Below are 144,179 nucleotides of genomic sequence, written 5' to 3'. Positions count from 1 at the left end.
GCTGTCTCCCTCCACTGCTGCCACAAACACCTTCTACTCTCGGAGTCAGACCAACAGACAGATGGGAATGCCTGTGTCCACAGCAATCCCAATGCACAGGTCTTTAGGGAGCCATAGCAGGGCTGGATTCAATGAAAAGGTGTAGAGAATGGTCTACAAGAGAGAAGGTGGGGGAAGGAAATGTGGCAAAGCATTAAAAGTTGGTGAGCCTAGGAGGTGAAAGTTATGCATCTGTTTATTCTAATATTTCAGTTCTTCTGCAGGTTTGAATAATTTCAAAATAAAAAGCTGAGGGAATCATTTTAAAATAAAAGGACTGTAGAGGACCAAAATAAAAAGCGCTTTAATGATTATGTCTTGAATCTGGTTCTGTAGGTTATAGTAAAAAATTCTATATATAACTGTAATATTATATGTATAACATACTTACATATTATAGTCATCAAACTAACTCTCACTAATGAGAAGGTAGTAGGAGTGAGCCACAGAAGCTAGATTTGAGAGAAATTTCTGACTGGAAGCAAGAAGCTGTGGTTGACTGGGTATGAGGTGGGAGGAAGGAGTCAAGGTGACACTAGGATAGTCAAGTTAGAATAGAGGGTTCAAGAAGAGCACAAGAGATAAGAAAATCAGTTTGGACACACAGAGCTCAGGTTCCTACAGGGCGTCCATGTGGAAATGGCCAGAGGGTGGGATGGACCAGGAGCAAGAGGTCTGTGCTGAAGTTCTCAGGAGGCAGAAGTCAGTAGAAGCCAGAGCAGGTGCATGCATGAGGTCATCCAGGAAAAGTAAGAAGGAAGGTGTGAAGAGGGGAGATGAGGACGGGCTGCATGAGGAGACTGAGCACTCGATGTTAATCCCACATGCCATGTGGTCTCCCGGTATAATTCATTCCTGGGCACATTCCATTCCTCATTAACGTTTCATCTCTCCTTGAATTTTTTTTATTATTTCTGTTCTATTAAGCTGGTACAAACGCCAAGTACTTCTCCTAATAAATGGCCCCTTTCATCTGTTATATTACCCAAATGAATTCAAGCACTTATAATTAGCAAGGTTTACATAACAGGTATAATTTCTTGATAATAAAGTCAGGCTATTATCGTTGATTTTTCTTAATGGAAGCATTTTGTTTTTGAAACAAGCAGCAGGCATTAACCAAAGATATCTGGATAGCAATAATATCCAACTCTGATCATAACCTGTTTGCTACTCTCTTGAAACTAATCATAATTCTGGAACAAAATAAAAACATTAGGAGATTAATAAAAGCCATTTTATCAGACAAGGCTCATTCTTCTTTAGTGCTATATTTATCACACAAGGGAAAATTACTTTATTACATGGGTAGCAATGCATTTATGACAAGGCACTTGAAAAATAAGTCTGACGCTCATTTTGAAATTCCATTTCTAAGTAGTCATAAGCCATGCAGCCATCAGAAGTCATTTTAAAAAAAAAAACTACCACATGCATTTAAGTGCTTTGTTCTTAAATAAAAGACTTGGCAGGTGTATGTATTATAGTTTAGACTGTTGAAATATGGTTTATGTTAAATCATAAGTGAAATTCAATGCAATGGTTATTCCAAATCTAAATAGGCAAAAGAAAGGGTTCTTTTGAAATTATTCAGTAATTTTACATACGCAGATAATTCCAAGGAAGGGGGAGAAATGCGGTTTTCACATTTAGAAGATCAATGGTAAATCATTGGACTCATTAACCTATGTGTCACTGGCTTACCCCACCAGCCAGTTCAGAACTCCAGGGTTCTGCAAAGTATCTGCTCCACCCCAACCCCAGTCCAAACAAGTTTTCTGGAGGAACGTGGATGGCGCAGAGATTGCCCATCAAAATCCATTCTTCCATTTCATGATATAAAATTCTAACTGCAGCTGCCTCGCCAAGGAAAAACCATTTCCCTCTCCTTTGGCAGTTGGGTAGTTTTGAAAGATAAACGAGGACACATTTTTAAGACTTTTAAGTTTTTTTGAGCAAAAATGGATTCCAACAGGGCAGTGGCAAACCAGAGTAGTGAGGAGCACTCCACCAACAAGAGCGAGAGGAAAGACTTTTAGAGAGAAAAGGTGGAAGCAAAGCAAGGATATTATTTGATGGGCTAAAGCTGAAATGTTCTTTTTATTTGGAAAAGCCTAGTTAGCTGTTCCCATGATTTGTTGTCCTTAGGTTTTTCTTTCTTAACCTTGAGGCATTTACAAGCTTACATTTTGGGTTGCTTAGGTAAGCTCAAGTATTAGAACCACCACAGTCTAATGGCCTCCTTGCTTAATTAATTTAACAGTAGAGACACATAACTCATTCTCACTGTGGAGGCGCAAGTGATGTGTGCCACTTCCAGACCAAGTCTATTAAGAAGCAGGCCTCTCTCTTCCATGCTTTCTTTTACCCCCCACTCCAGCTGGATGCAAATGACAACCAGGTCCAGGGGGACTGCAGAACCTCCAGACAGACGTCTCCTGGGTCCCTGAATCACCACATGGAGAACCATCACTGACCACAGACTGCTATGTAAACAAATTGTAAACTCCCACTGAGCCACTACACATTTTGGTATAGATGTTGCAGCAGGTTGTCCTCTCTAAGATACCAGAGGATGACTCATCTGTGTTTATAAACAAGTAAAATCAGCTCTGCAGTCAGCTTCTGGGTACCAAAGCCTTTTTCTTTTCTTTTCTGCTCTACTGCCCCTATCTGGAGCATCCCAGAGTCAGCCAAATAGTACTACATCTGCTGAGCTTCACCACCCACACTGCCTCAGTCAGGAACCCCTGCCACTTCCCGATGGGATCACCAGACATCACTGCCACAACCCCTGGGCACCACTGACTCCACCGGCACTTCCCTTGTGTATTCTGGGCACTGTGTATACTCTACCTCAATACTATCACCCTCCCTGAGCCCTGCTACCTCTTCACCTGGAGCCTTTGAAGTATGGAACTTCTCCAGGCTTTGTGGTGAAGCAGATGAGAGTATCCCTCTCTATTTTGATAGTAAAGTCTTTTGGCTTCAAGCAACTGAAAGAGAAAACCAAGTTAATGGTAGCTTAAGCAATAAAAACCATTTACTTCTCACTTGACAAGAAGTCTAGAGGAATGGAGTTCCAAATTTGATAACAGCATTTTCACAACACCATCAAATATCTAACTTTTTCCCATCTAGGCTTTGCCATTCTTTTCTGTCAGCTTTTCACTCTTAGGCATGTCACCCCTAAGCACAACTGCCACAGATCTAAGCAGCACGTCATACAACATCAACTGAGCAAAAGATTGGAGAGTTTTCCTCAGAAGCCCATTTGCAGATTTCTCCTTGCAACGCATGGGAGAGAATTCGTGGCCTATTGGGTCACACTGGCTCTGGAGAGAACTGGGGAAGGGAAACTCTGTCCAAAGGAATGAGATTGTCATCAATAACTAAAATTGATCATGATTTTAGCCCCCATAGCTGAGACCCCCAAAAAAAAAAATCAAGACCAAGGTTGTTTGTTGTTAACAAAAAAAAAAAAAAAAAAAGGAAAGAAAGAAGGGATGGAGGGACACTTCTGTTTGCAAAAAAAAAGGGGGGGGGGAGTGAATGGACAACTAACAATTGGTTGCCACAGATTCCAAGACCACAATACTGCCTTCAACTCACAGAAAATGTTGCCAAAGTCTTTTCTGTCTTTTATGACCGTGAGGGACTGGCTAGATACAAGACTAAGTGGCAGGAGCCCCCAGGTGGCTCAGTGGGTTAAGCATCTGACTTGATTTGGGCTCCGATCATGATCTCTGTGCTGGACGAGGAGCTTGCTTAAGATTCTCTCTCCCTCTACCTCTTCCCCTAGACTTCCCTTCCCATCCTTTTCCCTCTCCCTCTTTTTTTCTAAAAAAAAAAAAAGACCCAGTGGCAGACATCTGCCCTCTATATCACTTACACACACACACACACACACACACACACACACACACACACGTGCGTGCACGCAGTTACTCTGATTATGGTTATGGTTTTGATCATGGGTCAACCTTTATCAAGCCTGCCTCCGCCTCTTAATATAAGAGCTCATCTAGTGGTAATCAAAAAGGCTTCCTTGCAGCAGTACCCACCAGTTTGAGAGAGAAGCCTACCATCCATATGCATGTTGTATCCCATAATAATCATTGTTTGGGCTCAAGCCACAAATTACCAGCCCAATTGCCCCACTTTTCATTTGTGTTGGCAGAGTTGATCTGATCAGACATCAAAGCAACAAGCCCATCACTTTTCATACATACACAACACTGGTCAGAATGTATTAGAAAAAAGTCTTAAAAAAATAAAAATAAATTTTAAAAAAGAAAAAAGTTTTATCCTAGAACTACATATTTCCAAAAAGAAAACATGGCTGGTGTTCAAGTCACATTAACAACAAACACTAATAATGACAACAAATCAATATTTTTTTTAAATTTTTTTGATATTTTATTTATTTATTCATGAGAGACACAGAGAGAGAGAGAGAGAGGCAGAGATACAGGCAGAGGGAGAAGCAGGCTCCATGCAGGGAGCCCGATGTGGGACTCGATCCCGGGTCCCCAGGATCAGGCCCCGGACTGAAGGTGGCGTTAAACCCCTGAGCCACCAGGGCTGCCCCACAACAAATCAATATTAACTGCATTTAATTGTGAGAAAAATCAAAAACTGCCATAGGGAGCACACTACTTGTCAGGAATGGTATGTGTTAATAATTCCAAGAGAAAAATTCATCCACAACTTCAAAGAGTAACTTTTCCCATGGGAGATGAAATAAATCATAGAAAAAGAGGAAATTCAACAAAATCAAATGAATTTTTTTTTAGGCTCATAATACTTTCCTTCTCCCTATTTAAATGATTCCCAAAGTGATGGGCTCTGGTTGATGAAAGATTCCAGAACAATCTGCGATGAGGCTTTCTGATCATCTATACTCCATACTTAGGGCAGTTCACAGGCCTTAGTGATAAGACAGGCTGGGCCGCTGACTTCAGGTTTCTGATAGAGTGAATTTATTAAAACACATTATCTACCAAGGTGGTAACAGGTAAGATGTCTTCAGGGCTTCAGTTTAGGTCGGTGATTTCTAATCTCCATAAATTTCTCTGGAACTGACTGTAAACTAGTTAAATGGTTGGCTGGTGACAAAAAGATGAGGAAAATAATGAATGCATATAAAGCAGCACAAAAGATTTGGAGGGATTTGTATCTGCTCTGTAATTAGGTTGGCGCACGGGAAATTAAAATTCTCCTTGGCCTCCTCCTTCCCTGCCTCCTCCCCCCAGGCCTCCTCTTCTGTCCCCAATAAAAGAGCTCTGGAAACAAATGGCAATGCCAGTTTGAGGTCAGAGACACAAAAAAAAAGAAAGAAAGATAGGCGTGGGAAGGGGGATGAAAAGAAAAGGCAAGCAGGTGCATCCCCCCATCCGGCAAAGGACTCTCACGCAACCGGAAACTGAAACATCTGGTAGGTTCAAGGACGAAAATAGTTCTAGTGGGTTTTTTAATCTCACGTTTCTGTCACTACAGCTTGCACATTGGAGTATCACCATCTGTTTATGTCCTTCCTTTAGATAGGGGGTAGGCAAGGCACCTGTCTCTGTTCCACCCTTAAGAATGATTTTTTGCTGTTTGTAACAGTTACATTTAACAGGGATGTTTTAAAAGGTTATGGAAATACCTACATGATGCTCTCAATTTTACCTGTTGGAATAGTCTCAAAAAGTCTAAATCTGAAGTGCTTACTCTCCAGCCCTTTTTTTTTTTTAAGATTTTATCTATTTATCCTTGGAATTTCATGGGTGAGAGAAGCATCTTTGTTCTACATTTTTTTTAAGATTTTATTTATTTACTCATGAGAGACAGAGAGAGACAGAGAGAGAGAGGCAGAGACACAGGCAGAGGGAGAAACAGGCTCCCAACAAGGAGCTGGATGCGGGACTCAATCCCAGGACCCCGGGGTCATGACCTGAGCCAAAGGCAGATGCTCAACCACCAAGCCACCCAGGTGCCCCTACTCTCCAGCCCTTTGAGGAAAAGTTTCCAATCCTTGCTGTAGATAAGACCTGGGGGGGTGGGGGGGACCTGCACGACTCCTTATATTCTTATCTCTTGGATTAAGTAATGCCTGGTGGTTGAATGGATTAAAGAAAGTTCTAAGAGAGCACTCTGAAACAAGATGTAGACATTTTTTTCATTTGCAAATGAAAACCTGAGTCCTAAAGTTGTTAACTGGCTGGCCCAGAGTCCAACAGCTCTTTAGTGGCAGAGCTAAAAGTAGAGCACCCACCGCAACAGATCACCTGTAGGCGCTGATGCCAACATAAGGCGCTATACCACCTTTCCAAGTCTCTCTTTGGATCTGATCACAGCTGTTCGGGGTGTACCTCTGTGAAGAGAGATAGGAAGTTCCTCCCAAAAAACCAATCTTATTCCTGAAGAGAGGTATAGTTGGAGAGACTCAACCTCTGGGTAAATGACAAACCTGACATTGTCCCAATTAATCTATCTACATCAGCCTGTTGGGAGGACACTGAAAAACACATTTCCTGTGAGGTTCAAAACTGATCTGTAACGGACTTAATGATAAACTGAGAGAGAACACATTGACAAAATAAAAATAAATTTACTTCACTATGTATGCTCAGAATTACATCAGAGAGGAAATAATTCGTTTGGTACATTTTATGCACATTTTTAATGTCTCAAGTGATAAAAGAGTTTCTGACTCTTTCCTGGGGAGGCTACTCCCTAAACTAATACTTTCTGTTGTCATTCATGTTTGCCAAAGCAATATCTCAAGGTCTAATGGGTTTATTCACCACTCAACACAGATGCTGAATTGAAACCATTCTAATAATGCCCAAACTGTATTATAATTTTTGCTTTATTTTCAAAAGCTTGGGGATATATAATCTTGATATGTGTATTTTTTTAAAATACTGATGCTTTCTTTGGGATTTGGGAGCAAAGAGTCAATGAGTTGGGTAAGACTAAACACTCTGACCTGCCATCTGGGCAGTTATAATTAGCCTAATGCTATTGCGTAGGTGAATTGTGGCTTTATGTTATCTAGACAGTGTTAGAGAAAAACCCTTCCTTCCTCTCTCCAGAGTGCTCTCTTGAAAGTCTTGCTGCTCTAGTTAGTGCAATGCTATTTATTTTCACTTGTGTTCATTACTTTAGTCCTCAGGAGTAATGTTCAATGTTTAGCAACAATAAATTTTATTTCCCACGTGTCAGTCTGGTTACAAAGCTGATACAAATCCCGCTAAATCTTTTGTGCCGCCTAGTATGCATGCATTATTTTCCTCATCTTTTTGTCACCAGCCGACCATTTAACTAGTTTACAGTCAGTTCCAAAGTAATTTATGTAGATTAGGAACCAAGAGTCATCCAAAGCCCTCCAGGCGTCTCACCTGGCCCTGGCTGCATCTGATGGGGCTCTCTATCAAATCAACCCTTCCTACGCTCTATGTAGAGCCGTGGCATTGGCTTCATATAACCTCCAACTTCAGAACACAAACCCTCTGCTCATAATCAATCAACCAACACTTATTTCTACCGATGTACTGCTCTCCTAAGGAGTTGCTCTTGGTAGATAGATAGATAGATGATAGATAGATGACAACAGATGGCAAAATGACAATATTAAACAAGCGATTTTTTCAGAGTGATTGATTTAAACTTGGCTAAGTAAGTCTCATCATTTGAAAAGTGAGTACATAAAAGGTAAGAGGAACAAACTGATCTACAACTAAAATGCCTCCATTTTAATTTATGTAAGGATTGGCCAAAGTCAAACTATGCTAAAATACGTGTTGAGTCTTTAAGCCGTATTAGACGTTTTGCAAATATTACTCCAATATAGCAAAAGTCCTTTGTCCACACAGGCTATATTAAAGAGAGGCAGTGTCATTTTCTCTAAGGTTAAAGCAATCAACAAATATTTATTTGTTTATTCTATCGTGAACTGTTTACTCTCTTTTGTGTGAAGAGCTATAAAGAATGTCATAATCATCCCCAAAGAAGTGATGATTGTAGAGCTCTCAATATAAAGGTGTCAAGGTCAAGAAGGCCATATCCAAAAAGCATCAAGGAAAAGAGAGGCAAATTAATACATCCTTTTTCTCTGTCCTTTTCTCTACATCTCTTCCACCCATCACCAGGGCAGGAAGCTTAGGCTTTATCCATTAAGACATGGGTGCCGTTAAAGATTTTAGAACTGGGACAGAAGGAGGCCATAGAAACCTGAACAACCAACATTTCTTACAAACAAGGCTTCAAGACACTGTTTACAAAGTTCTGCCCAAATTTTCTAAGGCTCTAATGAAGCAATTCACACATCCCCCCCCCAAAAAAAAAAAACTTGCCTTCAGGTAATGTTGCTTCTAGACCGTGTTCAACAGCCTCATGATTTATTTACGCCCTTTTTATTACATTATTAAGAAAACAACCTCTGAGAAGCACCAAACTTATAAATTGTGTCCTTTCAGAAATTTGTTCATGAGAGACTGAGTCAAAACAAAAAACTTAAGGCTGCCCAACCCAAATGAACTAGACAAGGTAACCAAAATCCCCACCAAGCACAAACAAAAATTCACTGAAACAGAATTACATGTTGGGCAGATAAAACCTACAAATAACATACTGAATTTTCATACCAAAGCAATTAGAATATTCTGGAATATTTTTACATTTGACCATAGAGTCATTGATTAATACGTAATTTTTTTTCTCTACCATTATTTTACCATGTCATCAGGTTTTAAAAAAAAAAATATCTAGGGATCATGGTTTCAACCATAGATTGGTAATTAATCTCTTCCTCCTGGGGCTGATTTTCCACACCTCTTTTCATACCCTCCTTTCAAAATTATTTTAATCTCTCGAGTGATTGTAAATGAACAACAGCCCAACCTTCATTAGGAAACACATAATAATTCTCTAACCTGTTTTCCTGACTCTTCATTAGGGATAGCTCAGGGGCAGTGCCTGGAGGATGTGTGGGATCTTTCTTCAGGTTCTCTGCTTTGATGGTGACTAGAAGCCGGCAAACTCCCTTGGCTAGTTTGCATGTTAAAGGTACTTCTGGCAGGTGTCTGGTTGAAGATCTAAAAGCTCCTCTCCTGTGTAAGCAAGGGCAAACTCTCTTCAGTGACATGAATTGACAATAAGAAGCATATTTAAAAACTTCAATAACCCTTTGTATTTCTTTTTTAAGCCCTAAAACCTACATTAGAGAAAGTTTGGACCTAATGTTTTCTATGGTGTCACTCTGCCCTACTTCCCCTAGTCACAACAGCATAAAAGCCTTTTAAGATGTCACTGCTTCTTAATTCGAGCGAACCAGAGCAGAATCTCCAAATCTGGCTTTTTAATTATTTTTAAATATTTTTCAATTTCTGAATTTGCTTGCATATCACTCACTATTTTCTGTACAGAACAGAAGGGCTTGCATTATGCATAAAACCTTTAAAAAGGCATTTTCAGATAAGGCACTTTGTATTATTAAGCATTGTAAAATTATCATTGCACATCCCTTTTATTATGTAGCTCATTTTAAATGGGCCAGAATATTTTAATCATCCAAGAAAATCCATAGTTTATGGCTTAAAATTGAAAATATATCTGCACATTTTTCCATAAAATATGCATGCATGATTTTCAGCTCCATTTAACCAATGTGTTTTGGAAATATGTTACAATAGTAAATGCAACAAATCTCAGTCAAGGAAAAAAGTAACATAAAAAGTGTGATTAATAGCAACACTTTTTTTTTCATTTTACAGAAGTCCGTATTTTGAAATATGAATCATTTTACATAGATAACCTCTGTATTTCCATGCCATTTATCTAAACTGAAGTATATTACAATTCTGGGTGCAGAACTGCAAATTATATCAAAGAAACAACTGTCAAAACAACATAAATTACCCATAATGCATTTCCAAAGAAAGAATTGCCACCATTAAAGAATTAAAGAATATTCCCCCCAAAATCAGATAATGCCCACAGCACGGATGTGTGTAAGTTCAGAAATGTAATATATTTGCAATCATGTTATTGAAAATTATTTCTTAATTGGACTAGTAATGTGAAAATGAAAGTTGCTAGATCATTTGGATTGATGCTCTTCATAATCAGCTCCTGGTAAGCATATAAAACATGCATGGCCCTGTACGTCAGACAGTCATTTCATTGATGGTATCACTTTTCTCAGATGTAACTTCACAGTAAAACTCAGCCGGTCTTTAAAATGTGTCTTAAAAATTGTGCATGAAAGCACATTTCTGTAAGGCAAAATTGGTTTGTGGTTTCTACTATAAGAAAGAGAATTACTGTGCACGGTATAGGAAGTCTAATTGTGTGGTTTGCATGGTTGGGTAGTAGCTAGAGTTTTCAGCTCAACCACACACATCATGAATAACAATACATTGAATTTACATAGCAATTTCCTCAGTGGAATTCCAAGAACTACATAATCTCATTTAGACTCATAACATCTCTTCTAGGCGGCACAAAGTAGGAAATGTCTCCATTTTAAACAACGGAAAAGGGGACGCTTCTAGAAATTGGATAACACCTTGCACCAAATAGATTAGAAAGTACTTTCCTAGTAACAGCAGAACTTCCAACAATTGCCTTAGAGAGATTCTAAGTGCACAGCTCCTCTGACCATGTGCCTGTGACCATGTGCAAGCACCATATTTTCCCAGTGACTAGCATCAGACCATTCATTGTAAGACAGACAAACCTTTATATTGGGGAAAAACAGACCGTTGCATTTTGACACCTTCCCTCCTGGCCCACCACCTACTACTACCACCACCTGAGCTGACACCCCTGCCACCTGACTCTGTCCCAGACCTGCGGGACTTGGCACACTTCCCTTGCTTCAGCCTCCAGTGCTTCTGGTCTTCCTCAACTTTGGCTTCTATAAACTGGTTATTCCTGCTTCTTCTCTGTTTATTCCTAAGGATTAGCAAATATTACAACAGGACTCTCCTCCTCAACTTTGACTTCTGTACCTCAGTTCTCCTTCCTGGCTTCACCTTCAGAGTCAGGGCTGCTGGTCATCTTTGAACCCTGTCTGAGGCCTGACACTCCCATACACTACCGTAGGACAGGCCCCCGGCAGCCTACTAGCTGGCTGGAATCCCTGTGGCCTCAGCCCCCACTCTAAGGAGAGCTACTCCTATAGCAATGGACCCCAGTGTACTTTGATGTAACTCTCATGGCCTGAACATGAGGCTAAGGAGAACAGAGTCACACACCAAGACCCCGGGCAGCCTCGCCATCCTGTGGCCACAGGTATACCTGGAGACTAGCCAGCAATACTGCAAAGACCTAGTGCTCTGCACAGGAGACACAGGGAAGAAGTGAAAGTGATTGGAGGTTAGGCAAACAACACTCAAGACGCAAGTTCTGCAAGCAGTGGAACTGTAGCATAACCTTCCTCAGGATACATACTTGTCATCTTGTGGTCATCTTGCTCAAAATCCAGCACCGTGGCCATATTGCTCCTGCAATAATCTACATTACCACCAAAAAAGAAAAAACGGCAGCCAGTGGGGCTTTTCTGCTGAGCAGCAGATCAGTTTCCTAAAATAATCTGAGTTGTATTGGTGGACTCTTGAAGACAGGCAACGTATTGCCTCTTGGGAAGATAGATTCTGGCCTCCAGAGCCACCTTGATTGTTTGACTTGGCCTTAAAAGTGTGTTCCCATAAACTCTGGCATTTTCGCTCTGCGCTGATCTTCCCTGGCCATTTCCTGATGGGAACCTACCTTGCTTCTATAACCTTCCACCACAATTCAAGTCACTTGGCTATACCTGCTCTTCAATACAAGTTCCCAGTGAGCCCTGCTCAGGCTGACCCAGTTAGTTCCTCATTCATTAGAACACCCACATACAATGTCCTACTTCCCTCTTCTGCAGCTTATTCCCACTGAGTATTTGGTTTAAGTGATTTTCAATCATTACCATTCACTCACATTCTAACTCCCAACTTCTCCAACCAAAAACAAAATTAAACAACAACTATATGCGTGTGTGTATACAACTTTTTCTTTCTAATATAACCCTAGTTTTTTCGATATGAGAGAGGGCCTAGCTGAAAATATTCTCCTTCTCAGATCCCTCTGCAGCCAGGGTGGCCTGAGACTCAGTTCTGGCGTATTTATACAGAAGGAATGCTTTGAAGAGAGCATCCCTTTCCAACCAGAAAGATAGACTCAGAGTCAAACAGGCTGGGCCCTCCTTCTCCTAGTACGCAATGTGCATATGCACCGAGAGATGGAAAAGTCAGCACACAATCATTAGGCACCAAGCCTGAAGAAAATGTCCCAGGATAAAGCTGGAAGAAGAGAACTATGGAAGGAGCTGGGATGCTTCTCAGCCATGGACTGCCCACCCGTAGGCTTCTTATTATAAGGAAAATAAAATAAAATAATAAAATAAAATAAAACAAAGTAAAATAAAATAAAATAAAATAAACTTACTTGACAAAGGTACTGTGGTCAGATCTATTACTTGTAGCTGAATGCATTCCTACATGATACTTGCTCTCCTTTTTTCCCATTAAATTTTTACTAGACTGGGCTATTTTCACACCTGATGGTCAAAGCTCAGGGCCTTCCTTTCACACTTCCTAGCTTTTTAATTTTTAGCTAGACACACATTCCAATATTTGACCTATAAGACTAAAGCCCCTTTATCTTTTTAATAAAGCATAATAATGATGGAATAAAGTACTATTTAGGCATGAACACTTCAGTGTTACACCCGACTTAAAACAAGGGAACATGAAGGCACCAAAACAGTAAATAATTTCGTCTCAGATCTAGGTTTGAGTCCCTTCATCACCTACTAGTTGTAGAGCCATGAGCAAGTCTCCCACACCTCTCCAGGTTTTGGTTTCTTTATAAATTAGAGACAATAGTAATGTATACTTCATAGGGTTGCTATTGGTATTCAGTGAAAAAACATATATATAAATAATAATAAAAAAATAATAATAATAGGTATTATTATTATTGGCCATACTAATTATCTAAGAGACGAGTCTTTTTGCATATAAATAAAAATGCATTTTTAGCTAGTTTCTTTTCTGAATGTGTATCCTCTGATTTTGGTAAGAGCTTTCTAATCATTTCCAGGCAAAAGATCAGATAAAGTCACTAGAAGCTTCCTTACTTGTGGAAGCTCAAGTCTGACTACAGGTGGACCTGGAGAGGGCCTCAGAAGGACTCACCTGGTCCCAGACTGGATGTATGGACCATACTGGCCCATACTGGCAAAGCACAAGACCGCAGATGTTACCACCAACCTCCATGTACTATCAACAAAAATAAGTCTCCAAAACCAGCTAACACCAGAAAACTGGAAATTTTCAGGCACCTGGTGGCTCAGTCAGTTAAGCATCTGCCCTCAGGCCAGGTCATGCCCCCAGGGTCCTGGGATTGAGCCCCAAGTCTAGCTCCCTTCTGGGGGAGGGGGTCACTGCTTCTCTCTCTCTCTCTGCTTGCCACTATCCCTGCTTGTGCTCTCTCTCTCTCTGTCAAATAAATTAATAAAACCTTTAAAAAAAAAAAAAAGAAAAGAAAACCAGAAATTTTCTAGTGAGGAAATTTTGAATATTCATTAAGGGGATTTTTTTTTACTTTATATGCTGTGAATTTATCTATTCTTCTCTGTGTCTTAAATAGAAATCATCTTCTAGGTCCTATATCATCATTTTTCAGAAAGTATAGAAAAAGAAAAACGTATTTGCAAAATTTGTCTCCCCTCTCCTCCCTTCATTGGTCCATTATGAATAATTGGCCATAAATACCCAGAAACTATGATTTGGGAAGAATTTGAGATACATCTTGTAAACTAACAGAAGAAAATAGCTGAAACCAAAGACTTGGGAGTTTCCTCAGAATGCTGGAGGCAGGGCATGTTTCTAAGCATCTTCCCACAGTGACAACAGCTCTCCTTAAGTTGTCATTGTCATTTCCATAATGCTTAGATCCTGTGATTTTTCAAGTGCATGTGCAGTCTGCAATATGCAACACCACGCTGATGAGGGCTACAAACGCTTCCTTGTAGAGTTTAGGCTTTTGTCCCTTCTGTCAAGGTTGGTAAGTGTCACTGTCTTCATTTCTGCCTGCGTCTCATGCAGATCTGGACATTAACTTCTGAACCAATTTCTATGAATACTCATTGCAACCTTGTTGATCATCAAGCCTGACAAGGTTAAATTTGAGAGTGTGAAAGTCAGCTGGAAACAGTCTGAAGAAGTGCAGTTGGGGAAGTGTCCGGATGTTCGCAAGCCTATGAGAGAAGGCTATTTGCAGCGCTCCTCATGTCCCCAAGGTCTGAACCCAGCCCACTCTCTCAGTCCCCAGCTCTATCCCTAGGACACCTAGGCCTGGGTCAAAGGCTGATCTTGTTACATTTTCTGTTGTTCTCAACACTGAGTCCTCCGGTGCCTTGTGAGGAAAACACCTCATCTAGAGTTGGACAGAAGAGGTATTTGCCAACCTGAGGGACAACTTACCTTCTCCAAAATGTTGTTTCTTCAACTATAACATGTAAAAAATACCAACAACATATGGACACCGTCTCATGTTTCTGGGGCAGGGGCTCATTTGACCGGGAAATTTCACTCTGGGGGATCTACCCCAAAGAAATCATCTGAAATGCATATTTCCAAGCGTGTGTTTTCCAGAATGTCCTTCTCCCTAAACTCTCTCCTAACACACTGATCCTGCAGTTTTCGTCCTGTCTTCCGTCTCCAGCTCCCTTGTTCTGTTATTGCCTGAATCCACTTCCTTCTCTTGGGGACATGGATTCCTCTTTCCGGAAAGAGAGGAAACAAAGCAGATGAATGCAGAATTCTCTTTGGCAAGCAGGACAGGTGGGACACATCGCTCCTCATGCAACTGAAAAAGAAAATGATTTCTTTTTTTATTGGCGAGAATGCAATTACAGGATACTCCAGGCTCTGAGCGTAGAGACATCTGCCTGATTCTCCTCTTCCTTCTTCCGCTCAACAAATATTAATTAAAACCCTACTATGTGCCAGGTGCTGTTTGAGTTGCTGGGATATATTTAGCGCAAGAGGTAGACAATAAGCAAAAATGTGGGAATGACAAAGTCAAACTTAACAATTTTAAGGCCTCGCCCAGACTGCAGGGGGGGAAATAGGCCATAGGAGGAAAAGTGGAGGTCAGCTACGGGCTCTAGCAGAAGTGGTCAAGGAGGAACGGGGTGCTGGCTTGGACCAGAGTGAAGCAAAAGACCTGGCAGTGAGAGGTGTTCACGTTCAGAATGTATTTTAAATGCAGCACTAACAGGAGTCGCTGATGAATGGGATGTGAGGGTATGAAGGAAATGCAATGGCAAATGCGAGATATTTTTCCCAAGCAGGAATTGGTGGTGTCATTTCCAGGGATGGAAAACACTGGAGAAGGAGCCTGTTTGGGAAGAAATTGAGTTTTTCTTTGGCCATCTTAAGTTTAAGATGACTATTCAATATCCAAAGTACAGTGGTCAAGTGGGCAGCGGAAAAGCAAATCTGGACCTGGAGTTAAAAATTTTAGAGTCATCCATCAGGACACAGATGGAATTTTAAACAACAGAACTGGATACAATCAGTCATGATGAGAGCAAAAGGTAGATGAAAGAGGACCAAGCACTGAGGCCCCTTTATCATTCCAAACTCTGGAGATTCAAGAAGGAAAAAGGAAGAGTGAGAAAAAGCACCTAAAAGGGGAGGAAAGAACTAGAGGGAAATGAAGTATTGAGGAGGCCAAGACAAGAAGGCTTCCCAGGAGGGAGTGTGGGGTGTGTCAGTGCTCCTGAGGAATGAGATGCAGTGACCAGGGGGTGGGTAGGACAGCCCGCCTGGAGTCTGCTTAAGAGAAGACAGCAGGTGAGAAAGTAGAGGTGGGGAAGACACAACTCTTCAGAGAGGTCTCGCTTTAGAGGAAAACAGAAGCAATAGTGGAGATTGTCCTCTTCGTTGTCGAAGAGTTCACAGAGACAATGTGGAAAGGAGTATAGGGTGATAATTTCGGTTTTAGTTCAAGCATCCGAGTTAGGACTCACAGGAAGTGCACCAGGTTTGGAGGGAGACTGCATAGAGCATGGTTTTGGAATGTCACAATTGAGCTGTAGACACCCACCCTGGTGATTGGGTTCATAATTCTGAATGAGCTTAAAAAAAAAAAAAACCTAGCATAGTGTTCTCATTTTGAAATATTTTCAAGTGTCCGCAAAGGCCCTTGATGTGTGGTGGTTTGTAATATTACTCAAGCACAGATTTGAATTCCACATACTACAAGGCTACTGTGAAGGACTGAATTATTTAGCTGGTGAATGAACCCAGCTGACATCCCAGGATCCACTCTCAATGTCATTTGTTCATATCTGAGAAACAGTATTTTTACAAAAGGAATTTTTGTAAAAGCACCTGAGTGGCTCAGTTGGTTAAGTGTCTGCCTTCGGCTCAGGTCATGATCCTGAGATCCTAGGATGGAGCCCGACATCGGGCTCCCTGCTCAGCGAGGAGCCTGCTTCTCCCTCTTCCTCTGACCCTGCTCATGCTTGCTCTCTTTCTCTCTCTCTTTCTCTCAAATGAATAGGTAAAAGATCTTTTTAAAAAAAATAAAATAAAAAAGGAATTTGTTTCCAAAACAAAGCCAATCCTTAGAGTGAGGAGTGGCACAGGAGAGTCCTAGGAAGATTTAAGGATATGGACTAGAAATAGTTTGGGGAAGAATAATTATATACTATCGTGGCCCTTGTAAATTTGGGGATTTGCAAAGATTTTGAGACACATGTGTGAATATCAAAGGTCTCCATTCCTGCCCCTCAGGTCCAGACTTACTGGGTTCTCTACAGGAGCCTCTATAACCTCTGTGCCACTAGCAGGTGCCCTCCGTTTGCCCTCCCCTGTTCATGCCCATCTCTGCAGTGTCATTCAGGGTCCTACCTGTCCTCTGACCAGACACAACCTCTCCTGTGGACCATCTTCCTATACCAAGGGATTCCACGGGCTGTCAAATCACATCCATTGGATTTCAATGCTTATAGCCTCCTGTGTCAGTAGACAAGTGGCCTAGATCAAGTGCTGTTGCTCACCACAGAGTAAACAGTCTCTGTGCATAGAGTAGGAACTTTCCATGCTCACAGGCTCCTCACTTGAAGAGTAATCCAACCAATGATATGTGGCAAGAGTCTAACGTGCCCTGGCTCAAATTACCCCATGTGTTCGTATCACTCACTGCTCACCTGTGACCTGTCTCTCTGGGCTTGAAGTGAGCCCATAGTCCACATGCAACTGGCTGGTATGTGACTGCTTCCTCCATCTAGTAATAACCATCCTCATCATAATCATAGCTTACTTTGTGTGAGGCTCTGTTCTAAGCATTTTAATCTCTGTTATAACTCAATGAGTTAGATACAGTTATCCCCATTTTATAGATCACTTGCCCAGGATCACATAGCAAGTAAGCTAATTAGTGGCAAAGAGCTAAGATTCTAAGCCAGATAGTCTGTTCTGATGTTCTGATGCTCCCCAGGTGGCTCCCACATCCTAAAGTGAAGGGGCGGGGTTGTAAGGAGTGGAAGGGAGACAAGGTTTTAGTAGTCCATTTTGGTGTGTGGTTCAAGCCACATTCACTAACTGAGTTTTAAGTCTCAAATAGTCTTCATACTATTTGTTAATTTAATTTTTAAGCTGTTTGTTAATTTCTATCTGATTCTTGAGTATATTTCTCAGTTGATTCAGAGTCTGACACAGCAAATGGCTTGTAAATTAATGGCTCCCTCAGAAAGCCCAACACTAACCTGGTCCTATTTTACTGAAATAGCATAAAGGATTAAAAATTAGAGAATCCCTTTCTTCCAATTTAGTCCTGGAGAGACATATAGCTCTGCCTGAATGGGAACCACGCTGGGGATGCTTTGCTCTATCAAGGAGCATTCAGGCTTCCCTTGGCTAAAGACTAGCCCTTCTTCCTCAACACTTGGACCATCACTGTATCAATCTCTCCTTCAGTCTCCTTGGCCCTCCAGTGTCCTTACCTACAGTTCAAATTTTTCATACAATCCCAGGGTTTCTCCCATGACCAACAAGACTAGGAGAAGGCAAGGAGTCCCTTGTTTTCTGGATAACCCAGTGTCTTTGAGGGACGAGACATAGTTACATATCCTACCCATCATTGGAGCTCTAAGAGCACACAATTGCCAGCTTTGATCTCTCACCTCACTTTACTGTAGCATCGTAGTCTAAAGCAAAATTTTCAACAATTACTTACTGAGTGCCTATTATGCACGTGGGATACAGTAGTGAATAAGGGACAAATGTGGCTTCTCTTTGGCTGCCTCATTTTAGAACTCATTCAGCCTGTGTTAGACAACTGTGAGGTGTAGGAATCCATATATTTTCTTTCCCTGAGTCCTGGAAAAACTGAATGACATTCAGGACTAAGCCTGAAAAGATACCTCTGTGTTCAAAAATAGAAAGACCCTTGCGATTCTCCAAAAGATAATGATTTAGAGTAGGATTTTCAACTGCTCATATTGTTCGTAATTTTCTGCATATAAACATATGTGCATTTTTCTCTGGAAAGGATCGATAGCCTCATTAGAATCTCGAAATCTCCAGGAACCAAAAAAGGTTAAAAAATCACTGCTGTGGAGCAACTTCTAATGGGCAAACTCCTAAGGTAGATTCTGGTAGCAGTTTGATAATACTCAGAATCCTGGGGCTCCCATCTTATCATCAGGAGACATCAAGTCCACTGGATGTCCAAAGTGCTATGGGTACCAAACCTACAAGCTCTGCTTCCCCTATATATCTTCCTGCAAGGCAGCTGTGGAAGATATTATCCACAGACTTCTCACCCTCAACCTCTTTGTCCTACTCTTCCATGTAGTGGGGGAAAGAGGTAGAAAAGACATCCACACACTGACAGTGTAAAAATTATGACTAGATCTGTCCAATGACAAAGAAGTCAGTTTGGGGGCCCCTGGGAGGCTCAGTCAGTTAAGCATCCAACTCTTGATTTTGGCTAAAGTCGTGATCTCAGGGTCATGAGATCAAGCCCTGTGTCCCTAGGCTCAGAGCGGAGTCTGCTTGAGACTCTCTCTCCCTCTCTCTCTGCCCCTCGTGCTCTTGCTCTTGCTCTCTCTCTAAAATAAATAGATCTTTTTTAAAAAGTTAGATCCCCTTTCACTTCTTTTTTAAGTTTGTTAAATTAAAAATTAAAGCTTTATTATGAGGCTCTAGACCAATAGCGCAAAAATAGCTAACAGGCAATCAAATACTATCAGTCTCTTGATCTGAATGAAGAGCCTTTTCAAATATCCAGGAAATCTATGGGACCACATAAAGATTCTTGATACAATGATAAACTCAACGTAGCTACAATGAATCATTCTTTTACTAAAATAAGGTCCTTATTTTCATCTCTTAATAAATTGCCTTCCTCAGCTCCCTTCTATATTTTCTCTCCTTTCTGTGAACTGAAATACCAGTGTTGCTAGTATTTTGTTTCTTCCTTAAAATTTTTTCTTAATTGGCAAACCTATATGTTTCCAAAGGGGAGAATGACAATACTACAATTTGCCCACAATTTCGCATAAGACACAGCCTGGAGTTTTAGGTTTACTTTTAAAGAAGTGAAATACCAACTTCCTAAATGAAAGCTTCTAGAAGCATAGCTTGAAATTTATATACAATGGCACCCTAAAAAATTCACCAGAGAAAATGCTACAACCCACAGCCCTTAGAAACTGACTGTAATCCAAAACTCTCTCAAAGCCATTTCTTAGCAGGACCTACATTGCAATCTTTCTTTTAAGATTTTGGTTTCATAAAACTGATTTAGACTAAATCCATGACAGGATGACAGAGAATATGGTGCCCTCCCCAGTTAGAGCTCATGTAAGTTCAAGATACAGAGGTGGGAGAGGAGGCAGGAGGCTCTATTTTTTAACTGGCAGCAAACTTCCCCTTCAGAAGAAAAATGGCTTTTCTCCCATAGCCTCTTTGGTTATGAAAGGGAATGCACACATTAGCATGACCAAGGACATGACAATGAGAGAGCTGAATTGTTCTACGTGTTTGTATGGAAAGAGCTTTGTATTGCCAGGAGGGCAGATTAGAGAGAGGTGAGAGGAGGAAGAAAGAAATGTCAGTTGGCAGAAGGCCAGGGAGCTGAACTTTTCAAAACAGGGGCCAACTAATACTCAATTTTGAGGGATCTGCTTCAGTGCAACTCCCATTTTTACCATAAAATCTTTATGAACTTTCCTACTTCTATGAGTGGTGTCTGAGGTAAATGAAGGAGAAGACATAGTGTTATACATTTTGGTTGACTCAGGGCATAGACAAGGGAATAGACATGGGAGTCAAGATGACGCGAATTTGACAATCCAGAGAAGCAGGAAATTAGGCCAATAAATGACTAAGAGGACAAAGTGCTCCTCTGGGAATCCTGAGAGATGTCTGAGGGATGCTGTGTCACTTGTACTTTGTCAGACAAGCAGAACCACTGTATGGGATTGACTATAAGGATTACATCGCAGACAATTGTGGGAGCTGTTGAGGAATTCTAGGAAGACTGATGCCTCTTTGTCTGCCATGGGCCAGAAGTTTCTGTAGAGCCTCAGGACCAGCAGTTGCAAAGAAAAGCTGGACATAAAAAGGGGAAACCAGGGACAAATTGGAACCCACAATGGCAAAATGAAGCCCTCATCTCTCTCTCTCTCACCACCTCCAACCTCGACAACCTGCAGAAGGAGATGGCACTCTTCACCATGGAGCTGTGCACTCGTCTGGCCTAGGATTTGGAGATGCTGAAGGAGTTGAGCCAGCTGGAGCTAGAAGACCCGGGGGCTTGGCTGCTGCCTTGAGGGAATAAGATGCACCAGTAGATTAGCAACAACGCACCTGAATACTTAAGAATGACAGATACCTCCTGCTAAACTTCAATAAATAGTGGTTACCACGGGCAGTAGTGAAAGGAATCACTCTCATTTTCACATGGTTTTCCTGGACCTGTGGATCCGAGTGCTACAAGAAATAGCATCATATACTAGTCATCAACTTAGCATATGCCACAACCTGGAAGGCTTTACCTCCGCTCTGCAAGGTGTTGCTACCTGAGTGGCATGAAAACTTGATCTTCAGCATTCTGTCAAGACCAGAGACCTCCGGGTGGTGGGGGAACATGGTCATGAGTCCATTGCTCCACTTCAACTGCTATTAAATGAGTTCCTTGGTCAGGAGCGTTGCTGTGGGAACACCTTGCTGCAAATCATATCATGTAAGTCCACAGATGGTAGTTTTGGCAAAAGCCCTGAGGGCAAGGAAAACAAATCCATATCTAGGATGTCTCTTCCAATGAGAACAAAGCACTGCTTCTTCCAAGATGGATGTGGTCCAATTCAATCAACCTGCCACCAGGTGGCTGTCTCGTCCTTTGGGGAATGATGTCATATCAAAGGCTCAGAGTTGGCCTCGCTGTTGGCAGGCTGACAGATCAGTCCTAGTAAGTAGAAGAGCATGTTGCTGAGTCCATCCATAACCTCCATCCCTGACACTATGGCCGCTTTTTTCATAAGCCCATTGGGCAAGGAAATGGTGACTAGGGAAAGACCCTGAATGATATCCACAGAGCAGGGCATCCTGTCCATCTGACGATTTAGATCCTCTTCTTCTAAGGTTGCCTTTTGATGAATAGTCACATGAGGCAAACAGCTTCATGCCCTATTCCCATTCAGAAAACTCTCTCCACACATCTCCTTGTCACCAATTTTCCAGTTGTGTTTCTTCCTGAGTAGACTCTCTGTAGCTGGGTCCCCAGCGGACTCTAAGCCAAGGGTGGGTGATGGCCCAGTGAGGTCAGAAAAATAACCCAGAGACCGCAATCAAGACATAGGTTAACTGGGGGAAATTACATTCAGGAATTTCAGGAACAGCCAACTAGACAAAGCACCTGCTGCTGGGATCCAGATGCAACGAGCTACATGTAGCAACTTAGCCTAGCAACTACCCGTAGCCTCCCTGCACAGCCCATGTTCCAAGAAAATCAAGCCTTGTTATCCAGACACTCTTTGTTACAAAGGAGAAGCTCTAGGTTGGCCACCGCCGGGGCCTCTGACCTTGAACACCAAACTATGCATTCTCCTATACATTCTGCTTTATGGGAGGACAGGGTCTCTACATTCTCAAGACAGTGATTAGCAGGGACATTCAGGATGTGTTTGCACAAACAAGTCTTCCAGCACATACCAGAAAGACCCAAACATTCAGTCCATAACACTGGTCATCTAGTCAAACTGCTAGCCACTGTCTATGAATCAATATAAAGCCATATCCTGGGCCATCTCTTCTTCCAGGAAAAATGAGTAACCAGATGTATTCCTTGGAGCACCATACAACAGAATATCCCTTCGCTGCTATACTTTAGAGTCACCTCAGTGTGGGCCAGTAGTAGTGAGCTATCTGCTTTTGGGATGTGCCAGCGTATCCTGCAGATCCATAAACCAAGCCTGAATCGTTTCTTTCCTCTGTCATTAGTCACAGGGAACTCCCCAGGGGGCCATATGTATGACTCAGGAAAGAGGAAATAAGAAAGCAAGAGTAAGGCCCGTAGGCATTTGTGCCACCTGCTCATTCAACTCCCTATGCATTCAGGACCTGCACGAGCTGTACTGAATGCCAACTTTATGGTTCGATGGGCCACCCAAAACCAGGTTTATAATAGGCGGCTCAAGTCATCCAGCGGCCCATGGCCAAACATTGAGTCTCAACTAAGGCCCAGTAGCAAGCCATAAGCTGTTTCTCAAAAGAAGAATTCAACTGTCTACAAAATAGGGCAGAGCTTTGCTCCAAAATTCTAATAGGAAAAATGCGGTGTAATTCACCTGTATGGGCCTGCCCAAGTTCTGCCAACGTCTCAGTCTACACAGACACTTCCAGTACCGTCAGATCCACTAGGTCACATAGTGGAGCACTTGACCCAGCAACCTGCACCTGTTGCAGAGCCTTCTCTTTTTCTGGATGATATTTTGGCCCATTTCTGTAATCACCTGAATATACACCTGATATACAATCACTTCTAATTTTTTCTCCACAGGCTTAGAACTTAAGTGAGGAAAGCGGGCTATTTGTTGTATGTTCCTCAGATTCTCTAACATGTGTGGGGACTCTAACTATTCTTATTGAAATATTTAAGGAAGGAAAGGGTGGCCCCCTAAGGCTGGCATTCTGCAGGGCACCCAGGAACTGACATGTGTGACATAAAGGTCCTACAAACGGAGGAAGCAACCAAACAGTGATGACCAGAAGACCACTTCTCTGACACCAGAACAATTTGTTACCAAGTAAAAAAATTCAGTTAATCATCTCTTTGGTTGTTTCCACTGCACTAAGCATGCAGTTTGATGGATAGACCAGTCATTTTGGTCCTACAGACTGTAAATAACAATCCCATGCTTCCATGAAAAGGAAGGCCTGCAGTGAAATGGAGAATCATTTGGACTACGTGAACATTATAGTTCCAAACTATTTGCTTCTTATCATATTTACTTTGTATTCTTTCAGGCCAAACCGAACAAAAATGCTAATTTAACCCAGTCTGAAAAACAAAGAGGACGGAGATTTCCCTTGAAATGGGATCGTTCTTATTCTTGTCATCGCCGCCTCGGACATAGACATTTAATATTTAAATGTTATTCCCTGTGAGACCTGGACTTTCAGCATTTTGTGGCTATGATAGAATTCAAATTTCAGATCCTACCTTGTGTGAAAATATCATTTCAAAGTGTGTGCCCCAGGAGAATAATAATAAACCTGAGTGTTAGCATTTTTTAAAATGAACTTTTTTCAGAGGTCTCTTAAAATATAGCTTATTCTCTCTGCTTCCTAGACACCAGAAGTTAAGCCATGATGCCTTTCATTTTCTCCCATATTCAGTCTGAATCTGTTATCAAGTTACTTATTGTAAGCAGAATGAGTAGTTGCAAAATGAAGGAAGATTATTGTGTCTGCATTTAATACATTAATTACTATATATTATAATATGCTAACCTTGCCCTTTTATTCTAATTTAAAATGTTACATTAATTATCTCTAATTATAATTTGACTATTAAAAACATGCCCGTTGTTTTCTTTTGTTATTAGTATAATCCTGAAAACACCTGTCGACAATCTACTAAATTCTAAGGTTATAGTGATTAATAGTAACAAATCCTATGAAATCACTTTTTATCCTCAAGCAGTCTGAATAAATTAGGCCATTAAAATATCTTAGCTTAAACGCTACATTGTTCTAGCATGTTTCACAAGGTTGCATCAATTGTCATTTTGCATCCCATAATTCACACTATGTGGCAAATGCAAGATTTAACCATATAGTGTCCAGTACTGTCTGTGTCCTGGCAAGGCTTTGTGGCATGTCCTTCATAAAAACATTTCTAAATTATGGAAACAATAGTTTTAAGATTTTCTTCAAAAAAAGAGAGAGGCGGAAAACAAACCATAAGAGATTCTTAAAGAACCACCTCACACCAGTCAAAATGGCTAAAATTAACAAGTCAGGAAACAACAAATGTTGGCGAGGATGCAGATAAAGGGGATCCCTCTTACACCGTTGGTGGGGATGCAAGCTGGTGCATCCACTCTGGAAAACAGTGTGGAGGGTCCTCAAAAAGTTGAAAATAGAGCTACCCTATGATCCAGCAATTACACTACTAGGTATTTCTCCAAAGGATACAAACGTTGTGATCCGAAGAGGCACCTGCACCCCAATGTTTATAGCAGCAATGTCCACAATAGCCAAACTACAGAAAAAGCCCAGATGTGCATCCACAGATGCATGGATAAAGAAGATGTGGTGTGTATATCCAATGGAATATTACTCAGCCATCAAAAGAAATGAAATCTTACCGTTTGCAACAATGTGGATGGAACTGGAGGATATTATGCTAAGCAAAATAAGTCAATCAGAGAAAGACAATCATCATATGGCTTCACTCATATGTGGAATTTAAGAAACAAAACAAAGGATCATAGGGGAAGGGAGGGGAAAAATAAAATGATGAAATCAGTGAAGGAGACAAACCATAAGAGACTCTTAACTATAGGAAACAAACTGAGGGCTGCTGGAGGGGAGGTGGGTGGTGAGATAGGGTAACTGGGTGATGGGAATTCCGGAAGGCATGTGATGTAATGAGCACTAGTGTTATATGCAATTGATCAGTAACTGAACTCTACATCTGAAACTAATGACACACTATATGTTAATTAGTTGAATTTAAATAAAATAATATAATTAATTAATGAGACCTTGCAAAGATTTAAAAAAAGAGACTCTTACAGATGGAGGACAAACTGAGGGTTGATGGAAGGAGGTGGGGGGATGGGCTAGATGAGTGATGGCCATTAAGGAGGGCTCTTGTTATGATGAGCACTGGGTGTTTTATGTAAGTGATAAATCACTGAATTCTACTCCTGAAACCAATATTGCACCATATGTTGACTAAGTAGAATTTAAATAAAACTTTGAAGAAAAAAAAAAGAGTTTCTTTAAAGATGATTTTCTTGTTTGGATCCTTCCAGACTTTTTACATGGTGTCTATGGAATAGTATTCAAAGGGGCCCATATGGACCAGGGGCCTTACTTGACTGATGCACTTAATGAGCTCAGTGAGAAGGGCCCTGTATTCACCTCCACTGCTCCCAGGGGCAGCAGAGGAACTGGCTGGGGGACTGCCCAGCCTCCCACCTGTTTATTTACCTTATTTCAGTGCTTTATAATAAAGGAAACACTAACAAAAAAAAAAGAGAGAGAGAGAATTGACTTTAAGCAAATACACGCTGTAAGCTCTATGTTCTGACATATGCTAGAATGACCATCTAATTTCTGCGTTAATTAGAGTTGGCTCTTTTGCGGTGGACTATTTATATGACTAAAAAGGTGATTAACAGAAAGGTAGAAACATTAAGGAAACCATTATCAGGCCTCTATTGAGCTTTTTGTTTTCTAAGTTTGTTATGGTCTGTTTTTATTAATTAAGACCTTCTGCCTTGATTGAATCTATTAGCAGATTCCAAAAAAAATCTAAGTTTTACATCAGGAAACCAGAAATGGCAAGTATTTTAAAGCCTTTTACTACTGTCTCATCAGCATATGTGGCAACAGGAGATCTCCCAAATTTGAAGACAAGTCTGAAAATGAATTTGCATTCAATCAACCAATAAAATAAAAGTTCAATAACTAAAATAAATTGTCAGAAAATGTAACCCACCTTAACCAATATTCTGAAAAAAAATGGCTGAGAAATTTGACTACACCCAAATTCTAGTCATAACTTCAGAAGCAGAGAACTGTTAAAATTACTGTATTATATACCCAAAAATAATATAACACTGCATGTTAACTAATTGGAACTAAAATAAAAACTTCAAGTAAATACATACATACATACATATGTACATACATACATAAAAAGTATAAAGAGTTACTCATACAAAAAATATACCACACACCTACAATTCTATTGTAGCATGGTTAAATAACAAATTAGTGGAAGAGTGAGTGAGACTACTGCCCAGAAAAAGCAAAGGACCAGACCCCTTGTAGATACTTCCTCAGAGTAGAGAGGGATGCATCAGGATCTCGTAATCCAAAGACACCAGACAGTAGAATCACTCAGCCACCTCCCTGGCTCCAATTCCATGCTGGTACCACCTCCACAAGGTAATTTGGCCTCCCAGGTAAATTTCCAACAGAAACACTGCTGAGCCACAGAGATAACATTCTGGTCCTCTTGGAGTTATTTATTCAACAAATACTAATTGAGCAACTTCTAGGTACCAAGCACCCTGCCAAGCACTGGCCAATATGGTAGTAAACTATTGCCCTGTGGACCAGAAGTCTAGCCAAGGAGAAGACACTAAACAAATTAACATACAAATAAATGTATAATTATATATTTTATTAAGTGCTATGAAAGAAAGATAAGAAACAATAACTAGAAGGATTTAATTTGATTGGAGGGTCAGGAAGGGACTCTGTGCAGAAGAGGTATTTAAGTTGATATTTGAAGCATACAGTAACTGGGGGAAAGGTTGGGAAAGAACAGCACCTGCAGAGTCTGGACCAGCAGGTTGGAGAACCTGGAGGTAAGAAGGGCTTGGAGCCTGTGAGGATCTCGATCTGAGAAAACACTAGTGTGAATAAAGTGAAGAGGGATGGAAGAGAGTGGTGGTGGAGGCGAAGCTGGAGACGGAGCGGGGCTCAGACCAGACAGGGCCAAACTCCTCAGAGTTTAGACTTCATCCTGATAGTAGCCAGACACAGAAGGATTTAAAGACTGAGAGGGACATGATCTAAATGATACTCCTTAAAGATCACTCCGGTCGTCCTGTGGAGGAAGAACTAGAGGAGAGTGAGAGTGGGGGTGGGGAAACAAACTGGGAGCACTTATGGAGGTCCAGAAGAAAGGTGAAGACTGTGAGCTGGAATGCAGAGAAGTCATTGCCAATCATAAATTACTAAAATGACATTTCAATTAACCATCAGTCTCTTCTGATTCTGACCACAGGGTTTCCATGGCCAGCTCTAGCTACAATGCCAAATACAGATTCCGCACCTGGTTGACAGCTGCCCTCTTGTTCTGCTTCCCCCAGAAGCAGAGACTAAGTGACCAGCTGGCCTCCCTGGATGCCATCCTTATCCCCCCTCACCCCAGATGCAACATTTGAACAGGACAAGTCCTTCAGTACATGAGCCTTGGGAACAGGGATGTATGAAGAATGTGAATTAGCGAGTTTGAGGAACATAGCCCCCCCCCCTTTTGTAGTTATACCAAGAGACTAGCGCAATGTTAAGAGTTCAATCTCCATTAGAAAACCTCTGCCCCAACCGTCATTCTCAACTGATAACAGTAGTTACTGAGCGCTCACTGTGTGCCAACCCCTGTTCTAAGCACTTTACTTGAATCCACTCATCTCCATGCATTGAAACATTGGAGTGTCCCAGGGCTCAACCTTCAGCCCTCTATCTGGATTCATGCCCTAAATGAGCTCATCCATTTCCATGGTTTCAAATGCCATCTATATGCTGACAGTTCCCCAGTTTCTATCTCCTCTCGCTCTTGAACTCTAGATGGCTCTACAGCTGTCTCCTCAACATCTCCACTAGGCTGGCTAATTGTTATGCATCTTCCCAGGCTGAACTCCTGATTCCTCCCCTCCAAAAGTAAAATATATCCGTTAGCATTCCCCACCTAAGTAAATGGCAATCCATTTTTCCTATTGGAAACCTTTTGTGGAGACAGATGAGGTCGGTCTGCCTTTGCCATTTTGGTTCCATCTTCTCACCAGGCGGGCACACAGGGCAGAGAAAGGGCCTTGTGATGGGTGCTCCTATCTTTGGAGGCTGGTACCCTTTGGGAGTGCACACTGCTATGTCTTTCTTTCAGGAGGCGTGCTTGAGGTCTTCCACTCCCTCCACTCCAACAGCAGTTTCTGGAAGTAGACCTCACAAAGACTCTTCCTATTGCAGATCTCTCATCTTAGGTAGTGACCCCACTACCACCTTCTACAGAATTCTTTCCAGTCAAACTCAGGCTGCTCCCATTTTAGCCCTTTCTCCTTGCTCTGTGGTCAGGGGCATCTCCAGCCAGTCTCTCCTTGACATTCCCCAAAGAGAGCGAAAGCACCCATTTCTGCTTGGGAGCAGTGATAAATCTCACCACTCTGTGACTCATATGTGAGAACAGAAAAAAAGTATCTTTATTTTCTGGGACTGATCTCAGCTCCCTCTCCATCCCAATTCCCAGTGGTGGTGAAAGAATCCTGATCAGGATTTCCCTAAACTCCAGTGATTACTTCTAACCTCCGCTCCCCAGAGACTCAACTGTAACTGAGAAGGTGGATCAAGGCCCTCAGGCCAGCCCTTTGCCCTTTCCTCACCCAACGCCCTCTGCCCCACCCCCACTCCTTCTAAATTCTAAGCTCAGGCCTCCAAATTTGGGAGTTTTATTATTTAAAGGGAAGCTTTTGGAATTTAGAAGGCATGTCCTTTTCAGCAAAGCCTGGCTTTCAATCACTGTCTTACTGTAGATTTAACAAATCTACTGTAAGTCGAATGAATTGGACAATGACAAATCAGCTATGTGAAAGCACGAAACTCTGTTTTTGTATCTGCATACATTATTCTTTGACAACCTTCCACTCCCGCTTGACAGTAAGAAAACTAAATTTAGTCCAATCCACCAAATTTGGCCCAGTCCAGAAGTGTCTTTTGATCCATTTGATATACGGTCTCAGTCAACATCATTCAAGTCCCTTTCCAGCTCCTTTTACTCCTTCCCTTTGACTCTACAGCCTGGGGAAAAGGTAAGGCTGCAAACCAGCCACTGCCCCACTCACTTCTGCAGGTGGGTCCTGGGCACAGAAGCTCAAGTAGCCTTGCCACGCCACGTGGTGGGAACCCAGATAGTCTCCATCCCTCTCAGCTGCACCACTCCATGGTTTTTTCATGTCCACTTTGACAAGACACATCCGTCAGCCCCTCGTCTTCACGGGAGCTCCTGGAAGAAGCAGGCACCAGCTTCATGTTCTAAAATCACCTTTTGGGTCCCATGGGACACTCTCAAGACCCCCTGCGGCTAGTGGAGGATGCAGAGAGAGAGAGCGGGGCAAGTATCCTCCACACCCCCACGAAAAGGAGAAAGGAGAAGGGAACAGGTGCCCAACATAACACCTCATGAACTCTGCCCTCTCTACGAGAGTCCCTTCTCCTCTTCAGGATGGCTCTACATTCTCCCCTCCAGGCCAAAAGAAGTTGAACCAGTTCCAGGATCACAGTCGTTTGGCTCAAACATGACAAGCTGTCATTGGGTGTGGCCTTGGCTAATGCAAAGGTGAGTAGTCACAAGAGAAAGAAAGCTGACCTCCCGGTCCGATGTTTTAAATTATTTCCACACGTAATTACTTCATAAATGATGCCTCTACAACTTGATCTTTGAAGGTCGAGCTTGTGATTTATCTCTTGTTGCCCAAAAGGTGTAGCACACCAAAGCCTAATTAATACTTTGGAATACTGAACATCGATATATGAACCAGTGCTTTGAAAAGCTCCTCACCATCACTCCCTCATATTTCTTCTGCTTCTTTGGTCCCAAGTCCTTACAGAGAAGAGTCCACCAATGCCTCTTGCCCCCAAGTCAGGAGTAATATAACCTGGGGGTTAAGGTGCACAGGCGCTGGATTCAGACCAACCGGGGCACAAGCCTGGCTCTCTAGGGACAACCAATCAATCAAGAATTGAAAAGATGGGATCCTTGGGTGGCTCAGCGGTTAAAGCGTCTGCCTTCAGCCCAGGGCGTGACCCTGGAGTCCCAGGATTGAGTCCCATGTCAGGCTCTGTGCATGGTGCCTGTTTCTCCCTCTGCCTGTGTCTCCTCCTCTCTCTCTGTCTCTTATGAATAAATAAGTAAATAAATAAATAAATAAATAAATAAATAAATAAATAAATAATCTTTTTTAAAAAGTAATTAAAAGAAGCCAAGAATTGGGTCAAGTCTAAGGAGTTAGGGTTGGGTTCCAGTTCTTATTTTATTAGGAAAGATTATCTGTTTATCTTCAGGTCAATCGAAATGAAGATCTTTGAAGCTTTTACCCTTTTATGTTGTTGCCACATACTGAGTAACAGGAATAGAATGCAATATCAGAAAGGGAGACAGAACATGAAGACTCCTAACTCTGGGAAACGAACTAGAGGTGGTAGAAAGGGAGGTGGGCGGGGGGTAGGGGTGACTGGGTCACAGGCACTGAGGGGAGCCCTTGATGGGATGAGCACTGGGTGTTATTCTATATGTTGGCAAATTGAACACCAATAAAAAATAAATTTATAAAAAAAATTTTAAAAAAAGAATGCTCTATCACTATCTCCTCCCTCTCAACATACACACGCATGCACACACACAAGAGTTGTACACACAGAGACAGTATTCCCCAGTTATTTTAAAGGTCAGTGAGACAGTATATGTACAAAGTTTTGTAATCTGTAATAGGCTTTGAAAGTATAAGTTGACTTTTGTATAGAATGACAATTTTTATTACATCTCTTGAACCACACTCATGGAGTGTAGGATTCTCCCCTTTGCAACAACATAGTAGACATGACTATGGCAACTGGAATCATGAAGACATGGATTTGAACTGTCACTCACTAGCTGGAACCCTGAGCAATGTTCTTAACTCACTGAGGCTCAATTACACCATCTGTAAAATGGAGATAATAATACTTCAGAGGAGTGTGGTCAGGATTAATGTATATTTAGGGGCATCTGGGTGGCTTAGTCTGTTAAGCATCTAACTTCCACACCCACAACCTTTATAAGTAAGGCTGTAAGCCCTGGGGTCCTGAGATTGAGCCCTACATCAGGCTCCCTGCTGAGTGGGAAGGCTACTTCTACTTCTCCTTCTGCCCTCTTCCCCCCACCACCACTGCTTGTGCTTGCTTGCTATCTCTCTCTCTCTCCCTCTCTCTCTCTCTCTCTTTCTCTCTCCCTCTCAAGTATATAAAATCTTTTTTTGGGACACCTGGGTGGCTCAGCAGTTGAGCGTCTGTCTTTGGCTCAGGGCATGATCCTGGAGTCCCCAAGGTTGAGTCCCACAACGGGCTCCCTGCGTGGAGCTTCTCCCTCTGCCTGTGTCTCTGCCTTTCTCTCTGTGTGTCTCTCATGAATAAATAAATAAATAAAATTTTAAAAATAAATAAATAACTAAAAAGTTTTAAGAAGATTAATGTATTTTAAAGTACTTAATGAATAGGTAAAGAGTTCAGTAAAGAGCCCATTATTACTTTTTACTACTTTGAATTTTTTTTTTTTTTTTGCTACTTTTTTTTACTTCTGCCAATATCATACTTTGCTTCTCTTGGACCATTACTCAATAGTCCAGAAGAATATACATTCCTAGGAAGCTGGGCACTCTCCTTGGTGAGCATCCTTCACACAAGTGTTGTAGGAGGCTTAATTGGTAAATATCAAAAACCTCTCTAAACCTGAAGCATCATCCCTTATCTTAGAAAGCCATTAGAAGCTAAACAAGAAGCAGAGGTGATTATATCACACCATCTCACAAGGGGTCCTAGCATCATGAGCAACCTTTGCTCAAGTATTTGGCAGTTCCCAACCTTACTATATATACCCACTGCATTGTACATGATGAATTATGTGTGTAAGGGCTTTGGCACAGAAGAAATATGCTGCAGGTTGTATACAATTCCCCCTTCTCCAGCTCTCTCATCCTCAAAGGCTCACAAAAATGCCTGAGTCCCATGTCCTTAGATGACCTCATTATATAGATCACCTTAAGTTTCCTCTAATTTCTAGTGAGTAATTCATTTTAAAACTTCGGTAACTATTATTAATTACAAATTACTTGTGACACACCCCACAATGGACATACATCAATTGAGAACTGCTGCTCCTGGTGAGGGCTACTGGAATTAGTTAAAAACATTGATGCAAAGTGATAGCTATTTGATAGGATTTGCAGTAACCTAACTTATCCTATCAACTATATTCAGTTATATGTTATATTTTATGATTATTCATTTAAAAAAAATCTCTACCTCATTACTTATGTTTGTTCTTCAATGATCCAAAGTGTTTAAAAAGACAGCATGTTTTAGAAATGGTTTGTTACATTTTGTTATCTCAAATACTCTTCATGTAGCTGCTCATGGCCATTTTGATGTCATAAATTAACTGCCACCCAGCTTTTATTAAAGAGTTTTCAATAATGCAAGACTTATAAGGCATCTCCGGTTGAAACATGTTTCAATTTTTTTCTTCTTGCAGTATAATTAAGATTGAAATATATTTTTTTATTTGCTCACCAGCATGTGCACTCCTGTACAGTTCATATTTGTGAGTATTTATAGAATAATTAGATGGGAAGTAAATAAAATTAAAGATACTTATTATAAATGTTTACCTTCAAGATACATATTAAACTGTCTGTAGATTTGGTCCTCATCTCAATGGGCAACCAACAGATGGAGTGCTCTGTTTGTCACATTATTTTGGAGCTTCTAAATGGGCCTAGTGGGAATTCCATCACTTACACCAGCTGTACAGGTGACCTCCTTGACTTCCACTTGCCAGATTCAGAATATATGAGGCAGTGTTAAGCATGATTTTAAAATACAACATATGCAAATATGGCCATACTTGACATATTTACTCTGGTGCAAAAAAAAAAAAAATTCTGTCCTTTCTGATTTAGCCCCTGGAATTATGGGATGTATGGTTTTCCATCTTCTGAGTCTTTTTGCAAAAAGGTATTTAATGATTTTCTTGATTGGGAGAAACTTTAAGGTGTTTTTTTTAAATAAATGCAGAAGGGAAATATTATTTCTGTGGGAAAACTTTATAAAGAGTTCTTATTTTCTTATCAAACAGAATTAAATGATTAAAATGTAGAATTTAAAAGACATCTGCTCAACCTGGAAATATCTTCTTTCCCAATGCCTAAAAGTTCTCCCTTAATGATGCATTATTTGCAGTTTAGCAATCTCTGTTCAGCCCCCTTTTTATAAAATGCAAAAAGCAGAACCAAGTTTGAAATCCAGTTTCACTTGCTGCAATGGGTCTTGCATTCCCCTACAGCATACTGCTTCCCTTGGAGAACAATCAGTAACAAAGTACAGTTGACCCTTGAAAACTACACGGGTTAGAGGTGCCAATGGCCTCACACAGTCAAAAATTATACATGGATTATATACATCCTCCAAAATTATACATCCCCCAAAACTTAACTACTAATGGCCTACTGTTGGTCAGAAGTCTTACAAATAACATAAACCATCATTAACCATATTTTGTATGTCATATGAATTATATAATGTATGATTACAATAAGAAAATGTTATCAAGGAATCATAAGGAAGAGAAAATACATTCACAGCACTGTACTGCTTTTTTAAATCCTCATATAAGTCGACCTGCACAGTTCAAACCCATGTTGTTGTAGGGTCATCTGTAACCATAAAGGAGTTTTCTTCCTAAGTGAGAGGCAAAACAGAAGTACATGAAAACATTGAGCAAAAAGAGCTGAGAACGTAGGGACGGGGCAAAGGGCACAGGTAAAGAAGCTGGGAGGAACAACATCTGCTTCAGTTGGCCTCGGCTGGCCATGACTTGAATTTGACCTCCAGTAAGAACTCCATTTACAACGTCCCCTAGCAGTAACCTATTCCACCTTAAAGATCTCCTGTCTGAAATTCCACTTCAATGTTCCCTGTTTACATAAGGTATGACAACATAGCAGATTGCGCTGAATTAGAAATGGAACATCTAGCTATTTTCATTCCCTACCTTATCAAGTGTGTTGTAAAAAAAAAAAAAAACCCTTTCAAACCACTGCAGTAGCAGTGAGCACCTCTAGCATCAGAGTGTATATCATTTCCCACTAAAAGAAAAATAGCTCCTTGAATAAATGACTCATTCCAAGTCTAGAGCCAAAGGTACATCAAGATGAGTCTGGGTATGGGGCATTTGGGTGGCTCAGTCAGTTAGGCATCTGCTGTCGGCTCAGGTCATGATCCCAGAGTCCCAGGATAGAGCCCCGCGTCAGGCTCCCTTGTGCATAGGAGAATCTGCTTCTCCCTCTGCCCCTCAACCTGCTCCTGCTCTCTCTTGCTTGCTCGCTCTCTCTCAAGTAAATAAAGTCTTTAAAATAAATAAAATGAAACACATATGAATGCTATGGACAAATAAAAAGGAGGAGGAAACCATCCCTGACTAAAATAAATTGAGCACTGGGTGTTGTATGTAAGTGTTAAATCACTAAATTCTACACCTGAAACTAATATTACACTGTCATTAACTGGAATTTGAACAAAAACTTGAGATGATAGATAGATAGATAGATAGATAGATAGATAGATAGATAGAGGGGATCCTGGGTGGCGCAGCGGTTTGGCGCCTGCCTTTGGCCCAGGGCGCGATCCTAGAGACCCGGGATCGAATCCCACGTCCGGCTCCTGGTGCATGGAGCCTGCTTCTCCCTCTGCCTGTGTCTCTGCTCCTCTCTCTCTCTCTCTCTCTCTCTGTGACTATCATAAATAAATAAAAATTTTAAAAAAAGATAGATAGATAGATAGATAGATAGATAGATAGATAGATAGATAGATAAATTTAGCAGACTGACAATCAAATGCATTGTTTGGTCCTTGCTGAGAGATCCTGTTTCAAACAAACTTAACTCTAAGAAAACATGGGGCCAGCTTGCATATGGACTGGGCACACATGATATTGAGGTATTACTGTTAATTTTGTTGAGTGTAATATTGGCTTGGTGGTTATATTTAAAAAACAAAACAGAATTAACAGGGATTCAAACAGAAGAATTTTCATATGAAATAACTAATTTCAGGAATTTGTTTTATAATTTGTTTACAAAAAAAACAGTGGAGTCAAGGAAATAGATAAAACAAAATTGGCCAACTCTTTATATTTATTGAATCTGAGTGATAGATGCATGGAGGTTGACAGTGTCCTTTATCTTTTTATTTAAAAGCTTTATATATATTTAAATTTTTAATTTTATTTAAATTATCTTTAAAGTTAAATTGTTTTAAATTTATTAAATTATGTGAAAACTTAAAATTTTATATAAGGCTTTTTATTCATTGCATTATTATACCTGGACCTACATGACAGCAAAATAATGAGTTGAGATGAAAAAGGCTTTGTGGTAGCCAGCCTTCAAGATGACCACCACTGACAACTCTTCACATCCCTGCCTAGCCCCCTTCCACATTGTTTCAGGGTTGGTCTGGGAGACCAACAGAAACCAGTGTGAATGATGGTATGTGACTTCTAATGCTAGATAATAAAAGACATTCATGCTTCAGCTTTATTCCCTTGGATCACTCACTTTAGGGGATGTCAGAAGCCATGTCATGATGATATTTAAGCAGTTGCATTGAGAGGTTTGCAAGGCACAGAACTGAGGCCTTCTTGCCAGCAGCCAATACCACCTGCCAGCTATATGACTGAGCCTTCTTAGAAACAGATCTTCCAAGCCTGGGAAGCCTTTGACAACTACAGTTGTCATATCTTGACTTCAACCTCATGGGAGACCCCAAGCCAGAAGAGCCCAGTTAAGCCACTCTAAATTAGTCAGAATTCAATCAAAGAAGTAAAACCAGTAGGCAATATATGGATTTATTACAAGGAATTGCTTATGAAATCGTAAGGGCCAGCTTAGCAAGTCAGAAGTCCACAGAGTAGGCAATGGAAGGAAGGATCACAAGCAGGCTGGAACCCCAGGGACAAACACCAAAGCTGTCCACAAGCAGTCATGAAGAGACGATTACAAGCAAGCAAGCAAAGCACGCAAGGTGGAACTCCAGGGACACAGGCAGAAGCTGTTGACCACAGACAGGAGTCTCTTTCTCTCTCTCTCTCTCCCCACCCACCTCCCTCTGGCCTAAACCCTCTTCCAAGGGCTTCCAATCATTTAAGTCATGCCTGCCACAGATAATCTCCCTTCCAAAGGGATAAATTAGGCCTACCCAACCTAATCTCCCTTACTTAAAGTCAACTATTTAGGGACTTTAATTACATCTCCAAAATCTTTTTTTTTTTTTTTTAGATTTTATTTATTTATTTGTGAGAAACACAGAGAGAGGCAGAGACACAGGCAGAGGGAGAAGTAGGCTCCCCATGGGGAGCCTGATGCGGAACTCAATCCCAGGACCCAAGCCAAAGGCAGACGCACAACCACTGAGCCACCCAGGTGCCCCTGCAAAATCTTTTCCCAGCAGCACCAAGATCAGTGTTTGATTGAATAATAGGGGGAGATATGTGAGCTACAAGCTTGTTGCTGCTGCTCTTCTACCCTCCAGCTCTCACAAGACACCACTCCAGTCACCCACACTATCTGGAAACATGATAGAAAGGAAATTCTGGGGAATATTGCATAGTCTAGCCAAGCTGACATATCCCAAATTCCTGACCCACAGAAACTATAAAAGATAATAAATATCTGTCACTGTTGTAAGCCTTTGGGTTTTGGTAATTTGTTACACAGCTGTAGAGACCTAATACACATTTGACTGAACCGATTATCTGGGATCAAGTATAACAACTAATTAAAAGCTCTTGCCTGAAGTCACTTGAGTTCTATTAGATTTGTACTTAATTCAGGGGGTACCTGGGTGGCTCAGTGGTTGGGCATCTTTTTTTGGCTCAGGGTGTGACCCTGGGGTCCTGGGATCTAGTCCCACATCGGGCTTCCCACACTGAGCCTGCCTCTCCCTCTGACTGGGTCTCTTCCTCTTTCTGTGTGTCTGTCATGAATAAATAAATAAAATATTTTTAAAAAAAGATTTGTACTTAATTCAAATAGTGATTGTGAGTATAGAATATGTGTGTATAGGTGTGGCTGGGTGTGCTTATTTATGGATGTGGTTGGTTTTAGATACAGCCTTCCTCAGAATCAGACTAGCAGAATAACAAAGTACAGGAAGACATTTTGATTGTCTCTCAAACAACCCATGGGTCTTAGAAATGTGCTGGGGAATAAGGTAAAAAAGACATACAAACTTCAGTTAACCCGACCTCCCTGACTACAAGGCCTCAACCCTGAAATTGATCCTCTAACCTTAGATGAGATATGAAAGGGAACAGAAGTCATAGTCAGACACACCTGGGGTCTTGTCCCAACTCCACCTCTTACCAGTTAGTCGTGTGACCTCATCCACTTTACATAACCTTCTTGTTATAAACTGAATTGTATTCCATCAAAATTCATATGTTGAAGCCCTAACCCTATTCATGATGCCCTATGTGTTATTCGCTGTTTAGTGAAGAAGAGAGCTCTTATTGCAGGAGCCGGTGCTCCAGAGATAGAATTGGCCCTGCAGTTAACTGAATATTCACGAACATTGAGTGGCATGGAATCCTACCGCGTTCGTGCTTTTGCAGATGCTATGGAAGTCATTCCATCTACACTAGCTGAAAATGCTGGCCTGAATCCCATTTCTACAGTAACAGAACTAAGAAACCGACATGCCCAAGGAGAAAAAACTACCGGCATAAATGTCCGAAAGGGTGGTATTTCCAACATTTTGGAGGAACTGGTTGTCCAGCCTTTGTTGGTTTCAGTCAGTGCACTGACTCTAGCAACTGAAACCATCTGGAGCATTCTGAAAATTGATGATGTGGTAAATACTCGGTAATCAGATTAACACCGGTCAACTGGTGCTGCTGTGGCCACTAACAGTGCATCTGGAGTGGAAGATCACCTTGGTGTTCTTGCTGTTTGGAAGATTTGTTTCCTTTACAAATCCCTAGGCCTGGTCTTCCAGTTGGCATTTGCTTGAAAAATTGTATTGATACAACTTGATTAAAATATTAAATGTTTGATTTCAAAAAAAATAAATAAATAAAATAAAATTGATGTGTCTGTATTTGAAAATAAAAACTTTATTTTTTTTTTTTGAAAATAGAAACTTTAAAGGGGTGATTAAGGTTAAATGAGGTAGGGATGCCTGGGTGGCTCAGAGGTTGAGTGTCTGCCTTTGGCCCAGGGCCTGATCCTTGAGCCGCAGGATCGAGTCCCGTGTCGGGCTCCCTGCATGGAGCCTGCTTCTCCCTCTGCCTGTGTCTCTGCCTCTCTCTGTGTCTCTCATGAATAAATAAATACAATCTAAAAATTTTTTTAAAAAGTTTAAATCAGGTACTAGGATGGGACCTAATCCAATATAAGCAGCGACCTTATAAGAGGAGAAAGAGATGGGGGGCGGGGGGGACTTGCACCATGGAAAGACTATGTTGAGGACACAGCAAGAAGGCAGCCACCTGTGAGCTAAGGAGAAAGGCCTCAAGAGAAATGAAACCTGCCAACACCCCGACCTTGGACTACCAGTCTCCAGAACGGGCGAGAAGATTTACTTCTGTTGTTCAAGCCACCTGGTCAGTGGTATTTTGTTAAGGCAGCCCTAGCAAGCTAACACACTTCCTGAGCCTCACATTCTGCATCTGTAAAATATGAATATTTTGAGCTCCCAGGATCCAGATCTGCCTTTAGGTGTCAGCATCTTTGGGGGTTTAAAAAGAGACAAGAATGCTTGGTCAAGAAGAATCTTAGATTTTCTTGAAGGATGAGGTTCCAGCATTGGGAGTCAGTTCACACCAGACTCAGAGGCTTTATAAACCAGAATGTTACCATATTTTCCCAGTCATCTCTGAGAAAACAGCCCCTGCAAACAACCCACATAACAAGGGTCTATCTTGTCCGTAGGCTGTATTTGCTATGATAGTTCATGATTTAAGTAAGAACCAACTTGGGTTCTCCATTGTTCTCTAAAGAAGGCACTTACCTGTGTTTTCATATTCATGAACCTGGTTCCTATTAGAGAAATGAGAGAAGGAGGAGAAGGAGTTTGTTAGGAAATAGGAAGGGTTAGCTAAACAAGTCACTCGGAGCAACAGGAAGATACAAGGACTCTCCATTCTGTGAATAACTGGACCTTCACAGCCACACAAAGCCATCCTGTTGCCATCCTTTTTTCTTTTTTTTTCTATTGCCATCCTTAGGGGAAACCGGAGAAAGCGGAAAGACAAACCTTCCATCTGTCAGGTTCACTCCCAATTTGAGTCTCATATTAAAATTCCTCATGATTAATAACTATTTAATATTAATAGCTATTTAATAACCTCAGAAGGTTATTATGAGGATTTCTGTAATAACTTCCAAGGCCCCAAAATATAGGAGGTGCTCAATAAATGCTCAGTACCTTCTTCCCTCAGTGCACCAATATCAATTCCTTGTGCAAGTTTTTATATCTTTCAAACTTCTCCTGTATGTGCCAACACACACACACACACACACACACACACCTGTTAGCCTGTTTTTTCTGAAGAATACAAATAAAAGAAGCCTCCACCAGCAAGTTCCATGAGGTGAGGGATTTTCAAGGGGTATGTCATTTCCCCACAAAGGAACTCACCAGAAGTTGTCTTCTCTCCTTGGAGACCTAAATGGGTCGTCCAGGTCCACAGGGATGTGATTTATCCCTCACGGTCTACTTCACAACGCCTCTTCAGGAACAGAGAAGCCATTAAACCTGGATTCAAATCATATGGTTCAAACCCAAAATGACTTTAACATTTGTTCCTTTCAGAGACCTGCTTGACAGAGTTTTATAAGCACCATTTATATTGGGCAGGATCTCAGAGTTTATATCTTCTCCCTTTTTCCTCCTGGCAGGAGAAAGGAAAAATTTTGAGAACAATATATATTTATTCAGCCCAGGAAAAAGAGGGGGAACAGGAATGTACTTATGTCACTTAAAAAAAAAAACACACACGCACACATTTAAACCAAGCGCTCAGTACACAGAGAGATGCCTCCAGAAACTGAAAAGGGATAAACCTGAGCACATTTAATGTCAGAATCTGGCAAACAGTTCTAAAGGTTGGTTTCCAAATCTCTGCCCTAGAATCATTTCTTTCTCTCAGCACACGGATCCCAGGGAGCCAGTGGACCAAAGAAGGTGGATGGATAATTGGGCAGCAGCACAACACATTTCTCAGTTGGCAACCTTTTAAAGCCTTTTAAATCCTAAACAGCAACTGGCCTTTCCATTCCTCCTTTTCCTCCTTCTGGCTGATGCCTGCAACAGACTTTGCTGCCTCTGCTCTGATGGGCCTAAAAACTCTGTCCACTGCCTCTATAAGGAAAGCACCCGATGCAAACCATCTGAACATAAACAAGCAGCTATTTACTAGCACAGAGTGTTTTCCTGGTATCCAAGTCCTCAGCTTGCGCTGCAATAAGGGAAGTTGTTCATCTTGTGAAAGGTGGTGAAATAGAACAGTCCTTCCTTTGGTCAGCAAGTATTCAAAGACAGCAGAACCCATAACCAAGCCTCCAGCAGCTCCGCACGGGGGCAGAACCGTGGTGCTACACACACCAAGCAGGAATCCCCAAGCTCATAAGGATTTACAGCAGGCTCTTTGTACAGCTGTTTTTTGAGGGAGCAAATCTTAGCAACACTGAGATGAAAGATATGGTATTTAAAACATTAATTCTCAATTCTGGTTGCACCTGAGAATCAATCACCTGGGGAGATTTTTTTAAATAGGAATGCCTGGGTTCCACCCCAGGGATTTTGCACTCTTTTTTTTTTTTTTTTTTTTTTGTATTTTTTAATTGGAGTTCGATTTGCCAACATATAGCATAACACCTAGTGTTCATCCCGCCAAGTGCCCCCCTCCGTGCCCGTCACTCAGTCACCCCATCCCCCCACCCACCTCCCCTTCCACCACCCCTTGTTTGTTTCCCAGAGTTAGGAGTCTCTCATGTTGTCTCCCTCTCTGATATTTCCCACTCATTTTCTCTCCTTTCCCCTTTAATCCCCTTCACTATTTTTTATATTCCCTGTATGAGTGAAACCATATAATGATCGTCCTTCTCCATCCGATTGACTTACTTCACTCAGCATAATACCCTCCAGTTCCATCCACATCGAAGCAAATGGTGGGTATTTGTCGTTTCTAATAGCTGAGGAATATTCCATTGTATACATAAACCACATCTTCTTTATCCATTCATCTGTCAATGGACACCGAGGTTCCTTCCACAGTTTGGCTATTGTGGCCATTGCTGCTAGAAACATCGGGGTGCAGGTGTCTTGCTGTTTCATTTCATCTGAATCTTTGGGGTAAATCCCCAACAGTGCAATTGCTGGGTCGTAGGGCAGGTCTATTTTTAACTCTTTGAGGAACCTCCACCCAGTTTTCCAGAGTGGCTGCACCAGTTCACATTCCCACCAACAGTACAGGAGGGTTCCCCTTTCTTCACATCCTCTCCAACATTTGTGGTTTCCTGCCTTGTTAATTTTCCCCATTCTCACTAGCGTAAGGTGGAATCTTATTGTGGTTTTGATTTGTATTTCCCTGAGGGCAAGTGATGCGGAGCATTTTCTCATGTGCGTGTTGGCCATGTCTATGTCTTCCTCTGTGAGATTTCTCTTCATGTCTTTTGCCCATTTCATTATTGGATTGTTTGTTTCTTTGGTGTTGAGTTTAATAAGTTCTTTATAGATCTTGGATACTAGCCCTTTATCTGATAGGTCATTTGCAAATATCCTTTCCCATCCTGTAGGTTGTCTTTTAGTTTTGTTGACTGTTTCTTTTGCTGTGCAGAAGCTTTTTATCTTGATGAAGTCCCAATAGTTCATTTTTGTTTTTGTTTCCCTTGCCTTTATGGATGGATCTTGCAAGAAGTTGCTGTGGCCAAGTTCAAACAGGGTGTTGCCTGTGTTCTCCACTAGGATTTTGACTATCCACTGGAAAAAAAGACAGCCTCTTCAATAAATAGTGCTGGGAAAATTGGACAGCCATGTGCAGAAGAATGAAACTAGGCCATTCTCTTACACCAGACACAAAGATAAACTCAAAATGCATGAAAGATCTAAATGTGAGATTTTACACTCTTTAAAAAAAACTTCACCAGGAATTCTGATGTGCAGCCAGTATTGGGAATCACTCACTTACAAGGGGGAGAAAACTTAGAAATAAAGACCAGAGAGCAGAACCCTGTTTTCAGAAAGGAATATTCCAGAGCAGATTGACCTGACAGTTGAAGATCAGCAGGACCTGAACAGCACAGACAAAGCAACCTGCATTACCTCCATGACCTGCAATAGCTCTGTACTGGAAAATTCAGTTTTTGTATCAAAACCATGTATTTATATATGTATACACAAAACTTATATACATATATATGTTTGTTATATTGCATATACAATGTATACATATATGTGTATATAACAATGACCATAGTAAGGTCATTGTTTAGTAGAGCATCCAGCTGAGCCGAAACAGGAATGCTAAGTCTAGTTCCTCACTACTCAAAACATAATCCTTAGACCAGCAGCAAAGGCATCACCTGGGAGCTTGTTGAAATGGACATTCTGACCCAGCAATTGTACTACTGAGTATTTACCCCAAAGATACTGATGCAGTGAAACGCCACGACACCTGCACCCCAATGTTTACAGCAGCAAAGTCCACAATAGCCAAACTGTGGAAGGAGCCTCGGTGTCCATCGAAAGATGAATGGATAAAGAAGATGTGGTCTATGTATACAATGGAATATTCCTCAGCCATTAGAAACGACAATACCCACCATTTGCTTCGACGTGGATGGAACTGGAGGGTATTATGCTGAGTAAAAAATGTCAGTCTGAGAAATACAACTATCATATGGTTTCACTCACATGGGGAATATAAGAAACAGTGAAAGGGATTATAGGGGAAAGGAGGGAAACTGAGTGGGGAAAATTAGAGAGGAAGACAAGCCATGAGAGACCCCTAACTCTGGGAAACAAACAAAGGGTTGCAGAAGGGGAGGAGGCTGGAGGATAGGGTAACTGGGTGACAGGCACTGAGAAGGGCACATGATGAGATGAGCACTAGGTATTGTACTATATGTTGGCAAATTGAATTTAAATAAAGTATTTTGAAAAAAGAAATGGACATTCTCAGCCCTACCCCAGTCCTGCAGCATTGGAATCTGCATTTTTTTAAGATTTTATTTATTTATTCATGAGAGACACACAGAAAGAGACAGAGATATAGGCAGAGAGAGAAGTAGGCTCCCTACAAGGAGCGGGATGGAGGACTCGATCCCAGGACCCCGGGATCACAACCTGAACCAAAGGCAGACGTTCAACCACTGAGCCACCAAGGTGCCCCCAGAATCTGCATTTTCAGCAAGCTACTGTCAGGTAATAAATTTGCTCATTAAGGTTTGAGGAACAATAGTCTTGCTGTTTTCGGAACTGTCAAGTTAGTGATCCCCCCAGAGACTTGTCTTTATGAAGTGATAGGAATGATTGATGGGAAGGTTGCTTTATTTGTTTCATTTCTGGTTTGGTTTAATTTGCTAAAGAATAAGGATTTTACAGTCCTCAGAAAGTTAAAAAATAGAACTACCCTACAACTCAGCAATTGCACTACTAGTATTTACCCAAAGGATACAAAAATACTGAGTCAAAGGGGCACGTGCATCCTGATGTTTATAGCAGCATTGTCAACAATAGCCAAATCATGGAAAGAGCCCAAATGTCTGTTGACTGATGAATGAATAAAGATGTGGTGTGTGTGTATATATACATATACACAATGGACCATTTCTCCACCACAAAAAAGAACGAAATCTTCCATTTGCAAAAATGTGAATGGAGCTACAGAGTATCATGCTAAGCAAAATAAGTCAGAAAAAAGACAAATATATGATTTCATTCATATGTGAAAATTAAGACATGAAACAGATGAAAATAGGGAAGGAAAAAAAAGGCAAACCAGAAAACAGACTCTTAACTATAGAGAACAAACTGAGAGTTGCTGGAGGAGACACGAGTAGGGGATAGGCTAGACGGGTGATGGGGATTAAGGAGGGCACTAATGATGAGCTCTAGGTGCTGTATGTAAGTGATGAATCACTAAATTCTACACCTGAAATTAATATTACACTGTATGTTAACAAAATAAAATAAAATCTTGAACCAAACCAAAAAAAGGGTGGTGGTGGTTAGTACCGGGGTATTTGAAAAGAAAGGAGGAGACAAGTCAAAGGGCTCTAAGACCAATAGAAAAACAATGATGATAATGATGATGATGATGATGATGATGATGATGATGATGAAGTCAACAGGCAAAGGAGTACTTTTCCTAAAAAATTCCGTGAGAACCTGAACCCAGATGACAAACCAAGACAGAGGAAAGAGAAGTCTCCCACTGCTCTCCACAACCCAGCACTGTGCTAACACAGCCAGGGTCGCTGGGTGAAAAGCACTGATGGAGAGCAGCCTTGGCACATACATTGGCATTTTCAAGATGTGTATCAAGCTCAGGGGCAATGGTAAGGCTCCTTGTCAAGGCAGCCACAGTACCAGCAGAACGCCTAGAATTGTTCCTAAGTGCATGTGCCTGGCACATACCAGGCATCCAACAAATATCTGCTGAATGGATAAGTGGATGCGAGACACCACCAGGAGACTTTAGGAATAATTAGAGGGAGAGAATCTGAATGGAAACTCAGTACTACAGAAACAGAGATGGCACAAAGAATCATCAAAGTGCAAAGACGAATTTATGTGACCCCATTTGTGCCCATAGTGCAGTGTTTCATTATGACATTATGACACCCATATGAGGTGTCATATCAAGAGGTTCTTGCAGTAGGTGGACACTCACCTGACCATTACTGCAAAAATCATGGTCCCCAAAACTTGTTATTCTGAAAACTGGTACAGAAAAAAAATAATAAAACATTTTTAATGCCTCCCTGTTCTCCATGTGCAAGTAGCCAAATAGCCAGTGAATGTTCTTAGTAAGAAAACCCCAGTGTTAGGAAAACTAGATATCCACAGGCAGAAGAATAAAATTGGACCCCTATCTTATCTTACATTTACAAAAATTAACTCGAAATGGATTAGAGACTGAAATCATAAAGCCTCTAAAAGAAAACAGGGAAAAGGCTTTTGAAATCAGTCTTGGCAATGATTTTTTTGGATATGAGACCATAAGCACAGGAAACAAAAACAAAACAAAACAGGTGGGATTACATCAAACCAAAAAGCTTCTGCACAGCAAAGAAGGCATCAATGGGATGAAAAGGCAACCTATGGCATGAGAGACATTATTTGTAAGCCATGTATCTGATAAGGGCTTAATCCTCCAGATATATATAAGGAACTACTACAACTCAATAGCAAAAAAAAAAAAAATCCAATTTTCAAATGAGCAAAAGACCTGACATTTTTCAAATGAAGATATATAAATGCCCAACAAGTACATGAAAAATACTGTTCAACATCACTAATCATCGGGGAAATGCAAACCAAAACCACAATGGGGTACCACCCCACATCTGTTAGAATGGCCAGCATCAAAAAGATAAGAGATAACAAATGCTACCTTGTATGTGGAGAAAAAGGAGCCCTTGTACACTGTTACTGGGAATGTGAATTGGTGCAGCCACTATGGAAAACAATATGGAGGTTCCTCAAGAAATTAAAAATAGAACTACCATATGATCCAGTAACCCCATTTCCAGGTATTAATCCAAAGGGGAAAAAAATCAATATTTCAAAGAGACATCAGTACTTCCATGTTCATAGCAGCATTATTCATAAAAGTCAAGGCATGGAAACAATCTAGTATCCGTCAACGGATGAATGCATAAAATGTGGTATAAATACAAAATGGAATAGTCTTCAGCCTTGGGGAAAAAAAAAGAAATCCTGCCATTTGCACAGATGAAAAGTAAGGGCATTATGCTAAGTGAAGTAAGTCAGACAGAGAAAGACAAATACTCTCACATATATGTGGAATCTAAAAAAAAAAAAGAGAGAGAGAGAGAACTCATAGAAACAGAGAGCAGATTAGTGGTTGCCAGGGGCAGGTGGAATGGGAGAAAGTGGTCAAAGGGTCAAACCTCCAGTTCGAAGATGAAAATGTTCTGGGGATGTGTGGTGACTATAGTTAACAATACTGTTCTGTATACTTGATAGTTACTAAAAGGGTAGATTTTAAAAGTTCTCACCACACACACACACACACACACACACACACACACACACACACCATACACAAAACAGTAGCTTTGTGAGGTGATGGGGTATCTAACCTTGTTTTGGTAATTATTTCACAACGTATATGTATACCAAATCATCTTGTTGTACACTTTAAACCTATACAATGTTACATGTCAATTGTATCTCAGTTAAACTGGGAAAAAAACAAAATCTCAGCTAGTAGGTAATAAAAATAACAAAATATCACCGGTTGGAAACTCCTAATGAAATGAAGGATTTAAGCCAGCAGTCATCAAGCTTAACTGCACTTGGGAATCACCTTTGGGAGCTTTAAACATCCTGATGAAGACTGGACCCCAACCCCAGATCCTGATTTAATTTGCCTGGTGAAGGGCCTAGAAATGACATTGAGGAGGGTTAAAATCTCCTCCCATGATTCTAATGAGCAACCAAGGTTGAGGCTATTGATACAGGCAATAAGCATCAAGGCCACTGAAACTATCAGATAGAAGGCCAGCGGTCTACAATATATAGGTCAGTTAGATAACAGCAGAAACCACTGGTTGATCCTGCCACCACAAAAAGATGTGCTGCAAATGGAAGTACCCAACACCTACTATGAAGTATTCTCTTCAAAAAGTCAATCTGAATCTGATCAAGCCTCTTAATTTAACTGTCCCTTATCTAAGAAATATAAGAGACCTACAGGAAATAAAGGACACCCTCAAGATGCAATCAGCAATGTAATTCCCAGAATGTGGGAAAGTCTACAGGACAAATAACCCACTTTCTCCAACAAATAAATTATAAGAAAATAATATAGGACAAGAAATCTACAGATTAAAAGAGTCATAAAAGACATATCAGCCAATGCACTATGGTGGACCTGATTTGGATTTTGATTTGAACAAGCCAAGAGTGGAAAAAAACTATGAGACAATCAAAGAAGTCTGGATATTGCTAGATATTTGATGATATTAAGACTTTTGTGTTGGGGCAGTCGGTTAAGTATGGGACTCTTGGTTTCAGCTCTGGTCCTGATTTCAGGGTCATGAGATTGAACCCCATGTCAGGCTACCTGCTTGGGATTCTCTCTCCTTCTTCTTCTGCCCCTCCCACTCGTGCTTGCGCTCGCGCGCTCTCTCTCTCTCTCTCTCTCTCCCTCTCTCTAAAAATAAATAAATAAATCTTGAAAAAAAGACCTTTGTGTTAAATTTTTAGGTCAGTAACTTTGTCTGTAAAAAGCCAGATAGTGTTTTAGGCTTTGTGGATCTACAGTCTGTTGCAACTACTCAACTATGTCACTGCAGCTTGAAAACAGCGATAAACAACATATAACAAATGGCTGTGGCTGTATTCCAATAAAAGATTATTTACAAAAACAGACAACAGGATGGATTTTGTCAACCTCTGTTTAGAGATATATTCAGAAGACCGACCCTATGGATGAAAATATATGATGGATGGAGTTTGGCTCTAAACCTTCCACTGGAGAGGAGGGGAATGTGAGTGAGCAGTATAAATGAAACAAGGTTGGTTGTGTGTTGATAATTAGCTGAGGATGAGTACAAGGGAGTTCATTATATCAGTGGTTCTCAAAGCATGGTCCCTGGACCATCAGGGTCAGCATCATCTGGAAACTTGTTATAAATGCACATTTCAGGCCCCACCTAAGACTTACTGAATCAGAAACTCTGGGGGTGGACCCCAGCTATCTGTTTTAACAAGCCCTCCTGGTGATTCTAATGCACACTAATGTTACTCTCTCTCTCTCTTTGTTTGAAATTTTGCACAGCAAAAAGTATTTTTCATCTGATCCCCAAAGTGGCCATACCAGACAAGCAGTCCCTTTTGGGAAATAACAATAGCTTTAGATAGAGTATGATACATTGCTGAAGCAGGGGAATTTAAAAATTCAAATGAAACAACCTCTTTCGAAATCCTCATTAGATCTATTAGTTAACTCAAAACAAATGACTAGCACACACACATTTTTGTATAGTCCTGGACTTTTTTTTTTAGTATTATTATTATTATTACAACATTTAACCCACTAAAAGTTTATTTTTTTATGTACCATCTGCTAAACATCTTCATCAACTTTTTAGGGAAAAAAATAAGTTCTTTGATCTAGAAACATCTCTATTATCAAGAACATACTATGTTTCAATATATACAGATCTCAAATCATGATGTCAAACACCTGAAACTAACGTCATTTGACAATTACATCTTCATAAAAAAAATATTTTTCCTAGTACTCTACTTTGTTTTATCAGATACTATTTTCCAGATTTTGTGACATTTTAACAATGATTCACAGTATTTATTATTATGATGTCTTGAATTAATTTGAATTGAAAAATGTGCCAAATTTCTCAACCTCATCACCAACAGATTTTTTTTTTAACCTTCCATTATGCCAGTAAATAGCTTGTTGTTGTCTTGGAAATTAAGTATATGGAGCATTTCTCCATTATTCTTTAAAATGTATACTAGCTATTATAGAATGAAAATGCTTTCTGTGTGGCAAAACACTCTGTATGTTGTCATTTTGTTGTATAAATTCATTACTTATTCTCATCCTTCCGTAAGTGAGCCCTTCCTTGCCAGCACCTAGCTATATCAATTACTATTTCTAAAACTATTGACGGTGACAAGGAATCTAGAGGAACCATCCAAAACATGTTGCATCTAGTATAATGTGAGCAGAGGTTACATCATTTCTATTTCTTGGTTTGATTTTCCTAAACATCTTTAGTCCATGAGAATTGAAATATGTTACCAAAAGCTGTCGTTTTTATGTTATACAGTCATATTTTAAAAAGCCTATTCCTTACAGAATAACTGATCCAGGCATATTATATCCAACCTGTACAAGATACAGATCCTACCCTAATGATAAACTAAGTTATTTTATCAGTTAAGATGATCTGGTTACAAGAAATAGAAACTGCCTGGCTAACTTAAGTAGAAAAAAAAAAGAATGTGGGAAGAAGATAGGGTAACTCACACAATGGAACAAAATATGGAACAGACTCAGGAGCAGAGACTAGAGCAACCCCAGAAAAACAGAAGCAAGACTCACCTGAAATGGTCAGTTTGGGGAGTGCTGCAGACATCAGTAGTGTCAGCCACGTGAGGCCTTTATATCACTCTTCTCATGAATGTAAACGCCTTCCAGCTACCTGGCTTAGGTCTGGAGTCATCATGTCCCTGATTGACAGTCCCATCAAAGCAAAACCGGGATGCTGTTAAGAAGGATAGCAGATGGGAGGCAAAAACGATAAATCTCTACCGAAATTAATTTTAAAACATGGGCAAAATACCACATAGAGCATGTCAATTATAGGAATGGCTTCAAGACACAAAAGCTAGCATGTCTTTAATTCTGGTCATGGTCATGTAAATGAACATACACACACATACACACACACACACACATCCACCCAAAAGTATAAATAAAAATTACGAAAAGTACATAAGTGTGAATCATATTCAGCCTAAAAATATAAGGGGTTCATTCAATTCATTCATCTACAAGTATTTAGGCATTATTCTAGATACTAAGGATACAGCACCGAAAAAGATGTTTTTAATTCCTGCCTCATGAAACTTATATTTTTAGCCGGAGAGAGACTAACAAGAGATAAAATAAACAAGTAAATTATGTAGCATCTTAGAAGGTGCTATGGAAAAAAAATAAATAAGAGAAGACTGATAGCAGGTAAGGAGTACCAGGTCAAGCTTGCAAATGTAAAGAGATTGATTAGGGAAGGCCTCACTGAGGTGACCATGGAGCAAAGACCTGTAGGCAGAGAGTAAGTCAGGCAGGCAGGTATCTGGGGGGAAAACCTTCCAGGAAGAAGGAGCAGTAGGGTGCAAGGCATTGAGGCAGGTGTATAGCTGGGGTGGTCAAGGACCATGAAGAGGCCAGTGTGGCTGGAGCCCCTGAACTGAGCAGTGGGAGAGGGACTGGATGTGAGATCAGAGAGTGGCCAGGTCACAACAGGCCTTGTAGACCACTGGAAGCCTCTGATTTTTTTCTCTAAGTGAGATGGGGAAACCACACCAGAGACTTTTTTTTATTTAAATTCAATTTAATTAACATACCGTATATTATTAGTTTCAGAGACAGAATTTAGTGATTCATCAGTCTTATATAACACCCAGTGCTCATTACATCACATGTCTTCCTTAGTGCCCATCACCCAGGAATCCCATTGCCCCACCCACCTCCCTTCTGGCAACCCTCAGTTTGTTTCCTTAGAGTTAAACCTCTCTTATGGTTTGTCTCTCTCTCTCTCTGCTTTCATTGTATTTTCCTTATTTTCCCCTATGTTCATCTACTTTATTTCTTAAATTCCACATATGAGTAAGATCATATGATATTTGTCTTTCTCTGACTGACTTAGTTCACTTAGCATAATACCCTCCAGTTCCAACCACATCATTGCAAATGGGAAGATTTCATTCTTTTTGATGGCTGAGTAATATTCCATTGTGTATATTATACCACATCTCTTTTATCCAACCATCTGTCAATGGATATCTGGGTTCTTTCCATATTTTGGCTACTTGGGACATTGCTGCCATAAACATGGGGGCACCTATGCCCCCAACGAATCGCTATATTTGTATCCTTTGGATAAATACCTAATAGTGCAATTTCTGGCTTATAAGGCAGCTCTATTTTTAACTTTTTGAGGAACCTTCACACTGTCATCCAGAGCGGCTGCACCAGTTTGCATTCCCACCAACAGTGAAAGTGGGATCTCCTTTCTCTGTATCCTCACCAATATTGGTTGTTTCCTGAGTTGTTAATTTTAGCCATTCTGACTGCACACCACACAGAATCAATGCCCCAACTAAGAATTCATCCTTCCCTTGAATCATCTTTCTATTCCAAAATCTATTAAATATCAACACATTCTTTTCCCCCTGGCTCTCAAGGCCTATCTGCACATTTACTAGATGACTAGAGATTTCTGCAATATTGGGCAGCCCCGGGGGGCTCAGCAGTTTAGTGCCGCCTTCAGCCCAGGGCGTGATCCTGGAGTCCCGGGATCGAGTCCCACGTTGGGCTCCCTGCATGGAGCCTGTTTCTCCCTCTGTCTGTGTTTGTGTCTCTGCCTCTGTGTGTGTGTGTGTGTGTGTGTGTGTGTGTGTGTGTGTGTGTGATGAATAAATAAATAAAATCTTAAAAAAAAAAAGATTTCTGCAATATCTAGGCATTGTCTAACTCCCAGAACACTACTATTCATCTGTATCAGTCAGTGTCCAACCAGAAGATAGAAACTACACAGTAATTTTAATAAGCAAAGTTTAACAGAAGATTCAATAATGGGGCATAAGCTAGTAAGAAGAAAAGGAAACTCTAAAGAATATAAGAATTGCAGATAAAAGGAGCAGTTACTACCCCTCGGGCTGAGATAGAGTACCCAAGGAAGAGCTTCCCTCCTCCTAGTGCTGAGATCCATACTTTATCTGGGAGAGCTCCATCATAGCTCACTGGATAGTTGCTGTGCTGGCAATACTGATGGAACTTGCTGGAAACCCATCCTCCAGATTGCAAGAGAAAGCCTTTGACAGAGAAATACCATGCCTTAGAACTTGCTGCAAAGCTGCCTAAGGGGCTACCAGAGGAAAGCTGCTAGATGCAGGATGCTGCTGGTCGCAAGTGGTAAAGAAAGTCATGCCTTCCGCTGCCAGCCTATGAGGGAGAAGTCACAGAGCAGGAGTTTGCCAAGAGAACACACTTGAACCAGGACCAAAACAAAACTAGACAAAACTCTCTGCACCGGTATCCCTCTAGCACCCTCTACCGACAAAGCTAACATCATGCCAGCTGGCAAAGGAGAAATATTTCAAGAGCCCAACTCTATTTTCATAGAGCAGGCTGTAATGGATAGACTTGAAGCTAAGAGGCAATGAATTGATAACTGGCACGCCAGCTTTTTTTATTTGGATGCAATCTTCACAGCATAAACTGCTGATGAACTGCAATATTACACTTTTGGAATTGTTGCTACTTTCTAATGCAAGATATACTCCTACCCAAAAAAAATCCAAAGACATGCCCAGGGGTGAAGCTTCACGTTCTGAAAAACAAAATGTAATCTATTTATTCTTAAAATTCTACACTTAGAAAATGCCTGAATATCTATTTAGGGCATTGGAAAGTCCCCTTGTTAAATAATACCTAGTGTAGGCCTGGGTGCATGTGGTTCTATATAGTCAAAAAAGTAATTGATTTTATTCCACTTTAAATACTTGCCTCTTAGTATTTGCCTTTGTTTTTTCTTCCTGAGATAAGCACACAATCGTTGTCGTCTTCTTCTACTTGGATGCATTATGAAATAAATGGCCCAGTAGACCATGATGGAGAGAGCACCGGCTCTTTATCGGGCAGGACCTGGTCTTAAATTCTGAATCCACCATTTTCTGGTTATGTGGCTTTCAGCAGATCCCTTAATCTCTATGAACTTTAGTTTCCTCATCTCTAACTGTGACAATAGTACCCACTTGGCAGGGTTTGAAAAGACTATTTGGAACAACTGGTAGACTACTTGCCCCAGAGACGTACCCTTTTTTTTTTAGAAGTATCTATTTTATTTTTTTTAATTTTTATTTATTTATGATAGTCACACACAGAGAGAGAGAGACAGAGACACAGGCAGAGGGAGAAGCAGGCTCCATGCACCGGGAGCCCGACGTGGGACTCGATCCCAGGTCTCCAGGATCGCACCCTGGGCCAAAGGCAGGCACCAGACTGCTGCGCCACCCAGGGATCCCTAGAAGTATCTATTTTAAAAGATAGCCTGGATCTGTGAATTTCACTGCTCTTTTATCTGTTCGGAATTTTATTCAACTGCCCATGGTGAAAATTGTAAGCATGCCAAGTTAATTTAAACTTTCATTCCAAAGACAGCCACAAAAGCACAAAATAAAATTTTGTAAAATGTTCCACTAATTACCATAGAACTTCTAAACAATATCCAGTGTTGTTGGGGAAAAAAACATTAATTGGCACAGACATCAAAGGTTAATAGAGATTCTCAGAAACATTAGCTCCCCCCTTTGCTGCCTTTCCTGACTTTTGTCATTCTTTATGAGGAGAGACCATTTTTTCAAAAGTATAATTTTCTGGGCAGCCCAGGTGGCTCAGCGGTTTAGCTCTGTCTTCAGCCCAGGGTGTGATCCTGGAGACCCAGGATCAAGTCCCACAACGGGCTCCCTGCATGGAGCCTGCTTGTGTCTCTGCCTCTCTCTCTCTCTCTCTCTCTCTCTCTCATAAATAAATAAATTTAAAATCTTTAAAAAAAGTATAATTTTCTTTCCTCTTAAAAGTGTCTTGCTATAATAATTCTATTCTCACTTCAAAAGTTCAAATAACTACTTATAGGAATATGAGGCATAAGCTTAGATAGAATGCAGCTGTTGATGACAGTTCACCAAACAGAATGAGAAAGGATCATGAAAATAAAGGTCCAACATGAGATCCTTACACTTCAGTTAGAAACACCAGAATGATCTCAGACTCAAGGTTCCCATCACAGTAAACTAATTTCTAGAACTTTCATGTAGTTTAATCTCAATTTCCAAAAATCACTGTGCACTTTCTAGACCATATGTTTCCTTGGTTCATTGCGTATCACCAATGTTTTTCATATTCAAATTATACCTGTTGCCAATTTTTTTTTCTACTTTTTGAAAGCAGATGTAGCCAGAGAGGAAAGTAGCTCTTCCTTGGCAAGAGGGTTCTGAAGTTTCCTGTAAGCCTACTGAATTCTCAACACAAGACCAGACAAATAAGAATATAATGGAACCCAGGTGTTAGACTAATTACTAATTTAACCATAAATGAAGAAAAGGGAAATATTAATCCTTGATGCAAGTTGTTGTGTTAATACAGAATCCATCATAATGAAGTAATGACCTCACTGGGCTCAGAGGTTAACTGTATGAATGGTGCTGTATTGACCGAATGTTAATAAGTTGTGTGCGTGGCAGCAGGTAAGCAGGATATAGCAGAAGGAAGCTATTGTGGGAGCTACGTAATTACCATGGAAGTCGTGTCTTGGGTAACGAACACAATTCACATCACATCTTCTCAGTCACAGCACAATTCTCCAGCCAGTAATCTGTGGGATTATTTGACAGCAGGATGACATTTTGACTTTGCAACAAATTTTTCTCATAGAAAGCACAATTACCCACTGATATTGTGATATGCAATTAGACACAGCCATGCTGGGCAACTTAGATTTTTTAAACATACAAGTAAGTAGTGGATATGTTGTTCATTAGCACACAAGATTCTTCAGTCCTTGTACATAGCCTTCTTGGCTAAATGTCTCGGTCATATACAATGGATGCATTCTGGAATTTTTTAATTGCCTATTATTTAAATTAGAAGTTTCAAAATTTTAAATATAGAAGAGCCCTGGCAGCTAAAACTAATATCTGTGATGGATCAGAGCTTTATTGTATGCAGAGACTGTGTTTCAAGGAACATTATTTGGCTCATATTCTATCTAAACCCATTTAACCAAAAAATCCATATTGTAAAGGAATTTTATTATAGTGTAAAATGCAATACACTGGAAATATGTATGAATTCTTATGAGTCCAGTTGTTTTATTTAAACTCACTGAGGCATCAGTAATGCACCACACTGAGTATGTGAAAGAGAGAAAACCTCTTTTTTTAACCTTTCCAGATTTTACCAAATTCAGAAAAGGAATTCTTTCTCTAGAGGGTACGTGTGTGTGTTTGTGTGTGTGTGTGTGTGTGTGTGTGCATGTGCGCGTACAAATACATTCATATTTGTCTACATGTAGCCATCTCTCAATTAACAGCATGCAAAATGACCAAGTTTTTATCTTTCACTGATTTCCCCTGCCATTATTTAGAGCCACCTTCCTCTTTCCTCCAAGTATATTCAGGAGAAATCAGTATTTTTAACATTAGCCCAAACAAAACATAATTGAGTGGAAGAGTAGTTTAAAGTAATTATTTGTTATATAGCACAATCAGATAAATTAAGCCTCCATAATGTGCTTAAAATCACAAAAAAAATAAGATAAATATCATATATACCTTCTGTGGTATATACGATATTTAAAATATACTCAGGAAACATTGGAAACTCTATAATTCTATTACAGATTATGAACTGTCATTAGTCAAGCAAAATAAAAGAATCACGCTAACCTCTTAAGGTGATATTATCTGATTGCCAGAGATTAGCAGAAATCCAGTAGTCCCCCCCTTAACGGTGGGAGATGTTTCAAGACCCCCAGTGGATGCCTAAAAGCACAGATAGCACTGAACCCTCTGTGTACTGTGTTTTTTCCTCTACATACTTAACCTATGGTAAAGTTTAATTTGTAAATTAAGCACAGAGATTACCAATAGCTAAGAATAAATACAACAATAATAGCAATACGCTGTATTAATTTGTGTTTCTCCCTCTGTCAAATATCTTCTTGTACTATACTAACACTTCTTGTGATGCTGTGAGATGGCCAAATGCCTATGTGATGGGTTGCAGTGAGGCGGATGATGTAGGCATGCAGCACAGCGCCAGGCTACTATTCACCTCTGACAATACGTCAGAAGGAGGCTCATCTCCTGTGGTTGACCGCAGGTAACTAAAAGCAAAACCACAGACTAGGGGGGACCACTATACTAAGCTTCTACAGTATTATTCACCTATATCAGGGGATCATGTAACCACTTCACGAGGTTTATTGTGAAGATATAATGAGATAAAGCAGGGATCAGCAAACTATGAAGCATGAGCCAAATCCGGTCAACCACCTGCTTTTTTACATCCCACCACATGAGAAGAGTTTTTACATTTTTAAGTCGTTTTTAGAAAGCAAGAGAATAAAGATACTTCACAACATGTGAAAATTATGTAAAATTCAAATTTTGGGGTCCATAAATACAGTGATATTGGAACATAGCTACCACTCACTCATTTTTGTTTTGTCGGCTTTTGGACCTGCGTGGCTGCTTTCACACTGCCACGGCCAGGTTGAGTAACTCAAGCAGAGCCTGCGTGTGACCCTCAACGCCTAAACTGTTTATCCTTTGATCCTTAGTAGAAGAAATCTGCTGATCTCTGAAATAAGCATGAAAATCATTTAGCACAATGCCAAGCATGTTGCAGGGGCTCAATAAGTGATATTTCTATGTGTAAGCGCAGCCTTAGTATATTCATATATAGAGACCAACAATTTTTGGTCCCCCGAGTGCTGCTCATGGCTACAGTGTTGTAGTATGGAGAGACACACTGAGCCACACTGGGCCACTAAAAGGCTTTCTACATCCCGCCCCACCTCCCCAGGACTTGCTTCCAAACACCTTCTGCTCTGCAGAGAGGTTAGAGGGGCATCTTCTGTGTGTCTCATCTGTGGCTTTCAATGCTGTTTAGAATATTGCTCAGAAACATTCCCTCCCTCCTCCACCATCTCCACAGATGGAGTATACTTTGGGAATGACCAAAGGACTTGCTTTGGAATAGAATATGAGCAGCCATATCATGATCTACTGGAGTCCTCATTTTCAGAATATTCATTCTAGACCTCAGTTACCAGAGAAGCAAAAACCATTAGAATTAGAGGCAACCCACTAACAAACTGGCCACCTAAAAAATTAGTTTGAAATTCCAAATTTTCATAGCCACCGGGGTGACTCCTGCCCATCAGATCAGAACCTTCCAATGAAACAGTGTTCCTGCCTGTTTGGACCCAAGATCTACCCAGCCAGCCCATATATCCGCAGCCCAAACAGTTGTTGAAGTTCCATTTTTGGTCTACATAATACTGAAATGGATGATTCACAAATATTAAGCCTCAGTAAAATTTATTCTTTCTGCCAGCCACATGGAAAAGAAAAGTTCTGGTGCAAACATAAAATGCAGTCAGCTGGGGTTACAGCTCATTTGTGCATGGGATCAGCTTCAGATTTTCATCTAGACTAGATTGTTTTCAAATTCATATGTTTAAAAGTGAGGAAAGAGAGAAATTGGATTTATAGTCATTTCAGCAGTAAAAGGTCTATGAGCCACATTGATACCCTGTCTTGAGGCCCCTAATCTCTCTGCTACTAAGTAATTTGGAAGGAAAAAAATGGATGAATGTGTTATTGTTTATTGGCCCACTGAGGATTTGGGCTGGGTAAATATCTTCCAGGAGGAGGCCCCAAACATTACTCCATGGGTTTCCTATGGGGCAGGGCATATGCTTCTCACCATCATTCTCTAACAGCATAAAGAAAGGATTTGTGTCATCAAAAAAAAAAAAAAAAAAAAAAAAAAACAGGGAATCCTATTTAGAAAGGACCTTGCCTCTGAAGATTCCACACCAGTAGAATTCTTGGCTCAATTATGTAATGAAATTATCCAAATGCTTTTCTACTAACACAATCCACTCTGCCCAGACTTTCTTCATTCCTGGTTCATTACTTTAATAATGTTTTTAACTTTCAAAAACATTTCTTGGTTTTGAAAAGCTTCTTATGTAAATATTCAAAGCCAATTCAAGTCCTATTTTAAAGTTATCTCTTGGGGAGAAGACCTGCTTCTTTGCCAAGGGCACTTTGATTGCTATTTTCTATTTACAAGAAAGGGTGTGTTTCCATGTCTTAGCACTTAGACAGGCATAAATGAATAAATTAGCATTTCCCTACATTTAAATCTTATAATCTAAACTATTGGACAGCTGACTCCAATTGATTTATTATTGTGCAGAGTTCTGTCTGCCAAATGAAGCCAAATGTTAAGGTAAAGGACAAGTTACTAACCAAAAAATGGTATGTCGGCACCCTGGTTTGTTTGTTTTTTGTTTGTTTTTGTTTTTGTTTTTGTTTGTTTTTTGTTTGTTTTTTTGCCAGGTATCTATTTATTTTTTTTAATAAATCTATTTTTATTATTGATGTTCAATTTGCCAACATATAGAATAACACCCAGTGCTCATCCCATCAAGTGCCTACCTCAGTGCCCGTCACCCAAGCACCCCCACCCCCCGCCCACCTCCCCACGAGAGACTCCTAACTCTGGGAAATGAACTAGGGGTGGTGGAAGGGGAGGTCGCCGCCCTAGTTTTTGAGTTCAGAACACTTCTGTGGCCCATGATTGAGTACTGGGTGATCCTGATTTTCTTTTTTTTTTTTTCTTCTTTAAAAAAAAAAAGATTTATTCATTTATTCATGAGAGACACGGACTTAGAGAGAGAGGCAGAGGGAAAAGCAGACTTCTCACAGGGACCCCAGTGAAGGACTTGATCCGGGATCCCAGGATCACAACCTGAGCCGAAGGCAGCACCCAACTGCTGAGCCACCCAGCCGTCCCGATCCTAATTTTCTTCTGCTGCATGCTTTAACATGTTTATTTGGTGTGCACAGTCCATTCTTGGCCATCTATTTGAGGTCTTGGGCTTCCATAGATTGTGAAGCTGGTTTTGGCTCTAGTTTATCTCATTATCCAAAAACCAGCTATACCTAGGTACATTAGGCAGTACCCAGAAGTCTCAGTGATGTTTCTGTGGTTTCTGAGAGTAAAACCCATCATCCCTCACGTCACACCCTTCACCTATAAGCACAACCTCTGCAGCCTAAACATTTATGTGCTTTGATAGACATCATCCATCCTCATCCATATATAGACTTATTTTTCTTACTAAACACTCAAAAAATTAGACTTCCCCAGCACTCTTGCAGTTAGAAGGGGCCATACAACTGGTTCCGGCCAATAAAATGTGAGAAGTGATTTGTGTCACTTGCAGGTTGAGGAGGTGGCAAGACACTATGCAATTTTTCAGCCTCTCTCCAGTCTGTCTCTTGCCCAGCTGGGACAGAGACATTCCAGACAGTGGAGCTGCTATCAGGCTGGTCTCTGAGTGATTATATGGGCAGAGCTCTGCTACTACCCTACTCCACACTCTGTACCCTACTCAAATTAGATGTGTAGCTTAAGCAAGAAAGGAAGCTTTATGGTGTAGGCTCCTGAGATTCTGGACCAATATGTTCCTGTAGCAGAGCAGAGCCTAGCCTGACTAACAAGGTAGCAGTTGTCTCAATTAAGTGATGTACATCTCAGAGGAATTCCTTCTTCATGACTTCTATGCTATTGTTGCTTGATTCTCATGGAAAAAGTCATCTTCACTTACTCCCTCCCACTCAAGACCAGAGATTTACTCCAAAGGATAAATAAGACTTGGAAAGATGAAGAAAGGGAAGAGAGCACTCCACACCACAGAAACTGGTTGAGTTATTCTGACCACTTGACCACTACAGGAAATAGTATGACTTAGTAAACACATTTCTTTGCTGAAAATTGTCGATGAAAATGAAAGATGCCCAGTTCCAACTCAGTCCTCCAAGTGACAGGACCTGGATGAACAGTTACAAACCACAGGCCAATGTTCTCCATGGATTTGTTCATTAGAAAGAGTTTCTCCCAAGGCATCTGGGTGGCTCAGTTTGTTAAGTGTCCAACTCTTGATTTCAGCTCATGTCTCAATCTCAGGGTCATGAGTTCAAGCCCCATGTTGGGCCCCACACTGGGTGTAGAATCTACTTAAAATATGTATATTAAAAAAAAAGAAGAATGAGTTCCTCCCTTCCTACACATGACTATATCAAGACATATTATTATGTCAAACCAGCTTCTTGAGTATTTGTGTGAATGCATAGCACCCAAAGGGAGTTGGGCTAGACCAAGATCAGTTTTCCACCTGAAAAGACCTGTCCCTGTGCCCTCACCACAAAAATTTCTGACAGTTTTGAAAGTGGAACTAGCTTCAATAGTGGTTGTTGGAGAGGGAGGGAGTCTTAAGGGAGGAGTTAGTGTGTCTTTCCAATTTGTCTGTTTATGTATCTGTACATGGTGGGTGGGTGTGAGCATATGTGTCATGAAAACATCACTTACACTTGCCATTGTCCCAAGGAGGACGATAGCATGAAAGATAACATAACTTCTAAATTCCCTTAGGGAAAAAAAAAAGTATTCAATATAAGATTTTTTAAGTAGAAAAGTGTTATATTGGATAGAAATATAGAATTATGAATATAAAAAATACATTTTTTAGTATTCTAGTACAATGCCAACACTACTGAAAGCACCTTATATGAACTCCTTATAACAACCATGTGAGATGTAGGAAGAATTATCTTTATTTTATAAATTTGTAAAACTGAGACACAGAGTGATTAAATAAGATCTCACAGCAAGTGGTGGAGCCAGGATTTCAATACAGCAGTCTGACTCCAAAGCTCATGCTGGTGTGGAGACTGATACACACATACTCTGAGTTTGATTAATACATATGAACAATTGAGTTTCCTTTTAGTAACATCAAAACTCTGGAAATCATCTTCCTTGGGCTATGGCCAGCTTCTCTCCATCAAGCAAACTCCTGAGTCTTCCAACTTACTAAGGGCTTCTGCTATTTCTATCATGTGCTGAATATTTTGGAGGAACATTAAATGGTTTTTACAATTAATGATCTTTAAGTCTTCTTGAAAATTTTTTTATTATGAAATTTTCAAACATCCTGAAAAGAGAGGAATAGTACAGTGAACTCCCATATCCCCATCATCATCTATCTCTTCACAATCCATTTACCCCCTTAGGGTAAATTCTGGCTTCTGCCTCCACCATGCCTTTGAAGCTCATCAAGTTTCCAATGACCTCCTTTGAATCACAATCCAAGGGATGTTTTCCAACTTGTTTTTATTCTTTGAGAACTTTCTCTACTCCTGGTACAATCCTGAGCACTTTTTATACATTATTTCATTTAATCTTCAAAACACTATTGAAATAAGTACTATTATGATCCCCATTTTCAAAATGAGGAAACAGGCTGGCAAACATTCTTCATTTTGAGGAATGAAAATGAGGCATAGAGGGAATAAGTAAATTTAACTTGGATCACACAATTGGTAAAGGGTAGAACCTACACTGGAAAGAGGTCTGTCTGACTCTGAAGCTCATGTTATTTACTACTACCACCATACACTGGATCTCTCTCCTCCCTGGCTTTCAGTATATCACTCTCCTGGAGTTACTCAACTCCTTACCCTCCTCTGTGTCCTTTATGGGCTTCTCTTCTTCTGTCTGTCTTTTAGTGTCAGTGTGCCCTTTGGTGTTGCCCTCAATGTTCTTCTCTCTTATACTCACTCCATTTGAAGGAACTCACTCGTGCCTGAGTTTCTTTTTTTTTTTTTTTTAATTAATTTTTATTGGTGTTCAATTTACCAACATACAGAAAAACACACAGTGCTCATCCCGTCAAGTGCCCCCCTCAGTGCCCGTCACCCATTCCCCTCCAACACCCGCCCTCCTCCCCTTCCACCACCCCTAGTTCGTTTCCCCGAGTTAGGAGTCTTTATGTTCTGTCTCCCTTCCTGATATTTCCCAACATTTCTTTTCCCTTCCTTTATATTCCCTTTCACTATTATTCATATTCCCCAAATGAATGAGAACATACACTGTTTGTCCTTCTCCGATTGACTTATTTCACTCAGCATAATACCCTCCAGTTCCATCCACGTTGAAGCAAATGGTGGGTATTTGTCGTTTCTAATTGCTGAGGAATATTCCATTGTATACATAAACCACATCTTCTTTATCCATCATCTTTCGATGGACCCCGAGGCTCCTTCCACAGTTTGGCTATTGTGGCCATTGCTGATAGAAACATCGGGGTGCAGGTGTCCCGACGTTTCATTGCATCTGAATCTTTGGGGTAAATCCCCAACAGTGCAATTGCTGGGTCGTAGGGCAGGTCTATTTTTAACTCTTTGAGGAACCTCCACACAGTTTTCCAGAGTGGCTGCACCAGTTCACATTCCCACCAACAGTGTAAGAGGGTTCCCTTTTCTCCGCATCCTCTCCAACATTTGTGGTTTCCTGCCTTGTTAATTTTCCCCATTCTCACTGGTGTGAGGTGGTATCTCATTGTGGTTTTGATTTGTATTTCCCTGATGGCAAGTGATGCAGAGCATTTTCTCATGTGCATGTTGGCCATGTCCATGTCTTCCTCTGTGAGATTTCTCTTCATGTCTTTGGCCCATTTCATGATTGGATTGTTTGTTTCTTTGGTGTTGAGTTTAATAAGTTCTTTATAGATTTTGGAAACTAGCCCTTTATCTGATATGTCATTTGCAAATATCTTCTCCCATTCTGTAGGTTGTCTTTTAGTTTTGTTGACTGTATCCTTTGCTGTGCAAAAGCTTCTTATCTTGATGAAGTCTCAATAGTTCATTTTTGCTTTTGTTTCTTTTGCCTTTGTGGATGTATCTTGCAAGAAGTTACTGTGGCCGAGTTCAAAGAGGGTGTTGCCTGTGTTCTCTTCTATGATTTTGATGGACTCTTGTCTCACATTTAGATCTCTCATCCATTTTGAGTTTATCCTTGTGTATGGTGAGAGAGAGTGGTCCAGTTTCATTCTTCTGCATGTGGATGTCCAATTTTCCCAGCACCATTTATTGAAGAGACTGTCTTTCTTCCAATGGATAGCCTTTCCTCCTTTATCGGATATTAGATGACCATACATTTCAGGGTCCACTTCTGGGTTCTCTATTCTGTTCCATTGATCTATGTGTCTGTTTTTGTGCCAGTACCACACTGTCTTGATGACCACAGCTTTGTAGTACAACCTGAAATCTGGCATTGTGATGCCCCCAGCTATGGTTTTCTTTTTTAAAATTCCCCTGGCTATTCGGGGTCTTTTTTGATTCCACACAAATCTTAAAATAATTTGTTCTAACTCTCTGAAGAAAGTCCATGGTATTTTGATAGGGATTGCATTAAACGTGTAAATTGCCCTGGGTAACATTGACATTTTTACAATATTAATTCTGCCAATCCATGAGCATGGAATATTTTTCCATCTCTTTGTGTCTTCCTCAATTTCTTTCAGAAGTGTTCTATAGTTTGTAGGGTATAGATCCTTTACCTCTTTCGTTAGGTTTATTCCTAGGTATCTTATGCTTTTGGGTGCAATTGTAAATGGGATTGACTCCTTAATTTCTCTTTCTTCAGTCTCATTGTTAGTGTATAGAAATGCCATTGATTTCTGGGCATTGATTTTGTATCCTGCCACGCTACCAAATTGCTGTATGAGTTCTAGCAATCTTGGGGTGGAGGCTTTTGGGTTTTCTATGTAGAGTATCATGTCATCGGCGAAGAGGGAGAGTTTGACTTCTTCTTTGCCAATTTGAATGCCTTTAATGTCTTTTTGTTGTCTGATTGCTGAGGCGAGGACTTCCAGAACTATGTTGAACAGCAGTGGTGAGAGTGGACATCCCTGTCTTGTTCCTGATCTTAGGGGAAAGGCTCCCAGTGCTTCCCCATTGAGAATGATATTTGCTGTGGGCTTTTCATAAGTGGCTTTTAAGATGTCAAGGAAAGTTCCCTCTATCCCAACACTCTGAAGGGTTTTGATCAGGAATGGATGCTGTATTTTGTCAAATGCTTTCTCTGCATCTAATGAGAGGATCATATGGTTCTTGGTTTTTCTCTTGCTGATATGATGAATCACATTGATTGTTTTCCGAGTGTTGAACCAGCCTTGTGTCCCAGGGATAAATCCTACTTGGTCATGGTGAATAATTTTCTTAATGTGTTGTTGGATCCTATTGGCTAGTATCTTGTTGAGAATTTTTGCATCCATGTTCATCAGGGATATTGGCCTGTAATTCTCCTTTTTGGTGGGGTCTTTGTCTGGTTTCGGAATTAAGGTGATGCTGGCCTCATAGAACGAATTTGGAAGTACTCCATCTCTTTCTATCTTTCCAAACAGCTTTAGTAGAATAGGTATGATTTCTTCTTTAAACGTCTGATAGAATTCCCCTGGGAAGCCATCTGGCCCTGGACTCTTGTGTCTTGGGAGGTTTTTGATGACTGCTTCAATATCCTCCCTGGTTATTGGCCTGTTCAGGTTTTCTATTTCTTCCTGCTCCAGTTTTGGTAGTTTGTGGCTTTCCAGGAATGCGTCCATTTCTTCTAGATTTCCTAATTTATTGGCGTACAGCTGTTCATAATATGTTTTTAAAATCGTTTGTATTTCCTTGGTGTTGGTAGTGATCTCTCCTTTCTCATTCATGATTTTATTAATTTGAGTCTTCTCTCTCTTCTTTTTAATAAGGTTGGCTAATGGTTTATCTATCTTATTAATTCTTTCAAAGAACCAACTCCTGGTTCTGTTGATCTGTTCCACAGTTCTTTTGGTCTCGATATCATTGAGTTCTGCTCGAATTTTAATTAACTGTCTTCTTCTGCTGGGGGTGGGGTCTATTTGTTGCTTTTTCTCTAGTTCCTTTATGTGTAAGGTGAGCTTTTGAATTTGAGATCTTTCCAGTTTTTGAATGGATGCTTGTATTGCGATGTATTTCCCCCTCAGGACTGCTTTTGCTGCATCCCAAAGATTTTGAACGGTTGTATCTTCATTCTCATTAGTTTCCATGAATCTTTTTAATTCTTCCTTAATTTCCTGGTTGACCTTTTCATCTTTTAGCAGGATGGTCCTTAACCTCCACGTGTTTGTGGTCCTTCCATACTTCTTGTTGTGATTAAGTTCTAATTTCAAGGCATTATGGTCTGAGAATATACAGGGGACTATCCCGATCTTTTGGTATCGGTTCAGACCCGATTTGTAACCCAGTATGTGGTCTATTCTGGAGAAAGTTCCATGTTCGTGCCTGAGTTTCAATCATTACCTATATGCCAGTGACCTCTGATCTGTAATTCCAGCTTGGATCTCTTGCGTGGTTTTCAGTCCCAACATTCTCACCACCTACTGGATATCACCTCTTAACTGTCTCATAGGTGTCCCCACATCAGCTTGTGCACTCATCCTACTACCCTCAAAATCTACTTCTCTTGCTGTTGTTACTGTCACACAGCTGTCCTCCAAATCCTATATATCATGTCTCCAAAATCTTTCATGAATCTGTCCGCTTCTCTCTGCCCTGCAGGTTCAAGTCCACACCATTTTCCCTTTGGAGTATGGCAAATACTTAAATACACATCTTGTGTCCTCCAATTCATTCTCTAAAAATTTTTCAGATTTTTTTAATATAAATTTTATCACATTACCTTCTTGCTTAAAATGCTTCAACTATTTCCCAAAACCTTCCAGATAAAATTCAAATTCCTTATTATGGACTACTTGACTGTTCCTAGTCTAGTCTGGTCCTAGAGCACCTGGATTCAGAATTATACCTCACCACTACTCATTTGCACTCAATTCTTTAGCTATGCTGTATTTCCCAGAAATTATTCTTTTAATTTTTTTTTTATTTGAGAGAAAGACAGAAAGCACAAGCAGCGGGGAGGGGCAGAGGGAGAAGCATTGTCCTGGCTCCATTCCAGGACCCTGGAATCATGACCTCAGCAGAAGGCAGATGTTTAACCGACTGAGCCACCCAGGCACTCCCCCTAAAATTACTCTTAAGTGCCTATGGTCTACTGTGTTTCCACATCATCTACATAATATCTAAAAAGTCCTTCTGTTCATCCCCTCTCCTGCCCCCTGCCACCATACACCAACACAAGCATACATATTGTCTACTTAGCTATTCTAAGTCATTTTTCAAGACCTAGCTCAAGAGTCGTTTTTGAGGACCTTCTCTGACCACCCTCTCTCCACCCTAGTCCAGGTTTGGGGTCCATCCTTCATGCTCCCGTGGCACTCTGGACTTCAGAGGCAGAAACTGTAAGTTTACTCAATATCCTTTCCTCCCTTCTTTCTAACAGAACTCCAATTCTCTTCAGTGTACAATGTGTCCAGTTAAAAATACTCATTGCCTCAGACTACTTTGAGCCAGAAGAGATCACATGACCTACGTTGGTCAATGATATGTCAGTAGCATTCTGTTGGGTGGGGCTCCTGGAAAGCTATGATTTTCCTAATAAAAATAGACTTAGCTGGCCCCGCCCTTATCATTTACCCTTTCCCTGTCTTCCTGCCCAGAACATGGTCAGAGCACCCAGAAATAGAACAATCATCTTGTATACATGAGGATGAAAGTTAGACACAGAGGATGGAAGAGCAGGAGTTAGATAGAGCCTGGTGTTGCATGGCTTCCTTGAGCATTTGGACCAGTCCTGGACTGCCTTCCCCTGGACTTCTTGTTACAAGAGAAAAATACACATTCATTGGGTTAAGCTACCATTGTTGGGTTTCTATTATATGTATTCAAACACAGTTCTGGCTAATAAACTCTCCCTTTCTCTTATCACTTATCACATTTAATAGTTTGCAATTACCTATAGTCTGAGTCCACCAGCAACTAAGATTCATAAACACATGGCTCTTTTTATCAGACTCCTCTTTTGCCTTATCTCTCATCCTCTTGGCCCACTTTTTAGTCCAGCTTTGGCCATGGCAACTAGCAGATGAAAACTGACAGCACATTCTCTTCACTTTCTATTGGTGGAAGGGGATTTCTTTGCCTCTGCTAGACGACTCCAAGAGTCACTCAACCATTCTGATTCTTACATAAACTTAGAAGTGGAGAGAGTTAACACCCTCAGAGATGATCCTTATTCAAGGGATTGAATATTGCCCACTTCCATAATTCAAAGGGGCAATGTTGAGGGGCCCCCTTATGGTTCTTGGGAGGCCCTAGAGGGACTGGACCCTAATTGTTCACGGTAATAAGCCAGCTTGGGAACACTGAATTTCTTTATCTTATTATTTCCAGTTTCCATTCTCATTTATTTCCCAAACTAAAGCTTCCTACCAAGCCTTTGTCAGTCTCTGCTCTTAGAGGGAACACGAGCTAAGACAGCTGTGACTTTGTATCTTATCAACCCCTAGTGTGGTGTCCAGCTCTATTTTTCAGTGAAATATTTGTTCATTGATGCATAACTGAATGAACTTCTTTTGCAATTATAGCTCTTTGTGAAAATTGCTTTTGATTTCATTAAAACACTATAATCATTTGAAATGTTAGGGGTAGAGTTTAATGGCTGCTAACTTCTACATAAAATACGAGCCACAGGGGCACCTGGGTGGCTCAGTGGTTGTGTGTCTGCCTTAGGCTCAGGTCATGATCCCGCAGCCCTGGGATCTACTCCTGCATCGGGCTCCCTCGGGGAGCCTTCTTCTCCCCCTGCCTCTCTCTGTGTGTCTCTCAGGAGTAAATAAAATCTTCAAAAAATAAAATAAAACAAAACAAAACAAAATACTAGCCACAGAGGAGAGAGAGAAACATAACAGCAAAATCTACCCAGATTTCAACCAGTGAGGTTTCACAACTTATTATGATCAACCAGGTGGGAATCCCTGAATTACTGATATTATTGTCCTAAACACAATGACTCTTACTCTCTAAGCCTTGGCCTATTGATAATTTGAACATTTAAGCAGATAAAAATCTTAAAATATCACCAAAATAAAGAGATTTATTTAGGAAATCAGCAATAGCCATGACTATACAATCATGTTTTCCCAAACAATGTGACCCCAGTCCCAAAATAAATCTTCAAATCTGAAACAGCTATAATATATGCCAACCAGTCGTTTTACATTATCATACAATCAAAAGAAAAGTAACTCGTTTTTAGGATAATAAAAAATGTTAGGAATAAAGCATTATTAGAAAATACTGAGCAGCATTCTATTACCATGAGCTTTGTTTTTAGATCAATGATTTAATAAAGATTCATGTGTCCCCTTCTATTTATTTTTAAAAAGAGATAAAAACCTACCACAGTAAAATGCCCCTGGGTCTATGCACAGTCCCTTAGAATAAAAAAATATATATATTATCAAAGGATGGCTATAGCCTCAGCTCATCCAAAGAGCTCCTCCTACTGTTTTTTCAGAATATAAAAGGCATCCGAAGAGAAGAGCTTTCACTGAAGAACCAGAGCATGACCAGGAGTAGGAAGCAAGAGAGCTAACACTTCCAAGTCAGAGCTGGGTCTCCGATGCCCTGAGCAAGATGAGCCAAAGGCCACACTCTGACACCAAAGGGCTCCCCGAGATTCTCAGGGCTCTCCTTCCCCATAAACTGCCTTGGCCAGGAACTGTGCTTACTTGCAACTTTGCAGGGGCTTTCTGGCAATAATAGCTTAAGTCACAAACTTCAACTCTATTCAGATAGTAGCTTGGAATATAGTGGGAGAGAATTTTTGAGTAAGGAATTGCTTCTCCTTGTCTTTAAACACTCCTTCAAGGGCAATTTCTTTACACACAAACCATCTTGAAGAGGAAACCAAAGGTTCACCTAGGGCATAAAGAAATTTTTTTTCAATGGGTGGTTAGTAATAGTTTCTAACTTAAATTAGAATTATTTTTTAATTAATTTTTAACTAATTTTTAATTACTTAAGTAATCTCAGATACTTTTGGTGAATGGGCAATAGATTTTGTTTTTCAATCCATAGACGTGACACACCTGAGCCATGAAGAGTAAACTATAAATGTGGCAAATAATAAAAGCTGGAAGGCTACACACCAAACTTAATATTGCTATATGTGAGGAAGTGATGAACTGGGGAAAGAGTGGGGAATTTTTTTCTTCTTACTTGATATAATTCTTCACTGTTTGGATCTTTTTTTTTTTCTTTTTAAGATTTTATTTTTAAATAGTTTCTATACTGCATGGGGCTCAAACTTACAACCCCAAGATCAAGAGTTGCACACTCTACCAACTGAGCCAGCCAGGCATCCCTGTTGTTTGGACCTTTTACAAGAAGAATGCTTTTATGTGTAACTTCTGAATTTTTGTTTTGGTTTGGTTTTTTTGTTTGTTTGCTTGTTTGTTTACTTCTGAATTTGTAAAGGATTTGTTTGTTTGTTTGTTTGTTTGTTTGTGAGAGAATGAAAGCATGGGGAGCGGGTGTCAGTGGGGCAGAGGGAGAAGCAGACTATACGGGGCTCAATCCCAGGACTCTGAGATCATGACCTGAGCCACCCAGGCTCCCCAGAAGTTTTGTTTTTTTTTTAAGATCATCCTCAATAATATTATCTGTGGTCTACTTAGACATTTAGGCAATAACCCATGTTCTCTGTTTGGTCACTTTGTTCAGTCATTCCGCACTAGTTCCCTTAGGGCACCAACCCCCAAATAAAGCACTACAGGAGCTTCAAAGACCATTCTTGCAATTACAGACATTGTGGAGTGCTGGTTACATGCCAGGAACTGTCCCAGAATTTTATCAGAACTATTTAATCTTCACCCAAATTTGTCAGTACTAGGATTACACCCATTCTTCAATGAGGAAACAAGGCACAGAGAGATTAAGATGGGATGAGCACTGGGTGTTATGCTATATGTTGGCAAATTGAACTCCAATAAAAAATAAATTTAAAAATATGTATATAAGAGCTCCCTCCAGTGCCTTGAACATGCCAAGTTTGCTATTGCCTCAGGGCCTTTGCACTTGCTGTTTCCAGTGCTAGGGATGCTCTTCTCCCTTATTTCTTATAACTGACTCCATCTTGTTAAATAACACCCCCTCAGAGAGGCCTTTTCTTTCTTACCTACACCCCTCATTCTCAACCACATTACCTAGTTTATCTTCTTCATAGACTTTAGGTAAACTTTGTTGTCTTTATTCCCGCTGGATAGTAAGCTCTAAAAGAGCTAGGACTTCATCCATCATATTCACCATATCCTAGTGCCCAAAATGATCCCTAGCACAAAATAGGTGCTCAAGAAGTATTTGTCAAAGAAACAAATACAGGTACAGGAAAAAGATTTTTGGTTAACTGAATCTAGTGATGATATTATCCCACCACTAGAGTTACAGGTGTTAAAAACTTCTCTTAGACAAGTGATTACAGAGTCCTGAATCACTCAAGTTGCCCTTAACAAGTTTACATCAGATTTGTGACTTACTAGTGGTGCTGGAAGAGATTGCAGTCATTAACCCTCAGGTTCAATTATTTTTGTTTTGCAACCTCAATTTCTTAATGTAGGGAATTTTAATGTCTATAGATGAACTGACCTGTATCTTCCTGGCACAGTGTACTTATATGAAACAAAGAGATATCAAGGCAGAAAGCCTGAAAATGGGGCCAATTTGGATCAAGACACAAATTATTCTATTTATATTGTCAGATATGTGCCTCGTTCCCCTAGGAAACTATCCAGAGTAGTAATGTCATGAGCCACTTTTATATAAAAAACACCCATGTGGACATTCTCTGCAATTCCTAGTGAGTTCATAGTTCCATTGCAAGCACGTTTCCAGAAATGTCCACTATTTTTCAATATTAAAGTAAATCTCATAAGGAGGATAAGGATTAGGTGTTGTCAGTATAAAGAGAAAATAATCATTCTTAATCATGACTGCATTATGTGAAAAAAATGACTTCCTTTCATTGGATTTTGGTTTAAACTGTTGTACTGAAATTGGCTTCTGAAAAGTTGTCTCAGGTAACTTATTTACAGTCATGATGTGGAAAAACACAATTTGCCACCAGTACCCTATTATTTCTACACTGCTCGGTTATTTGTGACCTGAATAAATAAGGTCTGCTGATTTAATAGGATGAGAAGACTGCAAAGATATGTAGAAGCAAAGATAAAACCTCTTGTCTATTCTCTCCAAGTAGATGAACTTGGTTAGAGGGAGGTCATGACAGTCAGAGGTCATAGGTTATGATAGTTCCCAAAGCAGGGCTGTGTGCCCAGAGCCCTGCTTCAAAGGGATACAGAGGGTGAAGTCAGGGGACTGACTTACATAAGGTGACTCGGGAGGAAAAATCTATTTTTTAGTCTAGGCATCTGAATGCCTCAGAAAAATATATTTCAAGATGGAATTATCTGGATTATATTTCATCATTTTTACATTTCCTTTTGCATATCTAATCACAACTGAATGTTTCATTTCCAACTCCTCTATTAGTGGTACAACTCTGAATTAATTTCATTTTCCCTGTTGGTAGCCTGCTCCTTTGCTTGATAAGGCTTTAACAGATTCTTAGAAAAGGGTGCCAGACTCAGGTGAAATACCACATCTCTAGAGAAGAAACACTATGGATTACTCTGGCTTAGTGAGAGCTTCCCAGCCACCGAAATTACTGAAAAGCACATGCAATTCTTCATTCTTCAAACTCCAAATCCTTTGATGGATCCCCTGATACAGATACCCACATCCTTCATTTGCTTTCGTTCGTCTAACAAATGACATGAAGATATGATGCACTGATTGAGGTGAAATTGAGTGTGTGTGTGTGTGTGCACTTGCGTGTGAAAAGGAAAACATCTGTTTTCCCAGGGTGTGTCAAAGATGTATGACTCTTAATGACTTCTATCTAGGATTTACTCATAATCAAATGTTGAAATTTCTCATCTTCCGAGCATCTGAGCCATGCTAAATTAATGGAAGAAAAAGGTAATTGTTCACTAGGGGAAGAAAACAGAATGCCACATTAAGAAATCATTGGGAACTCTGTTATCCGCTAACACCACCCTACCCTAAAAATTGGAAGAATGAGATCACAGGAATTAAAGTTACATCCCCATCCAAACTAACAGCATTTTTACTCCCTAACTGAATTGTAGAGTCTTCTATGATAAGGTCTGTGGCATACCTCTGGATCCTAACTCAATGCCCTACAGACAGGAGCTGAATACATTTGGAGAAGATGATGAGAATAATGAACCAATTTCCTTAATTCCTACTATGAAATATATTCCTTATATGTAGTCATCAGACCCATGTTTCTCAAAACATGTTCCACAAAAGGTACAGCATGTCTTGCAATATTAAGGGTGTTCTATTAAAGATAGAGGGAGAAAAGGCTCATTAGCCAATCAAGATTAAGAAACCTGAGTTGTACAAAGCTAAATGCTTCACTGCCACAGAATTTCTTAAGAAGCTTTAGAACATCTTCGTGTATTGTGAAACTCTAAAAGACGATTAAGGTTTGCAACATTTCCAAAAATTATTTCATAAGGAAAACTGAAGAAACTTTGAAAGGCACCAGTGTCTTTCAGAACCAAGTTTGGGAAACGCTGCATTAGACGAATGTTAAATGAATACACTGTTTGCAAGAATAGTATCCATAGACATGTGTCCTTTCCCACAGCTTCAGTGTTTTTGTTTTGTTTTGTTTTTATCTGTAAACAGATGAAAATAATACCTACCTCACAGAGTTGTCATGAAATCAAAATGAAATCAAACATGTGAGCTGCCAAAAATCACAACGCAGACCCACAATGAATGCTCCTTCTCTGTCTGTATAGCAGTTTTGTGGCGAAAATAAAATTATTACAAATTTAACTAACCTAACACACTTTTGAGGACAGAACTATGGTACATGACACTCCATTCTCTGGTTTAGGAGTCAAGGCAGACCTGCCATGGCCATCTCCCACCCAAATGGGATCTTTGCTTCCTTCACCTGGTAAAGCTCCACCAGCCAGCACCTTGGCTAATTAGACCTCTGATCATTCCCACAGTCACACATACTCGCATACCAAGCATTCAAGCTTAACCCAGAAGCACAGTGCTTCCAATTCCCAAAATAGGCTAAAAAATACATTTCTTAGCCAAGGATCTTGGACAAAAGAAATGGATCATTTATGGCAATGCGAGTGCGCAACAGCACACTGGCACTCTGTTTAGTTTCTGATCTGCTTTAGCAACACTGCATGGTGAGGTCGACTATAATAAATATTTCAATAAAATCTAAGTTGCACAAAGCATTGCAAACAGGAGTCTTTTGTGACTCAAAATTTATCAGTGATACATTGGCACCCTCTGCTGGCGAGATTTTCCAATAGCTCAGATTGTTCAATACCATCTTTTCCTTTCCCTTTTTTTGTTGTTTGTTTTCTGTCTTCTTTTAAGAACATGCAGCACTTTGCTTTGGTTCCAATTTTTTACACATAAATTAGTAAAAATCAACAATAGAATGGTAATCAGAATGCACATAATTGTGCTTCAATCATCACCTCAAAGAGGTATTCTGGTCAAAAAAAAAATTTCCTATTGAGCTATATCATCAGGGCATATATTACTGCTGTGTAAATTGTAAAATATTTCATAAAAGGCATTTTGCATAGGCATTCTGCTAGCATAGATATAGGTTCCAATTTTTACTAATTATAGATATGATTTACTCCACATTTTACAAGGCCTATTTCTGACAGTTGCCAGATTTGACAAATAAAAGTATGTCCCATGCACTAGCATAGGATATACTCATACTAAATACTCAATACAAAAAAAAAATTACTAAATTCTTGAGCAAAAAAGCATCCACTGTTAATCTGAAATTCAAATGTAACTGGGTTTTCTATATTTTATCTGGCAAACTTACCTATTTTTACATGCACTCTGAATTTTTTTTTCACTCTGAATTTTATAATTGAAATTCTTTTCTCTTGTAATAATCAGAGTTTGCCCTACCAAAATAATGAATAAAAGCAAGACATCTCTTTCTCTGTTTTCTATTTCTTCCCTCACATTTTGTGAGACACCAGATAGGTTTTAATATATCAAAGCTTAAAGTAAGACTGAATTAGCTGGGTGAGCTAGGCATGAGATTAAAAAACTTTTTTTTTCTTTAAAAAAAAAAGTTGTTTAGGGATGCCTGGGTGGCTCAGCAGTTGAGCGTCTGCTCAGGGCATGATCCTGGAGTTCCGGGATCGAGTCCCACATCAGTCTCCCTGCATGGAGTCTGCTTCTCCCTCTACCTGTGTCTCTGCCTCTCTCTGTGTGTCTCTCATAAATAAGTAAATAAAATCTTAAAAATCATTAAAAAGAAGTTATTTAATTAATGAATGGATTGAATGAGAGAAATCCTGAGTTCCCAGGCTTCCTTTCAGCAGCAACAGAGATACTACATAAAATATATTTTAAGGTTTGTTTGTTTCATTCTTAGAATGGTAAATTTGAAAATAAGGGCACCTAGATGCATCATGCTTTTAAGACGGTGAATCTCAATCAAGCCGGCAGAGTGGAGTTGAGTCTCCTGCGGAAGTTTTAAAACTCAAGGATCCCCAGGCTCCACCTGCAGGCCAATTAAATCGGAATCCCTGAGGTTGGAATTCCAAGGAACCTGACGACTTAAAAGCAGCCCAGAAAAAAAAAAAAAAAAAGCAGCCCAGGCAATTTTAATATGCAGCCAGGGTGGCCAACCACTGTCCTGAGGCCATCAAGTCCCTTTGGGGAATGCTTCTTGCTTTTGATGGGCCTGTGAATCAATACAGGTTGACTCAGTAGAATGTGGGATTTCTAACTAGCTCTCAGCCAGGCAAGGGACCACACTTTGAGGAGCAAGATTTTGTGAGAGGCCAGAAAAGAAAAGGCAATTTGTTTCAATATGGAGTCATGACGTCTGTTTGAATTGAAAATGCGGATTACTAACAACCAGATTACTATAATGCTAACTGCCACAGAAATGAAGGAGGGGTGGGACAGTGAAAGAAAACTTCTCTTAACAGCTCTGCAGTGGGTGACTGTCGTCTTCTGTTATGTTACAGTTTAATGTCACAGCATCCTTCACAGGCCAAAAGGAGTTAACATTTGCTCCCTGGCCACTTATTCAGAAACCATATGAGATTTGCATTAGATCATTTTATATGCATCATCTCAAACATGCAGCAATGCAAAGCATACACACGTAGAAAGTCTTGGAATTTAGTTCATAGTTCATTTCCATTGGACCTTTTTTAACCATTTTAGTCTGTCGGAGCTTAAAGCAGCAAGATGCAGATTGTGCAACCAACCATGTGAAGCTGATCAAATCAACCCTTGAAAGTGTAATTGGTAAATCTCCTCATGTGCTTTTGAAAAATTAATCAAGACAGGTTTGGTGAACCTTCGCTGAGAGAGTCTCTTTAGGACAAATGACTTGGCTCTCAATGTATTGTCATAAAGGAAGACTCCAGCTGCGAATCCCAAGGTGACCCATTTATCTCGCTTGGATGGAGCATAATGACTTCTTAAGCACTGCAAATAATTCTGCTGGTTTAAAATCAATTTGGTTAATACAATTAAATGAAACTATTTGATCCTTCAGGTTCAAAAACCATCTATTTGACTCAGACCTTAATATTTTAATATGGAAACAGCCACCATAATCTTTCAATGCCTTCTAATAATGTTCTATAGGGATATGTTGTAGAAAGCAGCGCACAGAGTGTTGTCTTTAAAATCTCTCCCAAATTAGTCATGAGAATCGAATCGGTATTAAAATATTTATTCCTCAAGCACTCTAAAGCAATCAAAGCTAATGCCTATCTAAGGCCTTTTGCATGTGTTCACCAGGGAAAGCAGAGGAGCTACAAATGGTGCCCCAGGTTCCACTAGATGGTCAAGCTCCCCATCCCACCATCGTCAAAGCTACGAGGCCTACTTGGAGCACACAGGGATGGTCAATGAGATTTTCAGTTCTCATTTTAACGACTCGGTTGATGGTATGTAACACAGGTGACCACTCCGCCTCTTGGAACTCTCTTCTGTTTTTCTTATAGGACACCCTTCCTTCTCGTCTCTCTGACCACAGTTGTTCCATCTCCTTTCTCTGACAAAACCTTAAATGCTGGTATTCCTCAGTTTCTTATCCTCTGCCCCTTTCCTTTCCATTTACTTATCCCCCCTCTCTTTATGGCTTCAACTATCACTCATAACTCCATCTGTAACTCCAGACCTCCAAGGCTGAGACCCATCCATGCTGTTCAATAGGGGAGCTACTAGTTACAAGTGGCTAATAAACATAATTAAAATTAAATAAAATTTCAACTTCCATTCCTCAGTCATACTAGCCACATTTCAATACTCAACCACGTATGTCTAGCGTACACCATATCAGGTGGTTCAGATAAAGAATATATCCATCTTCACAGAGAGTTCTATTGGACAGTGATACCTAGATGACAACAGCCAGTGATACAAGTGCCAGGCTCTCTGCAGGTCTGTCATAGGTAAAATAATTTAATCCTCACAGTGAACTTCTGAGGTACATACATTAGTCAACATTACAGAGACAGGAAGTAGAATGTTGGTTGCAGGGGGTGGTCAGGAAGTGGAGATTGAGGAGTTATTGTGAGTTATAATGAGTCTAGTGTTTCAGTTCTGCAGGATGAATATAGTTCTGGAGATGGAGGGTGGTGTTGTTGGCACAACAGTACAAATGTACTGAATGCCCCTGAACCGTATGCTTAAAATGGTTAAGATGGGGAATTTTATGTGTATGGTGGCACAATAAGAACAAACAGTACAGATACGGTATGCACTGCAGGAAATGGGTATTGAGGTTCCTCACTATCACAGATAACTTGCGCCAGCACTAAGACTACTCAAAGAGAATCCAATTAAAATGGGAACTTTTAGGACACAGTTAAAAGGGGGTACACCTGGGTGGCTCAGTCCATTAAGCATCTGCCTTCTCATGTCAGGTCATGATCCCAGGGTCCTGGTATCATGCCAGGGCACCCTGCTGGGTGGGGAGTCTGCTTCTCCCTCTCTCTCTGACCCTCCCACCAGTTGTGCGCTCGCTCGCTCTCGTTCTCACTCTCTCGCTCTTGCTCTCACTCTCACTTTCAAGTAAATAAAGAAAATCTTAAAAAAAAAAAAAAAAAAGATGTGCCTGGAACTACAGCTTGAAAAGTGAAACTAATTTGATGGAAATAAATTTATCATATATTTAGCAAAATCCAGATTAACACTGCCAACTATTTGTTCAAACTCAGAACAAACACTCTTTGGTTATTTGATATAACAATTTTGAAAAAATTATGAAGAATAACAGTAAGTGAATGGGGTTTTTGGTTCTTAGAGTCCACACATATGTGAGATCATACAGTATTTGTCTTTCTTGGTCTGATTTATTTCACTTAGTGTAATGCCCTCTGGGTGCATATGTGTTGTCACAAATGGCAAGATTTCACTCTTTTTTATGGCTGAGTAATATTCATATATGTGTGTATGTATATATATATATATATATATATATATGTATATATACATTCAGTACCCACATGCACACACACGCACACACACACATTTTCCCGATATATACGGATTTACATTCCCACCAACAGTGCCTAATGTTTCCCTACCCTCCACATCCTAACACTTGTTATTTCTGACTTCTTTGATAATAGCCATTCTCCCCGGTAGGAAGTGGACACCTCATTGTAGTTTTGATTTGCTTTGCCCTGATGATGAGCGATATCAAGCATCTTTTCAGGTACCTATTTGCCATGTGTATAGCTTCTTTGGAAAAATATCTACTCAGATCTTCTGCCTATTTTAAAATTTTTAATCTGATTGTGGGGTTTTTTTGCTGTTGAGTTATAGGAGTTCTTTATATATTTTAAATGTTAACCTTATATTTTGTTTTCTCTCAGGTTGCTTTTTTACATTGTTGATGGTTTCTTTTTACTTTGATGTGCATCGTATTTTTGAGCCCTTTTTTTTTAAGATTTTATTTATTTATTCATGAGAGACACAGAGAGAGAGAGAGAGAGAGAGAGGAAGAAGCAGGCTCCATGCAGGGACCCCGATGCAGGACTCGATCCCCGGGCCCTGGGATGACGCCCTGAGCCAAAGGCAGACCTTCAGGCGCTGAGCCACCCAGGCGTCCCTTTTTGAACCTTATAAATCTCATACGTGAAAATATAGTTTCATAGTTTACACATGTCTTATTATGAACAAGGTCATGTAAGGCTTATGTTTTAAGAGGCACTCATTTGTATTTTCTATTCATGTCATTTGCTCACTTTCCTCTTGAGTTGGTTTTTTATATAAATGCAAAAAATTTATAGTCATCATTTTATTGTGACTGATATCAAATCTTTGTGATATATTGTTGAAAATATGATCTTTTATTTAACTTTATTTTTTGAAGATTTTTTAAATGCCATTAAGGATATCAATATTATTTTTTATGGTTTCATGATTTTTGTGTTGCCTTCGGCTCTCCCATGCTAAGATAATAAAAAAATTTTCCCATGTCCTGGTATTTTTATGGCTTTCTTTTCTATTAACATCTTCAATATCTCAGGATTTATTTTGGTATAGGAATGATATAGGGATTTAACTCAATTTTTTTCAGATATCTCCAGTTTTCCCCAGACCATTTACAGAATATTTCATTCTTTCCCGCTGTTTACCTTTTTGATTTGGTACTCAGGTCACATAGCTTCTCCTCTCCCTGGGAACTGGGTGCAAGTTTCCTTGGTGACCAGGCACATTGTTCAACATTATCCCTTTCTGTAGACCTTCTCCCATCACCCCTGCTCTATTCTAAGGCCTTCACACAAAAGATCTCCTCTTGTCTGGAAGTCTCCTTCCTCAACCCTTGCTACCCCTCCTCACCCTCAGGCCTCAGTTATATGTCACTTTCTCTGAGCTGGGTGCCATCTTACATATTCCCAAATCACCCCATATTTTTTCCTTTTGGATCGCCCCCAGTGATAAGAGTCCAATCCGTGTTGGTCACTTCAGCGTTCCTACTACCTGCATCAGTACATAATAAACAGTGAATACTTGATAAATATTTACTGAATGAGTGCAATGTTTATTTTTCCCCAGATTGACTCTCTTCCTCATGCAGTGGTTACAGAATGAGGGGCAGCTGTGGTTCCCTCAGTGAGCCCTGAGTCCAGCACTGTGACTCTTCTGAGGCTTCTCAGGGCCTGGTGCTGGTAAGTGGCCACTCTAGCAGCCTGCCTGGCCCCTCTGGGCATGTCTGGCTTTGACCCTACAGATCAGATACGGAGGGTGCGTATAGCTTTGGCCTTTGCACTAGGGCTCTGTGACTCACTAATTCTCAGAAAAAGAAGCATATAGCAGGGGACAAGGCTCAGTTTGAACTTTTTCCCTTTTATTTTACTACCTTGGATGTGAAGCAATATGAATGCAGTTAGACTCAGAGAAGCTGCCACTGACCACTTAGAAGGTTGCATGATTTTTTTTTTCCTTTTAACTTAGCGTTAGTACCTGTTAAATGAACACTATTGTCCTTATAAAATCCCAGATATTCTACTGGGTGATTTCTGTAGAACCAAATCCTGCTGTTTGAGATTCTAACACTCACGTTGTAAAAGTTAGAAGTAGAAATTCACAGGGAAGAAAAAGAAGAGAAAAGTACAGGTTATTAGCAGAATGCTTGGCTTTTGCTTCTCAAATATTTTAAATTCAGAAAAAAGTTTAAAAATTCAAGTGCAACATTATCATCAACATAAATTAACATTTAATTAATTATGCACTCAGGGTATTGCTCTGAAGTAGGTTTAATTAGCAAATAACTAGGATTTGGTAATATGTTGGCTGGATATCTCTATCCCCTTGAGAAGGGGAGGTTGATTCGTTGAAATAGCGTGGTCTGACTGCTGCAGACTAAGATTATCCTGTTCCATTCTTGTCTGCCCTTCCTTCTCTCTCCCAAGGGCAGAAAGGAACAAAACAATGGTTTCCTAATTGTTTAGCATTCAATTTTCTGCTCAGCAAAGACTGTGTGGTTACACCAGTTCTCATATAATTTCTTTTAAAAGAAAGTTTATTGCCTTTAGAATTCAGTGCATACTAATCTTTAACTCATTTCTCCCTTAAAAAAAAAAAAAGACGTTATTGTGGAAAATTTTCAACAATTACTAAGTACAACAGAATAGTATAATGAATATCCTTGGACCCATCACTCGGGTTTAATGATTATCAACACTCTGCCATTTTCTTTCACCTATACCTCCGCTGACTCTCCACCTGCCCAAATATTAACTGTACAGCTTTGGCAATGGGTGTGTCTATGTAGCCCACATCAAAATGAAAATATAGGACATTTCCACCACCCCAGAAAATTACTTCCATTTCCCCATTAATTCTTTGTCCTCTCCCCAAACCTCCAGGCAACCACAGTTCCGACGTTTTTTTTCAAAAACATATTAGTTTTTGGCCATTCTATAATTTCATATGCACAAAACCATCAAATATGTACTGTTTTGTATCTTATGCTTCTTTTAATTAGCAAAATGTCTGTGAGCTCCATTCATCTTATTACATGTATCAGTAATACATTCCTTTCTATCGCTGAGAAGCGCAATGATGTGAATATATCACAATTTTCTTACTCATTCTGTGAGAGACAGTTGTTTCCTTTTTTTAGGTATTATAAATAAGGCTGCTAACATTCTTGTGCAAAACTATTTGTGGATTTGTTTGCATTTCTCTTAAGTAAAATATTTAGCATGAAATAGGAGAGTCAAAGGATAGGTATATATTTAACTTTATTTAAAACTGCTAAGCCTTTTTCCAAAGTGATTGTACTATTTTCCATTCCTACCAGTAGTATATCAAAGTTCCATTTGCTTTGTATCCTAACAAATATTGTTAAATTTTTGCTTCCCTAGAGGGTGTGTAGTGGTTTCTCTCTGTGGTTTTAATTTCCATTTATTTTGTGATGACTAATGATATTAGACATTTTTCACATATTTTTTGGCCAATTATGTATCTTCCTTTGTAAAGTGTTCAAATTTTTTGTCTTCTTTTTATTTGGTTATCTTTTTATCATTGAATTATAGAAAGGCTTTATATTTTCATGTGAGAGTCCTTGTCAGACAAATGAATATTTTCTTCCAGTATGATGTCTGCCTATTTATTTTCTTAATATTTTCAGTGGGCAAAAGTCTTTAATTTTGAATGAAGTCTAATTTAGCAAGTAGGAACACTTTATGGTTTTTAGTTCCTGTATCTTTAACCCAGTTTGATTCAATTTGAGTTAATTTTTGCTTATAGTGTTAGATAAAGGTCCAATCATTAGTTTGCATGTGGATATCTAGTTTTCCCAAAAGCACCTACAGGTCATCTTTGCCCCATTATATGGTCTTGGCACCCTTGTCAAAAATCGTTTGAGCATATACCTAAGAGTTTGTTTCTGGGGTCCTTATTCTATCCCATTAGTCTATAAGACCTCAGTTTGGTTTGTTTTTTCCGATATTGTTTTGGCTATTCAGATTCCCTTGAAATTCTATATGCATTTTAAGATAGGGTTTTCTACATCTTGAAAAAAGAATCTTTTTAGACATTGCACTAAAGCTGTATATTGCTTTGGTTAGCATTGACATCTCAACAATATTAAGTTCTTCCAATCAGTGAATCTGGGATGTGCTTCCATTTTTTTTTACTTTTTTTTTACATTTTTTTTATTTCAATCCAATTTGCCAACATATAGTGTAACACTCAGTGCTCATCCCATCAAGTGCCCTCCTCAGTGCCTGTCACCCAGTTACCCCAACCCCCCACCCACCTCCCCATGCTTTCATTTAGTTAGGTCCTCTTTAGTATCTTTCAGCAATGATTTGTTGTTTTCATTATACAAGTCTTACCTGCTCCGGTAAGTCAATTCCTGACTATTTTATTCTTTTTGATACTATTGTAAATGGAATTATTTCTTTAAATTTCCTTTTCAGATTGCTCACTCTTAGTGTATTGAAATGCATCTGAATTTTTAGAAGGTTTTATTTACTCACAAGAGACACAGAGAGAGAAGCAGAGACACAGGCAGAGGGAGAAGCAGGCCCCATGCAGGGAACCCGATGTGGGACTCGATCCCAGGACCCCAGGATCACGACCTAAGCCAAAGGCAGATGCTCAACCGCTGAGCCACCCAGATGACCCGAAAAGCACCTGACTTTTATGTGCCGACTTGATAGCCTACTACTTTAATGAATTTGCATATTACTTCTAATAGTATGTGTGCGTGCATGTGTGTATGTGTAATCTTGAGGGTTTTTATATTCAAAATCATACCATCTGCAAACAAAGATAATTTTATTTCTTCTTTCCAGTTTGGATGTCTTTTCTTTCTTTTTCTTGCCTATTGCTCTGGTGAGGACTGCCAGTAATATGTTAAATAGAAGTGGGAAAAACAAGCAAGCATCCTGCCTTCCTTGTTCCTGACTGTAAGAGAAGAGTGTTCAGTCTTTCACTATTGAGTATGATGGTCACTGTGGGCTTTCCATATATGGCTTTTATTATGATGAGGTAGTTTTGTTCTATTCCTAGTTTGTTGAATGTTTTTATCCTGAAAGGGTGGTGAATTTTGTCAAATGCTCTCTCTGCATCAATTGAGATGACCATGTGGGCTTTTTCCCTTTATTTTGTTGATTTGGTGTATTACATTGATCAATTTTCACCTGTTAGACTATCCTGGCATTCCAGGACCAAATCCCATCTGGTCATGGTATGTGTTCCTTTTAATATGCTGCTGAATTCAGTTTGCTAGTATTTTTCTGAAGATCTTTTCATCGATGCTCATAAGGGATTTTGGTCTATATTTCTCTTTTATTATAATGTCTTTGTCTGGCTTTGGTATCAGGATAATTCTGCCTCAGAATAAGTTGGGGAGTATACTCTCCTCTCAAATTTTTTTGGACAAGTTTGAGAAGTATTGGTATTAGCTCTTCTTTAAATGTTTGATGGAATTCACTAGAGAAGTCAACAGGTCCAGGGTTTTACTTTGAAGATTTTTTTTAAGATTTTATTTATTTATTTATTTATTTATTTATTTATTTATTTGAGAGAGAGTGCATGCAGTAGAGAAAGCATGAGTGGGGGGTGGGATTCAGGGAGCAGAGGGGGGAGAGAAGCAGGCTCCCTGCTGAGCAGGGAGCCCCAGGCAGGGCTCCATCCCAGGATCCCAGAATCATGACCTGAGCCGAAGGCAGACCCTTAACTGACTGAGCCACCCAGGGACCCCTGTCGGAAGATTTTTTGTTACAGATTCAATCTCCCTACTAGTTTAAGTCTAATCAGATGTTTCTATTATTTGGTGTTGCATTTCTAGGAATTTGTCCATTTCATCTAGGTGATCCAATATGTGTGTGTACATTTGTCCACAGTCCTCTCATAATCTTTTTTATTCCTGTAGTTTGGTAGTAATATTCTCACTTTCTGATTTTAGTAATTTGAAGTCTCTCTTATTTTCTCAGTCCATCTAGCTGAAGGTTTGTCAATCTTGTTGATCTTTTGGATTTATTAATTTTTTCTATTATTTTTCTATTCTCTATTTCACTGGTCTCTTATCTAATTTTACTATTTCCTTCCTTCTGCTAACTTTGGGTCTAGTTTCTTTATCTAGTTCCTTATGTTGTAAAGCTAGGTTGCCAATTTGAGATTTTTCTTGTTTTTTAACATAAATATTTATAGCTGTAAACATAAGCACTGCTTATTCTGTGCCCTATAATTTTTGTTATTTTGTGGTTTTGTTTTCATTTGCCTTAAGTATTTTCTAATTTCCCTGTGACTTCTTCTTTGATCCATTGGTTGTGTGCGTGTTCTTTAATTTTCACAAATTTGTAAATTTTCAATTGTCCTTCTGCTATTGATTTCTACTTTCATCCCTTTCATTCTACTTTATATGATATCTTTTAAAATATATTGATATACTAGTCTGTGGCCTAACATAGAGTCTACCTTGGAAAATAACCTCACGTCGCTTGAGAAGAAGGTGCGTGCTGTTGGTTAGTGTTCTGTGTATGTCTGTTAGATCCAGTTGGTTTATTTTGTGGTTCAAGTCCTCTGTTTACTTGATTATCTTCTATCTGGCTGTTCTACCCATTATTGAGAGTGCGGCAGTGAAGTTTCCAGCTATTATTGTAGAACTGTCTATTTCTCCCTTTAACTATGTCTCTTTTGTTTCACCTATTTTGGTGGTCTGTTATTAGACATGTAAATGTTATATCTTCCTGCTCTACTGAAGCTTTTATTAATATATAATATCCTTCTTTGTCTCTTGTAAACTTTTTTTTAATGATTTTTTATTTATTCATGAGAGACACAGGAGAGGCAGGCTAGAGGGAGCCTGACATAGGACTCGATCCCAGGACTCCAAGATCACGACCTGAACCAAAGGCAGATGCTTAACCACTGAGCCACCCGCGTGTCTCTCTTGTAAACTTTTTTGATTTACAGTCTATTTGGTCTGTTAGTATAGCCAACCCTGCTCTCTTTTGGTTACTATTTGCATAGAATTCCTTTTCCACCATTTCACTTTTAATCTATTTGTGTTTGCATCCTAGCTGAGGCTATTGTAAACATCTTATAGTTGGGCTATTTTTTTTTTAAATCCATTTTGCCAGTATCTTGCCAATCTTTTGATTGGAGAGTTTAATTCACTTACATTTAAAATAATAACTGAGGGGCGCCTGGGTGACTCAGACTATACAACTCTTGATTTTGGTTCAGGTCATAATCTCAGGGTCATGGGATTGGGCCCCGCCTGGAGGTCCATGCTCAGCATGGAGTCTGCTTGCCATTCTCTCTCTGCCCCTCCCCCCACTCATGCTATTTCTAAAATAAATAAATACAATCTGTTAAAATAATAAAATAATTACTGGGATCCCTGGGTGGCGCAGCAGTTTGGCGCTTGCCTTTGGCCCAGGGCGCGATCCTGGAGACCCGGGATCGAATCCCACGTCGGGCTCCTGGTGCATGGAGCCTGCTTCTCCCTCTGCCTGTGTCTCTGCCTCTCTCTCTCTCTCTATCATAAATAAATAAATAAATAAATAAATAAATAAAAATTAAAAATAATAATAATAATAATAATAAAATAATTACTGATAAGAGGAAATTTACCTGAGACGTCTTGCTACATATTTTTCTAATTAAAATATGCTTTTTTGTCTCCCATGTACAGCACTACTCTTTATTTTTTTGTAATGAAACATTTAAATTCCTTTTTCATGTCCTTTTGTGTATATCATATAGCTATTTTGCTGTAGTTACCATGGGGATTATATTTAGCATCATAAAGTTTTAACACTCTTTATTTTGAATTTATACCAGTTTAACTTCAACAACATACAAAAATTCCACTCCTTTAAAACTGTCTTTATCTTTTTCAGTTGTTGCTGCCACAGAATTACACATTTATTCATTGTGTGACCCAAACACAAACTAATAACTTTTTTAATGTATTAGTATCTAATATATATAGAAAAGAAAATGTGGAGTTACAAACCATTATTTCTTCAAATATTCTCTCTGCCTCTCTCTCTTCTCTTTCTGGGACTTCCACCATGCATATGTTGGCCAACTTGATTGTATCTCTCAGAATGTATCTTATGCTCTGTTCCATTTTCTTCAATATTGTTTCTTTTGGTTCCTTAGACTCAATAATTTTCCTTTTCTTCAAGTTTACGGATTCTTTCTTCTGCCTGCCCAAATCTGCCTTTGAATCCCTCAAGTGGATTTTTGTCATTTGTTATTGTACTTTCTAGGTCTTTTTGGTTTTTTCTCTTTATTGATATTTCCATTTTGTTTGTACATCATTTCTTGACTTTCTCCACATTTGCCTTTAGTTCTTTGAGCATCTTTAAGACAGTTGTTTTAAACTCTTTGTCTGCTAAATCCACCATCAGTTTTTTCCAGGGCAAGTTTGTTAGTTTATTTTCTCCTTGGAATGGGCCATACTTTCTTGTGTGTATCTTGTGTATCCTTTGTATGCCTTGTGATTTTGGGGGTTGAAAACTAGACATTCGAATCTAATAATGTGGTAACTCTGGAAATCAGATTCTCTGCTTCCCCAGAGCTAGCTGTTGCTTTGGGTTTTAGTTTTTGGTTTTGCTTTCAATTGGTACAGGCTGTCTCTGTGTCAAGGATCAGCCTGAGGTGTAAACTCGGGTCTTGTATTTTTCTGAGCCTGTGCCTTTCCCCAGACATGCCTGATGACTTCCTTACTCCCCCTGTATATGCCATTGTTTTCCATCTGGGTGGGGTTTGTTTTTGTTTTTGTTTTTAAGATTTTATTTATTTATTTATTTGAGAGAGCGAGCACAACAAGGCTCAAGCAGGGGGAGTGGCAGAGGGACAGAGAAAAGCAGGCTCCCTGCTCAGGGCTCTATCCCAATTCCCTGGGATCATGACCTGAGCTGAAGGCAGGTGCTTAACTGACTGAGCCCCCCAGGCGCTCCTGCCATTGTTTTTCAATGGTCTAATTTTCAATGTCTGATACCAAAGGGGAAAATGAAGGACCAAAAAACAAAAACAAGAACAAAAAAAGGCACCAGCCCTTTAAAGACCCTGAAAGTCACTTCAGCTGGATGGAAAGTAGTTTGCAAAAATGGAAGGGGGGTACAACAATGTCACCACCTCTCTTTGAACCTCTATGTTTAGAAGCAGCAATCAGAGCAAGTCCCAAATACATGTAAGACAGGGTGCTTTTTGCCCATGCTGGCTCCACAGTCTGTGCACAAGCTACTCCAGGAACATACATACAGCCGTCTGCCACAGGGCAGAGTGCTCTGAGATGGGGCTACTGTACTAGGCTAAGAGCTGCAACTGACCAAAATTGACAATTTACCACCTAAGCCTTTCCCTCCAAGTTAGGAGCCTTCAGGCTCAAGTTTCAGAATATTTATATAAGAATCTGCCAGTGTAATTTTGTCTAGGTGGGGAGACAGATTTCTGTTGTTTCCTACTCTGCTGTCTTCCCAGAATCCTCAAACATTGTTTTTAATGTTTAGTAAGTTATCAAGCTTGGGTATCACTTTACAATTTAATCAAATTTTAGCTCACAAGAAATAATCCTGCCAACTTCCTTGTCTTTAAACCCTTAATAAGCACACAGGAATCACTGTCTTTCAGTCTGGACATAGGCCAGGAGACATTTGCCAGGGACAGGTGGAAGATGCAGCTCTCAGTTAAGGGGAATAGATAACGTGTTTTCTGAATCTAAAACTAAGACACAGGGCCTGACAAAAGATTTGAGAATGATTATACGAAAAATCTTATACATACATAAAAATTAACCTCAATTACATTATAAATTTAATGCACTGCCTTTACAAAAGAAAAATCTAATCAGGACTGTCCTCAGAAAATTAAGTCACGTATATAGTCCCCACATATATGTTGAAAGAAGAGGGAGAAGGGAGGCATTGATCATAGAATGAATCATTCCCAATTTTCATTCTTTGCATTTTTTACCATAACATCTCGATAAACATCCTATAATAAAATCAGTACATTTTTCTTTACGTTTAATGTAAATACCAACAGTAGTCACCTTCATATATCAACAGTAGTCAACCTCATATAAGGACACATTTCACAGTTTTCATAACCAAATTTTAATATGTAACAAAAACAACTCACAATCTTAAAAAAACACACAAATAATAAAAAACACAAGTATAACACAGAAAATACAAAAATGTAATTTATTTGCCTTATTTATCAAATGGTTAACTATAAAGTTACAATTTTTGCCTTGGAGTTTAAGGCAGTTTCCCTTTTACCACAGTTACTTTTTTCTGATTGTATGCTACAATCAGTATTTTCTGTGTTTTATCTCTATTTAATTGATCATTTATATTTTATATGTTTGTCCACTTAAGAACCATATTTTCTTCATGATCACAGAAGCTCCATAATATAAAATGTCATTGTCTTCATATATTTGAGTAATACCGATCACGATTTTGAAAGTCTCTATGTGCATATCTTGCATAAGTCTTGTTATGTGGGATCCTTCCAAAAGGTTCCTGGTCATTGAAACAAGATTCAAAAACTTCATCAACAGCCTTTTGGGCTACTTCTTTGCTGATATTCCTAACAGCCAGGATAGAAAGAATGGCTCTGTCTCGCACACAAGTCTAAGGAAAAAGAAAAGTATGTGGCTTTAACTTTATGTGGCAATTTCATCACGAAATAATGACATTTTATATAATGTCTGACCATAATCATATTTTTTTTTAAAGATTTTATTTATTCATGAGAGAGACACACAGAGAGATCGAGAGAGAGTGAGAGAGAGTGAGAGAGAGGCAGAGGGAGAAGCAGGCTCGGCTCCATGCAGGGAGCCCGACATGGGACTCGATCCTGGGTCCCCAGGATCAGGCCCTGGGCTGAAGGCAGGCGTTAAACCACTGAGCCACCCGGGCCGTCCCATAATCAGAATTAAATCCCTTTCGAACCCCCTTCCACTGTTGGTGGGAATGCAAGCTGGTGCAGCCAATCTGGAAAGCAGTATGGAGGTTCCTCAAAAAGCTGAAAATAGAGCTACCCTACAACCCAGCAATTGCACTACTAGGTATTTACCCCCAAAATACAAATGTAGTGATCTGAAGGGGCACCTGCACCCCAATGTTTATAGCAGCAATGTCCACAATAGCTAAACTATGGAAAGTACCCAGATGTCCATAACGGTGAATGCATAACGGTGAATGCATAACGATGTAGGATTTATATACAATGGAATACGACTCAGCCATCAAAAATATATATATAGGATCCCTGGGTGGCGCAGTGGTTTAGCGCCTGCCTTTGGCCCAGGGCGCGATCCTGGAGACCTGGGATCGAATCCCACGTTGGGCTCCCGGTGCATGGAGCCTGCTTCTCCCTCTGCCTGTGTCTCTGCCTCTCTCTCTCTCTCTCTCTCTCACTGTGTGCCTATCATAAATAAATAAAATAAAAAGTTAAAAAAAAAAAAAAGAATAGTTTAAAAAAAATAAATATATATATATATATATATATATATATATAATCTTGCCATTTTGCAATGACATGGATGGAACTAGAGGGTGTTATGCTAAGCAAAATAAGTCAATCAGAGAAAGACAGTTACCATATGATCTCATTCATCTGTGGAATTTAAGAAACAAAACAGAGGATCACAGGGAAAGAGAAGGAAAAATAAGATGAAATCAGAGAGGGAGACAAACGACAAGAGACTCTTAATCATAGGAAATAAACTGAGGGTCGCTGGAGGGGAGGGGGTAGAGGGATAGGGTAACTGGGTGATGGGCATGTGATGTGATGAGCACTGGGTATTATATAAGACTGATGAATCACTGAGCTCTACCTGTGAAACCAGTAATACACTATATGTTAATTAATATGTAAATTTAAATTTTAAAAAATAAATGGAAAAAAAGAATTAACTCCCTTCCACATTTTATTAATTTCTGTCATTCTAAGTAGAAGTAGAAACATAACTCTTAAATTATAGAATATTTTTAGCTCAATCTAAAATTATTTAGGTATAAGTAAGACCTCCATTTTTTCATCTTCTCCAGATGTCATTCTCTGAAGTTGTAGGCAGTCCAACAAACAGTAACTCCCAATTTGCAAAAATCGAACAAACACACAAAACTACAGATAAGGTTCTGGCTGGATTTTTAATAAAATTTAAATAGAAAAAAAAAATAAAAAATAAAATAAAATAAAATTTAAATAGATTTAAAATATACTTTACTTCTATGCCTTTTTCTTCCTTTACTTTCCAGTTGACTAATACTAGATAACCTTTCCTGCATGTCCCATGGAGGCATTAGGAAGCTACACATACATATACACAAAATCTGAGGGTGTTTTGATTTTTCAGGAGAAAAAAAATCAAACAACTTTTTTTTTTTCCTGTTCTTTGCATAGGTATTAAATTGTCTACCTAAGAAAATAAATTATCTAGTTACATAGTAATTGGCTAGAATCTCTCAGTATTCTAAATATGTTAAGAAACAGAAGGTCTTATCATTCCAATTCTTGGAGAGCTTTAAATCCATTTATTTCTCCACAAGCCCAAACTAAAGTTAAAAAGAAGGACATCTAACCTTTTCATGAAAAATAATCTGTCATTCATTCATTTTCTACATGTGTTTCCTGCTTCACTTCACCCTGGGCAGCATGCCTGAGCTGGAGATGCTCACTACTATTAGAATATAAATCAGTGCTTCTCGACCTAAATTACACTAAACATTGATTTTAAAAATAAACCCCAGGCATAAAAGAGTAAGAAAGAGAGGATGAGCCATAAGGAATTATGACAGCAATTGCCACTAAGAGGAAATTTCTCCCTTCCAGGGGGGGAAAAAAAAAAAAGATGGTAAAAAGTTGTCTCCTGGAGCTACAAGTTTGGGAGGCACCACAGTTCAGGCTTACTTCTTTCCAAATGTAATATAAGTTTCTGCTAAAACTATGTGAGTCTACCATATTTTACCATCGGTTATGGTAACTGATGTTTGTATCTCTGGGGTACATGCTGTACAAAAGCAGGGACTCCATTCTCTCAGACTGTTCTCCCTCAACTGAGCCCCTACTACCTCCACATAGTTTCCAACCTGTTGCTAGTTCTATTCATTTTCCTTTTTTTAATATTTTATATATTTATTTGACAGAGACAGAGAGGGAGAGAAAGCACAGCAAGGGGAGCAGTGGCAGAGGCAGAAGAAGGCTCCCCACTGAGCAGGAAGCCTGACATGGGGCTTGATCCCAGGGCCCTGGGACCATGACCTGAACCAAAGGCAGACACTTAACCAACTGAGCCACCCAGGCACCCCTGTTCTATTCACTTTCTGCTGCTGCTACCCAAGGGAAAAAGAGGAGAGACTTATCATAGTCAAGTCTGTGCTACTTCAAAGCTTTGCTATTATGTCGTACAGCCTTTAAAGGCACATTAATACGCAGCCATAACCTGTGCTGCAGGGTAGTCTCTGTTCTGAAAAGTACTACTTTTTTGTCTCAGGAATACTGTGGGAGTCGCAGAATAGAAGTCCAGGACTGCGGGGATCAAAGTTAGACAGGCTGTGATTTTGTGTCCACTCTTCATCCACCTGCTTCCAAAAGGATCCCAAGAACAAGATCATATAGTTCTTTTCACTATTAAAGTCTCTCACTGAGTCACACAGCTTGCCTGTAATTAAAAAGTAGAACTAAATTCCATCTGTTTGGCAAAAACAGTATATATTCTGAATTGTTTCCACAGTAGTTCTTTCACATTTCAAATACCAAATGTACTTCTCTTTATGCATTATTTCCACTCACAGCACTCTGGAGGGTAAGTGATTTCATATGTTAGTTTTACCTGATGATGTCGTTTCAATCCAAAATGCAACCTGAAAATTTCATTTACAAGTGAGCAGTCTCCACTAAGGTTAGCAGCTCGAACCTATCACAAAGACAGAGAGGCAAACAGAAAGAAAGTAAGTGCTTGTGCTCTGTAAAAACTCTGTAAAAGAATTTAAAAGTAACATGCCTTTCTAGGAATAGAGTATCCACAGGACTTTTTTTTTTTTTAAAGATTTATTTTTTTATTTATCATAGAGAGAGAGAGAGAGAGGCAGAGACACAGGAGGAGGGAGAAGCAGGCTCCATGCCGGGAGCCTGACGTGGGACTCGATCCCGGGACTCCAGGATGGTGCCCTGGGCCAAAGGCAGGCGCTAAACCGCTGAGCCACCCAGGGATCCCCTCCACAGGACTTTTTTTAAAGAATGTTTTAAACTCTGACATAAGACTACATTAAGAAAAAGAGCTGATATCCATGGGCTAGACAATGCAAAATAAACTGTGGGTCGGGAGAGGGTCAATCATTTATCAAAGGGAATCTTCAAAACTTTACACTGTAATCTTATTGAAAGAACTAATTTCTTTTGAAACCAAAAGTCAGAAAGTTGGACCTCAGAGTGGAAAAGTCCATGTTCTCTATGAGATACAAACATTTCTAGAAATTACCAAAAGGACTGCAAGAAAGCATTCTTCCAAAGATCTACAAACTGAATTTCAACGTAAGCTTAAAATTAAACACATCAGTATCCAAGACACTTTAAGAATAGGAACCTCCTGCCCTTAGCCCAAAATACTGAAACTCTCCTGGAACCTTCTTAAACCTCTGTAAATTCATGCTTTCCTCCAGGGCCTCAATTGTCCTATGAAAAATTAAGTTCTTGAACTTAACCAAGAACATTCCAAGAACAAGAACATTCCAAACTGGTCAGGCAGAACAGCCTGAAGTTAGGATATATTTTCTAATTCACTATATTTTTAAGGTAAATTTTAGCTTTGATAGATGAAAAAAAAGTCTTAGAACTACCTACATAGATGCTACTGCCAAACTGGCCACATTTTTGCTGACATACTGCAAACAGAATGGCCCACTTCCTGTTACTTCTACAATAACATGGTCTCATTCCTCTGAGGAGTGGAAGGCACTTAACACACTGTAACTAGCTAACAGGCATTAATTCTCATAACACCCAAGAGAGATCTATTTAAAAACTCAGGTTTCAGTCTACTCTCCAAATAATATGAGTTATAATTAAATGCAGTGGGGCTGCTTATTAGTTTCAAGGGAAAGAAAAATAACCCAAGTTATAAAGTATAAGCTTAAATTTATATTAGTTTTTTTTTTTTTACTTCTCAGCACACTGCACTCCTCAACTAATGAAATGCAAGTATTAAATACATATGTCTCTCTAAGAGCATAAATATACTGCCCTTCTGAGAGCAATCCAAAGTGCTGAACAATAAACTTTTTATATGTTTTTGAGACTAAATGTTTTACTCTAGAGCAAGCAAGGAGCTTTGCCTACAGAAGGCAGACAGCAGGCTGGTTAAGAACCCTGGTTGTGGGACGCCTGGGTGGCTCAGTCAGTTAAATGTCTGCCTTTGACTCAGGTCATGATCCCGGGGTCCTGGGATTGAGTCCCTCTTCGGGCTCCCCACTCAATGGGGATCCTGCTTCTTCCTCTCCTCCTCACTTGTGCTCTCTGTCACTAACTGTCTCTCCCTCAAATAAATAAAATCTTAAAAAAAAAAAAAAAAAGAATCCTGGTTGTAATCCTGCCTCTGCCACTTATTAACCATGGACCTCAATAAATGTCTCCCTTTCAACATGTAGAACATGAGATCATAGCATCTACCTGGATAGACTGTTGAGAAGACTCAGTAAGAATCCACAAAAGGAACAGTGTTTGGCATACAGTCCCCAGCCAGTGTTAACCAGCATTAGTTTTTACATTTATAGTTTACTCCACAGGAAAAATGCTTATTTGGTTAAATGGTTAAAAATGGTTATCATAGGGACACCTGCATGGCTCCGCAGTTGAGCATCTGCCATTCCTCAGGGCGTGGTCCCAGAGTCCCAGGATCGAGTCCCACATCAGGTTCCCTGCATGGAGCCTGCTTCTCCCTCTGCCTGTGTCTCTGCCTCTCTGTGTGTGTGTGTCTCTCATGAATAAATAAATAATTTTTTTTAAAAAAATGGTTATCATATTACTTTATATATATTTTTGTATTATATATCATGCTATACTATATATATTATATACCAAAAATGGTTATTTAATTAAAAATGGTTATTATAAAGTCATTACTATTATTAGGATTTAAAGGTTATAATTAAGACAATTCTAAGAAGATACTTAAAATATCTCTTGTTGTATTGCAAAGGTGTATTCAGGAGTTAAAAATGGAAATCTAAGGGGCAGCCCAGGTGGCTTAGCGGTTTAGCGCCGCCTTCAACCCAGGACCTGACCCTGGAGTCCCGGATCGAGTCCCATGTCGGGCTCCCTGCATGGAACCTGCTTCTCCCTCTGCCTGTGTCTCTGCCTCTTTCTCTGTATGTCTCTCATGAATAAACAAATAAAATCTTTAAAAAAAAAAGAAAGAAAGAAAGAAAATCTAAGGGTAACATGGAACTATGACAGAAGAAGAGGAGTATGTTTAAGTAAATCATACTTCAATTAAGTTTTGTTTTGTTTTTTTAAGATTTATTTTTTAGGAACGCCTGAATGGCTCAGTGGTTTAGTGCCTGCCTTCAGCCCAGGGCGTGATCTTGGAGTCCCAAGATGGAATCCCACATCGGGCTCCCTGCATGGAGGCTGCCTCTCCCTCTGCCTGTGTCTCTGCCTCTCTCTCTGTCTCTCATGAATATTTGAGGGGGGGATGAGGGGCAAAGGTAGAGTCTTAAGCATTGTATTTCAATTAAATGTTCAAATTTAAGAGTGTTCCTGGAGAAAAAAGTATCTTTTACAATAAAACTCACCTCTGAGCAGGCCAAATGTCTGACATCAGTGAACCAGTTGACATGAGCACGACAGTGATCGAACGCATGAACGAGCTCGTGGGTGACCACTCTGTTCATATGGGCCTCATTACGGATGTTGTTCTGGCACAAAACAATCTAGGAGGCACCAAAATAAGAGAAGTTCCATTATTTCTAACATCTACTCTATTTTGTAAATCCCATCTTCTCTATCTCATCCACCCACCTTCTCCTCCAACCCCACACCTATCCATCCATCAAGGCCTGGTCCTAACATACATGCTCCAACAAACCTTCCCAGTGACCAACTTCTCCCTCTTCTCTCTGAACTACAATAGCACTTAAATGCCATCCTCAGTGGGCTGCTGGACTCCACAGCATCATATTAGGAGTGGGCTTTGGAATGAAGCAGATTCAAACTCCAGCCCCACTCCTTACTAACTCGGTGACCTTGGGCAAGTTTCTTAACCTCTCTGTGCCTTGGTTTCCTCAACCATAAAAAGGAGATAATTAGAGTACCTACCTCATACAATTGTGAGAATTAAATGAGAATACATGTAAACTGCTTCTTATCAAGTTTCTGAATGAGCAATGAATCAACAATGAATGACCACCACTGTCTCATTCTACTAGAATTGCCAGGGAAAATCCTCAGAAAGACCTTCAAAAGAAGTGCAAAAAGCCAACAGCACACTGAGCAGGACCCTATAAGAATAATAAAGACATGAGGGATCCTAATAACAATAGTTACCACTTGTGGTGTACTTACTATGTGCCAGACATCAGGGTATGTGCCAGATATTTTATATACATTCATCCAACATTCATCTTTCAACTAATATTTCTTACAACCTACTAGTAGATTCAGAGTCTTATTTATAATTTATCATCTGTAATTATAATTTAATAATGTATAATCTTCTAATGGCACTAGAAATTAATCAAATATTTACCAAAATGTTTAAAGACATGCAATGACAGTTGTCACGAAGAAAAACCCAGGATGTCATGAGTGCATACAATGAGAATGCCTGATCTGGTCTAGAGGATTGGAAAAGGCATCTCTGCAGAAGGAATGTTTAAATTGGGATCTCATCGATGAGAACAAGTTAAATTTGAGAGGTGGGGAAGGGAGCATTTCAGACCAAGCAACCTGTGCAAAGGCAAGGGGCACTGAAGGAATAGAATGTCTGAGACGCTGAAAACAGGCCTGCACTGCTGTAGCACAGAACTGTAAGTGACAGGCACGAAATAAGGCTGGTGAGTTTGGCTAGAGCCCTATCATCTTATCCTGAGAATAGTGGGTAGTCACTGAAAGGGAAGAGTGGAACAGGGGAATCCTTTTGTTTGTTTTTACCCTTTTGACTATAGTTGGAAAAATAAGCAGAAGATGACCAAAACTGGATGTAGAGAGAGACTAGCTCAAGACTAAGGAGGTGTTCTAGGCAAGAGATAATGGTATCTGAGCAGGGATAATAGGATACCTCAAAAAATATTTAGGTAGTAAGTTGGACAAAAGTTGGTGATGGATATGAGATATGGGAAGGGAATCAGAGGTGCAAGGATGATCTCTACATTTCTGCCTTGGGTAATAGGATAGATAGTGGTACCATTCACTGAGATATGCAAAACTACAACACCAGGTTGGGTGGGGACAAGGGATGGTATAAACCATCAGTTTGAACTTGGACAAATTTGTGAGGTCTCAGGGGCCTCACAATTAGATATTAGGTAGGTATTAAGTGGGCATTTGAGTATACAGATGTGAAGCTAAAAGAGAGCTCCGACCTAGGAAAATAAATGAGATCCCCTTGGCAGAGAATAGAGCAAAAAAAGAAGAGGATTTAACACAAGGATTAAGAGATTTCAACATTTAACAGCTGACACAGGAAGGTGAGCTAGCACAGGAGTAACCAGCAGAGTGTCGTATACTGGAAACGAGGGGAAGAAAGTGTCTGGCATTATCACCACTGAAATCAAGTGTATGCAAACTATATGACCCAGCAATTCTGCTCCTAGACATATACTCAAGAGTAACTTTTGCACATGTGCACCCGGAGAAAAGGTGAAAAATACTCACAGCAGCATTGTTCATAACAACAGTCAGAAACAATATTAAATACAGTAAACTGCAGTACAGGCATACAGTGGAATAGTATACAGCAGTCCAACTACCTAAAGGTGTTGTACAACAAAATAGAAGAATCTCACCACACTCAACAAAATATTTGTTTCAGAAGACTATATACCATATGATTTCACAAAACCACAAAGTATCACATAGAGCTCAAAGCATTCCATGTATAAAACTTCAAAGCAAGGCAACTAAATAACATGTTGTTTGACTGTACACAGAGATGTTAAACCATTCAGAAAAGCGGGAAATGATTATCACAAGAGTCAGACTAAAAAAGGGAAAGGAAATGTAGTCCAAGAGGGGCACACAATCTTCTGAAGTCCTGGCAGTGTTCTATTTCTCAAATCTGGGTGGCAGTTAGACAGGGATTCATTTTATTACTATGACCAAAAGCATACATACAGGTTTCTTACTCTTCTGTATGAATGAGACAGCTCATAATACAAATATAACTTAAGAAAATAAAAAGAGATGGGCAGCCCTGGGGTGGCTCAGCGGTTTAGCACCTGCCTTCAGCCCGGGGCGGGATCCTGGAGACCCAGGATCAAGTCCCGCATCGGGCTCCCTGCGTGGAGCCTGCTTCTCCCTCTGCCTGTGTCTCTGCCTCCCTGTCTCTGTGTGTGTGTGTGTGTGTCTCTCATGCATAAATAAATAAAAATCTTAAAAAAAAAAAAAGAAAGAAAATAAAAGGAGAGAGTGCACAACTATGCTCAACACTGCTGAGAAGATAAAAGTTCAAAATGTCCACTCTATTTAACCCCAAGGGGGAAATGAATTCACCTAGACCCATTTTGAAAGCTATACGTATTATTATTATTATCAGCTTCCAAATGAGAAAACTGAGAATAATGCAAATAACTTGCCCAAGCCCCACAGCTAATAAGCAGGGGAACTAGATTTGAACTCAACTCTACCAGACTCCAAAACCGAGACCTTTCACTCTTATGCTCTTATGCCATGTTTCTTTTTCTCATGATTACTGTGAAGCAGCTATAAGTAACCAAAATACATGTACAATTCCCCAGGAAGAAACAACTAAGTATCATTAAACAGGGTTATATGTTCAAGATGGAAAGAGTTACTTATGAAAACTTCATCCACCCTCATCACAGGTCCTAATTCTTCTACCAACTCCAAGATGCTGTCAAAACCCTCCAATTACTTAAAACTAATATTTATTGAACACTTCACTAGGCTTACTATGATAACCACCTTACACAAAGTATCTCATTTAATTCTCATGACTATACTATAAGATAGATATAATCATTACCCATATTTTCCAGATGAGAAACTTATTCCCCTAATCAAAAATATTTAAACGTATATCCCTTCTCACCAGGTAAAGGTAAAACTCTTTAGTTCAGTATTCAAAGCCTCCTACCATATGGCTTACCTTTCTTTCCAATTCTATTTCCCCATATTCCCCACACATTCCTGCCCCCCAGCTACACTAAACAACGTGCCACTCCCCAAATACACCTTGTCCTTTCCCAACACACCACCTTTGCTCATGCTACCCCTTCTTCGGGCAACAGTCTTCATCTTCTTTGCCCCTGAAGCAGCTTTATATGCACTTGCTGAATCTGTGGGTATTTTGCAATCACATCACTGTCCCATTATGGTAACCACATCCCCTAATAATAGTTTAACCTGCCTCAAACTTTATGACTGTCTTATCTCCCCTGTGAGAACATAAGCTCCTTAAGAGTGAGAACCGTAACTAATTCATTTTAGTGGCCGAAAAGAATGGCCAACATGCCAAGGTGTTAGCAATTATCGGGAAAGAGAACAACTTGGCAAAAATGCCTACCTGAGATGTCGAAGCATCAAAACCTCCACTGACATTGCCATTACAGTCTTCACAAGAAAAGTGTCTTTCTTTGTTAACAGCACTAAAAGGCAAGAGAGGATTAAAGAAACAGCGTCCAAATCAGTGTGCATGTGGTTCAGGGGGAAAAGCCCTGGGCGAGGAATCAGGAGCTCCACATAATCAACACTCCCTCCACCACTAACACATAAGAAACCTTGGGAAACCTTCACGACTAAGTTTTCTCATCTGTGAAATAAGGAAATCATCCCTGCAAAATCTGTCCTAGATCAACTTCCATGACATGATCCCATAATGCATTTGGTCCACTGATTAAGACCGCATTAGAAATATGCTAGAGTTGCTACCCTCAGGCCAGGAGGTTAAGAAGTGGACCTCAGAGGTCACCTCCTCTAATCTCCTCAAAGTTAAACAACACCTGGAAGGCTCCTACCTAACAAGCTGAGATTTCTTCTCCATGAAGGACAAGGCTGAGGCTGGAAGAACGGGAAAGCCAGGTTCAGTAATTATTTATAAGACTTTACATGTGGTCTTTACTAAACACTGGAGATAATGGTAGAGCCAGACACTTAAGAGTTAGGGCAGAAGATGTAGGAAGAGACCACCACCTGCCTGGAAAGAATAGCCCATCACCACCTACCATATGGAAAAGGCTTTGTGGCCTAAAGTGAAAAACTTCAAGTAGCTCCAGTTTGGGGTTTTCATGTTTTTAGCAACCAGAACAGAGACGAGCAGTATAAAAAAGATTACTTACCAACCTGAGTGCTTCATGGCATCAAGCAGAAGTTTGACATAAGGATCTAAAAAGATATTGATTCAATTAAGTATGCTAATTAGAAAAATAGCACCAATTAAATTACCCAAAAAGCAGCATATTATCAAAAAGTAACGCACAGGGATCCCTGGGTGGCGCAGCGGTTTGGCGCCTGCCTTTGACCCAGGGCGCGATCCTGGGGACCCGGGATCGAATCCCACATCGGGTTCCCGGTGCATGGAGCCTGCTTCTCCTTCTGCCTGTGCCTCTGTCTGTCTGTCTCTCTCTCTCTCTCTGACTATCATAAATAAAAAAAAAAAAAAAAAAAAAAGTAACGCACAAATCTTAATGAAGTAATACCATCTTAAAATTGTTAAAAATGGATACGAAAAGACCAGCTTAAGTTAACATAAAAACAAGTCTTTAATGAAATAAAACACTGATACAAATATCAAGATGGGCACTATTAAACATCTTCAATAATATAAAAAATGATTTTAAAGCCCATTTTTAGTTACATGATTGAAAACATTGTATTAAAGCATATACCGAAATAATGCGGGAATTTGGGGTCACATCCGTAGAAACGACCTGCAGCACGGTACCCAGATTAGAAGAAGGTAGTTAAGTAGCCCCACTGGCATCTTTCCTGGTCAGACCACAAGCTAACAGTAGACCTAAGTACCACACTCTAAACAGGAACTGCCAATGGAAGCTCTTCCATGGAGAGAAGGCAACTAGAACAGTACAGGCCTTCGATCAGTAAGAAGAAAGGAGCTGTGGATTTGGAAAGGAGAATAAAAAACTTAACTAGGACCACAATGGCTTCAAGTATTTGAAGGAGTGCCATGTGGGAATAAATCCCATCAATATTTTTTTATTTTTATTTTTATTTAATTTTTACTTATTTATGATAGTCACAGAGAGAGAGAGAGAGAGGCAGAGACATAGGCAGAGGGAGAAGCAGGCTCCATGCACCGGGAGCCTGATGTGGGATTCGATCCCGGGTCTCCAGGATCGCGCCCTGGGCCAAAGGCAAGCGCCAAACCACTGCGCCACCCAGGGATCCCCCATCAATATTTTTTTTAAAGGCAGAACGAGGACCAAAGAGTAGAAGTTACAGAACAAGAAAGGATTTTTCCAACAATTAAAAGGTGTTAATAAAATAGACAAATAGCCGGGGCACCTGGGCGACTCAGCGGTTGAGCATCTGCCTTCAGCTCAGGTCTCAATCCCAGGGTCCTGGGACTGAGTCCAGCATCAGGCTCCCCGCAGGGACCCTGCTTCTCCCTCTGCCTGTGTCTCTGCCTCGCTCTGTGTCTCTCATGAATAAATAAGTAAAATTAAAAACAAACAACTACCTGCTGCCCAACTTCTCTAGTCTCAGAGACATTGCACTAGAGATTTGTTAACTCCTTAAGAGTCTTAAACCTACCTGTCCTAAAGCAAGGTTACTTCATAGCTGCCAATCACAGTTCAAAAGTTAAGCACCCAAAGATTTTCCAATCTTCTTGAGGTTACCTGCATACTGGGGAATAAAGGGAGTGGGGAGGAGGAGCGGGGTTATGGGAATGATGAGATTGTATCCCCGTGGAAATGTGTGTGGAACACCTCCTAGGTTCTGGTGTGGGGAAATTCAAAGATGAGTAAGGACCAGGGCTGTGCCTTTTAGAGGTTTGAAGTGGAACTCAGTGGAAAGAGCATGGGCTGCAGTTAGACATGGGTTCAAATTCACATCCCTTCCCTTATCGGTGTTCAAGACTGGCTTAACTTCCTGATCCCCTCCATCCCGATCTGCACACACAAAGAGGGAAGGGTCGGGGGATAAAAATTTCTCTCTTAGGGTTGTGAGAAGTAGGTTTTATGAATGTAAAGTGTGAGCATATATGGTGAGCATATATCCAGACACCTGATATACACTAAAAAATACTCAGTACTAATAATTATTTTACTGTTAACACTCTTAGGAGGGGGCAGGATAATAAAGCAGTAACCTATACCTTTCTCATCTCTCACTACTTTTTTTTTTTTTTACTCACCTGTTTTTTGCTTTCAACACTTAAAAAAAACACCCAATTTTGATTCCTTTTCTTTTTCTACGTTTTGGTTTATATCATAGAGCCAAATGTATTATGGCCCAGGACTCCAGGGACACGACCTGAAGGACCCGGGCAGCAGGGAGTCGAGCTCCGGTTTAACCCACAGCAGAGTTTCTGGACCCTTTGGAGATCGGGCCTCTTCGAGACTATGGCGGAGTCAGGAACTTTCTCCCCAGAAAAACGCATTCTGGTGCGCACACACGATTTTATAGTCCGTTTCCGAGGTTTCTACCCTCGGCAGCCCGGCAGGCGTAGGAAGGTTAAGAACGCCTCACGGTCAATCAATCAATCAATAAAATAAAAATAAATCTTAAAAAATAAATAATTAAATAAAATTTAAATAAAATAGCGCCTCCCAGCCAAGGGCAGCTGGCAGAACGCGGCTGCTCGGAAGCCGCCGCCCCGGGACCCCGGTCGCCCCCCCGCTGCGCCCCCCCCCTCCCCCGCTGCCCCGGCTGCGCGAGCGCGGAGGCCTCCCGCCCGCCCGCCCTCCGGCCCGCCCCGGGGCCCACCCGCCGCCGCCCCGCTCCTACTTGTCTCCAGCGTCTTCAGGAGCAGCCGCTGGCACCCCTGGTCGCTGGAGAAGACGCTGGAGAGGAGCCCTTGCCCGGACCCCCGCTGGGCCCGCCGCTCGGGGAACACCTGGCACGCGACGCGCTGCTGCTGCTGCTGCTGCTGCTGCGGGCCCCCCGCCGCGCCCGCCATGCCGCCCGGGCCTGGCCGCTCTGGCCCCCCGCCGCGGCGGCCGGCACGAGCCCTGGGACCGCCAAGCGCCCTCCCGCCCCCAGCCGCCCAGATCCTCCTCCGCCCGGCGGGCCCGGCCCCGGCCCCGGCCCCGGCCCCGGCCCCGGCCCCGGCCGCAGAGCGCCGCTGAGGACGTTGGCGCCGCGGGGCCGCGGAGCCCGGCAGCACGCGGGGCGGCGCGGGGCGGGGCGGGGCGGCGCGGGGCGGGGCGGGGCGGGGCGGGGCGGGGCGGGGCGGGGCGGCGGGAGGCGCCGGCAGCAACAGGGCGCGGGGCTGCGGGGCTGCGGGCCGCCAACCCTCGGCGTGGCGGTCCGGACCTCGCAAGGTGGCTGGGGCTCGTCGCGGGCCCTCCGCCCTCAGTACTGTCCAGGAGCCCCTCGCGCCCTGACGATCTCGGGCGCCCCCACCCCTTTCCACAGCAGGCCGAGGGCCATCTCCCCGCCTATCTCTCTGACGTCCCAAGCCGTGGAAACAGCAGTACTTTTCATAAACGTTTGAAAGCTGCAATTATAATTACTGGGTATATCAAAACCCTCCAAATGTGAGACCCAACTAATTTTTCCTGCCTGCCCTGGGCCCGTTGGCCCATCCTGCTCTCTTGCCACCCCAAGTAACTTTCTGCTAACAAAGTACGACCAGTTTACTTCTAACTCCATCCCTTAACTCGCTACCATCTTTAAGCCCCTTTCCTCAGTCCTTATGATCCAGGTCCTGATCAAGTCTACCTACCCCAAAGGGCATTGCCAGACACCTTAATCAAAATTATTCTCTCCTGGGACGCCTGGGTCAGCGGTCGACCGTCTGCCTTTGGCTCAGGGCGTGATCCTGGGTCCCAGGCTCGAGTCCCACATCGGGCTCCCTGCATGGAATCTGCTTCTCCCTCTGCCTATGTCCCTGCCTCCTTCTCTCTCTTGAATAAATAAATCTTTTAAAAAAATTATCCTCTCCTGATCTCCAAATGTACAAAGCATTTTACATCTGTGATCACTCTCATCACAGCCACCCAGGTTTTAACTAATTTGTGTTTCTCTTTTGCCACTAAAATTTTTTTTATGATTTATTTATTTGAGAGAGAAAGCATAAGCAGGGGAAAGGGCAGGGGGAAAGGGGACCCAACATGGGGCTTGATCCCAGGAACCTAAGATCATGACCTGAGCCAAAAGCAGATAGTCAACTGACTGTGCCACCCAGACCCTTTTTTCCCACTAAATTACTCAGTTTAGCTCACACGTTTATTCAGCACCTACTCTGAGGGACCAAGCATAATGGCAGAGACTGAGGAAGCAATAAGAGAACTGATGAGGTTAAGGAGTAACAAATGATTCATGTGAGAAACATATAAAAATAATATAGGCTCAAGAGACCTTGAAGATTATGAACAGTGCTTTATGTCATGGGTGCTTAATAAATATCTAGATTGAATGGAAATCAAAACCACAATGAAATATAACCTCACACTTGTTAGAATGGCTATTATCAAAAAGAGGAGAGGGATCCCTGGGTGGCGCAGCGGTTTGGCGCCTGTCTTTGGCCCAGGGCGCGATCCTGGAGACCCGGGATCGAATCCCACATCGGGCTCCCGGTGCATGGAGCCTGCTTCTCCCTCTGCCTGTGTCTCTGCCTCTCTCTCTCTCTGTGACTATCATAAATAAAATTAAAAAATTAAAAAAAAAAAAAAAAGAGGAGAGCTAACAAGTATTGGTGAATACATGGAGAACAGAAACCCCTTGTGCACTATTGATGGGAATGTAAATTGGTAAACACACTATGAAAAACAGAATATAGATTACTCAAAAAATTAAAAATAGAACTACCATATGATCCAGTAATTCCACTTCTGGGTATTTATCCAAAGAAAACAAAAGCACTAACTTGAAAAGAAATGTGCATCTCATATTCACTGCACTATTGTTTATAACAGCCAAGATATGGAAGCAATCTGGGTGTCCATCAATGAATGAATGAAGAAATTGTGGTATAAATAATCAATGGAGTATTTTTCAGTCATAAAAAAAGAATGGAATCTTGCCATTTGCAGCAACATGAACTTTGTATTGACTGGGAAGTGATAAAAGTACTAATTTGTAGCAGATCTATTTAGTCAAGGATACATGTTGTAATCACAAGGATAGCCATTAAAAGAATAGCATAAAAGGGCAAAACTAATGCACTAAAAAAAGGGAGAAATGAAAAAAAAAGGGGAGAAATGAAAAATAAACAAATTGGATGACACGCTAAGATTATACGTCATTTGAAATCTAGACATACAAACACCTCCTATGTACAGATTGCTAATGTTATAATAGTTTTAATAAGCCACTTTTTATTGAGCTCACCTTGGAAACATTATTTCTAATCTCCACTACGACCCTGCAAATTTATTATCACTATTTTGCTGATTAAAAAAAAAAAAGTGGGCTCAGCCAATATTGAATAATTTATCCAGGACCACACAGCTAACTTTCAGTCTAGTTAGGGAACTAAAACATAAACAGAAAACGATACTATTACCAGTTACTGAAATGAGTCTGCAATACTCAGGAAAGGCTAGATAGAGAAGATGGGGCCTGTAAGCACATGAAATACTATTGAAATATTATTCAGCTACAGGAATAAGCAGAGAAGCGCAGGGCAGCCCGGGCGGCTCAGAGGTTTAGCGCCACCTTCAGCCCAGGGCGTGACCGCGTGACCCCGGGGTCCCAGGATCAAGCCCCACGTCGGGCTCCCTGCGTGGAGCCTGCTTCTCCCTCTGCCTGTGTCTCTGCCTCTCTCTCTCTGGTCTCTCATGAATAAATAAATAAAATCTTAAAAATAAATAAACTAAGTATACTCATAAAAATTAAGCTCCAGAACAGCATGACCAGTATTTCCACTGTGCAATTTCAGATCCACATGCGCAGGAAGGGGCAGGAAGGGCCCGGAAGGCTACCCCGGCGATCACGCTGCGGACCAGATTTGGGTGTCCCGTTTTCTTTTGGCTTCTCTTCGTTTTCTTTTTTTTTTTTCCTCTCTTCGTTTTCTAAAGCAAAACACAGTCGCTTTTATATTGGAAGTTGTTTATCTCGCAGCAAAATACGAAGCTGCATATCCTCTCGAAGGTCTTTCCATCTTTCGGCTTCTGCTGCGGTGGGAGCTGGATCCGCCAACACGCCCCAGGGTCATCCCGCAGGCGCCCCCGCAGCGCCCGCCACACCCTCACCGCGTGGCCCCGCCCACCTCCCCTTCCGCGCGTCTTTCCGCTTTAATAATGTCTAATCCATCCACCGAGGCCAACAAGAATTCGGTGAGTTTAAAGCCTTTCCGCAGCTTTCCCGCCATTTTGAACGCGGGGAAACAACAAACCAGCCGCCGTCGCCCTCGGCGCTCAGAGGCCCCACCGGCCGCCGTCAGACAGGACCCTACTTCCGGAAGGAGCCTGCCCTCCCCACCGGAAGCGGAAGAGATACGGCGCGCGGCATTCTGGGAAGGCCTACGGAAGCCGGGCGGCTCGGGGCGGGGGTTGGTGGCTGTTACCGGGGCAACTAGAAGCGATTGGCGGTTTTCCGCAGTTTGAGGCGATTAAGCGGCAGAGGCTGAGATGCTCGGAGGTCTTTGGGGTGAGCGAAAAGGGCCTGAGGGCCTAAGAGAAGACTGTCCTATCAGGAGGTTATCCGGTCGTGCCCGCGGCGGGAACACCTGTCCTGGGTCGCGCCCACCTGGCTCTTGCGCGTTGCCCTGCAAGTAAGTGTGGCCCAGGGTCTCCTGCCGCTTCTCTGATGTTCTTCCGCCTTTTAGAAAACCTAAGTTGGCAGTTGCAATATTACATTGCAGTGTGTTCTAACAGCAAAGTACATTTTTTTACAGTTGAGGAAAATTACAAAAGAAAAAAGAAAACTCACCAGTCATCCCAACTACCCAGCAGGGACTTAAATTTTTCATGTATAATCTATCACTTTTTTCCCCAGCACAAATATATTTTTTACACAGTTGAGTTTATTTGGGAACGATCATATATCGTTTGTATCATATATATCATATATGTGTATGTGTATGTATGTATGTATCATATATAGGATATAATTGCTGTTAAAATCTTAGCAACAAGGAAGGCCTGGAGGATCTTTTTTTTTATTGGAGTTCGATTTGCCAACATATAGCATAACACCCTGTGCTCATCCCATCAAGTGCCCCCCTCAGTGCCCGTCACCCAGTCACCCCCACCCCCCGCCCTCCTCCCCTTCCACCACCCCTAGTTCGTTTCCCAGAGTTAGGAGTCTCTATGTTCTGTCTCCCTTCCTGATATTTCCCACACATTTCTTCTCCCTTCCTTTATATTCCCTTTCACTATTGTTTATATTCCCCAAATGAATGAGAACATATAATGTTTGTCCTTCTCCGATTGACTTACTTCACTCAGCATAATACCCTCTAGTTCCATCCACGTTGAAGCAAATGGTGGGTATTTGTCGTTTCTAATGGCTGAGGAATATTCCATTGTATACATAGACCACAGCTTCTTTATCCATTCATCTGTCGATGGTCGCCGAGGTTCCTTCCACAGTTTGGCTATTGTGGACATTGCTGCTAGAAACATCAGGGAGCAGGTGCCCTGGTGTTTCATTGCATCTGTACCTTTGGGGTAAATCCCCAGCAGTGTAATTCCTGGGTCGTAGGGCAGGTCTGTTTTTAACTCTTTGAGGAACCTCCACACAGTTTTCCAGAGTGGCTGCACCATTTCACATCCCCACCAACAGGTAAGAGGGTTCCCTTTTCTCCGCATCCTCTCCAACATTTGTGATTTCCTGCCTTGTTAATTTTCCCCATTCTCACTGGTGTGAGATGGGATCTCATTGTGGTTTCGATTTGTATTTCCGTGATAGGCCTGGAGGATCTTAATGTAAGTCTATAGTGAATTGAAGAGACAAAGATGAAATGGACGCAGCACATGAAGACAATTCTTTCAAGAAGTTTGACAGAAAGGAACAGAGAAAGGTCAGTGGCCAGAGAAGAATGGCAAGTTTAAAAAGTTGGAGTTTTTCTTGAAGAAGAAGACATTCGGTGACATTTATTAATACAAGCGTAAAGATTAGTAGTCAGAGCTGAAAAATACTGCCAAGAAAGAGAATAACTGATTGGATGATTCCCTGAAGAAAAAGGATAGGATAAGATCCACACATCAAGAACATAAAATTAGCTTAGGAGGTGGAACTGGGTAAGAGGATGTCAAGGTGGATTATGGGTGTTAGTAATTTTAAGACTATTACAAGTTGGCAAGAGTAATAAAGATAGATAGATAGATAGATAGATAGATAGAGCCAATAATAGGTATGCTTAGCCACATTAGTAGTAATATAAATGGAATATTAAATACCTATTAAATTGACCTAGATTAAAAAGCAAATAATATGTGTGTTGGGCAGGGGATCAGTTAAAGAGACACTGCAGGCGGGAATAGAAACTGGACTTCTCTCCCCTCCCCCAGGGATTTTAGAACCATATATATATATATATCCCTAAAATGTGTGCATACTTTGTCTAAGCAAGTATACTTCTAGGAAGTAATCAAAACTCACACATGTATTAAGCTGGGTGGAGTTCATTTCAGCTTGTCCACCAACGAAAGATGAGTGAAATATATTATACCCATACTTCTTAGAGACATGTATAACATGGATTCAGATAAGAGAAATTCACTTATATTAGTTTCAGTAAGAGGATCTTCAGATTTTATGGGAAGGGAATGTGGAGTTGCCACCTGATTGACTACCCTGATACACAATCAGGGGGATGCTTTAAACCATTAAAAATTATTTAAAAGACTATTTAATGATAAAGATATGTAAAATGCATTGTTACGAGAGAAAAGTAGGGTATGAAATATGGATTATTACCATATGATGGGTTTTTTTGCTTTTTAGGTATTCTGCTTATCTCTATTATACATAATGTATATTTTATAAGGACATATAAAAGTCATTCTTTTAAAGATGTGAATAGCTTTATAAGAGGGAGGAAGTTGGGGAAGCACTCTCTGATAATCTTGAAATGAATGATGGCTCTCTGTAAAGTAGGAAATCAAAAGAAATTAGATGCTTTAATGAGCTGTAAGAACTGTTTTTTTAAATGTATTTCATAGATGCATATTTATCAGTGTCCCACCAGTCTCACAAAGGATTGTGCTCAAAAAGAGATATACACCATAGTAGGAGAAAGTGATCAGAACAGGCAAAAGGTAACTGGAAAACAAAATAAAATCAAACAAAGGCAAGCATTTGTTAATACCCCCAAAAATCATGCTGACAGATCGTTCATAATTGCAAGAAGAGTACACACAAATTAGTCTCTGATGTTCCTCACAACTAAAACAGAAGGAAAAGATTGTTCGAAATTTCACATGATCTGTAAGAGATTTTTTTTTTTTTTAGATTTATTTGTTTATGATAGAGAGAGGGAGAGGCAGAGACACAGGAGGAGGGAAAATCAGGCTCCATGCCGGGAGCCCAACGTGGGACTCGATCCCGGGACTCCAGGATCGTGCCCTGGGCCAGGCGCCAAACCGCCGAGCCACCAAGGGATCCCCTGTAAGAGATTTTTTTAAGTTGCTTAAGAGAAATATAGTTTGATAGAGAAATATGAGAAAAATTGCTCCCAAGGTCTTTATAAGGGAATAATATGAGATTTGTCTATTACTATTGTGTTTATTCTATTTTGATAGAATTTAGAAACATTTGGGATCTCTGGGTGGCTCAGCGGTTTCGCGCCTGCCTTTGGCCCAGGGCGCGATCCTGGAGTCCCGGGATCGAGTCCTGCGTCGGGCTCCCGGCATGGAGCCTGCTTCTCCCTCTGCCTGTGTCTCTGCCTCTCTGTGTGAGTGTGTCTCTCATGAATAAATAAATAAGATCTTAAAAAAAAAAAAAAAACAAATAGCAAAGAATATATTAGTTAATCTCTCAAAATATTTTCCCTACTTACCTAGTTTCTTTTTATCTTTATGGCTCCAAAGTAACTTTTGATATACTAAAAATAGTAATAGAACTTTAACTTCGTAATATTTCTTAATGCTTCCTAAAAATCCCCTTTTTGTAAGTAAATAGGTATTTTATAGTATGAAACTCCTTCATTTTTTTTTGTTACGCCACATCCATTCAAGAAACCACTCCTCCCCAACTATAACTTGTGTAGTTCATGTGGGGTTGATTCCCAAATCCCCACCCAGCCCCCACTCCTATGCTTGATCCCAGATCTGGCCAATGACAATCATCACTGATACTTTCACATGTACTATAAGGAAAAAGACCATCTTTCTCTGACATTGCAGGTGCTAAAGGCCAGGTGAGCTTGGAGCTGATAGGCTACCTTTGCCACCACGTGGAGGCTTGTTTAAAATTAAAGCTAAAAAAGCTAACATGGAAGATAGAAACCAAATCCTAATGATATTGTTTGAGCCCAGCGATCCAGACATGCCTCAAGACTAGTTTTACCACTGGACTCTTCAGTTAAATGAGCCAATAAACTTTCTTTTGTGCTTAAACTTGGTTTTATCTGGACTTTTTCATTTACTACTGAAAACATCCTAATACAGGTATACTTCATTAAGTCAACATTATTTCTGTTTCTTCTATGCCTCATTTTTTTAAGATTTTATTTATTTGACAGAGAAAGAGCATAAGCAGGGAGAGCAGCAGGGAGAGGGAGAGGGAGAAGCTGGCTCCCTGCTGAGCAGGGAGCCCAAAGCAGAGCTGGATCTCCGCATGACCTGAGCCAAAAGCAGACGCTTAACCAACTGAGCACCCAGACGCCCCTGTATGCTTATTCTAAATTTGTTACTCTAGAATGTATGTGTAATATATTCCACAGTTCTCACTAAATTAATCCACAAATTTACTACAATCCCAATCTTAATCCCAATGGTATTTTTTTTTTAATTTATTTATGATAGTCACACACAGAGAGAGAAAGAGGCAGAGACACAGGCAGAGGGAGAAGCAGGCTCCATGCACCGGGAGCCCGACGTGGGATTCGATCCCGGGTCTCCAGGATCGCGCCCTGGGCCAAAGGCAGGTGCCAAACCGCTGCGCCACTCAGGGATCCCCCAATGGTATTTTAATAGCTCTTCGTTGTTGTTGTTGTTTGCCTATTCTGGAGCTAAGTAGAGTTACTCCAGAGTTCACTGAAAGAAAAAAAACATTAAAATACCAAGAAAAATAGGAGCATATACTCAGATACCGAAACATACTATAAAACAAGAATAATAAATATAGGGTGGTAATAGAGTACACATCAATAGTTATGGAACAGAATCCAAAGCCTGAGTGTACATAGTTAATAAACATAAATATTTGCCATATTTAATATATGATAAACCAAGAGATGCTTAGCCCAATAAGATATTTAATATTTTAAGGACAATGAGCCAGATTTGAGGGAGAAAAATAATCAGATATCTACTTTATTCATCATTCCAGAATAAATTCCAAATGAATTCAGGACTTAAATATGAAAATTGAAGCCAGATTGATTCTCAATTATATATTGGTTGGTTTATAATTGATACAATCTTTAGCAATATCTGCTAAATTTTTAAATATTAATACCTTTTGACACAGCTTTTCAATTCTAGGAATTTATCCTATAGAAACAAAATATGTGTATAAAGATAAGTATGATAATAGAGCACTGGAATATCAAAAATAGTATATACAATGGAATAATTAAGTTTTGGAATACCTCTACCATGCAACCTCAAAGGAACAATATCACAACCAAGGAAGTGAAAATCAGGTCTTGGGGCGGAAGGCAAAGAAACTCCTTATTTTTTATATATAAAACATAAAAATGCATAAAGAATGCATAAATACATAGTTTATATGTGGTATTGAAATTTCATGAAGAGGATGATTATGAAAAAAAAATGTCTAACCCAGCTTCTTGGGACAATGGGAAAAAAGACTGAGAAAATCTGATCTATTTAATTCATTACAATGCAACTGTTTTGTTTTTTGTTGTTGTTGTTTTTTTACAAGGCAACTGTTAAAAAGAATGAGGTAGATGTGTATTAACAAAGGAGGATGCCCAAGATGCGTGATGTTTTAGAACAAACAAAGTGTGTACTTTTTGGTGGTGAAAAAGGAGCTTCTTAAATAGGACTCCAAAGCCTAACATCATTAAAGCTTAGGTTAAACTACACAAAATTTAAAATTCCTGCATGAAAAAAAGAAGCCTACCCACCACCCTCTCCACACAAACACACATGCACACATTGTAATTAAAGTTGAAACAATAACCCAAGAGAAAATATTTGCAAAATACATGACAAAAGTATATGCCATTAATATAAAAAGAGCTCTTACATGTCAATAAAAAAGTTTAACACCCTAACAAACATACCTGGTAAAGACCATGAACAAGCAAATCACACACACACACATAAACACACAGACACAAAGCAAATAAGCATATGAATATTTTTATTCTTTATTTTTTTTTTATTCATGAGTGACACAGAGAAGCAGGCTCCTCACGGGGAGCCCAACACAGGACTCAATCCCAGGACCCCAGGCTCATGACCTGAGCCAAAGGCAGATGCTCAACCACTGAGCCACCCAGGAACCCAGAAATTATTTTTATTCTTAAGAAATAAAAATAATCCCACAATGAGATAACATGTTTTCATTGGATTAGCCAGGTTTACAAAGGTTGGTGTTGGAAGAGATAGGAGATAGGGCTCTGTCAGAGTATAAATAGGTTCAGCCCTTCTTAGGTACAGTCTAGCAACATGTATCGAAATGTTAAATATGAATACCTTTGAATCAGCAGTGATACTTCTAAGAATATATCCAAAGTAATCATCAGATAAACCAGAAAAGATGTATGTGTAAGAATGTTCATTACAATATTGGTTAAAAATTGGAACCAACTTAAAGTTATATAAATAAAAGTCTAAATGTACTTTTTGAGTGAAAAGAACTTTCATGTTCATTGTAATACTATTTCTATAAATTATGTATAAGTACACATAGAAACTATTTTTTAAATGTTAATGTAAATTTCTGTAGGATTTCAAATAAGTTTCAAGCTCATGCAAAAATCAGAGAATAGTATGAACTCCTACGTACCTCCCTATTCATCATCAACTCCTATTTCATCTATATTCCCACTCACTGCCTCACTCAACCCAATTTTTGAAGCAAATCCAAAACATTTTATCTGCAGTTTAATATATATGTCTAACAGATAAAGGTGATTCTAAAACAATCTCAATGCCATTATCATACCTAAAAAACTCCTAACAATTCCTTTATGAAATCAGTTATATCCAATCAATATTCAATTTTTTATGCTTACACATTGTTTTACAGTTAGATTGAGGTCCATACATTATAATTCATTCATATATTTCCTAGTCTATAGATCTCCCTCCCTTTTTTTCTTTCCCTCTCTCTCCTTCCCCCCTCTCTCAATTTACTTGGGTAAGTAATTGGGTTGTTGGAGCTTAGGAGTTTTAAAAGTAGACCTGACCCTAACATTTACAGACCTGGGACAACAGTACAAATAGAGCCCCAAATACCTTGCATCTGAACACTTAAGTGCTATCATTCCAGCTAACAGTTTAATGTGCTCTATGTTCCTGCCTTGACAAATCCTCTTAATGATCTGTAAGGCCAAGTGAAGATTCAGAATCCTCAGATTGTTGGAATTCCTCACTGGATTGTGTTTGCACAGGAGAGCTGCTGCCACGTGGCCCACAGGCTGGCCCATTCTCTTTCCACCCCTGCCTGGCTCCATCTCCTTCTCAAGGACGCTCCTGCCCACATGTCCGAGCTCAATCCACATGGTCTGCAGACACCCACCACTGGCTGCACAGTTCAAACTTGGGAAGGTAAACCAAAGAACAGGCCCATGCAGGTCCTGAAATCAGGCATAGGTTGCATAAACTGGGAAGCTCTAAACCTGGTCTGGAAGGAAAGACACTAAGTGGGAAGTCCATGAACTTCTCACCCCATCTGGAACAGTATAGCTAGAGGAGGGTCAGAGCAGGGGTCCCTTGTCTGGGTCTAAGGACAATGCTGCAAGAAAGTTCCCCATAGTCTAGATTTTGCTGATCACATCCCCAAGATGTTACTAAATATGTTTCTTTGTTCCCTCTATTTCCTGTAAATTGGTAATTATATTGAGGAGCACAATCAGATTCAGGTTAAATGTTTTTGGCAAGAATATTTTTATATGTGTTAGGTTCATCCATCAGGAGACACATAAAATCTGCTCTTTTCTTCGCCCGGTGCGAGGGCAAGGGAGGATGAGGGCCGAACCTTTTCTGTGGTACTGCCTGAGGCGCTGAGTCTTTAGCCAACATCCCTTGGGCTTCGTCATCGGGAGCTGCGGGACTGTCATTTTTAACTTTCCTTGCCCTCCACCTCCATGATGGCGAATGACGGATTCCCTGATTAAAACTTTTTCTCAGAGGATGTACGGCCCAGAGCTTAGGGATGGACGCGATTGGGCCCCAAGAGCCGTGAGCTTAAGCTTGGACCTACCTGGAAAGGTTTTGCCCATAAACCAGTTTTCATAAATTTTGTTTCCTTTTAAGAAAAGAGAAGAGAGTTGACAACATTGAAATACAGAAATTCATTTCCAAAAAAGCAGATTTGCTTTTTGCACTTTCCTGGAAATCGGATGCGCCTGTAACTTCTGAAGTCAATGAAGACAATAAAGATGGTTATGCGGTCATGCTGCCGTTAGAGCAGTTCATGGAAATACCTAGTATGGACCGGAGAGAGCTGTTTTTCCGAGATATTGAGCGTGGTGATATAGTGATTGGAAGGATTAGTTCCATCCGGGAGTTTGGGTTTTTCATGGTGTTGATCTGTTTAGGCAGTGGCATCATAAGAGATATATCCCACTTAGAAATCACAGCTCTTTGTCCATTAAGAGATGTACCTTCTCACAGTAACCACGGGATCCTTTATCATATTACCAAACTGGTGACATTATTTGAGCTGGAATCAAAGATATTGACAGATACCATGAAAAGCTTGCAGTGTCTCTATATAGCTCATCTCTTCCACCACATCTATCTGGTATTAAATTGGGTGTAATTAGTTCTGAAGAGCTTCCTTTATACTACAGGAGAAGTGTTGAACTAAATAGCAATTCTTTGGAATCCTATGAAAATATCATGCAGAGTTCCTTGGGATTTGTTAATCCCGGAGTAGTTGAACTCCTTCTAGGAAAACTAGGAATAGATGAATCTAATCCACCATCTTTAATGAGAGGCCTACAAAGCAAAAACTTCTCTGAAGATGATTTTGCTTCTGCGTTAAGAAAGAAACAGTCTGCATCTTGGGCTTTAAAATGTGTGAAGATTGGAGTTGATTATTTTAAGGTTGGACGCCATGTAGATGCTATGAATGAATACAATAAGGCTCTGGAAATAGACAAACAAAATGTGGAAGCTTTGGTAGCTCGTGGAGCATTATACGCAACAAAAGGAAGTCTGAACAAAGCAATAGAAGATTTTGAGCTTGCATTGGAAAACTGTCCAACTCATAGGAATGCAAGAAAATACCTCTGCCAGACACTTGTAGAAAGAGGAGGGCAGTTGGAAGAAGAAAAGTTTTTAAATGCTGAAAGTTACTACAAGAAAGCTTTGGCTTTGGATGAGACTTTTAAAGAGGCAGAGGATGCTTTGCAGAAGCTTCATAAATATATGCAGAGAAAAACAAGCTGAAAAGGAAGAAAAGCAGAAAACAAAGAAAATAGAAACAAGTGCAGAGAAGTTGCGTAAGCTCTTAAAAGAGGAGAAAAGGCTAAAGAAGAAAAGAAGAAAATCAACTTCTTCCTCTTCAAGTGTTTCTTCTGCTGATGAATCTGATTCTTCTTCATCAACTTCTTCCTCTTCTGGTCATAAAAAGCATAAGAAACATAAGAAGAACCGTTCAGAGTCTTCTCGAAATTCCAAAAGGCATTTAACTAAGGCCTCCTCAAGTCAAATAGATCAGAGTAGGAAAGATGAGTCCTTCCTAGTTCCATCCAATACTTTAGCATCTTTTCTTAACCAAAAACAAGAAGTTGGAAAAACTATTGGAAAAGCAGGACAGGTTCCCATATCAAAAAAAAACAGGTAAAAGAGAAAGATAGATGCTCTCTCTCTTCATCTTCAGTTGAAATTCCGGATGATTTTGGAGGTAGGTCTGAAGATCCAAGAGATTTTTACGCTCAGGCAAGTAGTAGCAAAACAGAAAAACCATATAAATCAGAAAAACATTTCTCCAGTAGAAGAGATTCCTTGGATTCCTTTTATAGGAATTCAGAGGACAAAGTAAAAATTTATGGTTATAGAAGATTTGAAAAAAATACAGAGGGAAAAAAAGAGCACCATAGGAGGTGGGAGCCAGGTTCTACGAGGCGTTCCACTTCACCAGCAAGCTCAGACTACTCTTGTAAGTCAGTTGAAAAATCTAAAAAATACACTTATTCTGGATCACGTGATTTCAGTAGACATGAGCAAAGATATCAGTTAAATAAAAATCAAGGAGAATATGAAACAGAGGTTAATTATGAAGAGGACATTAAAACAGAGGTTCCAGAAACAGATGGACTAAATAGCAAAGAGCAGTCAGCAAGTGGAGTTAAAAAAAATTTACCTCAAAATTTACTCAATATATTTAATCAGATAGCTGCATTTGAGAAAGAAAAAGGAAATAAGCCAAAAAATTAATACATTGGAGAATCCGCACCATTACAAAAAAGGCCATTAACTGAAAGTTGGGTCTTCTAGTCCAGTGCAAAATCTCTGCTCCTAAAGCTATATTATCTGTAGAGATTGCAGAAAGCAGATGCTTTTTAGCTATTCTCAAAGTATATTTGTTTCAATCATGGGTCTCCTAACAGCTTGATTTTTTTTTTTTTTTTAGGTTTTTCATGTGTATGTTTCTGTATAGTATTTCTTACTGTGATGATCTAAACCTCACCTAAAAATAATTCTCAAAGTATTGCTTCCTCACTGTATTATAGTGTATGAGAATCCCTTGGGTCCACTCTATCGTGCTGCTTGAGAGAAAATTAAATTTGTTCATTGAAACAAAAAAAAAAATCTGCTCTTTCTTTTTAATTGGAGTATAATTAAGATAAAATACAATGCACATATCTTAACTGTTCAGTTCAATTAGTTTTAACAATTAGGTATACCCATGTTTAGCTTGATCCCAAAACAAGATAGAGAATATTTCCATCACCCCAGAAAGTTTTCTCATGAGTCTACATTTAGCTCCCCTCCACCTGCTGAGCCTGGGGCTACTGAGGAATAAGGCTGCCATGAACATTCCTGTACACATTATCTTGTTGGCATTTTCATTCTTTTGGGTAAATTCTTAGGGGTGAAAATGATTGTTTAGCTTTAAAAGAAACTATCAAACCATTCTTCAAAGTGGCTTATTACCAGTTTACATGTCCAGCAACAATGTACGAAAGTTCCAGTTGCTTTTTGTGCATTAACAACTGTTGACTATCATGACCTAGACATATTGATTAGGGTTTACGAAATGGTGTTATTCTAGTATTTAAATATTTGCTGAAATGTTTCTAGAAATAGAAAATTCCCTTCAAATACATTTGGTTTTCCTGAAATACAGTTCATATAGGAAAGTCAGGAGTAATGCTTAGTTCTTTATTTACCAATTTTCAAAATAATGTTCTCTCACATCCATCAAAGACTGACAGTGAGAAGGGGTTTTTGTCTCAGAACTATTATAAACTCATGAATTTAAATATATTTGTTGTGCTGAATCTATTTCAGTTATCATTTTTGTTAGTGCTCAAATTGTCTTATCTTTAGCCAATGAAGAGCTCTTCAGATTAGCTTCTGAGTTCTTTGACACAAGGCTCTAAGTCTTTGATAACTTTCTTCCCTTCTAAATGACAAGTTGTTCCAGACTTGTCTTCAATATTTCCTGTAGGAGATATGGAACCAGCCATTTCTCCAAGGAATCCTAGTGCTCTTTAATGGGAAATGGTATTTTGGAGGCCACAATCTGGCAAGGGTGTTTATTGCTAGTGAGTGTTCATGATTTCTAGATCTTTACAGTGGGTGGAGCTAAGAAAAGTGTTGTTCAGGCTCCCCACGAGGAGCCTGCTTCTCCCTCTGCCTGTGTCTCTGCCTCCCTCTCTGTGTCTGTCATGAATAAATAAATAAAATCTTTAAAATAATAAAATAGCTATGTTAGTGGGAGTGAAGTGATATCTCATTGGGCCTTTAATTTGCATTTCCCTAATACTAATGATGTAGAGCATCTTATCATGTGGTTAGTGGCCATTTGTGTATGTTCTTTGGAGAAATGTCTATTCAAATCCTTCACCCATATATCAGTTGGGTTATTTGTCTTTCAGTTATTATATGAAGTTTTTTAAAATATGTTCTGGATACAAGTCCCTTATCAATATGGGATTTGTTTTTTGTTTTGTTTTTGTTTTTTTTTAATATGGGATTTGAACATGTTCTCTCCCATTCTGTTTTCATTTTCTTTATGATGTACTTTTTTGGTTGAAGTCTAAATTATCTACTTATTCTTTTGTTGCTATGTTTTTGGCATCATTTCTGAGAAGGTTTTACCTAACCCAAGGCCACAAAGATTTATTCTGATATTTTATTCTAAAACTTTTACAATTTCAGTTCTTACAGTTAGGTTCATGATTCACATTTATGAATTTTATGTATGGCAATCTAACTTCATTCTTTTGCACGTGAATATCCAGCTGCCCTAGAGCTATTTGTTGACAAAACTATTCTATTCTTTCCCTGATTTAATTGTGTTGGACCCCTTGTTGAAAGTCAGTTGACCATAAATATAATAGTTTATTTCTGGATTCTCAATTTTGTTCCATCCATCTATATATCTCTTCTTAGGCCAGTACCACACTGTCTTGATTACTATAACTTTGCAGTAAGTATGAACTCAGGAAGTGTGAGTCCTCCAATTTTCTTCTTCCTTTTCAAGATAATTTAGTTATTCTTAATCCCTTGCGTTTCTATATGAATTATCAATTTCTGAGAGAAAACCAACAAGGATTTTGATAGGGATTGCATTGAATATGTAGGTCAGTTGGAGAATATTGCCATCCATCTTAACAATATTAAATCTTCAATGCATGAATTTTAGATGTCTTTCTATTTACTTATATCTTATTTAATTTAACGGTATTTTGTAGTTTTCAGAGTATAAGTTTTATGCTTTTGTTAAATTTCTTTCCAAATATTCTTTTTGGTGTTCTTGTAAAGGGAATTGTTTTTTAATTTTAAATTCCTCCTTGCAAAAAAAAAAAAAAAAAAAATTCCTCCTTGCTTTTTTTAACTTACCTACCACTAGACCTGAGGATCATTCCATTGTAGTAAATACACATATTCTTCATTTGTCTTTACAACTGCAATTATTTTCTTAGCTTATGGTTTAAATTTTTCACAAGTATTATATATTTGTATAATTGAACAAAGTTATTATTTATTCTGAAATAAATAAAATATTATACCAATCAGATAATTACCTTCATCACTGGCTAAGAGATATGGCAAAATAACATCTGAGAGATGCCAATAATTACCTGACAATTCACATCTTCTAAGGGAACTTGTTTTTTCTACAGATTTTCTTTCCTTAAAAGGCCATTTACTGGACCACAATACTACCTACTGTCACAATCATTGATTGGGCCAGGGAATGTGGCAGTGTATCAGTCCCCCTTTTCCCTTCTTCTATTCTAATGGAAAAATTTATGTGTTTAGATATCTGTGTCCAGATGCATCATGACACCTCCTCCTTAACCTTAAGGGGATCAGTCTTTATCAGTTTAAGTCAGTTGTGATGACTGCCATTTCCCTTGCCAACTCTGCCAATGAGATGCCAAGGGGAAGTCTGCTGAATGCCTTTTATGAAAGTTGTTCCTTGTTCTTAGAAAGTTAGGAACAGTTGACTTTCTGTCTCCTAGTCTTGTCAACCCCTGAAGCTGTGACAGCTAACTTGGAATCATGAAAGAAGCCAACATGCTTCTTTCATGATTCCAGAGGAAAAGCCAACACACTGAGGATGACAGAACAAAAAGATAGAAGGAAACTGGGTCCTTGATGAGGTCACCGAGGACATGCCCTGTCTCCATTTTATTGTTACATAATTTAGCAAATGTTTAAAGGATTTTAAACTGGATTTTCTATTACTTTCAGCCAAGAGAATCACAACTGATAAAAGTACATTCCTGACTCAAGTGTAACCAAGCCCTAGGCTGACTAGTTGGACACAGAAAAATGTAAAGTATCACTCAATCAATTGATGCCAACCATAGAGCTAAGGCCTACGCATTTCTGCTTAAATCCAGAGGCACTGTTCAGCTCTGGTCTCTCTGAGGCCTAATCCCAGGATGTCTCCCATGTGTAGCATGCCAGGAAATTTTGTCCCCCTTGTTGCAAGCACTTTAGCTTGAGTGTCTATTTCTTATAACCAAGTGAGTCTAATTAGAGCAATTTGGTGGAAAAGTTAGTACCTTGGAAAATATCCCACTTCCTCAAAAAAAGATATAGACTTTATTACCTCTAGCCTTAAAAGGATAATAGATGCATTATACTACATTTTACTTTTCTAGCTACCCCTATAACAAACTAAAGAAGAAGCCCCCCAAAAATCCATTTGACAGGAAAATGTGGGATCAGTCCTAAAACCTTCACAGAAATGTCTACAGTATCTTAAATTTTTCAGGAAGATATTATAGTCATTTGGAATTTTTCAAGTTTTTAATTTGTTTTTGCTGAACTATTTGAGACTTAGTTGCAGAAATTTATGACCCTCTCTCTAAGTACTTCAACATGTATCTCCTAAGAATGATGGCATTCTCAGAGTGCCTGGGTGGCTCAGTTGGTTACGTGGTCTGACTCTTGAAGATCTCAGCTCAGGTTCTGATTTCAGGGTCAAGAGTTCAAGCACCACATTGTACTCTGTTCTGGGTGTGGAGCCTACTTAAGGAAAAAAAAAAGGAAAAGAAAAGAAAAAAATAGAAGAATAGCATTCTCTTATCTAAACACAAAGCAATTGCAAAAATCAGAAAATTTCACATGTAGACGCTGCTATTATCTAATATGCCATCCATACTCAAATCTTGCTAATTTTCACAGTAGTATCCTTTAGAGAAATATTTTTTCCCATTCCAAAACCACATATTCCATGTAGTTTTCATGTCTCTATATCCTTTTTTTTTCTTTTTTTTTAAGATTTATTTATTTATGATAGAGAAAGAGAGAGAGAGGCAGAGACACAGGAGGAGGGAGAAGCAGGCTCCATGCTGGGAGCCCGACGTGGGACTCGATCCTGGGACTCCAGGATCGCGCCCTGGGCCAAAGGCAGGCGCTAAACCACTGAGCCACCCAAGGATCCCTTTTTTGCCTTTTTTTAATAACATCTTTATGTAGGGTTTTTTTTTTCCCCTTTTTTTACTTTAAGTAGGCTCCATGCCTAGCGTGGATCCCAATGCAGGGCTTGAACTCACAACCCTGAGAACTAGACCTAAGCTGAAATCAAGAGTTGGATGCATAACTGACTGAGCCACCCAGGCACCCCTGTTTGTTTTTTAATATATTAACATGTCTCTTTAGTCTCTTTTACTCTGAAACCATTCCTCAGCCTGTCTTTGTCTTTCACGACTGACATTTTTGAAGAATATAGGACCACTGTTTTGTTCCCATTGCTTCCTCATGAGTCCATTCAGATTTTACATTTGGGGCAGAAACAGTACACAAGCAATATATGGCCATCACTTCAAGAGACCTCAGCTTGTATCATTTGTGATGATGTTTTTGATCTTGATCTCTCAGAGAAAGTGGTTTGGGTTAAATTTATCTTGTTTTTCTGTTTTTATTTAATAAATAACTATAAACATATACTTTGAGACTATATAAATATCCTGTTCCCCAATAAATTTTCTACAACAAACTTTAGCATCTACTGAAGATTCTTGCCTAAATAAATTATTACTATGCTAAATGCATAAATGGTGATTTTCTAACTATCATTCCTCCTACATTTATTACTTGGCATTCTGCCGTAAAGAGCCTTCCTTCTCCCTCTGCCATTTGCTTGCTTGTTTTCAGTGTCAGTATAAACTCATGGATTCTTTTTTGTTCAGTGAGATATAATCTATTCACATCACTACTCATTTTGATACTGAAATCATCCCTGGTTTAGCCAGAGGAGGCCCATCAACTGGCTTCTTCATTCTTTACTTCCTGGCATAGCAAATGCTCTAGGCCTGTGTTGTATTTCCTTGCCCTAGCCATAGAAGAGCCAACATTTCAAGAAGCCTTCTGTTTCTTTTAGAAGAGAATAATTCTTAGAAACCAAGATTTAGGGACACCTGGGTGGCTCAGTGGTTGAGTGTCTGCCTTTGGCTCAGGTCATGATCCGGGGGTCCTGGGATCAAGTCCCATATCAGGCTTCCCACAGGGAAACCAAGATTTGAGAACCAGGTCACTTCATTGCTACACATTCTTTCAGCAAACATACCAGGAAGTAGTTTTTGTTTTGTTTTGTTTTTTGTTTTGTAGGGGGGGGGGGGAGCCTGAATTTTTACCAGTCCAGTACCATAGGTTCTTCCTTTCCCTATTCCATATTTGTACATCCTCTCTCCAAAAGTGAGAACTCTGGCTCCCAGCAACATCAGTATGGTTTCTTATTTGCTCAGTACTATAATACACACAAAAGAATTCCAAAATTGCTACATCTGTACCACAACAGCAATAAACCTTTTAAGTAGAGTTCTAGATTTCTTTGCAGGTTTTCTTTTTTTGTATTTACACTGAGGGTATACATGTGGTCAAGGTACTACATTCAAACATTACTTGAATAAGTTCTTTTTTATTCTATATCATTATCCATTTGTTATGCAGTTTAGTTTCCTTGTTTTTCCTTGTTTCTGTTTGTATTTGGTTTTAGGATTTCTCCCCCAAACTTGTTGATTTTAGTTTACTTTATAAATATGTAAAATATTAGCATGGTTCCAAAAGTCAAAGCTATACACAAATGCTTATCCAGAGAAGTGTCATTCTCTCCTGTATCCCTTCCATTCTGTCCCCTCTCCCCTGTTGGCAAATTTTATTAGTTTCTGGTCTATTCTTCCAGTATATATTTTTGCAAAAAATGAACAGATACTTGTATATTATTTCCCGTATTTCTTACCCAAATAGTAGCAGTATGCTACTATACTCTTCCGCTCTTTGCTTTTTCTACTGAGCAGTAAATCCTGAAAATTACTCCATAAAAGCTGCCTAGTACTTTATTATGTGAATATTACTCTATTATTTTTATATATATATTCAGTCTCTCTCCTATGTGTACATATTTAGATTATCTCCAATATTTTGCAGTTACAAATCCACACGTGTAGTTTTGTATTGTTGAAGATGTTTCTTCAGGATAAATTCCTGCAGAATTTGGTCAAAGGGTAAATTCATAGGCAGCCTTCTTAGATATTGCCAAATTCCCTTCTACAGGGATATTATATCATTTTGCTTCATTCCAGCAATAGATGAGAATGCCTGGTTTTCCACAACCTAACCAACAGAATTCAGTGTTTTTTATTTTATTTTATTATTTTTTTGAATTCAGTGTTTTTTAAACCACTAGTGACACTCATTTAAAAAAAATGCAATCATAACCACCATACATATCCCAAAATTGGTGCTTTTCCCAAAAGAATTTTAGGTGGAAGTCCATATAACTATAAGCATCCCTTGCTTTTATTGTTTTTATCAAGTGGATTTTCTATTTGGGCTTTGCTGCCCCTCCTCTTTTGCGTTTTGTTGTTGTTGAGACACAGAGGGAGAAGCAGACTCCTCACAGGGAGCCTGATATAGGACTTGATCCTGGATCCTGGGATCAGGCCCTGAGTCGAAGGCAGACGCTCAACCACTGAGCCACCCAGGCATCCCAAGAACATAATTATCCACTTTGGGAAACTTTAGCACAAAGAAACAAGAGATGTATATGGGGAGGGACCAGCAGATACCAGACATTTCTTGGATCTGACCAAGTGCATGCTGCAAATCCCAAGAGGCTCAGGGCCGTTGCAGGAATACAGGGTGCATGCCTTTAGACTTCACTTTGTTCTTATCATCCTCAGAGTCCCAGGCAAGAAAAAGCACATCTGTCAGTGGGCAAAGATTGTGTAACTAGCCACAAAGTTCCTCTTTAAAGGAGTCAAGCAGCTCACCAAGGTTTTCCTCTTCCACCTTCTCAAAGCCCATTTGCCTGGCTGGCTGGCTGTCAAGGTCCAAGCTATGGACCTATGGAGGGGGGAAGAAACCACCCCACCAGCTCTAACACTTCATCTGACCACATTTCCCCACCTATGCCACACCTCTACTGTCTTTCCTTTGCTCTTTCTCTTACCCTTCACCCCTCCTTCCCTTGGCTGCTTCACTGATCGTCCACAAATACTTCGTGGTCCTCTCCTTTCCCAGCCTGACAGAGGATGCATGGCATATTAGAAAGCGTGGGCTTTGGACTAAGAAAGGGTAGTTTTGCCCCTTGGCTCTGTACTAATGAGCTTTATGACCTTGGACACATTATGAGACTCCTAGGTCGCTTTTTCCTCATCTGTAAATGGAGAAAATAAGATCTACTTTGTAGAGTTGTTATAGGATTAATAATGATGGTTTGTTTTTGTTTTTTTTTATAAATTTTATTCATTTATTCATGGCAGACACAGAGACATAGGCAGAGGGAGAAGCAGGCTCCATGCAAGGAGCCTGATGTGGGACTCGATCCCCAGACTCCAGGATCACGCCCTGGGCTGAAGGCAGGCACCAAACCGCTGAGCCACACAGGGATCCCCAATAACGATGGTTTTAGTGTCTGACACATTAGTAGCTCGATAAATAATAACTAGTACATAAAAAGCCCATGTAAGGAAGGCCAGAAAGGTACCTTTATTCCTTGTTTTCTTTCCATCTTCTAACCTGTGCTTCCTCACTTTAAGGAGTAAGTGATTTTAAAGCTTTCCAGGGGCACCTGCGTGGCTCAGTCAGTTAAGTGTCTGCCTTTGGCTCAGGTCATGATCCCAGGGTCCTGAGATCCAGCCCCACATGGAGCTCCCTGCTCAGTGGGGAGTCTGCTTCTCCCTCTCCCTCTGCCCATCACCCCTGCTCATGCTCACTCTCAGATAAATAAATAAAATCTAAAAAAAAAAAATTAATGTCTTTTCCAATACTAAAATTCTATTTTTAATGGGAAAAAATAACCATGTATATTAAAGGCCTATTATGTACAGAGAAGATCATATACAACAAATTCTTTAGGTCAACCAGATAAATGAAAATCTGCTGAAAAAATGATCTTTAGATTTTCTTTTTCTTCCTTCATATATTATTGCCAGTGCTGTCACTACATGGTAACAGCCTGTATGTGTCTGTATGTGTAATGTTTATGCCTTAAAAACTCAGTTTCAATACTTCCTTATTCTCTAAACCTGTACCGTCTAATATGGTCACCACTAGTCATGTATGGCCACTAAGAATTTGAAATGTGACTAGTCCCAGTTGAGGATGTGCTATAAGCATAATCTTCACACTAGACTCCTAACACTTAATTTGACCCAAAAAAGGAGTGGAAAATATGTCATTGACATTATTATATTGATTACATATTGAAGTAATATTCTAAATAGATTATATAAAACATATTAAAATTAATTTCACCTTTTCTTTTTACCTTTTTGGATGTGGCTATTAGAATTTCCTACGTGGCTCACATTATAGTTCCTTTGAACAGGACTGCTCTAAACAAATGAGAAGTCTATATAACAATAATTTCCAAAACAGGGATCCCTGGGTGGCACAGCGGTTTAGCGCCTGCCTTTGACCCAGGGCGCGATCCTGGAGACCCGGGATCGAGTCCCACGTCGGGCTCCCGGTGCATGGAGCCTGCTTCTCCCTCTGCCTGTGTCTCTGCCTATCTGTGTGTGTGTGACTATCATAAATAAATAAAAAATTTAAAAAAATAATTTCCAAAACAGTATTGTCATTAATTTTTAGTAAATTTAATTTACTAAGGAACATAAAAGTTTTTTCCTGTGCATATCATTTGGGGAGTAAAATCAATACCCATTCTTAGTGACTTTTACATTTTAATTTTTTGGAGTGATTCTCAAATCACTAGGAATCAGTAGCTATCTGGTGAAGACTGACTTGTCATAGTCGACAGTGTGGCCTCATTTTAAGGAGCCCATCAGTAAAACATCAGGCTGAGGTGATTCATTCAGCTTCATTATCTAGGAAATTCATATCATTAAAACTGAATTAGCTCAGTGCAACCCAGCTAAGTGCTCTCCCAGGTTCTGTGACAGCCTTTGGTGGGAGATGACAAGGCTATCACTAGGAAGCCTCCTTTTACCCTGCTCATCTCCTCCAAACATTATCATCTGCAAAGAATTTTAACCTGGGTCCATAAGATGTGCTTTGGTGCATCCATGAACCACTTGAAATTGTATTCAGTTTTGTGTGTATATGAATTCTATATAGAAAATCTGTAGCTCACCTCAGTTTCTCAAAGGGGTCTATGGCCATCAAAAAGTAAAGGACCACAGACATAAGAAATTAAGTACTGCCTTACCTACTGTATTAGTTTCATAATGCTGCAGTAACAAATGACCATAAACTTAGTGAACTTAAGGGGAGCCCGGGTGGCTCAGCAGTTTAGCGCCAACTTCGCCCCAGGGTGTGATCCTGGAGACCTAGGATCAAGTCCCATGTCCGGCTCCCTGAGTGGAGCCTGCTTCTCCCTCTGCCTGTCTCTCTCTCTCTCTCTCTCTCTCCCTCTCTCTCTCTCAATCTGTGTCTCTCATGAATTAAAAAAAAAAAAAAAACTTAGTGAACTTAAGATTAATTTGTTATGTCACAGTTCTGTAGAAGTCTGACATGGTCTCCCCAGGCTCAAGTCAGTGTATGGCAGGGCCGCATCCCTTTCTGGAAGCTCTAGGGGCAGCTTGTTTCCTTACTCATTCAGGCTGTTGGAAGAATTCTGTTTCTTGCAGTTGTACAACTGAGGTACCCATGTCCTTGCTGGTTGCCATCTGAGTGCTGTTCTCCATTTCTAGTGTCTGCCCACATCCCTTGGCTCATGGTCGCCTTCCTCCATCTTCAAAGCCAAGGTTTCAGCCCTTCTCAAGCTTCAAGTCTCCTTCCTCTCCTTCAGTCACATCTCTCTAATTCCTTTTCCTCCCTTCCTCTCCACTTTTAAAGGCTCATGTGATTATGTTGTGATTACATTAAGCCCATCTGGATAATCCAGGATAATCTCCCTATTTTAAGGTTCATAACTTTAATTCCCTCTGCAAAGGATTTTTTCACTATATGATTTAACATCCTCACAGATGCCAGGGATTAGGGGGCCGCTGTTCTACCCATCACACCTTTCCACCCACATTTGTGCTACTTGCTCCATTCTGAGCATAGAGAAGGTGAGGCTGGTTGACTAGCCCCTCTTGTTCCTCAGCAAAAAGTGTGTGAAGCCCTATTTGTCCTCAACAGCTTCCTCAGTCTTCCTTCTGTTACTCATTAGTGAAGTGCCACCAGGCCCCCCACTTAAAGACTCAGTGTACTTGGGCCTCAACAGCATCCTCCTTCTCCTCTTCCTCAGGCCAGACTGTGATCTCCATCTCTCTACCTTTCCTGCTTTTTTTTTAAATTTTTATTTATTTATGATAGTCACACACACAGAGAGAGAGAGAGAGAGAGAGGCAGAGACACAGGCAGAGGGAGAAGCAGGCTCCATGCACTGGGAGCCCGACGTGGGATTCGATCCCGGGTCTCCAGGATCGCGCCCGGGGCCAAAGGCAGGCGCCAAACCACTGCGCTACCCAGGGATCCCCCTTTCCTGCTTTAAAAATAATAATAATAATAATAATAAGTCCCACAGTACTGTCTGGAAAGGATCTGATAAAATAAGCCTCTCTAAATTGCTAAAGACTGATAGGTCATAACCCTTCTCTAATAATCTTAGATATATTAACAAAATTAAAACTTATAGAAAATGTGTTACTACATTTCTATAAATTGCAAGTACGCTGTGTCCAAGGCTTATTAAATATGTCCACTCACACATGTCTTCTGTTTTCTTATCATTATCAATCAACTCCACTCACTAGGTTTTATTGTGAGGACTATCATTCATCCCTCTCCTTTCTAAGAGATTCACCTTTTGTGCCAGACCTTCAGCACCAGCCAGCTCACAGGTCTCTAAGAGAATATCAGTCTGCCTATCAGTAAATGTACAGACACTACAGAGGAAAAGGTTAGGCTTTCTAGGCCTCAACCACCTTTAACTGTCCCCTTTGTAAAGGCAATCTGACCTAGATATTTTTTTCATAGCATCCTTGTCTTTTAGAGAAATAATCAAATGTAAAAAGGTATTTAGAATTACTGTCTTCATCGGTATAGATGATTTTTTATTTATTTTTTTTTAATTTACGATAGTCACAGAGAGAGAGAGAAAGAGAGAGAGGCAGAGACACAGGCAGAGGGAGAAGCAGGCTCCATGCACCGGGAGCCCGACGTGGGACTCGATCCTGGGTCTCCAGGATCGCGCCCTGGGCCAAAGGCAGACGCCAAACTGCTGCACCACCAGGGATCCCTAGATGATTTTTTTTATATTTAGTTTAAGACGAGATGTAGCAGCCAATCTAAAAAGCCATGAAGAAAAACATTCAGATAGCAAACCGTGGCTTCCTTACAAGCTCCCTCTCTCTCCTCCTTTCTCCCTCTCCCCTTGCCTCTCTCTCTCTCACAGGCACACAAACGACTATTTCTTCTATGTGTGCTTGCAATGAAGAAAATTAAAAGAGTAAAACTGTTTCTGGAGACCCTGGCCCAGTCAGTGAAGTGTCTGCCTTCAGCTCAGGTTATGATCCCAGGGTCCTGGCATTGAGCCCTGCATCATGGGGTTCCCTGCTCAGCAGGGAGCTTACTTCTCCCTCTCCCCCTACTCATGATCTATCTCTCTCTCCCTCTCTCTCTCTCTCTCTCTCTCTCTCTCAAATGGAATCTTTTTAAAATATTTTTTTAAAAAGAGTAAAACTGGGATCCCTGGGTGGCGCAGCGGTTTGGCGCCTGCCTTTGGCCCAGGGCGTGATCCTGGAGACCCAGGATCGAATCCCACGTCGGGCTCCCGGTGCATGGAGCCTGCTTCTCCCTCTGCCTATGTCTCTGCTTCTCTCTCTCTCTCACTGTGTGCCTATCATAAAATAAATAAAATTTAAAAAAAAATTTATAAAAAAAAAAAAAGAGTAAAACTGTTGTTTCTAGGTATCCCTTTCATTAAACCATTTCCGTGACTCTAGAGACAAGATGTCAAGGCCTCTTCAGCACAACACTTCCTCATCTACTAGAGTTCACTGTCGTAGAAAGAGGGACATCACACTTTAACACAGCAGTTTTTATGTGGGGCTTTTTCTTTATAAGATCTGAAAAATAAAACCCCATTTCTCCTTACACACTGCCCCCACTCCCTTCATTTTTTATCATCAGGTAATGTATAGAATCCTTCTTCCAATCCTTATATCTCAACCCTGATATGTACCCCATCCCTCACCCCACACCCTAGGTGTGATCCAAAGGTGATTCACAGGGAACCTAACAAAGCTGCAACCTCTGGATCCCTCACTTGCAGGCCTCTGGGAGTTGCTGGAGGTTGTAAAAGGATCTTGGTAGGGATGCAAAGCCAGGTTGCAATCAGAAAGGATTTCTGTGTGAAATTCTGAAAAATTGCCTAAAAATACATCAAAAGAAAGTATTCTGAATCTCTAAAACATCAGGAGTTGGTTGTGATTTATTTTTTCATCCTAAATGGGTATCTAAATGGCAATTAGATACAATTTTATACATAATTTTACATGCTTTTTTTCTTAAACAGCCCCTCAAATTGTAAATGCTTCAGCCCCACAAAACCTGGTTCTGCCTCTGATTACCTCATACAGTTCCTCATGGCATTCCCAGATCTCAACCCACTCTTCATTTCTAATCCCCACCCCATGATCAAATGGGATTTATTCCAGGGAGGCAAGAATGGTTCAACATCTGTTAATCAATGTGATATACCACATTAACAAAATAATGTGGATAAAGTATAAAAATCTTATGATCGTCTCACCAGAAAAAGCATTTGACAAAATTCAATAACAGTTTTATTCATGATAAAAGTTCTTAACCAAATGGGTAGAGAGGTCATAAACTTCAACATAGTAAAGGCTATCTATGACAAACCCACAGCTAACATTATACTTAGTGGTAAAAAGGTAAAACCTTTTCCCCAAGATCATGAACAAGTAAAGGTGCCCGTCTTGAAACTTTTATTCAACATAGTACTGGAATTCCTAGCTGAGCAATTAGGCAAGAAAAAGAAATAAAAGGCATCCAAATCAGAAAGGAAGAAGTAAAATTATCTCTATTTGAAAGTCACATGATATTCTATATAGAAAACCCTAACGACTCCATCAAAAAAAACTTAGAATTAAGTCAGTAAAGTTGCAGAATACAAAATCAATATACAAAAATCAGTTGTGTTTCTATACACTAATAACAAACCATAAGAAAGAGAAATTAAGAAAATAATCCCATTTACAATACCTATACATAAATTTAACCAAAAAGATGAAAAATCTGAGTGCTAAAAACACCGATGAAAGAAATTGAAGAAGAAACAAATGGAAAGATATTCCATGCTTATGAATTAGAAGAATTAATATCGTCAAAATGTCTATACTACCCAAAGCATGATTCAACAGACATTTAGACAGTTTGCCAACCTTAACAGAGAAGAAAGTATTCTGAAGTTCTTTGAGATCCTCTCCCCAGTATACAGATTTGATAAAGAATGTTTCAAGTGTGCTCTGGGGTCAAGCTGGATTATTTCAGTGGAACTGGCAATCGGCCCAGTAGAAGGAATCAGTTACCTCACGGACAAAGGCTGCAACCCCACACACCTGGCTGACTTCAATCAGGTGCAGACCATTCAGTATTCGAACAGAGAAGACAAGGACAGGAAAGGAATGCTACAGTTGAAGATCGCCGGCGCCCCGAGCCTCTGACAGTGACAGCGCCGTCCCTAACCATCGCGGAGAATATGGCTGACTTGATAGATGGGTACTGCCGACTGGTGAACGGGGCCACGCAGTCTTTTATCATCAGACCCCAGAAAGGTGACTCTGAAGACCAACCGGGTAATTCGGGCCACTATGTCTGTGGTTGGTTTTCTGGGGAAGTGGGGTGATGTGCAGCCTCTGAGCCAGGTTTGAATAGAAGAGCTTCAGGGAAACAGTGTTGGTGATCAGGTGCTGGGTTTGAGCAACACACTGGGGTACTTTCTAGGCAACTGTCAGTGTTTGTAAATAAAATTTTCAGATTATGTTCTGGGTTGGGGTTTTTTTTCTTTAGGTATCCTTTGTAATTCTTGTTAAATAAAGTATCTTTCCTGTTTTTTCTGATTAAAAAAAAAAAGATTCAATGCAGTGCCTATCAAAATTCCATTGGCCTTTTTCACAGAAATAGAAAAAAAAATACTAAAATCTGCACGAAACAGGGGAGCCCTGGTGGCTCAGCGGTTTAGCGCCGCCTTCACCCCAGGGCCTGATCCTGGAGACCCAGGATGGAGTCCCATGTCAGGCTCCCTGCATGGAGCCTGCTTCTCCCTCTGCCTGTGTCTCTGCCTCTCTCTCTGTCTCTCTCATGAATAAATAAAATATTTTTTAAATAAATAAATAAATAAATAAATAAATAAATAAATAAATAAATAAAATCTGCATGAAACACAAAAGACCTGAATAGCCAAAGCAATCTTGAAAAGGAAGAACAAAGGTGAAGGTACCATACTTCCTGGTTTCAAGCCATAGTACAAAGTACCTAGTAATCAAAATAGTATGGTATTGGCATAAAAGCAGACATACAGATCAATGCAATAGAATGGAGAATTCCAGAAAGAAACATGGTCAAGTAATTTATGACAAAAGAACCAGGAATAGGGGCGCCTGGGTGGCTCAGTTGAGCATCTGCCTTTGGCTCAGGTCATGATCCCAGAGTCCTAAGATCAAGTCCCACATCAGGCTCCCCTGCATGGGGCCTGCTTCTCCCTCTTTCTATGTCTCTGCCTGTCTCTCATCAATAAATAAATAAAATCTTAAAAAAAAAAAAAAGAACCAAGAATACACAATGGAGAAAGGATAGTCTCTTTAATAAATGGTGTTGGGAAAACTGGACAGTCACATGCCAAAGAATGAAGCTGGACCACTTTCTTACACCATACACAGAAATTAAATCAAAATGGATTTCAAACTTGAGTGTAAAACCTGAAACTACAAAACTCCTAAAAGAAAGCCTAGAGAATAAGCTCCTTGACATCAGTTTCGGCAATGATGTCTTTGGATTTGACAGCAAAAACAAGGACAACAGAAGTGAAAATAATCCAAGTGGGACCTCATCAAACAAAAAGGCTCCTGCAAAGGAAGCCATCAACAAAATAAAAAAGCATCCCATGGAATGAAAAAAAATATTTGCAAACCACTTGTCTAACAAGGGGTTGATATCCAAAATATATATTATAAATATATATTATAAGATAATATATGTTTTACATATTACATAATATATATAATATTGGATATATATAATATATCCAAAGTATATAAAGAATTCATACAACTGAGTAGCAAAAACAAACAAACAAACAAACAAAAACATTTTTAATGGGCAGAGAGTGTGCCTGGGTGGCTCAGTCAGTTAAGTGTCTGCCTTCAGCTCAGGTCATGATCCCTGGGATTGAGTCCTGTATCAGGCTCCCTGCTCAGCGAGGAGTCTGCTTCTCCCTCTGCCCCTCATCGCCGCCTACATGTGATTTCTCAAGTAAATAAATCTATAGGAAAATTTTAAATGGGCAGGGAAACTGAATAGACATTTTCCAGGAAAGATACATGAATGGCCAAGAAAGATGCTCAGCATCACTAGTCATCAGAAAAATGCAAACCAAAACCACAATGAGAGTCACCTCACACTTGTTAGAATGGTATCATCAAAAAGACAAGAGCTAACAAGAAGGATGTTAACATGTTGATGAGGATGGAAACACTTGTGCACTGCTGATAAGAATGTAAGTGGTGCAGCCACTGTAAAAACAGTATGGAGGTTCCCCCAAAAATTAAAAATAGAACTATCGTGTGATCCAGCAAGTCCACTTGTGGGTATATATCTGAGGGAAACAAAGTCACGATCTCAAAGAAATATCAGCACCCTCATGTTCATTGCAGCATTATTCACAATAGCCAAGACATAGAAACAACCTAAGTGTTGTGGATGGATGAATAAAGAAATTATGATACACACACACACACACACATATAGTGGACTATTATGTAGTCATAGAAAGAAGAAAAATCTGTTATTTGCAACAACATGGGTGGACCCTGAGGGCATTATACTAAGTGAAATAAGTCAGAGAGAGAAAAACATACCATATAATCTCACTTATATTTGGAATCTTAAAAACAAACTCATAAAAAGAAAGATCAGACTGGTGGTTGCCAGAGGTGAGGGGATGGGATGAGAGGTGGGGAAATTAGGTGGTGATCAAAAGGTACAAATTTCCAGTAATAAATAAGTTCTGGGGATGTAATGTACAGCATGATTGTAGTTAACAATACCGTAGTGTATATTTGAAAGTTGCTAAGAGAGTAGCTCTTAAAAATTCTTAACATGGGACAAAAAAATGTGTCACTGTGGGAGGTGATGGATTTTAACTAGACTTATGGTCATCATTTCATAGCATCTACATATATCAAATCATTATGTTCCAAACTTCAACATAAGGTGGGCCGCTGGGTGGCTCAGTCGGTTAACCATCTGCCTTGGGCTCAGGTTATGATCCCCAGGTCCTGGGATCAAATTCCACAGGAATCCACTTCTCCCACTACCACTCCCTCATCTGTGATCTCTCTATCTCGTGCTCTCTCAAATACATAAATAAAATCTTTTTAAAAAGTAACATAAGGTCATATGCCAATTATATTGCTATAAAACTGGAAAAAATGAAAATATAAATAATAAATACTACTCAAATCCATTCCTTCCTCAGTATTGTCATTTCCACCATCTTAGGCATGCATCACTGTTCAGTGAATTATTATAGTAGCCTGCTAATTAGTTCTCTGCCTCCTTCTTACTGCTACCCAAATTATTTTAAAAACTTAAATCTAAAAAAAAAACTTAAATCTGATCTTGTAACTCTGCTGCTTAAAACATTCAGTGGTTCTCCAGATCACTCTCCTTCACCTCCTAGAGCATAAAACTCACATTCCTTAGTGTTAGGATCTGCCCACCACACCATATAACCTCTTCACCCTCCTTTCTCGCTACTCCCACCACCACCATCCTAATTCATTCATTCATTCATTCATTCATTCACTTGAGGATTTATGAAGCAACTATTAGGCACCTTACACCATATGCCACAGCCATATTTGCAGTACTTGGACACCCAATGAAATGCCACCTTGGATGAGCTTTCCAACTGCCTGGGCCTCCCCCTCCCAACTCTACCCTCACCCAATCTACCGATAAAACTCCCTATTCTGCAAAACACTGACCAGGGGCTACCTCCTGTCTTTCAAGCCCTTACAGACTTCCAAGTAGAGGTGGCCATTCTGCATCTCTGTCCTCACAGCATGCATGCTACGCCCTTCCACTGTTATCACACGCTACATTGCCATCTGTCTTTACCATTACACTTCTAACCCTTTAAGGACAAGGCTTATACATGTCCAATTCATCTTAGTACCTAACAGCACTATTATAGAGGCTAATAGTAAAAATTTAATAAAATTTTGTTGGACAATTTGTAAAATATTTTCCAACTTTAAAATTCTGTGATTCAGGCACAGGCTAAGATCAAAAAATAATTGGGGGATCCCTGGGTGGCTCAGCGGTTTAGCGCCTGCCTTTGGCCCAGGGCACGATCCTGGAGACCCGGGATCAAGTCCCACGTTGGGCTCCCGGCATGGAGCCTGCTTCTCCCTCCTCCTGTGTCTCTGCCTCTCTCTTTCTCTCTATCATAAATAAATAAATAAAATCTTTAAAAAAAATTAATAATTGAGAGTGTGTCATCTATTCACACCCCATTTCACATAAAATTGTAAATTTGGATTTTCTGAGGCAGCAGGCAGCAACCACAGATACCGTGCCAGTGCCAGGACTCTACTAGCTCACCTTTGAGCCCTATCTGCCTTATGCATGTTAAGTAAACCGGCTGTTAACTCCCTTCCTGATGTGATCTTTATTTCTGTAATCCTAAAGCAGGGCCAAGGATTCCTAGGATGTCGTGCCACCCGTGGCCACAAGGGGAAAACAGGAAGACCCGATTCGTGTTCACACCCTCCGGCCACCAGATGGACCCCAAACACCAGTTTAATGGAAGCAAAGGCTTAATTTATATCAGGTGCACTTGAATTTAGGTCCGTTTTCCTTTATTCCCTCTTCCTGAAAAGTAAAAACCTCACCCACACGTGACTAGCCAAAAACCTGGAAATTGTCTAGAGATATAAGTTACTTTGCTTAGGAGGAGGAAATGGAAAAAAGAACCACTAAGATTTTTTTTTTTAATAGTTAGAATGAGAGGTCCTCTTCAAGCCCAAATAGAAGAACCAGCAATTTGTGGATTGAGGATTAGATGAGTCCAAAGAATTGTAATGAATTTTTTAGGTGTGTTAACGATGTTTTGTTAAGAAAATAACATAATAAGGGCGCTTGGGTGGCTCAGTCGGTTAAGTGACTGCAATCGGCTGGGGTCGTGATCTTGGGGTCCTGGGATCAGGCCCCACATCGTCGGGCTCCCTGCTCAGCTTCTCCCTCTGCCTCTGCTGCTTCCCGTGCTTGTACTCTCTCTCTCTGTCAAATAAATAAATCTTAAAAAAAAAAAAAGAAATTAAGAAAGAAAGAAAAGGAAAAAATATATAATTAAAAGCAAAACTAAGTAAAAGTCCCCCCCAAAAGTCCTAGGAGATAGATGGGTAGTGAGTCCTAACCATGATCATCAAATTATATTCTTGAGAGCCTTGTGAAGGAAGACAGTCGCTGCAGGAGACAGTTTTGCTGGGCCAAGAAAACATCTAAGCCACGTCCTGCTCCCAGCCGTTGTGGACAGGCATGCGGGCAGGGGAGTGGCAGGTGGGGTGCAGAAAGCAAATCCTCCAAATCTGCTTTATCTTGAAGGGCAGCAAACTCAGGAGAGGGATTTTACTTGCTGGTTCTAGACAGACCTCTGGAATTTATATTCTCCATGATTGCTTTCAGGTCCTCCCATTAAAAATGAGAAGTATTTATTTGCCCCACATAAGACATTTCCATTAAAAATCATGATTCGGGCAGCCCAGGTGGCTCTGCGGTTTAGGGCCGCCTTCAGCCCAGGGCCTGATCCTGGAGACCCGGGATCGAGTCCCACATCAGGCTCCCTGCATGGAGCCTGCTTCTCCCTCTGCCTGTGTGTCTGCCCCTCTCTCTCTCTCTCTGTGTGTGTGTGTGTCTAATGAATAAATTTTTTAAAAATCTTTAAAAAAAATCATGATTCACACCCAGACAGTAGGAAAAGACTGCATTAGGGGTACATGGTACTTTCATTCAGAAGAACTAAGCAGGAGAAGTTGTCTTTAGGGAACTTCATCCTTATTTTCATTTTGTAGCACCAAGAAGAAATAATTCTATGCCCTGCTTTGCTTTAACTGGTGCTGTTTCTCCTGTGCTAAAAGAAAACTGTTTGGGGGTACCTCACCTCCAAACCTCACCTCTTCACCCACCTCACTCTCCGGTCCGTTGAGAATCTGACTCTTGATTTTGGCTCAGATCATGATCTCAGGGTCCTGAAATTGAGCCCCACAAAGGACTCTGCTCAGCACAGAGTCTGCTTGAGATTCTTTTCCCTCTGTCCCTTCCCCCACTCAAAAAACACGCTCTTCCTCTCTCTCTTTCCCTCTCCAAAATAAATAAATAAATCTTTTTTAAGAGAGAGAGATGGGCAGCCCCGGTGGCTCAGCAGTTTAGAGCCACCTTCAGCCTAGGGCGTGATCCTGGGGACCCAGGATCAGGTCTGCATCAGGCTCCCTGCATGGAGCCTGCCTCTCCCTCTGCCTGTGTCTCTGCGTCTCTGTGTGTGTGTGTGTCTCATGAATAAATAAAATCTTAAAAGAGAGAGAGAGAGAGAGAGAGAGAACTGCTTGTAAGGAGTCTGATTATAGGAGGTATTTTCAACCAAAAAATAAGTGTTAGTGTCCAACCACCAACAAAATGTGTATGACATCCCCTGACTCCCCTGCCTAAAGTCGTCCCCATATGTCCTCCCTAAGTTGGATAGTTGGTATTTCATTTGGTTTTGTTTGCTTGTTTGTTTTGCTTGTTTGTTGATTATCCTCTCCATTAGACCTTAAACTCCATGAGGACAGGGCCTGGGTCTATTCTGTTCACCCCCTCGGCTCTTACCAAAATGGCACAAAGTAGGTGGCTAGCAAATAGTTATTGAATGAAAAAATGAGTGAAGAGAAAGTTAGTGTCATCCAAATTCTACAAGCAGAATCCTGGCTGGTTTGTATGTTGAACATTCTTTTAGGAGTGAACAGGACTATTAAGACTATTGCTCTTTTTCAATAGAGTCCAATTATAATTACTGTTCATTTACCTGTGTTCTCCTGGAAGCACTACTTAAGCCAATTACTAGCATTAAAACACAGAAATGTGACATTTCACTGTTGAGATGGCAATCCATTTAAAATATGTCCTAATTTTACTCTCTTGTTAGAAGGTTCTGACAAATCTCTTTATAAAAACGAAGTCCTGGGCGGCCCCGGGCGGGGGGCTCAGCGGTTTAGCGCCACCTTCTGCCCAGGGTGTGATCCTAGGGTCCCCGGATCAAGTCCCACGTCGGGCTCCCTGCTTCTCCCTCTGCCTGTGTCTCTGCCTCTCTCTGTGTCTCTCTCTGTGTGTCTCTCATGAATAAGTAAATAAAATCTTAAAAAAAAAAAAAGTCCTAATTGAGCCTAATCACAGTAGAGCCATTCGTATACTGCCAAGCTGGACTGAGGAGTAAGCTGGTCCCGAGCTGAGTTCCAGCTTGCCAGCTTACAGCCGTGTCTCCAGCCTGGGGTAGCTTTCTGGAGCTTGCTCTTCCCCACCTAGTAAGGCCTCCCTCAGGACTGTGCCTGGCCCATGCTGGGCCCTAGGAATTATTCAATTCCCCTACTTTCCCCACTAGCCCAGAGGGGCCACGCTACTCAAGACACCTCAGACCTCCTCATCCAGGCCTTAGCGACTTCCAGCTTGAGAAGGGAGATTATAGGCCCCTCCCCAACCACCCCAACTCAAACTTCCTCTCCAGTCTCCATATTTATTATGCTTCAACTTCAGATGGACACCCACAGGCACACACACTCTCTCTACCTCCTCCCTACTTAACAGAGAACTGCACTGGCCCCCTGCCATCCCCACAACGTCTCCAATAACAGCTTTTTACTTTGTTGTCAATATGGCCCAGTGTTCAAGGGTAAATGGGTTATACAGGCCAAGGTTTCCCCGATCCTGTCATCAAGGGGCTGCAGTTAGGAGCATACATACAGCATGCAGCCACACACTTGGCAGAACAGAGGCAAATTTTGACATTCAGAAACTCCTACAAATCGATTAGAGAAATCAATTAGGAAAAAGCAAACTACCCAATAGAATAGTGAAGAACAAAACCAGCAAAAGAATGCAAAAGGTCAGTACCCCTGTGAAAATATGCTCAGGCCTACTCACAACTAAAACAAATCAAAACAACCAGATACCATTTTCACCTATGAGATCAACAAAAATAAAAACCCATAATACCGGGGATCCCTGGGTGGCGCAGCGGTTTGGCGCCTGCCTTTGGCCCAGGGCGCGATCCTGGAGACCCGGGATCGAATCCCACGTCGGGCTCCCGGTGCATGGAGCCTGCTTCTCCCTCTGCCTGTGTGTCTGCCTCTCTCTCTCTCTCTCTCTGTGACTATCATAAATAAATAAAAAAATAAAAAAATAAAATTTAAAAAAAAAAAAAACCCATAATACCTGGTGTTGGCAGAAGTGGGGAGAAACAGGCAGTCATACACACTATTGACAGAAGTATAACTTGGACAGTTAACAATATTGAAAATTTAAATACAAAATTCAACTACATTAAATTAACTCCTGTTTATCAAAAGTTACCCATTTAAAAACTGAAAATATAATCGGGGTGCCTTGCTGGCTCAGCCAGTAAAGTGTGGGACTCTTGATCTCAGGGTTGTGAATTCAATCCCCAGGTTGCATTTGAAGCTTAGTTACAAATGGGGTCTTTGAAGGGTGCCTGGGTGGCTCAGTCAGTTAAGCGTGTGACTCTTGATTTCAGCTCAGGTATCAATCTCACAGTCGTGGGTTCAGACCCCACGTTGGACTCCATGCTTGGTGTGGAGCCTACTAATAAAAGGGAGGAAGTCCTTGAAAAATAAAAGTAAAAGGATAATCAATATATTATTTGACTCATAACGGACCAATAGAAGCACAATGAATAGCGAAAACCTATAAGTCAACAAGGAGAGGACAAACACTCCCACAGGAAAAAAAAAGGGGGGGGACGCCTGGGTGGCTTAGTGGTTGAGCGTCTGCCTTCAGCTCAGGTTGTGACCCGGGGGTCCAAAGACCAAGTCCTGCATCACACTCTCCACAGGAAGTCTGCTTCTCCCTCTGCCTGTGTCTCTGCCTCTCTCTGTGTGTATCTCATGAATAAATAAATAAAATCTTTTAAAAAAAATAGGCAAAAGCAATTTACATAAGAGAAAACATGCATAGCCACAAAATACACGAAAAGGTGCCCAATCTCACTAGTAACCAGCGAAATGTAAATGAAAACTACAGTTCACATCTATTAAATTCACAACAATTAAAAGGTTGGGCAATAGCAAATGTTGGTGAGCACGTGGGGTAACTAAAGGCAGAAAAGAATGTGCAAGCACCTTGAAGAACAACTTCTAAAATCATCGCAGATTCTCCAAGAATCAGCCATTCCCTCCGAGGCAAATAAATACCCTAGAGAAGTCCCCACATACTGACAACTGAGAGATACACACAAAAATATTCATAGTAGGGGCTCCCAGCTGGCTCAGTGGGTACAGCACAGGACTCTTGTTGATCTTGGGTTGTAAGTTTGAGCCCCATGTTGGGAGTAGAGATTACTTAAAAATACAATCTTTAAAAAAAAAAAAAAATACAATCTTTAAAAAAAAAAAAAAAGAATCGGGGCACCTGGGGACTCTGTCAGTCAAGCTTTTGCCTTCAGCTCAGGTCATGATCCCAGGGTCCTGGGATCAAGCCCCACATCAGGCTCCCTGCTCAGAAGGGAGCCTGCTTCTCCCTCTCCTGCTGCTCCTCCTGCTTGTGCACACTCTATCTCTCTCTGTGAAATAAATCTTTTTTAAAAAATTATAAAGAATGTTCATAACAGCATTGTTTGTTAACAGAAAAAACTGATACAACTGTAATGTCCATTAACCATGAAATAGCTACAGAAGTTTTGGTATATTCATATAATTTGAAGCTATTTGGTACTGAAAAGAAATTAACTCAAAAATGGATCAACACGGAAGAATGTCACAAATATAATACTGAGGAAAAGATGCAAGTCTCGGAAAAATACGTACAGAAAAGTACCATTAATGCAAAATGTAAGAACATTCAAATCTTTGCATGAAAATGGTAAATACCAGTTCAGGATCCTGGCATTCTTTCAGTGAGATAGGAGGGATGACAGCCAGGGTTGGAGGAAGGAGCATTTACCTGTGTTGACAGTGCTGTTTTTTTAGGCTCTTTTTATTCTTTATGACTTTTTCTTTGTGTATGTTTTACGTAGTACAGAATAAAAAAATTTTTTAAGTGTAATGTATACACACTTTCCCCTAATTCCACTGCTAGGAATTTTTCTTACATGTGTATTAGCTTATGTCCAAGTGTGCAACAATATATACAAAGATGCTCTTTGTAGCAGCTTATAAGGGGGGAAAATGGGAGCATACATAATGTGGGAATATTGTATACAATACCCAATGAAACACCACAGCTAGACGATCATTATAAAGAATGAGCTCCCCCCCCCCCAAAAAAAAAAAAAGAATGAGCTAGGCCTGTATGCCAAGGTACATATTTAAGGGGAAAAAATCATGAGACTAGACCATTTGTGGAAAAATATTAGATTAGCTGTACACACACATATATATGTATAACAAAACATTTCTGGGTCACAAGAAACCATTAATTTCAGTCATCTCAGGGGAATAAGAATGGAGAATAAGAGGGAACTTCTACATTTTATACCCTTCAGAATGATTTGCATCTCTATTTCTACCACTAGTGTGTATTACCTCTATAAATAGGTAACTTGGTGGAAAAAAACTTAAAAAATAGAATAAAATTAGGATGCTGGTTTACCGAGATTTTTTCTTTTCTTTCTTTTTTTTTTTTAAGATTTTCTTTATTTATTCATGAGAGATACAGAAAGAGAGAGAGAGAGAAGCAGGCTCCATGCAGGGAGCCCAACTCGGGACGGATCCCAGGACCACGCTGTGGGCCGAAGGCAGGTGCCAAACCGCTGAGCCACCCAGGGATCCCCCCGAGGTTTTATTTTCAGAGCAAAAGTCATATGAAATTATTTTAATCCCTTTTAATGCTTATCTTTTGGGGAATTTGACAACACTCAAATGAATCCTAATGGTGGCTGCCTTGTATAGGACAATTAGTGCTGCAGTTAGAGAAAATTATTTGTCGTTCTTTCACAGCTTTCTGTAACTATCTGCAGAGCATGTCACCTTCTTTGCTTTATCTCAAATCAACATTCTAAAAATCATAGTTTGTTTTTTTTTTAACATTAAAACGCTTGTTTTTCAAGAAACACATTCAAAAAGGAAGCACATTGGCTGAGCAGGCCAGCACACCCCAGCCAAGGTAGTTCCCGAGCCTTGGGGACACTGTCTCCGCCTCCGAGCGGCGCTGGTCCCGCTCAGCTGGTCCACAAGCCAGGCCACTGACGCTTGGGCACAGCCGCCCTGCTGGCATCACCACCAGAGATGAGCTCCGCCCGGGGTCCACAGAGCCTTCTTGGGCTCCAGCCTGGCCTCTGAAGTCAGGAAGTCAGTGGCTGAAAAGGAAGAGAAAGAAGCTGAGCGTAGAGAAAGAATTCTCTGAGTGCTTCTGGGTTGTCCCAGAAGCAAAGTGCCATTTCCCAAGCTGCCCTGGGGGCCAGGAGTGGGAGCCCAGCCAGGCAACGGAGCCTCAGAACCTCCCCAGTCCACTGAAACCAGGACTCTGTGTTTTGTGTCTATTTTATTTGACTGCCAGGTAAAATCTATTTCCAAAAATAAGAAGCTAAAAAGAAAAGTTTGGAAATCTTTGACCTAGACGGTACTGGTGGCCAGGTGGTTCTCCCACATAACAAAACTTTTTACAACCATTCTTCTATTTTCATCAGTTATAGGGGTGGGGAAGGGCCTCATAAATACCTGCCCTCCGGAACCTTCCAGGCTGCTGGAAAGATCAAGTGAGGTAATAGCCATCTTCAGCTAAGAGGCCCTTAGAAAACAAATTTATTATTTCCTTCCTCTATTAATGGAGGGTATATCCGGTTCAAATAATTAGTCATGCAAGCAAGACCTGCAGGTTTCTTTTAGGAGGAAAAGGAGAAGCAGCAGCAGCGGCAGAACAAGAAGAACGTGGCGGGGAGGGAGCTGAAGCGGGGAAAGAAGAAAAACAACAGCAACGACAGCCCAGTCGTCATTTTTGAAGAGCAAATGACTCTGCTCAGGTGCCTGCCGCCTAAGGAAATGAGGGAGGCGGCGAGGAGGGAAGAGGGGACGCACCTGCCCGGGCCAAGCACCGCGGCCCCGCGCTCCCCGCGCTTCCCCTCCGGGAGAACCCGGCGCAGGCGGCGGCGTCCGCGGTCACGGATGCGGGGCTCGGGCGCGGGGCACTGCGGGGCCCACCTGCTCCCGAACCGGCCCCGAAGAGGGGCCTCGCCCCCCTCCCGGGCACCCTGTCCCCCTCGCCCTGCCCCCGGCCCAAGGGCCAGCCCTTTGGTCACTTCTCTCCCCCGAATACACAGCCGCCGCCTTATCCGCCCCTTCTAAGGACCTCCTCCCCTCACTTTCCGTTTCTACTTTTTCTCCGAGCCTCGGCTGCGGCCTGCGGAGACCTCCCGCTGGCTCGGTGGGTGCTCCGGCTCCTCCGGGGCCGCCCCGTGCCCCGCCCCGCCTGCCCGCCTCCCCCGGTGCCCCGCCCCGCCTGCCCACCTCCCCCCCCGGTGCCCCGCCCCGCCTGCCCGCCTCCCCCGGTGCCCCGCCCCGCCTGCCCGCCCCCCCCCGGTGCCCCGCCCCGCCTGCCCGCCTCCCCCCCCGGTGCCCCGCCCCGCCTGCCCACCTCCCCCCCCCCCCGGTGCCCCGCCCCGCCTGCCCACCTCCCCCCCCCCCGGTGCCCCGCCCCGCCTGCCCACCTCCCCCCCCCCCGGTGCCCCGCCCCGCCTGCCCACCTCCCCCCCCCCCCGGTGCCCCGCCCCGCCTGCCCACCTCCCCCCCCCCCGGTGCCCCGCCCCGCCTGCCCACCTCCCCCCCCCCGGTGCCCCGCCCCGCCTGCCCACCTCCCCCCCCCCCCGGTGCCCCGCCCCGCCTGCCCACCTCCCCCCCCCCCGGTGCCCCGCCCCGCCTGCCCACCTCCCCCCCCCCCGGTGCCCCGCCCCGCCTGCCCACCTCCCCCCCCCCCGGTGCCCCGCCCCGCCTGCCCACCTCCCCCCCCCGGTGCCCCGCCCCGCCTGCCCACCTCCCCCCCCCCCCCCGGTGCCCCGCCCCGCCTGCCCACCTCCCCCCCCCCCCGGTGCCCCGCCCCGCCTGCCCACCTCCCCCCCCCCCGGTGCCCCGCCCCGCCTGCCCGCCCCCCCCCCGGTGCCCCGCCCCGCCTGCCCGCCTCCCCCGGTGCCCCGCCCCGCCTGCCCGCCCCCCGCGCGGTCCCCACCTGCCCGCTCTCCCACCCCAGTGCCCGCGGCTGACCCCTCGGGCCGCTCCCCGCCCTGCCCAGGTGCCCAGGTCGTCGCTTGGCGGCACGACAGCCCGGCGCCCCCGTGCCCGCCGCCCGTCTCCTCCCCGCCGCCCTGTCCCACCCCCAGCCCGCAGGACTCCTCACCCGCGCCGGCCGCCGGGCAGTAAGGGGGCGCCGCCCGGAACCCGCCGGGAGAAGGACCAGGCCCCTCGCCCTCCCCGGGTCCCTACCCGTCGCCCCGCCGTATAAGCCCCTGAAGGCGGAGGCCACAGGTCGCGGTGTCTCCCGACGGGCGGGAGGCCATGGGCGCTGCACACCTGGGCCGACCTGCTGTCTCCCACACTTCGGCCTCGAGCCGCAGGGCTGACGACGGGGAGGCCGGAGCCTCGGGGCCGCCAGGGGGCAGCTGCCCCGGGAGGAGCGGGGGGGGGGGGGTCGGCCCGCCGGCTCGGGGCTGATCGGACGGCCGGGCCCTTCCCGGGTTTCCCGCCACCGCGGCACACCCCGGGGTCGCTGCGGGGAGGGGCCCCTAAGCCGCGAGCCCGCCCCCTCGAGGGCGAGAGCACCGCGGCGCAGCTCGGCCCGCCCGGGGGACAGAAGAAGACGCTGCACCTTTAAGTCTGCGGCCGGGAGAAAAACAAGCTGTGATTTATATAAGCGGGAAAATCATGTGATTTGCGGGAACGCCGCCTCCTCCCCGGCCCCCTCCCCGCGTCGCTGCAGCCCCTCCCCAGGGGCCCGTCCCGGCGCCCGCGGCCCCTCCCGCCCCTCCGCGCCTCGCCCCGCGCCCCCCTCCACCTCCCCCGCCTCCAAAGTGTGCAGGGAGAAACTGAGGCCTCCCCCAACGGGGGGCGGGGGCCCACGGCTGGCCTTGCGTCCCCGGAACACCCGAGCGGGAGCAGGGGGCCGGGCGGCGGGCGATTTGAGACATAATTTGTTGGGGACGCAGGATGGGAATCAGCCGTGTCTGAGAGCCGCCGGGGTAGCCCCGGGGACCTAGCTTGGGGGACCCCACGTGGCCTCTTCAGGACCAAGGAAAGGAACCACAGACTCCGAAGCCCCAAGGACAGGCACAGATCCTTGAGATACAAGGGGCCCGGGCCCACGCCCA

General features: G+C 40.9%; 1 protein-coding gene, 1 long non-coding RNA gene and 1 pseudogene across 7 annotated transcripts; 1 reads left to right on the top strand and 2 right to left on the bottom strand.

Annotated features, from left to right (window-relative positions):
• Positions 1-87,794: 87,794 nt before the first annotated feature.
• On the bottom strand, positions 87,795-105,150 carry ATP23 (ATP23 metallopeptidase and ATP synthase assembly factor homolog). Of its 6 annotated transcripts, none has more exons than XM_026001812.2 (7): positions 100,317-101,508; positions 99,131-99,176; positions 98,359-98,440; positions 94,932-95,113; positions 94,409-94,546; positions 91,450-91,533; positions 87,795-88,243 (listed from the first exon to the last, which is right to left on the bottom strand). In XM_026001812.2, the coding sequence occupies exons 5-7, from the start codon at positions 94,505-94,507 to the stop codon at positions 88,040-88,042; spliced, it is 387 nt and encodes a 128-aa protein (XP_025857597.1). In that variant the 5' UTR covers positions 94,508-94,546; positions 94,932-95,113; positions 98,359-98,440; positions 99,131-99,176; positions 100,317-101,508; the 3' UTR covers positions 87,795-88,039. The 6 variants fall into 6 exon arrangements, with proteins under 6 accessions (XP_025857597.1, XP_072598464.1, XP_025857592.1 ...); XM_072742363.1 differs by lacking the exon at positions 94,932-95,113 and adding an exon at positions 99,271-99,428 and having other exon boundaries at positions 100,566-100,680; XM_026001807.2 differs by lacking the exons at positions 94,932-95,113; positions 100,317-101,508 and adding an exon at positions 104,804-105,150.
• Positions 105,151-113,380: 8,230 nt separating this feature from the next.
• LOC112922210 (tetratricopeptide repeat protein 14 pseudogene) lies at positions 113,381-115,796 on the top strand (annotated as a pseudogene).
• A 14,067-nt stretch (positions 115,797-129,863) lies between these two features.
• LOC140596002 (uncharacterized) lies at positions 129,864-142,178 on the bottom strand. Its single transcript, XR_011998024.1, has 2 exons — positions 135,808-142,178; positions 129,864-134,919 (listed from the first exon to the last, which is right to left on the bottom strand). It is a non-coding gene; the product is annotated as an uncharacterized lncRNA (long non-coding RNA).
• Between the last annotated feature and the right edge of the window lie 2,001 nt (positions 142,179-144,179).

This window comes from Vulpes vulpes, chromosome 16 (assembly GCF_048418805.1).
Source record: "Vulpes vulpes isolate BD-2025 chromosome 16, VulVul3, whole genome shotgun sequence".
In the NCBI taxonomy this organism is placed as follows: domain Eukaryota; kingdom Metazoa; phylum Chordata; class Mammalia; order Carnivora; family Canidae; genus Vulpes; species Vulpes vulpes.
This window is presented reverse-complemented; position numbering and strand designations above follow the sequence as displayed.

What these genes read in the sequence shown, in the direction of transcription:
- ATP23 (XM_072742362.1), bottom strand. Translation starts at nt 101,934, where the DNA reads ATGGCGGGCGCGGCGGGGGGCCCGCAGCAGCAGCAGCAGCAGCAGCAG. An exon ending in GCCATGAAGCACTCAGGTTG is followed by an intron (nt 98,441 to 99,130) that starts GTAAGTAATCTT and finishes CTTGCCTTTTAG; the next exon opens with TGCTGTTAACAAAGAAAGAC. An exon ending in GATTGAAACGACATCATCAG is followed by an intron (nt 88,244 to 91,449) that starts GTAAAACTAACA and finishes CTTTTTCCTTAG; the next exon opens with ACTTGTGTGCGAGACAGAGC.